Below are 109774 nucleotides of genomic sequence, written 5' to 3' on the forward strand. Positions count from 1 at the left end.
ATATTTTTCCTCGGTTCTGGTTTTCAACTTACAAACGCTGAAGAGATGATTCGGGGTCTCGTGAACCCTTTTTATTTTTATTTTTTATTTTTACCGAAAGTCTAACCATCAGTTTTTGAAGTAGAAATTTGAAAGAGTTGTACAGCTGGCTATGACATGGCATTTTTCTTTCTCCAGGCATTTTGACCGTTTCTAATTTAGGTATTTATCATAATGGCAATTTGCCTGCTTTCGAATTTGACAGAATGGGTCTTGGCTCTACCGCTCCTATGGCTGGAGAGGTCCCCATCCTATGGCACTTTTATTCTCTTTTCTTTTTCAGAATACAGATTACAGACTTCGCTGGCTCATGCCATATTTATATAAAATGTATTCCATCAAAAAAAAAATTGTCATCAATTCAACAATAACCTGCAATTTTAGGTCTTCAAAGCTGAAAAAAAAATAATGTTCTGATTATTTTTAAATCTAAGTCTATTATATATATATTGACTAGAATCCGATACCCAATTAAGGAGGAACTGAGTAGAATGCCAGGTGCATCGGCCATGCATGGACTCGTATTATTAACTCATATTGCGAAGAAGAAGAAGAAGAATGAGGATGATTATTTACCCAAGCAAGATTGCAATGTAAAGAGCACAATGTATAGCTATATGGTGTCCCATAAAAAATAAATATTAAACAAACAAAGTGATGCAGATACAAAATATGAGTTATCTATAATCTAGTCCTTGTAGTTTATCAAAATTAATGGGTTAATCCCTTCAATATAAAAAATGGTTAAATAGTTTCTTAATGGTTTTTTAACTGTCCTTTTCTTCTTTTCTTTTGTTAAAAAAAAAAATTTGGAAAAGGAACATGGATTTTATTCAAGGACTAAACTACATAGTTTATGAAACTACAAGGATCAATCAATTAATTTTACTTAAACTAGAAGGACTGAGTTATAGTTTACTCTATAAAAGCCAGCACTGCGCTAGCTGGCACCTGAGAGGGCCATAACATAAATCAACAAAACCAGTCAAAAAACACAAAAAATCATGTTAACAAGAGAGACCATGTGGTGTTAATGCTTGTTTGTCTCATGCATAGGCTCTTTCCTTCCAGCTCTGTTGCTAAGGCCAGGCCATTTCTCCCCAGAAGCTGGCAGGGCTTTTACTAACATCAGCACTGTAGCTTGTGCGTGGGCCCTTGTTCTGAACATATGTGGGCCACTGAGGGCCCATCTCTGCCCCAGCTCCAGTCTCACATGTACACCCAATCTTGCTTCCCATGCATGAATGTATGTATACACGTACACTTCCTTTATATGCTGCTCCTGCAGTGCAGCCCTGCGGACCACTTTGTTGCATACAGCCTGGATATGGGGCCGCGTTGACTAATTTATTACTATAGGAAACCCTAGCCACAAATTTGCGGCTCCTATTTTGAGCATTCTCGAGAAGATAGGTGACAACAATGTCAGGGAACGGGGTGAAGGGAGAACATGAACAAATTATAAGATTGAAGGTTACTGGAGAAATATGCCAGAAGAATTTTAGAGTTGAGATAAGAGAAAATCTCCATGTATGATCGGGCCATTTCATTAAAAACAAAAAATAAAATTCTACTGTGCTGGAACCAACGCTTGAGCCCTTGTTGCTGGGCTTTGGAACCACAAGACCGGGGAAACGTCGGTAATTTCTACCATGAAATTCTTCGGACCATTGGTTAAGCAGAAAGCATGAAGAAGGAGAAGCTTGTCTTCTCATAACGGCCAGCAACCGACAGAGCTTTAAAACGTCCATCATCACATATTCAGGTAGATTGTGCGTCCAAAAGTTTACCGCTGGCGAGAACGATGACTGGTTTCTGTCAAACTAGTAATATCCTGGGTACGTTTCCATAAAGAAGTGGTTGGCCAAATGTTCATGAAATATAGAATCTTGCTCTCGAATATTTATTCCGCTCATTATTTTCTCAGTAGAGCAAACCTACCATGAATTTCAGAACGTGATCCAGTCCTCTGACAATGAAGTACGTACAATTGTTCATTCTTGGCTAGTAATAAATAATGCAAAATTTCAAAGACTCTTCATGTTTAACTGTGATTTTTTTTTTTAATTATATAATCATCATCAGATAATATCATCTAAAACTTCACTGAAATCATCAATTTATTTTTTAACTTGGTTATCATTCAATTTTAAATTACACATTACATAGAATAATTTTAAATCAATTATTTCCTTACTAGATACACCCGTGCGAAAAATAAGTGAGGCCCATAAAATGTGAACTTCAAAATTAAGAAAATATAGTGAAATTGAAGCTAAAGTGTCAATAATAGCTGTTGAATTGTATCTATAAGCAATACTTTAAAAATTCTAGCAACTAAACTTAGCCAAGATAATCAACTTTATGAAAAAATACAAAAGATATTTTTATAACAGTTGCACTAGCCAAGATACTAATGAAAAAGAAAAATTGAAGAGCATGAACAACACATGCCGTCTCAAATGGTTCCCTGATGGCTCTTTTTTGCTGCCCGTGTTGGCGGTGGAGCTTGGTTGTGACGAAGGAGATAAATCAAGGTTGGAATGTTGCTGAAGAGTGGAGAATGCCGACTCGGTTCATTTTTCATGCTGGAGTGGTACTCGACTCAATGCACGACATGGATGAGTTGCTGTTTATAGTGGTTCAGGGTTACAGATGCTGGTTCAGTGTTGTTTGGTGTCTATGGTTAGTGTAAGTAATTTGATAACAAAACAGAGAGGAAAGAGAGGGAGACGATCAAACGAAAAAAGAAGAAGAAGATGTTTTAAGAAAGAGTGGCAATGTCAATTACTGGTGGGTTGGAGTTGATAAATAGAAGTTAATTTGGAAGTATTAATACTTTTTATAGATTCATAAACTTGTAAGTAAATTTAAAATTTTTACCGGTTTTGCACGAATCAAATTGATTTTATTAGCTTTTAAGTTTTTAATTCAAATTTATATATTATATACATGTGAACTCTAGTGAACTCGTGATTACAAAAACAATGGAATAAATAAGAGATTTTTAAATAGTTTTTTGTGCTGAAAAACATGTTAATAATATTTTTTTATTTTTTAAAAATTATTTTTGATATCAACACATCAAAACAATCTAAAAAGTACAAACCGCACTTAATTTTAACAAAATAAAAAAAATTTGAAATTTTTTAAAAAACAGGTTGAAACTTAATGCCAAACAGGCACTAAAAAGAATACCTGGCATTTTCGTGGTTTACGATGTTACAAGAAGCTGAACAGTGGACCTGCCCAGGATCCAAATGAAGCTAACCAGTAATTAAACACAAGCATATCAAATTGTCAGCTGTGAATGTTTAGGACATGGCAAAGTAATTTAAATGATCCTTTTAATTCTAAGATTAATTAACTGATCCTTATGTGTTTAAATTTATTTGTAATTTAGTCATTTTCATCCTTTTCACGCTCTTTCTTAATTTAATCTGTTTTATAAAATAGAAAAGGAAAAGGAAAGTAAATATGTAGAAAGATTCATGAGAAAAAAACATTCTGTAAAATAATCTAATACTATATTAATTATGATCAATAATTGTTAGAAGACTAATTAATTAATTAGAAAGATCAATTTATAATTTATAATTGATCTTTCTAATTTACTCGTTACTCGGGAAAAATGAGCTGAAAATGACTTCATGCTGGTAGAAGTCAGTGCCCATGAAGAAAATGAGTTCTCCCATCCCCCGTGCTGGTCATCAAAATCAAGCCCTCCGATATATATATATACAGCTATTTTTTAAAACATTTTTAAAAAGAATTCAAAAACAAACACAGCTTAAAATTTTGTCCAAAAGCCACTCGCCAATCAAGTGCAATGTGACAAAAGAGAACAAACCTTTATCTCAAGGTCACCAATAGAACTGTCCATACACTCATCCATGGAGTTCATACCCGGACATGCGTAAGCCATTCCCATGATCACCCCCCCTCTCTCTCTCTACACGAGAGAGAGAGAGAGAGAGAGAGTGCCATCTTTTTTATGGCTTTGCTGTTCCCGAACAACCTCCTCGGTGATTTGACATGTTCATAGCCCCCACCATCCCCACCCCATCATATCAAATCTTTGCCCTCAAATTAACTCCTTTGAACTCGTCTTCTTTACACCTGGGTGGCTCCGATTCATTTCTCCCCTCTGTCTCCCACAACACCACACCACTCACCTCTTTTCCCTCCAAATCCTCTCTCTCCTCCCTTTACGTGGCAGCTACCGTCATGCCCGCCTCATCACTTCCCCAATGGTCCGAACCCATTTCAAATTCACCACCCAAAACTACCAGTGTTTACTCTTAACAAAACGAATGCCCTATTCATTCAATTTTGATCTATAGATAAGATAAACCGAGACCAGAGCATTTTTATATTCTATGAATTGGATTTCTGGATAAATCATACATGTATTTTGATGAGCTTCCTCAGACGCAAACCCTGCCAAGTCTCCAAGCTAGTTTTTAGTTATGGCGAGGACAGAGTGGAAAAATCCCTTCCGTTTTCTAATGTACAGAAGAGTCGGACATCATCATTATAAGCAGGTGGCCCACTCTCTGTAATTTGTGTCGGACACGTGGTGTAGAGGTTCTACACCACTGGAACCCATCTAGCCAGATACCATCATGATTCTAACAGAAAGCAATAGACTATAGATTTTCACAAGGGTAGTTTTGTCCAGATAAAAGAAAAGGCTGGTCTTTAGATTTTTTAGATTTCCTGTGCGACCCCATTAGCTTTCATGTACAGATGATTGATGAGAATAATTGAAACATCATTAGACCTCACCAGAACACCCTCTTTACATTTTGACCAAAAAGCCCAACCAATAACAAAATAAATAGTAAATAAACTTCTATGAATATTAATCAATCGAGTAATATATGGTGATGATAAAATCCCTCTTCCCTTAATTCATATCCAATCCCGTCCGTTCATTTTATAATCAACGCATTGAAATAGGAAAAAAAATAAAAGAAGCCTCCCTCTAATAAAGATTATAAAAATTTGAGAGAGCATCTGGCGGTGCTGGGTAATGGTCTATCTACGGTTCCTGTACATCCGATGCAGAAGATCTTAGCCGCTTAATAATCGGCTCCGTTTCGGGGGCTTGGCTGCTAGCCGAGATGGGATTCTCGGAACGCGTGTCACAGCTCCCACAAGCAGCAGCTGCGTCGAGCACGCCAACTGGGCTAGCCGGCTCAACTGAGGCCTCAGCCGACAGCACCTTATGCCGAGACAATGGACATGTGTCGATCAGGTATTCCTCCATGAGTTGGTGACAGCTTCTCACCATTTCCTTAGAAAAGAACACATTTTTATTACACAGATTTCGATATTTCTCAAATGATTCTCGTAAAAGTAAATATTCACGAAACAGCCAACGAAAGTATACATTTCCAAAAAAGACCCCATTGAAAACAAAAATTATTATTTGCACCCAAAAGAATGTTAATATTTACTTTGTTCACTCTCTCATGAAAGAACTGCCCATCACCCGCCTCCCATGGTATAGTATCATAACTCTTGCCGGCAGCAGATATCGCCGCCGCCGCTGCCACCGTCGACGGTGTAAAACCCAAGAAATCAATCACTGAAAAACCCAAAAAAACTTTCAAAAAATCTGATTAAAATTGCAAGACATGAGAAGAGTTTGGGGTGAGGATTTGAATTACCACGGGTGGTGTTGAGAATGAGATCCGATGAATCTTTCAAGAGCCGACTGAAATTGTCGGGATTCGTAGAGGAACAAGAAGGGAGCTTTGAAATGAAGTAATCAAGATAATCGAATGGAGTGACAGATCGTAATCTCCAATTGAGATAGGCCATGACTCGAAGCTCCATTTTTTGAATGTTCTTGGGTTCAAATATGAATCCGGGTTCGAGTACTTGAAGGTCTAACAACAATGGCACGTCGGGTTCTTCCATTTTCGCTGCTAAAGACAAGCATGCCACTGATAGTATCTGATACGGCCACCCATTTTCCTGTTTCGGTTAAAAAAATCAAAGCTTTAAATGAATAAAAAATCACTCTTGGGTGTAATGTGTGCATTCGCTTTCCCGGAAAATCTGACATATTAAAGGGAAAGTTGAAAAATGGAATATTTTGAAGACAGATTTGGGAATTCCCAGGACTATCCGATATTTTCCCGTGGGAAATGGAGTTTTCAAGGAAAAAAATATAGTGGTGAGTGCTGTTTTATTTATTTACCGGAAGAGAATAGGATGAAAGAAAACGGTCGAAGTAATTAACAGAGAGTAACGCCGTTAATGGCCTGAAGGCATAATGGGCATGCACCTGCATTTCCAAGCAATGAATATCACCACCACATCAATACATTCAAACGGGTAGACGACACCTACGAATAAAGTTAACTTATACGTATCTATACGTATGGGTACCTTGAGGATCCAGTTGATGGAGTCTTGGCGAGCCGTGGTGTCAATGGAACGGTGACGGCAACGATGGAGATAGTCAGGGAAAGGCATGAACTGAGATTCAGAGTCAATGAGTTTGGTGATTGTATTCTTATCAGATGGCGGAGAAGGGATGGTGGACGGCGATGGGGATTGATGGTAGCTAGAGATCCACGTGTCAGCATCCTGCTGGACCACCTCACTGGCATCTTCACCACAGTACAGGCTGTTAACTGCAGAAGCACAGTGGTCTGGAGAGTGAGGGTGAGACATAGTGATGGTGGCTGTGAGTGCTCAATGGGAGGACAACGGCATTAGTGGCGGCGGAAAGAGGGGGGAAGAGAGTGGCGATGATGTTTGGTGGTGGATGTTTGGGTTTGGACATGGCTTGGTTATGGGTCTTCTGGGGATAACATGTTTCAGGTTCGTGTGCGTGTTTGTGTCTCCCTCTTTAATTTCCCTCACCCTCCTTCTTGATGGGTTTTGTTTTTTGCTTGTGTCTTGCTCTCTGTCTCTAGATCTTTGATTAACAGAGGAGATGGTGTTTATATTGGGGTAGTAGATAAGGAGAGAAATAGAGAAGGGTGTGTGCATTGTATGTAAGGTTTTTTCACGTGGGTTTAATTAGGAATGGTGATTTTGTTTTGACCAATAGTTAAAAAATATCGAGTTTTTTTTGCAACTCATGTTTTTTCTTCTCATTTCCTTTTTTGTTTCTGTGAGTGCATATTCAGTGATTATAGATATTGTTTATTTAGAAGTTATTTTTATTTAAATATATTTTTTAATATTAGTATATTAAAATTATTAAAAAACATTAAAATTAAAGATAAATATATTTTTAAATTACCCTTAAATAAGGTAAAATATATACTCTCAAACAAGCATTTAATATTGCAATTATTGTAGAGTATAAGCGTTGTTATCTAATGGATTAAAGTATGTTTGTTTTTGCTGCTGTGTTTGTTTTTAGTAGGATTCATTACTAAAAGTAAAAAACACATGATTTTCATGTTTTTGATCTTGTGTTTTATGCTTTTTCAGGATTATACCTTACATCAAACGCAAAATTAACCACTAAAGTAAACACAAAATTAAGGTGTTTTTTGGTATTGCTATCTAATCGTGTTTTTTTATATTAAAAATAAATTTTTAAATTTATATTAATAAATTTTTAAATAAAAAATATTTTAAAAAAATAAAAACTATCGAATTCTAAAACAGGCTTTAAATTGCGAAAGCGCCTACAAAATAAACAAAGGTCAATTTTCATAAACTCTTTAAGATTAGCGATGGTAATAAACATGCTTCCACAGTGTGTGTGTTTGTGTTTGGATCAATAATTTTTTTTTTTTTTTTGTCTGTGACGACCTTCCAAGTATCCTTCACTCGGTCGTACGATCCAATAGCATTTCAAGTAAACAGTGACTATTGCACATATATGTTCATAAAAGGAAAAGGATTAGGACATTCCTTTGGAGATTTTCTACATAACACACAATTTGATCTTGAGCCACAAAGTTAAGTAGAAACAAAACTTTGATGTTGCGGTAATGATTTACTTTTAAAATATAATTTTTTTAAGTAAGATTTTAAAATGATATTTTTTTATTTTTTAAAATTTATTTTTAATATTAATGTTTTAAAATAATTTAAAAAAATTAATTCATATTTAAAATTTAATTGTGATTACAATTTAAAATATTTTTTATTTAAAAATAATATTTTAATAACAATCTCACCGGTTTTTTTTTTTTTTTGCTTTTGGAGTAAGTTATTGACTTTTTGTCATAGCTGTAAAGCCCCTGTAGGCTGAAGACATTTTTAGTACCCGCTCGCAATCAAGCACCCTATGGCCCTTGCCCCTTGTCATGGAGATGTGTTCCGTACCCTATATCTGGGACATAAGATGTATTCGTGTCGAACTCTAGTAGCAGCCGTATAATATTGTACTAATTTATTTAAAAAAAAAAGTTTCTATATTTATAAATATATTATAATAATTACTTTTATGTTTTAAAAATTATTTTTTACATTGAAATATCAAAACCATATAAAAATAAAAAATTATAATTAAAAAAACAAAAGATTTCAAAAAAATTTAATATCACTATTTTAAACATAAAAAGAAACTAGCTATAGAGGTATAGGTTCACCGCATGCATTAACCTTCAAGATTTGCAGCTGTAAGAATTTGGTTTCATTCACAAGATGCCACCTTTTCTTTTTTGTTTCTCTACGAAGGGGTTAGGTGCTTTTACAGCATACAGAGTCGTCATCTTGTTGAACAGACTGTAAGAAGCTCAGGAAAGAAACAATTTTCCTGAACCAGCACAGGTTCACTAAGCAATGCGCTCAGCCACAGATTTGACTCAAAATGAGTTGGCATCTTCTCCCTCTGTGTATGTGTCTGTGTTCTTACACAATGTGATATGAGCTTGATTTTCTTTTAATTTTCTTGCAAATGACCTGATCTTGTGGGCTTCAGCTCATACATGCACCACCACATAGCCTAGAAAAGGCCCTCGTGTTCACATGATGGGTCCCGATGCATGCCTGCCTGCACAATGAACCAAGGTGTTTCCAAAAACACCAGTAACAGTTCATCTGTAAGAGTCACTGGTTTCTTTCGAGTCACAATCATGTGGGATGGAAATGCAATTGCTGATAGGTTTGTGGAAAACATAAATGAGCCCTCAACTGCTAACCATCCAGTATCACATGCCAACAACACTCCAAACCTTCCATGAATTTCAGACAATATTTATTTGAGGCATCCTGGCGTTCAAACTGATGAGGCAAGAGAAAATAAAAAACAAAAAATATCTATAGAAATGCCTGCTCAACATAATGGAGAATGGGCCCAGCTAGTTCCAACACAAATCTCAATCACCGAATTCAACCATGCTTTCCTTGCCAAAGGGAAACCTAAAAGGCCTTGACTTGGGAGTTCATTCCTGTTCCATTCTAATTCATTCTACTTTTATTCAGGCAAATTGGGTCCAGCAGATGACCGTGGAAAAGGGCTGGAAAGTTTCGATCACTATTGACTCCCTGACTTGCTCAGAAAATCGTGAAAATCCCTCCAGTGTGGAGGATGAGACATGGAAGATAAAGCTTTTTGTCGCATTTAAAGGTGTAACAAATGCCAAGACAAATAGTTCGTCAAAATGTAATCAACACACAAAGCCAAAAAAAAAAAAAGAGTATCTGATAGAGACTAAATTCTACATCAAATTACTTTCAAAGTGATTTTGAAAGATTAAAACGCTAGCTCAGACACAAGGCTACGCATAAAAAATCTGTTTTAAAGTAATTTAACCGTGGTTTATTACATTCCAACATGCTAGGTTCCTCTGGAGAAAGAAATCCTCAGCAGACGTGGAGACTGTTGTTCACAAAGCATGACAGATTTGTATTGTCATTAAAGAAGCAACATACAAAGGGTTCATCACAAGCTAGAACTAAAATTAAAACTGGAACATGCATTATATTTGAGAATGCTTAACAAAGCTAGTCATCAGTTTGTTGTGAAGGAACGTGAATTAGGTTCTTGTTTACAGTGAATATATAAAATTCCATGTGTAGTAAATATCTCTAGGATCATTACTGCTTGCATTTAATATTTATAAATGATATTGCAATGACAAGCTTAGACCTCCCAAATCAAGTTGGTGTGCCTGGCTCAACCCCCACTATACAGATATCTTTTCCGGTTCTAGTTTGATAGATAACTTTGTTGCCTCACTACAGAACACTAGGAGTGCAACAATTCAGAATGTTTTCTACTTTCACTTCATATCAGCTCTTCCTTGATGGCAAGCAAGAGCTCCAAGCTTAGAATGAAGGGAAAAACCTGTTAAGGTTCCAAGGTAATGCATAGAATTCCTCGGTCCTGGTGTCTTGGCTATAATATCTGAACTTCGCCCACCAGTGCCTGCCACTGTCTCGGCGGGTTGTGCTGTGCCCCCGACCGTGGGTGCAGTCCAAGAAAAAAGCAACTATAATTGCCACTGTTGCTGGGGACGAGAAGATCACTTGAATTACATCGTTGAACTGAAGAGAAATCAGAACAACTTCATCAAAAAATATGAATCTCTTGATAAACTTATTGGAGAACGATTAAGCTATAAGATAAAATGCAAATCAATCATACGCACCCAGGTTGCTCTGGTGTGAACAGGGCCATGACCAGAAACCAAAAGGTACTCATTGAAGTACTGTGGCACAGAGAGGCCCAAGAAGAGAGAAAAGCCAAGGATGAACTTTGTTCTGAAGCTATTCAGGTTGCAGAACTGGATAAGTCCCAGACCAGCAGAAGCTGCTTACCCCACAATAATACAACAGTTAGAAGTCGATTTAAACGGTTTCCTTGAAGAGAGGTTGGCAGCAAAACAAAGGAGCATATCTAACTCTAAGAGCTGTTACAAAACAAATTGATTCTTTTTATCCCTTATATTCAAAAACATGTACAAATACATTGATTCTCAACATGTTCCTCTTATGAAGATCCCATCATATTCTGAATGCAACCATTGAGTTGTTATGCAAGCTTGGTAAGAAAATGTCAGCCTGTGAAAGCTTGACAGGGGATCAGTCTTCCCACCGAACAGGCAAGCACAATGAAAAATCTCATGGAAACTAAATTCATTTTTCCTGCTGCTCACTATTTCACTTACCATAGTGATTCTTATCGATTCAGTCTGTTCTTAAGTTAGGCATGACATTAGATTTTATAGAAACTAAACATATGTTAAGTAATTTTAAGCAAAGTTCACACGCAGAATTTCAAGAATTCCAAGTGCACATTATGTTGACTTGCAGCGGTCTCAAGTGTTCCAATCTTCATCACTGCCATTCCTCTTCTAAAATCAGGCAAACTGTTGCAGTGAGCATCATTTTACCCCTTGGTAAAATTGATTGATAACTTAGAATCCAACCCCAAAATAATAAAAATGTAATACCTACCCACATAGGCAAAGAGGACACAGTAAAGAGCTGCCACAATTGGCAATGGTATAGAAGCAAGAACAGCCCCAAATTTTCCTGTAAAAGATGGATTGCAACACCATAAGAACAGTTACTGTGTGAACAATATAAAGATGGTGCTAGATTTCTATTTGCAAATTGATCAAGACTTCAAGTAGAATGATTGGGGAAAAGAAAAGGAGCCTTTTCAAAAGGACAATAGTCGATAATCATGACAGGATATATAGAGAATCTAATAACATTGATCGCAATGACAAATTAAATTCTATTATTTCAGTGAAAAAGTAATGAGAAAAAAGAAAATAAAACAATGCAATGTACCTAACACAGAAAATAAAAGCATAAAGCCAGCTGCTATTTGAATGACTCTTCGACTTCCAACTCGAGTTAATCCCACAAGACCTGCATTTTCACTGTAAGCATAAAAGAACAAAATCAGATCACAGGAGAGAATGCTAGAATTAGGACATCCATCAATTCAGTAACCCAACAGCAGCAGTATTTTACATCTATGCATGAACAGAGCATCTTAAACAATCAACATAATAGTTTGTAAATAAACATATGGATTGAAAATCAAGATCCTTAACTCTAATCGATCAAACCAAAGTTGGCTTTCATTCAGGTTTCTCTCTAACATTACCAAACAACAAAACAAATTTTACAACCGAGACCATGGAATTCCACCATATCGGACATGGACATGAAGGTTTGCTAATCATTTTGCTTGTAGATTATAAATACAGTAAACTATAGTCAAACGAAGGTCGGGTTATCAGGACATTCTCAACAAACAATCCATTCTTCAACAAAAGCAAAAAAAAAATAACTTGGAAAGTTTAAAGTCATTACACTGAAGCAGTGGACCCATTTCCTGTACCAAACAATCCATCCAGCAAAGTTCCAATTCCCTGGGTGTTATAAAAGTTAGGAAAGTGAATTGTGTCCAGAAACAACAAGTGGAATATAACAGGTCAGAAAAAATAAATAGTGAGACACCATTGGATCATGTCCTACCAGCCATCCAATACCGCGGCTGAATACAGAAGGAGGCGGATGAGTGGCACTCCCATATTGATATGCTGCAATAATGGTACCAGTAGACTGCAGAAAAATAAAAGAACACCAATAGAGTTAAATAAAAAAGAGGAGTGCTTGATAGGAAACTTTCAGCAAGGAAGAATGATCATAGAACAGGAGCTCAAGACCAAGAACTTCAACCGAGTCATGCGAGCACGCACGGTGTTTGCTTTGTTTACATTTGTGAAAGAGTTCAAATTTTCCTCCACTTACGAATCATCACAAGTCACAAAAGAAAGTATCGGCATCCATCTCCTCGATGACAATATTTATAGAACATTAACAATATTTACAGAGCAAGCATCCACAAGCATAATTTAGAACTGGCTGAATCCTCACTGTCAGCAAAGCTAGCATAGGCAAACCATTTTGTTTGGCATGTACAAAGGAAACATAGAAAGGAACGCTCCTGGTAATTCATACCTCAATAACTGCAACCAAACAAGCAGCCATCATGGAAAAAACATTGCCAGCCTTAAAAGTAGGACCCCCCCATTGAAATGGATATGGAAACTTTATCCTGAACACATAATTCAACTTGTGAATTTATATTATTAGAGTATGAATGCAATTAAATGATTCAAGGTTTTGTTAATAGATCTAAGCTCACCATGGAGCAGCACCAATGAGCCCAGCACGATCAACACGACAGCTAAGTTGGGTGTTTGGAGGCTTATTATTATATGCACCAGCAACAGTCAAAACTGCCGCATATGCCCACACAACTGCAACTGAGAAAAGGACTGCATACCGACTGTATATGCTGCTCCATGATTTCATCATATGAGGAACATACTGCAATATCAGTGGTTGCCGTAAGAATAAAAACCTCAAGAATATTAGATAAAAAAACAGGTAACCTCTCTCTAACTTGTATACAATTAGAGCACATAATTGGATAGAAAAAGATCCTTCCATTCTCAAATTTAACATTCGTTTTCAGGGTATCCAAGGCACACCATCAAAAGAGGAGAACATACTGAGGACACAAGGACCTCGCCTAGGAAACTAACCCTGCTGCTTTATTTTTCTACTAACAAATGCAAGTTTTATTGAAAAAGATGGTGGCTCTTGCTAATAATCTCTTCCACCAACAACGAATAAACACATAAATATCAGTGCAGATCAATACATAGGCTCTGATCTTACATCTATGTTTTTAATTCTAAAAATAATGCACTCCTTTGATTGACGATGAAATAAACAAGAATGATCAAGGATGTCGCTCACCTGAGATATAAAGACCACCAGAAGAAGTGCTGGAAGTCCAATTTCCACACATTTTGCCAGCTACAAGCATGAACCAAGAGAGAGAATATTAAGCAAAATTAATCCCCGAATGGAAGAAGCAGCAGCACTGAAAAAACTAGTTCCATCCATAACACAACTAGCTTCATATATCAAGTCTACTAGACAGCGCAAAGCTTAGACAGCCTTCTACTCAAGCTAAAATATCTTTTGAGGCAACCAGCTAAGGATATGAACCCAAGTTTTTCTAACGACTGCTATACGCTCTCCAGTTGGAAATTGTAGGAACAGAGGCAAGGAAGAAAGACATATAAGACATGACTGAAGAGGTCGTTGTCTAAAAATGATCAGTGGTATGAACTCAAGGAAGAAAGACCGGAAGTCCTGCTTCCAAAGAAGTTTTCCATCAATAAGTAAGAAATCATACAAATATGATATCAAAAATGTTTTGCTTGTCTCTGCAAGCAGAACGGGCTTTGTGAATTATTTTGAAGCACAATCACCAATAGAATAGGTTTGGAGCTTGAGATTTAATTATCACTCTAATCTCTATACAAATCGCCCCTGCAAAAATAAGTTGAATTGGGTGTTTAGCCCTCTTACCTGTGAGAATCCACGTGCATAAAGCCCTAGTCCAGTGAGAATCACAAGAGGTATTGCAGCAAGAGGGCTGAGAAATCTGCATCACAGAACATGAAAACCAAGCTTCCTTAAGCAAGTGAATGATGCATCAAGTCATCCCAAATGCATTAACACGCTATCACAGCATCATACCTCGAAAAAATCCTCCAGAATCCAAGGAAACCAATTATCATTTGAAAGAATGAAGCGATAATAAGTGCTCCTTGTACCTCTCTCATAGATTGCTTAAACCTCTAATAACCAGACACAAATGTGATAGAAAAATCATAATCAATTCTAACTGAACTCTTAACTTTCCTCGTGCTCTTGCCAGAATATAATCATTTCCTTTCATATTCTCCCAGTAAAAAAAACTAAAGCATAAAAGTTGGAGAAATGCATTCTCGAAATGAGGGAGGGGACTAAACTAACCTGCCGTGGGCTAAGGAATATGACATTAGTACTACTGTTAGTAGATAAAGCAATGGTAATTGTGGGGATAATAAAAGCATAGGATCCTCCAATAACCACAGGAACCCGAGTGCCCAACCAAGTCTGCAAAAGAGTGTTTATCCCCGCCACGAAGATCAATGTGTTAATCATCTCAGCCTTCTCCACCTAAAAAATCGAAACAGAATTTAAAAGGAAATTATAGAAACACAAACTTGAAATCAAAATCAAAATCTGTTAATCACATGGGGTCTTTACATTGCCACCGCCCATCAAAGGAACGACTATGGAAGGGATGATCACACTAGTCCCGAGCATCACCAGATAATGCTGAAATCCAAGTAGTATTGCTTCAGCTGCATCCAGCAGAACAAGTTTTTAAAATCAAATTGATTTTCTGTTATAGAATATAGTTTTAATTGCACTATCATCGTTGGCAAGCACTAAGATTACAAATAAATATATATTTAGTGAATTATTTGTCCCTCTTTTTTTCCTTTTCGGGGTGAAATTTTGTTTCGGTTACTTAAAAGAAACTGGAGAATAATGAATTTAAGTATTAACGAGACTCTCATTTATCACTGAAAGTTCCACTAATACAGTCACAATTCATTTTAGGTAAACAATACCTTATATCCTAATTCCATTTAAGATTTTTTAAATTTCAAAATCTCACAAATAAGAAAAATCCAGTAAACAGAAATGGGTGGCAGATAAAGAAGAGCAAAAAAGCGCGGGAAGTTCATCAATAGAAACTCGCAAAACAAAGCAACAAGAACAAATGTTTAGAGTTTTCATCGTGCGATGCAAGAGAACGTGTAACGAGGAGCAAGAAACAGAAGAGGGACGACAAGGAAGAAAAGGAAGAAGAAGAAACACAGAGGCAACAGAATTCCCCAAACTGAGAAAAAGAGTAATTACGCCAAGGAGGAGAACTGGAGACGCAGAAATCAACGCCAGGGTGCTGGTCTTTAACAGGAAATGGAACGAACTCATCAACCTTGGCAGCGCCTCCCACTGCCATTGTTTCTCTGTTTTTCTCAGAAGCAAACAAGAAGAGGCTATAATAAAGAGAAAGGTGTTGTAATGCTACCCTATTAGAGGAGTAGGGGTTGGGAATTAGGCAGTGATTGTTGTGACTAAATGCTATCTCCTTTTCTTTCAAGTTCTTAGGATTTTTTTTTCCTTTTTGGAACTTGAGAGAGATTTTATCCTTGCAAGCTACCAACTGCAGCAGATTGAGAGTGACTCCTCCGCTTATATTCTTTGTACTCTCGTCTTCTTCTTTTTATGGGAATCTAAATGGCAGTTTTACCCCCTGTGAGATCAAGATCGATTCATGTTACTAACACTTATAAATGAGATACTGTACTAATCAAGGACCTGAGGAATGGCAACCGGTTTGTTAATGGTGGGTGGCCAAATAAAACCTGCGATGGATGGATTTTCTTTCAAGTAACGAGTTTCTTTATAGTCAAGACTGGCGTTTCGCTCTTGATCTCTGTTCATGATGTATCTGTTACGTGAATGAATCTCCAGGCTAAATAGAATGAAGAAGGAATTAGTCTTTGGTTTGGTTTTGTTTATTGATTAACCATATTAATTGCTGGGAGGGTCACCAATAATTTGGACATGTTTTCTCCTTCATATATATATATATATATATAGTCGTCGTGGTTTTTCATCTGGAATTAGTCGTGTAAAAAACATGAGATTAATATTCTTCAAACCTAAAATCTTGTCTTCAAAAATCTCGTAACTTCCCGCTACCTGCTTCTTTACAAGCTCACGCTGTCTCGCCAACCAAGGTGACTAGAATTGTCCGTTACAGATAACAAGTAAATTATGTAAATTTATATTTATATTTAAATCAAAAGGAATAATATTTTTCTTTCAAATTATGGGGTTTAATTTTCTATGATGAATAACCTCTCGTGGCATAAAAAAGCTTGCCGGTCTAATGATCCATCCCCTCCATAAAATCCATTTCGTATTTTAATAAAATATGCGAATTAATAATACAGGTTCTTCCCTATTTCATTTAGCATCTAGAGAGGTTGGTTTGGCCACCAACGATTGTCATGTATAGAATGACCTAATGCTATGATCTTGACTAGATATCATAATATATTATGACTCCCTGTCTTTCTCATCCCATTCGCTTGCAGTTCTTGTAAGAAATTGGGAAATTAAATTGGTCAAGAAATTGTCTGCTCTCCTCTCTTTTTTTTCTGATATTCTCATCTGAACTGTGCCGTACAATCTGAAAAGAAGCTTCCTGCGCGATTCATCATCAAAACAGCCGATCTTTTAAGCAAGAAATCCTTGACGCCTTCTGATCCTGGCGACAAGGGGAAATGTGAGTGATGGCTCCGGAGCAATCTCGACCTGCCGTCGTAGTTGTACTTTAATAATAAAGTAAATGATTTACCTTCCGTCCCGGATCCCGTGATTTGAAAGTGATGGCGATCCTCATCACCTGCGCCCATAGCACTCTGCACTCTGCACCCTGCAGGCATAGATCTTGACACTGCAGTCACAGGCGGAGACATGGCAAAGGCTGGGGTGGGCTTTTTAGCCTAGGTAGGATTTTATCAATAGTTTTTAACTAGTTTTATGGAAACTAAATTTTTAATTTTTAATTAAATTATCAAAAAATTCTGAAAATTTATGTGGGGCCTTCAAATATGATGCTTTAGCTTGGATTAAAATTTCAGAATTTTTTGAGAAATTTAAAAACTTGATGAAAAATCACAATTTGATCAGTTTTATGTTATTGAACGTAATTTTCAATCCAACCATCAGATCAAGTTGAAATTTTACGAGGGATCTTAAAATATATTGAATAAAATCTAATTAAGAGTTTAGGATGAACGGAGCTTGGTAGTGCTAGTAAAAAAAAAAAGATCGTTAAATAAAAGCAAAACAACTCATTAACAGTAAAATGATTATTTACCATTAAAAAATAAAACAAATCAGTTCCTCCTTCCTTTTATATGTTGCCGACTGAGCATAAGCAGAATAGAAGAAGAAAGAAAGGAAAAGACGATAGAGAAATAGAAAAAAATAAAGGAAAAGCATAAAAATAATTCCAAGAAAAAAAATAAGAAGTGAGAGAATAACCTTGTAAACTTATAAAATCCAACTTATAAAACACTAATATAGGGAAGAATCAAATGAAGAAAGAAGAAATTAAAATAGAAAAAAATTTAATTACTTTATTTTTCAGTTGACATGAGATTGTTATTTTATCCCGGTTTAGAGGTTGTTACAATATTGATTCAGATTTGATTATAGATTAATTATATTCCACAAAACATCGAAGGATGTAACTTTAATAGTGAGTTTATTTTTATTTTCGTTTTAATATTATGTGCTTTTAAATTTATTTTTTAATATCTTGGATAATATATTTGAATTAAAACTTTATTATTAATTTTAAAAATTTATGTATATAAATTAATAATCGATTTTAAAAAATATTTATATACTTATTTAATAGCCCAGGATAAAAAAAAATTCATGGCTGGTCCCTTGACTGCAGTCATGTTTATTTCCTGCTCATAATAATATACACTTCTCGTGTTTAAAAAATAGCATTTTAACTATAATATTTTTATAAATATTTTATAAAATCATAACCAATGTAAAATCCTTTTTGTATATTTACTATTTTATGCACGATCTCAACTGGACAATACGTACGTGGACTGGCAATTTAATTATTACCAAAATAACACCTTCAAAACTTAACAGTATCACGCAATATTTTTTTATTTTGGATTACACAAATATAGAAGTGGAAGTATTATTTTTTACAATGTTTTTTATATGAAAATATATATTTTTTATTTTTTAAATTTATTTTTGATATTAATATATGATTTAATAATATAAAAAACCAATTTAAATAAAATAAAAATTAATATTTTTCAAAAATACTCTTAAAATATAAAAATAAACATTATCGTGGAAATACATTACCTTGATAGGAGGCAAAAACGAGGGCAAACCTAGACTCCGTTTGTTTACAGGAAAGTAGTTTTTTTTTGGAAAGTGAATTCCGAGAAAGTATTTTCTAATGTTTGGCAGTGTTATGGAAAATGAACTGGAAAATAATTTATTAATGAATTATTTTTTTTTTAAGTTTATCTAATATATATATAAAATATTTAATCACTTACAGTAAAAAATGAAATCTAAAAAGTATAATGATGAAATTTTTTTTATTACATCCTATATTCATACATAGCTTATTTTATAAAATATAATTACATATGTCATATCATATTATAGAGAAATAAGCTTGTGAAATATTTTTTAAGTAAAACCTATTAATATATATATTTTTTAATTTTAAAAGCTTAAAATAAGTTAAAATTGGTGAAGAATTAATAAATTTGGAAATTTAGTTAAAATTTGGATTAGTTTATTTAATAAAATTAAAAGAATTAATAAGTTTATGGACTTAATTAAACTTTGATTTAATCTTGATGCAGGTTTGATGTGATGCGGAAGGAAAAATAGTTTTTATTCTTAAGCGTAGGGATACGACGTCGTGGATATACAAGAGTATTATTCAAGGACACTTTGGTTTGTTGTCCCACTGTTTCTTCCTTCTTACACTGTTATGTTGTAGTAGTAGACATGGGAGAGAGAAAGATAAGCAGCGACAGCAGGCTAGTGAAAGAAGGAGAAGGAGAAGGAGAAGATATATGGGCAAAAGCCACAAAAGCAACAGATGATCTCTACATTATGAGGGACACATATTTCCCACTAAACCCACTTGACAAAATCTCCAAATTACAATCCCAATCCGATCTCTCTCTCAACCTCCTCGATTCCATTCCTCTTGGTGGGTTCTCTTTCTCTCTCGCATCAATCTTGATAATTAAAAAAATATACCTGTTCAATCGAATGTTAGGAACTTGGATTTTGTGCTTGTTGATTGGAAATTTGACAATAGTTGTGATAATTTCAATGACCCTTTTGTTCTTGAGCATTAAATCTCTATCTTTTGATATGGGTACTGAGCAGCCTCTCATGGAACAGTGCTTGTTGGAAAATGTTCTTGTTCTTTCTCAATTTTGAAAAATCCTTGTGCAATCAAGGAAAACACTTTTTGTTAATAAAGAAAAGGAAAGTGTTTTCCTTAGAATGAAGAAAGAAAAACACTTTCCTGCCATATAGCTTTATTTTTTTTATTGATTGGAATTAAGTTTTTTTTAACCAACTTTCTTTGTGCTTGCTAAACATAAAAAAGTGGGGAAAATAGTTTTCAGAAAAATGAATTTATGGAAACAAACAAGTCATTGGATAAAATTGCTTACGGTAAGGGAGGAAAAAAGATCCAAAATCTGACTCCGAATCTGGCAAATATATAAATCGATATAGGCGTATGAGTTGCTATACTCCTACTCACTTGAGTGCACAAATTTAGCCAATACTGGTGTATAGGTTCAATCATTCACGTTGTCAGTGACCAAACGCTAGCATTATTTTTTAGTCTACCCAAATTATTATCTGATTGAATGAGGTAAATTTATTTATTTATATTGGATAATGGATAATGGATTAAGTACCCAAGATTGTATTTCTTTCTGTGAGAAGAAATTTATATATTACTTTGAAGAACTTAACTATCGGTTTCCAAACCGCAAGACCCAGTTTCTCTGGGGTTTCTTGTTAGATTACTCAAAACATAATAAATATCATGGTATTGATTCTAATTCTGATACAACTAATACAATAGAATTACTTTTTTTTGTAGTTTAATTGGCCTGAAAAGAAGGAAAAAATAGATGGGAGAATTCAGGTAACCTAAAAAACATACGAAGTCGGGTTTCGTGGCAAAAAGGTTTCGTATTGGTTTTTACCGGATTCAAATACCCTTTTGTGAAATATTTTGCCGGTTTGCTCACCCTCACAATCACCACTAACAAGTGGATGGATCTCATTACAGATGCAGGTGGGAAGCGACGCTGGTTAATAAAGAGCCTTCATTTCTGATCACCTGTTCTTTCCTGCTCTTGTCTGATGAGATGCCAACATATTGTATGGTGGATTGCTACCTGTTCCTCAACTGAAGCACCAGTTTCCTGCCTTTGTTCATCACAAAAGTTTTTTCTTTTTCTTGTTTCAGAGTGTATCATTCAACAGTAATTGCCATGCCGGACTTCATAACGCATCTTGTTGGCGTATTGTTTTCAAACCTATTAAAACCACCTAAATATTATCATACCAGTCCATATAAAGAAAGAAAAGGAAAACCACAGTTGATAGTTGCAGGTTGCTACATCAACATCTATCAGAGAAAACACTAATTAAAGGGGGGAGGGGGCACCTCTGGGAGCCGATCGAGCGTCCCATCCTCTTTGTGTTGACGTTTTATGTTAACAGATCATGAGAGATGGCAACAGAAGCGAGTGCTAATTCCTTCCTCTAGACGAAAACTAATTCACTAAACCTAACCTGGAACCGTCCTTCTATGAAGGAACTGAGTGGAAGCTGGCCCGTTATTATTTCGAGGGAAACGGAAAATGCTTTGTTGCCTGTGGCCTTCCGATCCTAGTTGGGCCAGCTCTACATCTTCTGCTCCAGATCATTAGAGTTTGATTACCCATTTCTTAAGAGATTATTGCCATTACTTAATACAGCGACGGGTTAATTATACTTCGAAGTGTAATCTTCTTGCTCTGTCCTTTTTTTTGTTTGGGTTCGAAGGCCACTGGGTTCATAAGTTGACAGCAGACTAATAATTCCTCTCCCCCCTTGAGAAAACAACATTCAATTTCAGGTAACTTGGTATTACCAACTAGAATAACTGGCATCCCCAGCAGAAGTTATTTTCTAGTGGCATTTCCGTTCTCTCCCTCCCTTTTATACCTGGGGAGAAGGGAGAAACTCACTATTTATGCTTCGTGAGGAAACGGGCCAGGATATAAGCCTTTTCTTTTATTTCTTTCCTTTTCTTTTTACAGGGATACTAGTTTAAAGTCCGCGGTCCATTGTGGGTAAAAAACAACATTCAGAGTACCTGTTATTTAATTTTGAAATTTTTTCATCTAACTTTTTTATTTAATTTAAGTTTAAAATTAAATTGTGTAAAATTTATTATGATAGGTATAAAAAACATGATTTGGATTTGGAAAATAATTCAAGATGACTTGTGTTTTGGTATTGTTTACAATTTCTTGGAAACAAACCACACATATCTTACACGCGCAACAAACTTTTTTAATTATCATCCAGATTAATTATTATTGATTTGGCAAGTTTGGAAAGTTTTGAATTTAGTTCCTAGCGCTTCAACTGTTTTAAATTAATGAAATTACTTTTTCTTGTTAATCTAAGCATCAATCAATTACTAGATTTTTCTTTGGACACGACAAATATTTAATGTGGATAAAATAATAAAATTTTAAAAAAAATAATCTAAAAAAACACTATGAAAATATTATTATAATCAACGGTGCTATGTTTCTATAAACACGTTGAATTTGAACATAACAATTTTAAGAAATGGTTTATTTTCATCTAATTATAATTAAAACATGTATCTTGATTCAAGCTTTAGATTGGACATGTCCATTTATGAGTTTAACAAGTTAATATAAATTTATTTTTAAAAAAAATTATGGGTCAATAATCCATGGACTAACCCACATAATCGGGCTGGCTTTTTCAGAACGCTAAACTTCACTACCATTCCAATAGAATAAAAATAATCTTGTCATTTTCGAAGAAGAAGAAGAAGAAAAGGAATAAAAAAACATGGAGAGATGCTGGGAATCCTCACGCTTCTTCCCCTGGTTTATTGATCTGGTTTCCATGTGCACTTGTTTATTAAGGTTTGAGAGTGCATGAATCCTGCTGCCCTCCAGTTATAAATCGCTTAATTTTACTCAGGTCCTTATACCGATTTCTGACGCTTCAATAAATAATGTGCGTGTATTTCCATGTCATAAAATAAAACAACTATGCTTTCACCATCTCTGAAGTAAATGATCGTCTGCCTCTCTTCCATGTAACTTTCTTTCTCTTAATCTATGCTCTTATAACACATCAAACCGCGTTACTTCTTCATCAATTTCACAAACCAAGCGTCTCTCTCTGTGTTTGTTTTCTCGCCTGTTCTTTATATTTACAGTCGTTGCTGAAACAGCATCTAATATGCTACCTCAATTTAGAGTGAAGTTTGGATCAAGAAAGAACATTCCGAAACCTGTTGTTATGGAAATCCCTTCCTATTTTCCTGCAGAATAGAACTAGACTACATCATCATGTAATGTATGAACCCCTTGCCAGAGAGTATGAAACACTGATCTTGTCGACCTTAATTGGGCAAAAACCTAATATTGCCGACTTTTAAAGAGAGCCAGAGGAGGAGGAGGAGGAGGAGGAGGTAGATGCCGACATGATAGAGAGAAATGCGACTTGAGAAAAATCTCCGCACAATGAGTGAAGAAAAAGAAAAGGAAATAAAAAAATAGAGGAGTGACTTGGTTTTTTTTTGTATTTTAAAAGTGTTTTTTTTTGTTTAAATTATTATTTTTTATATTTTTAAATCATTTTAATGTATTGATATTAAAAATAATTTTTAAAACCAACAGGTGTGTGGCTCAATGGTGTTGGGAGCAGCTTTCCTTCCTTCGAACTTCGGTTCGAGTTCCAGTGGGAGTGGAGCTGGAAAGTTTGCTCCTTTCCTGTCTTTACTGGGTCCTCCCTGTGCGGTATGACTGTCACCCCCACGGTGCCGTACCTGCTCACTGGACTTGCAGGATGTTCAGTGGGCCGTGGGATTAGTCGTAGTGCACGCAAGCTGGCCCAAACACCCACGTTAATCAAAAAAAAAAATATAATAATAATTTTTAAAAATTAAAAAAATATTATTTTAATATATTTTTAAATAGAAAATACTTTAAAAAACAAATAGTTTTATACTCACAAACAACCCATAAAATAGAGACGGTGCGGCTATTGAAGACCAGTGAAAATCTGTTTTTCTCTTTTGTTTTTTTTTTTTTTTGTGTTTCAATCGTGTAAAGAACCTTACATTAAATTTAAATAATGTGTCAACTATCTATATGAAAACTCGAGGAAATTGAGGGTTTTGAAACTGGAAATGAGCTAGAAGTACTGTTATAACCAATAGATTATAATTACTAAAATTTAAATTTTCATTGAAAAAACTATGGGATGAAATTTAATTTGCACATACTTTACTCTGAATATTTTTCAAACTTGAATTGGCATTGAGTAGAATGAAGCTCAAGGTTGGAGTTGAATGGAATTTTTTAAATTGTCGAATTGTTATTTAACAATAGGAATATTATCCGTTTATTGCCCTGAGTTTTTCTTTTCTTTTTATTCAAAGAGTAAATGGTATTTTAAAATTAATCTTTGTGAAGAGGTCATAAGTTTGACCGTCGCTGCATTTGTCAGCACCAAAATAATATGTTGGATAGTGGATTAAAAAAAAGAAGCATTTTGTCAGTGAAGGCTAATGCTGTAAACCTGCAAGCTGTTCAATGCCTTACGAGCTAAGAAATTAACGAATATCATATGAAAACAACTGGGACAAGTACTATTTGTTTTTGCATTAAATATAAACACTTTCCATATAGTGTTGACGCTTCTTTAAATATGATAAAATTTCAACTTCTAGACACAATTATCTATATTCTATACCTAAGAACAGTTCATGATTTAAAGATCTGAAATTTTAACCTGAAAGTTTGAGTTTAAAATTAACACAGTGCAAATTTCAAAACGAAACGACCATTCCTTGATTTATGATGTATCTATTAAAATATTTGTGAACCCAGAATTAAACAATCGATGCTTTGGTGAGATCTAAAAGAGAGCAAAATCGTAGAACAGCGCGATGAAGGAACTCGTAGACCTTTCACTCGGAAGAACGCATTTGGCTTCGGAGACGGCTGTGACTTTTATTATATCGCATATACCAAAGAATATAATGAAAAATCTAGTGCTTAATTATTTAAAGACCTGGTTGGAAAAGAAAGTCATTTCATCTGATTATCGTGTGTGTATACATATACATATGTATGTATATGTTTGAGTGTTGCAGTACGTATTTTCAAGAAAAGAAAAATATATAGAAAATCTAATATTAAAAGATAATTGTTTTTGAAAAAAAAAGTCACCCATTCTTATTGCCCTTTTCATTTAGATTCTTCTTCTTTCAATATTGCCTTTACCTAAAACATCATAAGCAATTAATCTTTGCTTTAGGGTCAAATCACCAAAAATGGTAATTTGAGGACTAGAGTGAAAAAAAGAAAAATATGCAATAAATGAATAGTGATTCATGAGTATGTGAACCATTCTAAAAAACACCACAAGCTTTAAAGTTTTTTTTAACTATAATATGCTTAGCGCCACGTGCTGTGGATCATCTCAAGGTGGTAGCAATGGTGGAAGCCACATGTCATGGACTATCTATCTAGCCTTTGCGAATCACGTTGAAATCAGTTGGTTCAAGCAGATGTTCGTCGTCGGATATTTTTCAACACATTTGCATTTTCTAAATTATATCGAATATTTATCTGTAATGATCTTCTATTTCATGGTTAAAATATTTCATGCTAGAGGTGATAGATATTTTTTTTTCATAAAAAAAAAAGATTTTGTAAATTTTTTTATTTTTTTTTATAAATATAAATATTCAGATCAATTTATATATTTTTTAATTAATTTCATGAATTTTAAAATAATTTTAGATTTTAATGACTTCTATACAGTGTGTTCAAATGAACACGTCCCTCTCATTACAGGTTGTATATGCTCGTGGGAAGTTTTGTAGCGATAAAGTTACGGAATCCCGGGGCTACAATATGAGTTTTATTTCAAAAAAGTGCATGGTGTTTTGGCCGCCAGCCCTGTATATATTCTCAGCATCCTGCTCTCTCTCTCTCTCTCTCTCTCGTTATATACTGTGTTATTTCTAATATTTTTGTATTTTATTTATATATATAAAAATAGTTTTCAACTACGAAACAAACAGGATAATAATAGATTTGCCATGATTTTCACGTATGAAAACTGTAATCAAATTCCACGCTGGCCCCCTTGCTTGCTTATTGGTCATATATAGCTGTCTACCAAGATTAAAATATATTCAAGAGAGTAGAACTTTCTTTTCCAGTTCATCTTGAATTCCTCTACCTATAAAAAAAAACATTAAATTTATGCGACTTCTATACCCCTCGGAATGACTTCTATCTATACCTTTCAGCTTCTTCCCTCGGCATGAGCTGATCCATCACGAGAGAGACGAGAATTCAATTCAATCACGCCGTATGCTCATCTCTCGAAGCAAATCAATTAACGGATGCTAAAACGAGTTGATTTTATATTTTTTTCTGATAAATTATTCTTTTCCAGAATACTCCGAGGACCAGTGAATTTGGACAAAACTAATTCAAACTCGCACAGAGACCCAGAAAAATGGGTTCCTTGGAGTGAATTTACGGTGACAACTGCCTCGTCTCGGAAACTCCACTGCATCTCACAATCATAATTTTCTTGTTGTAAAATCAATACAGACAAAAAAACAAAAAACAGAATTTTTATACAACGATTATTAATGTTTTGGTGGTGGCTCTACGCCCCACTGACTGGGTCAAGATTTTCTCATGCTTGCGAGAAAAACCTGTGATGCAGGTTATTAATTTGAATGAGTTATTAATTGGAATGAGTTTAACTATTAATTTAATAGTATAATTATATTAAAAAAGTCAATAGTAATAAAAAAAAACTCTAAATATTATTGAAAGGTCTTATCAATCTTAGTCAATAACATAACAAAAATCAAATGAAAATGTGATAACCTTGTAAAAAAAAAAACAAAGCTCAATTACTAGCAAATTAAACATTGAAAAACAAGCTGGAAAAAAAAAAAGAGATAATATGCCAAATTCATGATACGATGGTGAGACCATAATAACTACAAAAGGAAATCAAGACAATGAAAGTCTACTTTCATGCAAGCTAAGATGTGAAATGCAAAATTAAAAAAAAAATCAATAAAAAAACCAAGTTAACTTGAGACATAAAACGAGGATAGCCTCGTAGAAAAAAAAGTAGAAAAAATCACAAAATTTAAGGTCCAATAACCTGATATCGAGTGATGAAATTGAGGAAAAAATAATTTTTAAGAAAGGATCTGAATAAAAGAGGTCCATGGTCAAATCAGGTTAATTTTCAAAATTAACTAATAATTCAAATTATAAAACTTCATTTACTTTATAAAAAGCAAGTACAAAAAAATCACGAAGTAAGATTCATATAGATGTCGATTGATGAAATAAAAAAAAGACAATTAAAAAAAATATATAAAAAAACAAATAGCAATAAAAAGAACAAGAATTAAATTACGTATAAGCATTAGATGAAATAAAACAATAAAGAAAAAAATAGTAATTAAAAGAATGAACTTGTAAAAATAAAATCATGTAAAGAAAATGACATCATTATTTTATAAATTAATCTTTTTAAGTGTAAAAATCACAAAAAATAAAGATAAAATTACAAATTGATATTGCCCTGGTAATTTGAAAATATATTTAAGATTTGCTTTTCTTCTTCTTCTTTCTTTCCAAGAAGCTGCTTCCGATCTACCATGCATCTCTTACCGTTACAGCGTGGAAGGAAAAGACAAGGGAGAAAAAAAACATCACTTCCATTCTGTCAAAAAAGAAAAGAAAAGAAAAGGTAAAAAAACATGGTATTTTCTTACAGGAGAATGTCCTAAATCCAAGCAACCAGGACAACATGTCCTCAATCCAAGCAATCAGTACAACATGAAAAAGAAAAAGTAAGGGAGAGAATAGAGAAACCACAGGACCAAAAAACTAACTGCATTTTTTGCTTGCCCATCCAAAATGAAAATAACATCACTCCATTTTCATGTGTGTCTTCTAGTAGCCTTATCGATTACAAAAGACAATAAATGGATAGAGACTGCATGTCACGGGGCCTTGACTTTGATTTTCTGTACATACCAAATCCTGAACCCACAACTTCACTGCTCCCTGCACCAGTACAGCTTCGGCATGTTTCTAAGCGTAATTAGTTATTTTTTAAAATATTTTTTATGTTAAAATTTATTAAAATAATATTTTTTAATTTTTTAAAATTTATTTTTAAAATCAATGCATCAAAACAATATAAAATATATATAAAAAATTAATAATTTTTAGCAAAAAAGATTTAAATTTTTAAAAAACACAAGTACAACCACATTTTCAAATGAACTTATAATCTCAAGTAAGGAAGTAGTTGAGAATGTTTTAAAAGTTATGATTTTAAATAATTTTTACTTAAAATATATTAAAATAATAATTTTTATTTTAAAAAAATTATTTATAACATATCAAAATATTTTAAAAAAATTAATTTAAAATATAAAAATATAAAAACAAACAATTCTTTTCATAGAAAGACACACCTTACATGTACTGTACACATTCCTTGTCGACCAAAAACCATCTTTTTTTTTTTTTTTCCTTCCTGCATTTGAGGGTCTAGCTCGGTGGTTAACTGCAAGGCTTGCTTTGCGACTGTCCTGAGTTCGATCCTCTCTGTGCACCAGACTGCCATCCCCGCGATATCTTACTTGTCTACTGGGCTTGCAGGATGTTTAGTAGCCCGGGGATTAGTCGTGGTACGCATAAGCTGGCCTGGAAACCTCGGGTTACAAAAAAAAAAACCATCTTTTTTCGTGATGGTTAAACTCGACTCCATTACTTGTTATTAGTCGCTAATGTGCCTCGGATAAAAAAGTTTAATTCTGATTAATTTTTTGTTTAAATCATATTATATGAATGATTTAATTTAAAGACTTAATTGGCCGGATAAACTTGACTGAATTGATACTATTTCTTTTAAAAAATAACATTATTTAAATAAAAAAAATAAATCTAAGTTGATTTAATATAAATTTATCTAATAATCCCATAAATAACCGATATAATTTTTTCAGGGGGCCAGTCCCGATATGATAATTATTCTCCTGTCTCCGAATAATTATTTCCAATCTTAGTCACATGTCTATTCACAGTTTTCACACCCTGTAACTGCTGACACGTCAAAATCACTAGTAACTAACACCTAAAACACGTATTTAATTTAATTTATATTTTATACCTTACTTTAAAAAGCTCTCAAAGCAAAACCTCCTTTGGTTCTGTCTCCCCTGGTTAGCGCGTCCTGTAAAAACCAACTACTCCTCTTTTCTTATATAAAAACAGCCCACTGCCAACCTAACCTCCAGATACAGCGTCCATCCTTTTCCCTCTCTCTCCGCAACAAAAGAGTCCAAGAAGATAAATTGATCTATCTAAAATCTCTGTAGAGAAATGAGTTACTACAACCAGCAACAACCTCCTGTTGGTGTCCCGCCTCCTCAAGGTATTGATCACTCTTAACCCTTCAATCCTCTTCTCTCTCCTTTTTTTATCAAGAAGCAATTCAAGTTTGCTTCTTTTTTCTAAAAATATTTATAGAATTTGATCCTTTTCCTTAAACGCGTCCTTTTCCCCCCCTATGAGAATCATGGTTTCTTTTTTGTTTTTGTTGCTATTTTATGGGATCTGTTAGATCTAATGAATACTGGGGTCTTGTTGTTTTGTTTTAATAGGTTTTCCCCTTGATTTGAAGCAAGTCAAGCTTGTTTCTTTTTAAAAAAATTAAAAATTAACAAAGATATAAATGCAATTTTTTTCTATGAAAATCATGTTTTTTGTGTATGATTTTTGTTTTTTGTTATTGATTTATGGGATTTGGTAGATCTAATAAATATTGGGGTTTTTTTGTTTTGTTTTAATAGGTTATCCACCAGATCAAGGATATCCTAAGGACGCTTATCCACCACCAGGATACCCACCGCAAGGGTATCCACAAGGTTATCCACCACAAGGTTATCCACCACAAGGATATCCTCCTCCTCCACCCTATGCTCCTCAGTATGGCCAACCACCCCGTCAACAACAGGGAAGTTCTGGGCCTGGTTGCATGGAAGGATGGTAGGCACCAACACCCTCCTCTCTCCCAGTTCTATTTCATTTTGCAGTGCGAAATTTTGTTATATATGGTTTTGATAATATAGATCCGGGACTATGTTTAATCTGGATTCTTGTTCAAAAGAATCGAGTCAACTCGGCTGCTTACATCTCGTGTTTATCTTGCGGCTGTCGAAAAGATTAGGTACTTTTAGGTTTGAAGTTTCTATATTGCCGTCTACGGATAACTGATGAAGAAAGATGGTTTGTTCATTTAATTTTCTATTCATATCTTGGTCAAACCTGACCTTTTTTGTATTTCCGATGTTTTGGAACCCGCCACAGTAATAGTATCACGCTGCAACGTTGTCAGAGTTATCTTAACTATACTGCTGCTATTTTGGTGGCTTAGCCATTTTTAATAAATTGCTTGCTTGTTCTGAGTCACGCCCTGAAATATTTAATCAATCTTTTAGCAGTTCAATAGCGGTGTTCACATGAACTTGAGTTGCGATTGTGTAATGTGTGTTATGATCGTGTTGTCCACATGTACTTGAGCCATGCCACTGATTGTGTTGTGTGTGTTCGTGATAGTTTAATGTCATGTTTCTGTTTTCTGGTTTTATAGAGTTGCAAATGCAGAAGTTGAGTTTGAGTTGTGTGATGGCGTCTTTGCTTTCTGTAGGGCTATAATTTCATGGCGCAGTGTTTCCTCTGGGAAATTATCTCTTGTCTTTGCTTTCTCGGGGGCTATAACTCCGTAGATAATGTTTTTGTTGCGATATATCATAATGATGTTTTAATTTTATGTTCTTTTGACACGTGTAGTTTGGCTGCTCTGTGCTGTTGCTGTCTCCTGGATGCCTGCTTTTGATGAGAGAGCTATGGTCGGGTGATTGATTCGATAGAAGTATGATGATTGATTTGCAATGGTCATTTGAGTGTTCTTCAAAGGGATTTATACAATGATGCTATTCTTATTGATTTAAGCCCTCCTGTCCAGTTTGTTATTTCTTCTTTTAATGTTATCTTTGCATAAATAATCTGAACCTCGGCATGGAAGCGAACAATTTGCTCAACTTCTCATGCGTCTCTGCGCGCGTTACTTTCAAATTCCTTCCTGCTATGATTTACTAGCTTTTATTCTAGATGTTTGTAAATTGTTTGGAATTGTGATTTTACTAAGTGGAAGTACATTCGTCAGCTATTTGTTTCCTCCAATTTATATAGCATGTTAATTCGTTTTAAAATGGTTAGATTTGGCCATCTTTTGGAAGCACGAGAGCTAAAAAGTTTGGTTTCATGGAGAATATGTGCCATTTCTCGAACTTTTGTCTGGCCCACATGTTGGAATTTTGTTTATTCTCTATGCTTATCTTGCTGTAGAGGGAAAGTGAGAAGACGAGGGAATCAACTGCTAGCGAACTCGTTGGCATTATTGTGGTGGAAGCGAATAGGAAGCCCTTTTTGGCCATACACTTTGGTTAAATGATTATAATTTCAACGAAGTGCTGTTGAGGTCATTTCCTCTGTTTCCACTTCGTTCTTGCCTTTTTACATAAGACAAGTCTGCCAATAGGAAAAAATTGACTTTCAGATTGTGCTTGCAGTGGAGTGTATACCTAAATATCTAGAGTTAATCGGTGTAAATTAGTTACATGGGGGTTCTATATGCGTTCGGTCCTGGAAGAGAAGTGCTTTTTTGTGTGAACATGGATTAGTGTATCTGCCGCTTCTTTCACTTTCATTGGGTCAATTTCTCCTTTTGTCATCTTCTGGGAAAGGTAACAACAATTAAACGCGCCGCCGAGTTGGCGGGGAGGGGGCTTCTCTTTGGTGTACGGTCAGATCATTGCTTTGCGAGTTGATTTTTGCTTCGGTTAGGTGGCATTTTCTTGATATTAAAAGATAGATGTTATTAGGATACCAAAATCTAGTTCTTTTGGAGCATGGAAGTGCAATTATTATAATTTTTATTTTTGAAATAAAATTCTAAATCATATAATTAAATTTAATTACACAATTTAAAATGTATATAAAAATTGAATGGAAATAACATTCATACATTTTCTCAGAGGATAATTTGTTTATAAACCAAATATTACGTTAAGCTTCCTCGTTGCGCTTTAGCATGGAGCTTTTCCCAGGTTCGTGCTCTTGGCTTGTATTTAACAGGACTGAATGGTTATATTCACTCTTTCTCTCAATAAAATTTTCTTCCTGTGGCGGAGAAGACACTGTGAAACAAACAGATAAAATATAAATATAAAATATGAACATGCGACAAAAACATACATGTGAGCATGCGAGTCAAGTCCTACTAAACCTAGCGTCGTACCCAGACAAATGTTGTCTTTTAAGCCCGATTAGAGGTGGTCCCCTGAAGTTGTCTTTGGGCCTAACTGTTGAGCAATGTATCGCTGCCAAAATTTTCCAATAACACTAGCAAGAAAAACAGAAAGAAAAATGCGATACCCAAATTGTTTATTTATTTATTTATTACCCATGAAATGTTATTTGTGTCCTAGAGGAGCTGTTTTGGGAGTCGTGAGAGAGAAAGAGAGAGAGAGGTTAGAACAAAATTCATATAACCTGAAGTTTTATGTTTGATTTCTGTCTCTCACTCTTTCAAGATTTCGTTATTCACTTTTCAAATATATCTTCCATGTTCTTTGTCGTGTCTGGACTTGCAACCTCTTTTCCTCCAAAATTGGCCCTCTTTTCTTGAGATAACCCTCCTCTCTCTCTCTCTCTCTGGTCGGTAATTAAAAATCAACACAAATACATTTTTGCGCCAGTACTTATTTTTTAAAATTTAAAGGAATTTAAATAGTATAAATTATGTTATTTTTAAATATTAAAAATCTAAGTATATTTTACATGAAATCTTTGCCGTGCCTTCCATGTTTAATATCCTTTTCATTTATATCTATCCTTTTTCAATTCTATTTTTACTTGAGAAATAAAAAATAATCGATTTTAAATCAATCCGACTAAGATAAAACTTTAAGGATCGTAAATAATTATTAAAAATGAATAGTAAATTCACGGTTTTACGTGAGTCTGTGGACAATGCCTATATACAATAAAAAAAAACTTAAATCTTTTAATGTTTTCTATAATTATAATAATTATTTCTACCATTTTCTATATTTCTTATAAATTTTGCAAGACGACTTGTAAGAAAAAATCTATTATTTTTGTTTTAATTAAATTAATCTGTATTCATCAAATTTAATAATACCCTTTATATGTTTATGTAAATTTTGAAAGACCATATAATAATAGTAGCAATAAATATTTTCATGACAGTTACTGGAAATGCAAGGTTCCAGTAATTGTTATGGGAGTCAATTTATTTTTATATCTGATAAAATTTCCTCGTGAACGAGAGGGCCAATCTCTTTCATAGAACGTGAACATTAAATAAATATTAAAATATTTCAATGTAAAACAAATTATATAGGTGTTGATTGTGCATTTTTTATTTGTAACTGGAATTTTGATTAAACTTAAAAATTTAATATATTCGAAATAATTTTTTTAATAATCAAGACAATAATAATAATATATTCAATCAACTCGAGTCAATCCAAGTTATCTTACTTTACCCAATTATAAAATAAAAATCATTAAAAATCTTATTATTCAGTTGCTATTCATAAAATAAATTACTTTACTTTATTTTTATATAATTTGAAAATAAAGATATTTTGAATTTAATCTCTAAATTCTACAGTTAATTTTAAATAACAATTCAAGTTTATTATTGATTAATTTAAAATTCAGTAAATTAATTTATTTATATCATTTAAAATAAAACACTAGATTTAAGTTAAAAAAAAAATGCAAGCCATGGATGGAGGTCTCGCTTGAATTGAAAAGCCTAGGTCAATAACCTTAGCTTTTTTTTTTTCTTAGTTACCTTAGGCCACCTGTGCTTTTTTTTTTTTTTTTTTTTTTTCATTTTTAAAAAATAAGTTGATGAAATCAGGACCACTATGATGATTGGGAAATTAAAGATTGTTTAAAATCTATTTTTAATTTTTTTTTTAAAACCTAAAAACATCATCTTATACTTTTAAATAAAACTAATGTTCAAACTCAAAAACATCTTTAAATCAATTAAAAGATACAAAAATATACTGTAAAGAAAATGAAGTTTGGTCTACCTTCTCGTTCAATAAAAAAAATCTAAAATCATTACTAATGAAATTATCTAGTCGAATGGAACCATATAAAGTTTGATCATTTTAATTATTATAATAATAAAAATCAATAACTTTTTCTATCTTCTTTGGTTGTTTTTATTTTTTAAACTAGATTTTATTTATTCTCTCTAATATAAAAAACCAACAAATAAAAAAAAATTAATTTGCATATCAAAATAAAAATCTTTGTGAGAATAACTATATATTTTTTTCATGTTTTATATTTTAGTTTTTTTTTTTTTTTTTTTATTTTTTTTTATCTTTTAACTTGGTATTTTAATTATAATTTTATTTAACTAAACAGTTGAAAAATCTAATTAAAAGAGAAAAAAATTTCAAAAGTTTTTTAAAAAATAAATGAGATCCAACGTTCATATTTTCCAAGTGTTTTAGGTAATTAAAAAAAAGAAAGAAAATAAAAACTCTCTAGCATCTAGAAAGGATACTTCAGTCATTTAAAAAATATTCTTGTGCAAATAATATTTCCCTTCTCTAGGGTTAGGGTTTGTTAAATTACAGAATCGATTTGGGGTAATTCTCTATTTTTTCAATACCTTCTCCCTGTTTTTGGAATTCGATTTCCATTTTATTTTTTTGATGCTATTAAGTGGCGATTTTCAATAAGAATTGAGAATCTAGGTTTTTTTTGGGGAATTATATTTTTTCTAGAACTCGATGATTTGTGTTCGGTATTGTTGCGGGCAAGTGAAATTGAGTGAAGAATGAGCCTAGAAGAACCTGATTTGTGGGTGGATCATGGAAACTTGATATTGATTTCATGTATATATAATTTTTCGATCAGATCAATAGTATTTTTATCGGTTGGATGCGACTTTTTTCAATTAGTTTAAGATAGGGATAGAACCGAAAGGGTAAATACTATCTACTATGCTTCGAGCTTCAAAAATTTCAGGAGTAACTGTAAATATTATTGATGAGGATACTTGTTCGGTTTCTTAAATCATTTTTTGTGGGTTTTGACTTGTCTGTTGATGGGTTTTTTTTTTTTTTCCTTTTTTTCTTTGCATTTGCTGATACAACGGACTGGTTAATCACAGGTTTGTTTGGGGAGTTTATTTATTGATAAGCTTGATGGGTGCACCCAAACAGAAATGGACGGCAGAAGAAGAAGCAGCGCTAAAAGCTGGAGTGATTAAGCATGGAGCTGGAAAATGGCGCACGATACTTAAAGATCCGGAATTTAGTGGTGTCTTGTATCTGCGTTCGAATGTGGACCTTAAGGTTAGCTCGCTGAAGTATTTCTTCGAGGAGGATGTTAATGCTTGTGGAATATGGTCTATGCTTTAGATGTTCAGCTACTTGATCGATCAATTTAGTGAATTCGTGGGATCGGAAGTTTGTCTCTATGTTTTTATAATGCAATTCAGGGTGATTGATCTTTGTTTTTTGTGGGTAGGACAAATGGAGAAACATGAGTGTAATGGTAAATGGGTATGGCTCGAGAGAGAAGCCTAAGTTAGCACCTAAAAGGGTGCACCATGTCCATAGACAGGATGAGAACCTTATGTCTGTTGTTCAAAGCGATGAAGATATTCCAGATGCCAAGCCTCTTCCAGTTAGTAGTGCTGCATTGCCAGTTGTTAATCCGAAGAGAACTACTGTAAGGTTAGACATTTTTTATAATCAAAAGAAAATAAGAAACCAAACACTTATCACGAAATTCACTTATCATGAAATTCATGCATTCTCTTGTATTCATTGGCCACCTGTTAGTTATCATTCTTGCATCACATTTCACTAGCTATTTTAACTGTTTGTTTAGCATGTATGAGACTTGAGATTTTTTCTTACTGCTCACATTCAGTGTCTGACCTTGAATATTTTTTAGTGCTTGTGGCTGTTGGTTGGTTATATGAACACAATCAGTAACTGTTAGATATTACATATCTTTTTTTTTGGTGTTTGTTAACCGGTAACCATCTTTCCAGGCTGGATAATCTTATAATGGAGGCAATAACTAGCTTGAAGGAGCCTGGTGGTTCACATAAGACCGCAATTGCTTCATACATAGAGGTGCTCCTCCGTTTGTAAATCCTGTAGAATTGAACTTTTTTTCTTACAATGGTTGTAGTAGATCCAACTTAAAGTAGCACAAGCCTTTATTAACATTAATGCAACTGCTAATTTAAGAATCAAATACAAAATCTACAAATTTAAGTTTTAAAACAGATAATACAAAACTGGCAATTGTAATATAGCTTTAACAATCTAGACTGAAGGTTGAGGTATTTTCTTATTTTTTCTAATGCCCAGTGATCTGAAAGTTGGATTTCATTCAAATTTGATCAATCCATATGGCTGATAATTCTCTCATTATTTATCTTGTACAAAATAAACAATTATTTATTATTTTCAGAATGTCTTTTGATCATGTTTCTTGTCTGAAGCCAAACAACATTGGGGGTCACTCTTTTTAACTTTTCTGCTTCTAAGGAGTATATATCCACTGTTTTAGAATAATTTTAGGGCAATGTTTTACACCACTGCCCATGTCTGACTGGACAATGCAATACAGATAAATTTATAACCTGCTACCCTTTTATAACTTTTCTGCTTCAAGGAATATATATCCACAGTTTTAGAATAATTTTAGGGCAATGCCTTACACCAGATTGCCCATGCCTGAGTACAGATAAATTTAAAATCTACTACCCTTTTATATTGCAATTATTCACTTATCACAACTGGTAATCTGTTGAGCCAACAAATTCTAGTCAGGATAATCTCTGGGACAGGTGATAATAACGGAAAAAGGATTGTTTTTGGGACAGGTGCCAATGACATTTTGTTGGGCAAGGTAGTATTTATGTTGACATTTAAAAAAATTATCTTTCCCTTTTTTTGGGGCCATATCAAATGAAGGAAGCGTTTGTGTTATCAGCATATATTGTGTCTTTTATATAATTTCATGTTAAGAAGTTCATTTGTTTAGTTAGCTGACCTTTCTGGCTTATATTACAGGAACAATATTGGCCACCAAATGACTTTAAGAGGATATTATCAGCTAAATTGAAGTATCTGGCAGCAAATGGTAAACTGATTAAGGTAATTATGCTCCAAACTTGTGGTGTCACAGTAACTTATTTGATACTTGTAATTGCTATGCTTGCATTTAAATGGTGTAGAATATTAAATGCTGGTAATTTGAAATGGCTAATGTACAATTTTATTTGTTTTAAGTAATACTGTTTTTCAGATCAGGATTGAACATTTAGTGATGCGTTTAGACACTTGGATTGTGACTGACTATTGTTGATAGCCAGCTTGACACTAGAAGATGCTATTGATTTAGGGGCCTGCATTAGTTGTTGGTTATTTTTTACAGTCTTAATTTCCTTAAGTTTGGGGACAAGGAAGTCAGTGAGAGCATGTGTATCCCCTGCCACAGTATGTATCTTCATTCTTCAATTGTATTTTTATTTCCCATTGGAATTTGAGTCTGAGAAAAGATTTTAAGCTGAGTTGAATATCTAGTTTGCATAAATCCTGCCTCAGCTAAAAAAAATAAAAATACTTTGTCTCTCTTTTGGCTTCCTTTCTCGCTAATTGTACTTTGATGTCTTAACGTGGGATCACATCCAGCTGCGTTCTCTTTTGCAGGTTAAACGGAAGTATAGAATTGCACCTACTTCAGCATTTGCTGAGAGAAGGGTTTCTCCATTATTCTTTGAAGGAAGACAGAGGATCTCTCCCAAAATTGAAAGGGATGATTTCAATATACTTACAATGTCTCAGATTGATTTGGATCTGGGGAAGATGAGGACTATGACCGCGGAACAGGCTGCTGAGGTAGCGGCTCGAGCAGTTGCGGAGGCAGAAGCTGCTATAGCAGTAGCTGAAGAGGCAGCAAGGGAGGCGGAGACAGCAGAAGCTGATGCAGAGGCAGCACAAGCATTTGCGGAAGCAGCTATGAAGACACTGAAAGGAAGGACCGCCCCTAAGATGGTAAACTTCATCACTGGATCTTCTCTTATTGATCGGTGTTGAAATGTTTGAGAAGCCCTTTATCAGTTGTCTTGTAACAAAATAATTAGCTATTCTGCATTTGAAATTGAAAGTTGAAACATAAAACCCACACTCACCCGTGATTTCCAGAATCTTTTTTGAATTGCTTATTCCTTGAATGGTTGTTCTAGCTTGGATCTATTCTGGGTGGTCCATCAGGGTAATGATGCATCATAAATTAACCCCCATATTTTCCTTCAACTTAACAAAATGTAATTGGTCGTAAACTAGATACTAGTAAAGCCCTGTTTGCTACCAATTCTTGGATCTTCATAATGATGAATATCTTTTTTCAGGATGTGATTCTTCATTTGCATCTCTTGCTTCATTGCATCTTTAGGAATTTATCTTTATAAGATCATGAATGAAGTTTCTTTGTAATGCGCAGACGGTTCGAGCTTGATGGAAAATCTCAAAAAGGTCACTAAGGAGTTTGATTGATGCTGAGACACACAAATTTGCTGACATTGTTTTCTGTAAATATTGGAAGACCCATTTGGATGATCTATGCTGCTGCATTGACGTTTGCTGGATCCTGGTGGTTTGTTAGATTGCATAGGCAGCTCATTCTTGTAGACAATTTTGGATCAGAACATGTCAATTTCATTTCCTCAAGTTTCTGCTTTGTTGTCAATATTTGTTACCCGTAGGGTGGTTGAAAAATGCAATAACAGGATTATTTACAATGTTTATTTCTATATTTTAGTACTTTCCATGCTTGTATTAAATTGATCAGTGATGTGATTAAATCGTGTAGTAGCTTTGGGGCATTGTTGTTTTAAACTGTCCAGTCATCATTGTATATAGTGGAGTTTTCTTTCTTTTAAATTGAAACTGAGAAAAAGCTGATACTGTGTCCCCTTCATTATGGTTTGGCCCAAAGACCAGGCTGTCAGGATTCTTCTAATATTGACTTGGATTAATTGAATTTTTTCTTATTTTTTCATATTTAGATTCGTATTTTGTTTCTTTAAATCCAATAAGTTAATGTGAAAGATGTTTGAGAGAATATATTTATTATTAAAGAAAACTATCAAAGTCAAAACATATTATTATCGCATCAAATTAATATAATAAATGTATTTTTAAAACAATTAAAAAGAAAGAGATTGATTTCCCTCTTGATTAATGGCTTAACACACAAAGCTAGTTTAATTATTATTTTTATTATCAAATAAAAACAAATCTTAATAAGATGACATATCCATTTCAATTAGCTATACACACCATTTTTTTTTTTATTATTATTATTTAAAAAGAAAAAGCTCTGCAGCCCAATTTGCACGCCATTTTATGAAGAAAATAAAAACCCTAACAGCAGCAAAAGAAAATAAATAAGCTATTAGTATTGTGTTTGGTATAATTTTTTTTTTTTTAAATAATTTTTTATATTTTTTATCTTTTTAACATAATAATTTTAAATAAAAAACAATTTAAAAAATAACAATCACCGCCCTATCGGGCGTACAAACCAAATAATACGTTGTTGCTACGGGAGATTAAACAAATGAACAACTTATTATATTCGTGTCTTGCCCTTCAGTCCAGCTCTTCTTCCCTTTTCTTTGCAATTAATTATACATCTCCTTCCTTCTCTTCTTTACCATACACGCGCGCGCGCACATATAATAACCAAATCGATATAATTCCAGTTAATTTAGATTCTTCTTTTGCTGTAAAGTCCATCTCTCTTTCACAAACGGAGATGGATACAAATTTAAACGACAAGGAGTCCATGGTTGCTCGAATCCAACAATTGGAACATGGTAATATCTTTCTTTCTTTCTTTCTGACCCAAATGATCCTTCTCTCTTGTTTAAAACTTCAGCGATGCTGTTCTCTTACGCTATATTGCTTTCTTTTAGAATTCTTTGTTAAATTATTTAAAGGCCAATTCGAGAATTCGTATCTGTGTTCTGTTCTTGGACGTGGAAACCAAACTGAGTCTAAAATGCAGCGCTTTATTAAATGATTAAAGATACCCATTTTGCTTGTAGCCTCTTTTTTTTTCCCATCCCCATAACGTGATTGAGGTGTAATGTCTTGTAGAGCGTGATGAGTTGCACAAAGATATAGAACAATTGTGTATGCAGCAAGCTGGACCTGGTTACCTTGCTGCTGCTACTCGAATGCATTTCCAGAGGTATATTTATTTATTTATCTATATTTTTCTGTGTATAGGATCAGGATTTTCTCATTTTATTATTCTACGGGGTTGCTACTGCCTACTAGTGAAAGGAAACATAAGGATTGTAATATTAAAATAATGCTCTATTAGGACAGCTGGATTGGTCCAGGAGATTGAGAAATTGAAAAGGCAGTTGGTTGCTTGCACAAGAGATAATCTTAATCTTCAAGAGGAGCTTTCTGAGGCTTACCGAATTAAAGTGAGAAAACTTTTGTATTTATTAGCTGTTTTGTCACTTTTCGATGCCTTTTGTGATAGAGCTTACATGTTTACTATGTTGTCTTCAGACCCAATTGGCCGAACTACACCAAGCAGAGGCTGCAAAGGTTGGTCTCTCACTCTCTCTGCACATGTTTATTCCGGTGTGTGCTTGTATGTGGCATCAATCATTCTTTTCTTGTGAGTACTTTTATCAAAGATCTACTAGAGGGAATTACGAATTCAACAACCACCAAATGGCAGCATAAACCAACAGGAGAGAATAGATAATACTTTGGCATCATAAGAAGCAACTTCTCATCAAACAAAAGCTTCATATATTTTCCATTCAAGATTTTTTGTCTTTCAATTGTCATTTCTTGTGTTAACTTTTATTGAGGACCTAGCTTGATCAACTACCATATTTACATTTGGAGGAGATGCTAATTTGGTGATTACAAAGTTATGACTTAAGTTTCACCTACAAGCAATTGGCGATGGTGACAGGATTAGCAGTTTTTGCTAGCTATGATGTTTGTGAAATGCTTCTATCGCCTTTATTGTTTTCCTTTTCAAAATATTTAATGTTTTTGCAGTGGATGTAATTTTTCTTTCATTATTAATCCTGACTTCTTGTTTCGTTTTCTTTCTCCAGAACATGGAGGCAGAGAAGCAGGTTAAGTTTTTCCAAGGTTGTGTAGCTGCTGCTTTTGCTGAGCGTGATACTTCGATAATGGAGGTTATGAAAAAGTCTTTTTGAAATTTGTTGATTAGATGCTTGACTTTGGTTTCTTACCCATAACCTTTCATAAGTATATTCCTGAATGTATATTCTTAAGGTTTAGAATTTCCTTAATGATTGATGGCAGGCTGAAAAAGCAAAGGAGAAGGAGGAATCCATGTCCCAGAAATTTAATGAAATTCAGCAGAGGTACTTGTTATGTTTATACCCTGTTTTTGGTATTGATATTGTGTTCAAAGTCACAAAAGTAAAAGGTTATTTTCCACTGACTGCTTATTTTGTTGCATTATGTAATATGGAGATTATGATGCAAATCTTGTTAGTCTTTTGAGTGTTACACTTCTTGCGGTGTATTTTAATATTCTATCTGAACAGTATCATTTTGCTATTAATATTATATGGAAGAATGCTATAAATAGTTTATGGTGATGTTCTGTTCCTTTCAAAATCTTCCCAATCATTGGAAAAAGGTAGTGGCATTGCATGTCTAGATTTCATAACTGTTCATTTGTGAATTTAGCTATCCTTTATCATGTGTGGCTTTTCCATTTGTGTTGTCAAAGGGATTTTATGGTTTGTAATTATGTGATGCATCATTGAGATGCTGGTTGAACAAATACCTTTTTATGATTGAATATTTAAAGAATTGTTTATGCAGGTTAGAAGTGCTTAATTCAGATGTTCTTGAACAGAAGAGACTAAATGATGCACTGGAGAGTGATCTCGTAAAGCAAGAAGAGCAGATTGAGACTTTCAAGAAGGTAATTGTTTCATGTTCTTAGGTAATAGCAAGAGTGTACTTGAAAGTTGAAACCTTTACACATCCGGCATATAGACTACATGGTCATGGTAATAGTCTCTTGTCCCTAGTTGAAACGTGGAAAATGTCTGTGCAGTGAACTTCAGATTTCATCGTACTTTTGAAGTTTAGGACGCATCATGTAGTCCTTATTTACCTTTCATTTACAGGTTGTCAACAAATTTTATGAGATCAGGCAGTATTCTCTTGAGGGATTTGAGGATACAAGTTGGGATGATAAATGTGCGTGTCTGTTACACGACTCAGAAGAAATGTGGAGTTATAATGATGCTTCCACTTCTAAATACATTGTAAGTTCTCATGACCTTTGTTTTTGCTTGTTCCTTGAGTACCCATTATATCAGCATTGGTGCTCATCATATGGTTCACCATGTATAGGATCGTTCTGTCACTATTTTAGAAGCCTGAATTTAATAAATAATTGTTTTATCTTAGTATCTAGCCTGTACCTGTTTCTTTCACATTCACTGCATCAACCTTGTAATTTAAAGAATGTTACCAGATCCATAATGAAGTAATGATGGGTGAAGAAATGGACAGTGTCTAATTCATTTCCTAGATCCACAAAGAGCATGAAATTATTACATCAGCTTCTACAAGAATTTTAGTTGTCTCTAGAGTTACTTCATATTTTCTGTATGCAACTTGAATAACTTCTCATCAGACAGAGTGCATTAGAAGAAGAGGTGGAGGCACTGAGGAACTCTCTGGAAAAGCTTCAAAGCAAATTACAAGTGGTATGAATTTATCTGGTTAATTTCTGCTTTATCTAGGTTGTAATTGTATTATTATGCTGTATATTTGCTTACGACAGATTTTGTTGTGGATTACAGGGTTTGGAAATTGAAAATCACTTAAAGAAGAAAGTTCGTGAACTTGAAATGAAGCAAGTGCGGAGACTAATGCCTTGATTTTTTAGCTTTAAATTTGATCCCCAAATCCCTTTGCTAATCAATGAAATTGTTGACTTTCCTGCAGGTTCTTTGGAACAAAATGGTTACGACCAGGATAGAAGAATTACGCCGTTACCATTCTCAGCATAGAGATCAAATCACAAGCTTACTTGGTGAGGAAAGATCCTATCTCAAATCGATCATTGATTTGGCAGAAGAAAAGATCAAGCAATTCGATGTGACCAGAGAACAGAATTTGGAGCTTTGTAGAGTTGTAAAACTTCAAGAAAATAAATTTGGAGATTTGCATACGAGTACTGATGCTGATTCTGCCTTAGCATCCAAGGTAGCTCGATCACTATCTTTGTAATTTGTCTTCTGTCTCTTTATCTGTAGTGCACATAGTAACAATTTGCTTCACCATCACAAGTAGATTCTTAAGGCTAGCGTATAATCATTTCCTGTGTACTTGCCAAAGGAAGTGGTTCCTTATTGGTGTCTTGACCCTACAGCCTGGGGCCTAAATAAGCCACTAGCCAGCTAGAGGTGACAGTGGGCAAAATAAGCAGGGGGGAAGAGTTATCAAATAATTCTTGACCATGACAAATAATTCTTAATTAATATATTAGTCTGCCAACTGTAAAATATTATTCTGTATTACTTTGCAACTATTGGAGTCTATGGGAAGATATTATGTGGTGAGTGTAAATAGAATTTGGATTAGTGTTAATATAGCTCTTTCTTAGCATGATAGTCTCTGTAACTGTCAGACAAAGGTCCTGCACTCCTATTATAGGCACAATCCTGCCCAGGGAATGCTGCGGCCGCAGGATTTGGCGTAACAAAATGTGCCTCGTAAGTATAAAACATTGGCATGGGGAGAAGTTAGCAAATAGAAACTAAGGAAACTGACCTAGCCTCCAATGATCTTCCTCAATTCGATACATGATCCAATTCCAAAATTTCCTATTGACTGTGGGAAGAAAAATGGGTCAATGGCGATTAAACTTCCTTGAGATCTGCTTCATTCTTTTTGTAGTGAGAGTTTTGTTTATAGACAAGAGATTACCAATGCTTTGTTTTTTTTTTAACCATCGGATAGTTTTTTTATCACCCACTTAACACAGCAGAAAGGATCTCAGCTCAACCTCTCCTAGTTTTTTAGTGTTAACCTCTATCACACTGAGCATGGAGAGAAATGTATAGGTGTTTGTGTCAAATTAGGTTTATGGTATTTCAATAGATCAAGAAAGTGATAGTTGCCTAGTAGAATTGTTCTTCCTGGCTGCCACCTCTTGCGTACCAACTCAGCTAACCCCTACTTTGTTCTACTAACAAGCCCTTAACTCTGTTTTCTGTTTTGGTCTGATTTGATTATTCTTCTCGTCTTTTTACTAATGTGGAAATTTTAAAGCATCAAGGAAAATGCTTCAACAGAATCAGAAGGTCAAACATAATTTTTGTTCTACTATTTCTGTCGTGTTTATTTATTTATTTTTATGTTCATCACCTGCTGTAGAGAAATGACGAAGGCTCACCAGATATCGTGGCTGATAAAGAAGGCAACTTGTCTGAAGGCCTTGCACAGGCACTGCAAGAAAAGGTCTGAGATTTATTTCATGTTTTATAATTTTACTTTCTCTCTCTTTATTCTCTATTTATTTTGGCCAGCTGTATGTTTAAGTGATGCAGCTGATTTGAGATAATTATACTCTTTCTGCTCTTTTTTTCTTTCTTTCTCAGGTTTCAGCACTATTGCTTTTATCTCAGCAGGAAGAAAGGCATTTACTGGAGAGAAATGTCTGCATGGCTCTTCAGAAAAAGACAGAGGAGCTTCAAAGAAACTTACTACAAGTAATTCCCGTGGAATTTTTGTTACTTGCAAGTTTTTCATGTTGGTTTCTCTTTTACCTGAGTATTATAAGTAACTCAGCAATTTCTTTGCAAATTTCTAAATGGAGTTATAGAGTTGTGTTTCACTACTTCATTACATCACTACAGTAATTATCTTATCATACACGAAGGAAACATTATGAAAATGTTATTAGGCAGAATGGAACATCTTTCTCCTTGTTATGTTTTCCATGCAGTACTCTCCTCACCGAGTCTGAATATCTTCTAATATGAAGTTTGATGCGCATTTATCTCAGTAAAAATATTTATATCCTTCTTTAACCTCACAATGAGTGCACAAATGTTGTGATGGTTTAGGTCACCAATGAAAAAGTTAAAGTTCTTATGGAGTTGGCGCAGTTAAAGCTTGAATATCAACAACTACAAGAGTATGATCTCTTCTTTTCCTAAAGTATACATTGTAGTATATGCTTTGTTAAAATCAATGTTTCTTTATACTTCTTTTGTTATCTGCTGGGAATTCTCCCAAAGCTATGCAGCATGATTTTTTTATATATAATTTTTTTTTGAGGCATTTGCTAGTCTAGCATTAAGTAAATATGTATTTGAAGTATTGAGTCTAGATCAAGTTAAAATGCTTTATCAAATAGATGCACAGGTTATATTGATGAGCAATACTACATATTATTGTGAATTTTGATAAAGCTAATGCTGCACCCCCTAGAGGTTATTCCGGATCGAAAGCAAAGGTCTGCAATTCTGTTTTCACACAGCATGTTGAACCTTCCTTCACATTGATGTTCACTCCTTGACTGCAGTAGTTTTCTCCATTCACTTCTCTAGTTGATCTACCTTGTTTTTATTCGACTGTGGATTTCTTTTGATATGTCCTTAAAGTAATCATCTTGTTAAAAATAAGTATTGAGGTACACATCAATTCTTTTCCCTTGCTAACAGATGCACACTTCGATCTGATGGCTAAAACTACCTGAATGAATGTAACATAACATATTGTGCAGGAAAGTCGGCAGTGAGATAAAACAAGATTTTTTGTGTGACAATGGGGAGAGAAGACTTTCTAATCATGAAAGAGATGGAAGGATAAGAAATCTGCTGAAGAGGACATATCTAAGACGCTGGATGGGCATGCTGGATAGTGGAAATGAAGCTCAAACTTCCAAGAGTGGTGCAGGGAGTTTCTCTGGGAAAAGGTCAACTGACATGGATTTTGCGAGGTTAGTAAAACCTGGTTGAATTCCACAACTGAACACTTGATTGGTGGTGCCTGCATGTCGGATCACACCCTCTGACATTTTTCAGTAAATTACATCTACAAAGACTGCCTGGGCTGCCTCCCTTCAACACCCAAACACCCACCCACGCACACACAAAGAACCCTTCTCTTACAAAGTAACTGTTAATGAAATGGATGTTTATACTTTATGTCTCAGAATGAAGATTGAAAATGCCACTCTCAAGGAAAGCATGGAAAGCATGGATCATCTAATTTCTGCAATTCACAGACTACGCCTTGCACTTCTAAAGGTGATTTTTTCTTCGTCATATGTACAAGATCCTTTCTTCAAGCATGGATATGCTTCATTTTTGGCTCACCACTGGATCAGCTTTTTAGGATGCTACAATTATATAATTACTGTTTGGAATGGTGGTACAGTTGAAATTTTGCTTTTCCCTTTTTTTTTTTAAGGTCAAACAATATCATAATAACATTAATATGATGCTGATTTTATCACCTGCTTCATAGAAGTTAGTGTGCATTATGTTTGATCAGACAGTCGGTTCTTAGTTTGAAACTAATAGGTTTTATGTAATGCTATTGCATAATTTATAGGTCAAAGAGTCAGATACTCGTGAAGGTACAGTTAGTGGCTTGCCAGTAGCTCTTGATGATATCATTTCCGAGGCTAGACTTGTGAAGATTGCCCTTGGAAGCTCCCTACCCATTAGTTGGTCTGCCGAGGCAGATGATGCATCAATTTGTGAAAGTTTCCACAACAGGCTAACTGATATTTATGGGGAACACAGTAGTGAGAAGATAGATCCTGTTTCTGCTGCAGGTTTTGAAATGGTGGAGCTTCTGATACTTGCAGGTCAGATACTAAAGGACAATAAAACCATAAAGGGTTCCTGAGATGGAAGCTTATTTAATGTGGTCTATGCGGTACACGCGATACTCTATTGGGTTGAGGTCATAGTAAATGGGCTTTTCTGCAAAAGTAAAGAAAATTTGTGCAGTGCGAAATCTGGAGCAGTTCAATGAGTGAACGATGAAAGCCAATGCTTATCTTGTCATTGTACAGCCTGTTATTGTGCTTGTGGTGTTTAGAAAGAAAAGGGGTAAGAGGGACTAGAGTTCAATTCCTTTGTATATACATGGTTAGGCTAGATCCATAAAATACAGTTATATGCACTGGGTTATAATTTTATTTCATTGACGAAGTTTCTTAGGTTTTGTGCATGTTTCCTTTCAGTATTTCCCGCTGTATCTTAATCGTCAATGTTTCTGTTAAGCGATTAGAGGATGCATTTCCTGTTGGCTTTAAACAACCCACTGGAAATTTTTGTGCTCTGTACATGCCACATGGTGGAAACTGCTATGGAATGGAGAAGTTATAAGCATGAACATGCCTCATCATGCGTGGAATTCATTATCTATCTTGAATGAATGTTAGTGCTTTGAACCGTTTTACGGTAGGGTGGGACAGTATCCTTCCTTTTCTGAAAATGCCACAGTGCAGTTTCTTCCTAGGTTGACGCAACTTTTTTCCTGTTGAATTGTTCACAGCTAAATAGAACACGGTGATAATTGCTCAGGACACCACAATCTTTACATATTTTGAGGAAACAGAGGATACAAACTGTGCCACGAAGTATCTTAGGTTGCTTAATCTTGGCAGAAAATTCAACGATACATCATAGTCCCCACAAAATTACAGCCATAAGAAACCAACACATCTCACCTTACAAGTGAAAACCAATCCTTGACATACAGAAGAGAAGAAAAACCATGAAGAAACTGAACTGCCATGTATGGTAGGAAGGACATGAAAAGCAATAGCTAAAGATGGTGACAAGTAGTGTTTAGTTGATTATGATTCCGCAGCGATCTCTACAGCAGTGATGCTGACGACTGGATTTTTCTCACGTTCATTCTCAAGCTGACTGTAGTTTCCCTTCTCCTTGAAAAGTTGGATATGGTGATGCTTGCAGTAGAGTTTTCCCTCATGTGCAATGTAGTTAGATGGGCTTATAGTACAGCCTCCATGGGTACACTTAAAACAGCTCCTGTGGTATGGAGTCCCATTCACCGTAACCTGTAAGAATATCAAAGACCACTCTTCAGAAAATGTTGGTCATTTTTAAGAGGATGGTCCTCTGATTCTATGACTAAAGTCTCCGGTTCTTGCCTTCTCGATCGGATAGACAGTCTTGTCGCAGCCTACACATTTTTCTCTGGTGCCAGCAAACAAATTCGAAACTTTGCTGGCGTTCTATGAGACACATCAAGTTCAGGGTACTTAATTAGTGGATAGCAATTGAATAAAATAAATAGCATGAAACAACATACTTTCATTTCCAATCTTGAGATTACCTCATTATCAACAGGTTTTTCTGGTTTCACAATCTTCGGCGTTCCTGACAGAAATTAGTTATAGAAAGTGACAGGGCAAATTGAATGTAAGTTGGAATATTTTAACTAGCTATTGGTGATATTAAGAAGATTTGAAGCGTGTTAATTTTGATGATGGCTTGATTGTGCTTTTACCTTCAAAACTCTTGTCTAGACTGCCAGTTCTCTTGAAGAGTTGGTCATAGTGAGGTCTGCAGTACAGAACCCCTTCAAAAGAACAGTAGTTGCTTAGCTGCAAAACATCAACAGAACTTCAACGAGTGCTCATCAAGAAATTTAATGAGTAATTAATTGGCTTCGAGCACCAGCAATTTAACATACCTTTTCCATGACAACAGAAATTAGAAAACATTTTCAAAAGAAACAAGAAAATGAAAGATGGTTCTCAGAAATCCTAACTTAGATTTAGCCAGAAAAGATGTTGCTAGCTGCATGTATCACAAAAAAAAAAAAAAGAGGAAGTTTTAACAAGCATTGAAATCTTGAGAATTTGAAACTAGATTGATAGAAAGAAGAGTATTGTTGGATCTGATCAGAAAGAAACTTGATGGAAAAAGCAGTTTTGGCAAACAATAGGAAAAAGACAATTCTGAAAAGAAAAATGTTTTCCTGAGACATCACAGTTCAAAGAAGATGCATAAAACATGGTCAAAAACAAAATGATCAAGAAAATTAAACATGAAAAAAGTTATTATGTTACCTTGAGGGTACCCCTGCAATGGTGGCATCTAAAGCAGGCCTTATGAAAAACCCTGTTATCAGCAGTTAACTTATCGACAAGATACACAGTCTTGTCACAAGCCATACATTTTTGTTGAGTTCCTGAAAAGGCTGCCATATCCTTGTTCTCCCTTGAAGAAGAAGAAGAAGAGCAAAATGGGGAGCTAGAAACCTAAACAATTGTGCACCAGTTGATATATTTCTCGTCTGTTTTCTGTCTTTGGCTCGATTATTATAGCGAGGACAAGGAAGCGTAGCTGATGACTTCGAGAAGATTAAAAGCAATCAAAGGGTTGCAGTGAATTGCGGGTGACATGAAAGCAAATTTGTACATGATTGATAGGAATGGTCTGGCCACTTAACTATCATTTGTCCGATTTCTAAGCAATTTCTTATCAGAAGTAATCATTCTATTTTCTTTCTTTACTCTTGGGAGGTCCAGTTCTAGCTTTTAGCTCCAAGATTTATTAAAGATCTCATCTCGTCTAGTTTTAGTTTTAGAAAGAATCCTCATATTTTGATTTTGATTGCTACATCTAGTTTGTGTTTGGTTAACGCGAATAGAAACGAGAGAAATGTGTCTGAATTCATATTTTAAAGTGAATTTCTATCTTTTCAAAACATAAAAACATACAAAATATGTTCTTTTTATTTCCGCCATCTCGAGATAGTAATTGGAATCCTAGAAAATACAACATACATGATAAATAACAACAAGATGGTAGAAGTTGGTTAATGAGGCAATTTAATATCGGAGAAAAAGAAGAAGCTATTATTCGATATAAAGATGAGCTAATCTTTTCACAAAGGTGGTGGGTCTAAAACTAGAATATCATCATGAAGCTGGTAGCTGGGCGCCTTGTTACTTTCTCTTTCGTTTTCATATTTTAAGGATCGTTTGATTACTTTTTCCATGAGTTAGAACTAGTGATTCACTAGATGGATAATCTTTTTAATATTAGGCATCAATCGAAGTTTTTTTAATGATGCTGCATGTAACTAGTGACCAGTGAGCTACTGGATTCATGTAAAATTGTCTTCGGCCACACTCCAGCATAATTAATGACAAGACTTTTCAATAAAATCTGAGTATTGTCGGAAAATGTGGTCTATCATCGAGTGCACTCTCAGGTCATCTGTTTACATCTTCACGTCTGCATTTATATTTTATAATATGGCCAAACGACATCTTTATGTCAGAGGGAGGCATTTTACCTGGAGGTGCTTTTCTATAGTCAAGTTAAGCTGTGACATGACACCTTGTTCGAATTTCCTGTCGCCTGGTTTGCTCATAAATCAAAAAGATACTTGATTCTTTGCTCCTCACATAACAGTGGGCGTTTGGTCTAGTGGTATGATTCTCGCTTTGGGTGCGAGAGGTCCCGAGTTCGATTCTCGGAACGCCCCCGTTAAATGAGATCCACCTCGACCTACGAAGAAGATGCGACAATATGGCTCTGTGGTCTTTTTTTTTTTTTTTTTTTCTAATTTATTTTATGCGAATAGATTAATGATAATTAAACCATGCAAAAACTTAAGGCGGGGTATTAATTGCCATGTATAGCATGAAAGCACACAACCAATTTTCTGCTCCATTTTTAGCTTTTGCACTCTATCAACATTCTCCACTTCAAGAGGGAATAGCGGCAAAAAAATTATGGCAGCCAAGTTGACAAAAAAAATTCATGATAAATACTACGAATTGGGATTTTGGTCTACAAGTATAATTCTTGCTTTGCCTGCGAGCTCAGATTACAGTGGAATATTTTAGCCAATGAAAGCTGACGCTAAACTAACATGAAAATATCGCATGGTCCTGCTATCTTGTTTTCGCAACTCGCAACAAAACTCTTCCTTGACGAGCATACATCTTCACATGGTGCTGCAATCAGTACGACTCAGCTAGGAACATGTTAGAGAATAATAAAAATTATATTCTAAAATTTTATCTAAAAACTTAAATTATTAGATTAAAATAGTTTTTTGACATGGTATCAGAGTCTTGATGATTAAATGATCATGAGTTCAAATCTCACCATTCCCATTTATTTGATAAAAATTAAGTATAAGATAATATGAATCTATACAAGTTTCAAGTAAAAAAAAGCTTTCACTTGAGGGAGTATGTTAGAAAATAATATAAATTATATCTTAAAATCTCATCTAAAAACTTAAATTATTAAATTAAAATAGTTCTTTGATAAATTATTTATGTGTCTAGTCTCATTTATCTGGTAAAAGAAGAGCCGTTTAGTAGCGGGGCATTAGCACAAAGAACAACCACATTAGAGAACGAAAACACTGCAGTGGATCATGGTAAATGGATACGTTACCCATGTTATCAAAATTTCTCATGAATACACCACTCAAGGTGAGGATGGCCTCCTTAAGGCCCAACTGTGAGAAACCTGGTTTTGATGTCCAGAAATTAGGTCGAAGATACCCATCATTTAAAAAAAAAACACAACACCACCACAAAAACTCAACGTCCAACGTGCAGGCTTTGCATCCCTCGCTAGCATCAACAAAAACTCATCTCAATGAGAAACTCCATTCGATTTCATACAGGAACATATCATAGTGAAATCTAAGTAAGTAAAAGAATAGTTAGAAGACAAATGAAAAACATAAACAGATGGGTGCAAGAGTCTCGAGTTCGATTCTTGGAATGCCCCAGCTTCATTCGCTTTTGGTTTTGAGAACTCAGAAAATTGGCATTTTATCTGGTGGTATGCTTCTCGCTTTTGATGTAAGAGTTCCCGAGTTACATTCTTGTAATGCCCCCAAATTAATACATATTATTTTTCAGGTTAATTTTAAAATAGTTGCCAATCATTACCTCCAACTTGTAGCTGCACTGGTTTTATTACAAACAGCACATGATAAATACCACTAGCTGGGCATTTGGTCTCGTGGTATGATTCTCGCTTTGGGTGCGAGAGGTCCCGAGTAACATATGATTTTCTTCATCATTCTAACGAATGCATATGGTTTTCCATCTTCTATAATAACATTTTTAACGTAACATGCTGAGCAGTATATCCAGCCAGGGGTCAAACGAAGAAAACTACGATATAGCATTTTTATATTCAGACATACAAGTGAAAAATAGATTAGCAGATGCTTATACCAAGTTGGACAGGCTAGAAAGATTCCTGTATCAAGCATGATAAATTAAATAACGTATCCATTATTATTAACACAAGTAGACATAAGTACCAATTAATCAAATGTAATAACTGCAAGAATCAAAGAGACCAGAAGCTGATGACCCGCTATATAGAATTCACTTTAAATAGCAGGGCCTTCATGGATAAAATATTTTGAGAAACGGGCAAACTTCAGCAACTAGGGTGCGCGAGGTCCCGAGTTCCATCCTCGGAATGCCCCTTTTGGCTCACTAAAATCTGCCAATCTGTATGCTTTTTTCTTCTTCTTCCTTAGCAGACGACAATTTGAAATATTTTAGCAAAGGAAACTAACCTCAACCCAACTGTGGTCAGCTGCAAATCCTGGTATATGTTTTCTGACAAGCACAAGCCTCTTCCCAATGAATTATGAGTGAATATATGACTACGGTGCTCAAATCAAGATAAGCAAGCAAGGAAAATACCTGTGTCTAGCCTCGTTCATCAAGAAAAGAAGAGCCATTTACTTACCCTGCCAGGTAGTTTTAATATTAAGAATAACCTACCAAATACAACCAAATTGGGGAAGAAAAGCACCCCAGCACCAACACCCTAAAATGCACACACATACATGAGGTGTGGATTCATTTTTTACAGCTTCACACAAAAGAAAGTTCTGCCTTTTTCTTAGCATCGCATTTTCTGATCACCTTTCCACCTAACTCGCCAGTCATCTCATCCCAACCCCAAATTAAATATTAAGTTATGCTGCTAAGCATCCTAGATTCCTATTATTAGAACAACTCATAAAGCATAAACTATCTGATTGAAACTTCATTCCATTCGTACAGACTCAACACAAGCCGTGTAGCATCAGATTCCAAATGGAATGTACCTTGTGTAAGACTCAATGATAGACTTACCATCTGTATCTCGATATCAGAGCAGCACTTGAAAAAAGAACCTGCAAACAGTAAGCTATGCCTTTGGAATGGATAATGAGCATGGCCAGCTAGATGGTTTCCCCCTTAATCTAATTATATCATCACGAAATCCTTCTGCAAGATTCTGCTACATATAGATTTCAGACGCAGAGTTTACCAAGATGTTGAAATGTTTGCATGCGAGGACCTCAAAATGTTATGAAGTATGAATATTGTGAAGCCATGCCGACATCCTTTGGGTAAAAATATATCGCGTCCTTTCTTAGAAACTAGTGCGGGCACAAGGAAATGGAGAAGACTCGAAGACTCAAAAGTTGGAGTGAATTTGGGTCATCTGAGATTCTGAGGCAGTCAATATATTTATCATCAATGAAATGAACATATATGGACACTTATATATTAATCCTAGCCCTTGATTGTTCCAATTAGGAGTAAAAAAAAGAAAAAGGTCTGGTCTAAAGAAGCTAGCGCAACATCAAATCCAAGAGGTTGGGAATGTGGCTTGAAGTGATTACATAAATACAGATCTCAACAAACATAAATGCATTTTTAAGTTTTGCACCCCATCCTAACTAAGAACTCACCAAAGCATAACAGAAAATGTTTAAAGATTCAACCAATATAATGTTTCTAATTCACTTTCAAGTAAAAGGAGTAGCTGGAGGTAAAACATGTTGATTACAATTAAGAGGAAAGAAGCACATCAAAAGGGCATTTGGTCTAGTGGTATGATTCTTGCTTTGGGTGCAAGAGGTCCCGAGTTCGATTCTCGGAATGCCCCAATCTGTCTGTTTTACCAATCTGATCGTTTCCAAATGACAACTACAATTTTAATATTCTGTGCCGAATATCCAACCAGAAAGCTGTGATATGAGATTCTGATATATTTCAAAATATTAATTTCTGACAAGATTCCATGGCAAAGAATTTTTTTTTTTTTTAAAAGTAAACATAGATTGAAAACAAGGTGAACAAGCTAAAAAGATTCCTGCATCAAGCATTCTAAATTCAAGCATTCAGTACTATTACCCTCTGTATACACAAGTTCCAATTGATCCAAAGAGTGAAAAATAACTTTTAGAATTTATTCACTCTTTAACATACCAGGGAAATGACATAAGAAACTTCATTCAAATCCAAGAGACCAGAAACTGTTGAACCACAAGAAAAGAATTCACTTCATATTTATCAGAAACTTCATGCAAAGAAACTTAGAAAATCCGCCTCGGCAATCGGGCATTTGGTCTACTGGTATGATTCTCGCTTAGGGTGCGAGAGGTCCCAAGTTCAATTCTCGGAATGCCCCTTCACATGTAGAAGGTTCTGATATCTCGAATGTGGCATTTTGTGATCAGCTTTCCACCACACTCGCTATTCATCCCTTCCCCGCCTATTTTTTGCTATGCTACCATGCACCAAACTCCATTGATAAGTACTCAACTCTTATCACTAAACATAATTATGACATGTTGCCTAACATGAAACGTCATTGATAGAATCAACTCTAGTCAATCAGCACAACTAAGTCTAATTTAACTGTAGACTAAAACAAAAATAATTCCCAGTTCTGTGCCTTCTAGAGTCCTGACTTGGTAAATATGTGATATTTTCAGACAAGGATCTCAAAATACTATGACAATGAATAATACATTTTAGTTGATTTGCATCATAATTGAAAAACATTCCAGAATAGAGATCATATTGTAATTAACATTTTGATAGAGAAAGCAGCAGGAGGTGCTGAAACAAAGAAGATAAATTGTGAAGCACACATCCACTGCAGTAAAATATTATCTTCCCCCGGAGCAAATAAACGGAAAAGTATTTCAAACACTCAAATTTGGTGCCAAATAATGTCATTTGTGGCATTTTATTCATTTGTCACAATGAAAATAAACATATACATGCATGTCTGTACATTTATACACACATATTGACATTTAACCATCCCTGCTTTTGTCTCTAGCAATTGGGGAAAAGAAAAGGAATCCACTCTAGAGGATTTCTATACAGTTTTTTGCATTCCATCCACTAGAGGAATGGAAATAAGAACTGCCAAAAGGCCTGACAATGGAAAATGTTTGATCCACTGGAGTGGCTACAACTCACTTTAAAATTATCAGGAGCAATAGGAGAAGACATTAATTAACATTTAAATAAAATACACATCAAGAAATGGGCATTTGGTCTAGTGGTATGATTCTCGCTTTGGGTGCGAGAGGTCCCGAGTTCGATTCTCGGAATGCCCCAAAACTTTTGCTGTCAGATTTTAGGTATCCAGTTTCTTATAATTTTTTATTTCCATTTTTTTATTATTTATTTTTTGGGGGTAGGTTTCTCATATTATTATTATAAAAATTGGACCTAGCCCTATGATCTAGTCAAAGTCAACTTCAATATAATATGACAACGTCAGAATACACACATACAATATGAGTGCCTGTAAGATAAGATCCTACATCATGGAAATTGACAAGCAAATAACAAAACCATGTTAATTGAAATCAAGGCAAGAAATCTAGAAATGTGCTTGTGGCATAAGCAATCAAACAAAACCACGTAAGTATACCTCAACCCTGCCAAATGCATGAAAACATTTTGAGAGCTAAAATTAGACAATAGAAACATACCATTGTTTGGACATTCTTTACATAGCAGTGATGTGAATTTGTTTACCGTATTGAGAAGAACACCTCACCAGAATATGACTGGTCTATTACTTCTTACAACCTTTTAATAACACCAGAAAAGAACATCTGGTCAAGGACTGCAGCAGGCAACACCAAATAAAGGAGATAAAATTTTGAAGGATATAAGCTGCAAAGTTAAATCAAAAGGGAAATTAAATTCTTACAGCAGGTAAGATTTGACTAGAAAGAGCCAAAAGGCACCGTTGTACTAGATATTAATTGACCACCACTCAACTCAAAACTCTCACTTAACCCGGAATCTTTCCTAATAACATTTTTTTATCAATAAATTGAGAAGAATAAGCAGCATGCTTCATTTTATGGGTGGACAGAACAACATTAAAACTGAAAACAGATTGCCATCTAGAGTCCAGTGTTCACTCGGAGTTCCCAACTGCAAGTGCAATAAAGAACCAGTAGAACTACACAAAAAATCAGTGGTTCTTTTCCAATTTACACCATAGAAACTTTGATCCTTTGGAGAGAAATGTACTATTTATTAACTAAAAGAAAGGCATTAGACTTGAAACTAAAATGATTACTCTTTCCACTCTTTTTGCTAGAAAAGAGGTCATAAAACCAATAAGAAGACTGGCACACCTCAAAGTGTCATGGCTAATTGACCTTCCAGGGGAAAACTATGCTGTATACCTTCAACTTGCGGTAGTAAGAGGATTAAGACAGATTGTCATAATAAATATCACCGGCTGGGCATTTGGTCTAGTGGTATGATTCTCGCTTTGGGTGCGAGAGGTCCCGAGTTCGATTCTCGGAATGCCCCATTTTTCACTCTAGCCATAATGTTTGGTTTTCTCTCTTCCACATGACAGCTTTAACGTGTAGAGCAGAATTGTCAGCCTAAGGTCAAACTGAAAAACTATGATATTAAAATTTTGATATTCAGATATGCCAGTCTTTCAACAAGATTCTGTGCCACAGTATTGGAAATAAATAAATCAGCAGAGTTAACAAGGAGGGAAAGATACAAATATGCCTGCATCAAGCGTGATGAACTAATTGTTTACTATCTCTAAACAAGTTTTAACTGATTGATGGCCTTGTGGATTCAGGAATTTAATGATTCATGTAAATTTTAGGTTCCCAGAAAGTTGAAAATTCATATAGTTTTAGTTTGCAGTTTCAAACATTTTAGCAAAGAACCTAAAGTCAACTCTAACAGTAAAACATAATATATTAAAGAAAATTCAGATACATTTCTTTTATGGTAAGATTCATTACCAATAAGCTTACCAATAAATAAGCAGACTTTGCTGAAATCAAGGTATGAAAGAAAGGCTCACACCTGTCACTGGCTTCAGCCATTGGAAAAGGTCATTTACCTGAACCTGCCAAATAGTGTACGCATCAAATCAAATCAAACCAAATATAATGTCAAAGCAGCTTGTAATCGCTATTCATGCCTTCAACACATTTATCAACATAAGCCTTTCTGTTTCTGCAACATTTTACTCAATGTAGTAGAGCCTGTCAATGTTCAGAAGGAAAAGAAAATCTTATGAAGAACCTTCAGTGATACAAACCATGGTTAAGAAACTCAGGAATGCATCTGATTAGGTTGGTGAATATGAAAACATTTAGTTAGACAATTCAAAGTGAATGAGACATTCTCAGGGTGCAAAGCAACCAATTCCAGCATAGAATGGCCATTTTCCTGTTTCAGAAATTCAATGACCAAAAGGGGCATTTGGTCTAATGCTATGATTCTCGCTTTGGTTGCGAGAGGTTCCGAGTATGATTCTCAGAATGCCCTGTTAGAATCTAGCTCTTCATGAGAGGTTGCAATCAGTTCTTTTTTTCTTTTTTTGCCCAAACTTTATAGAATATTTAGAGAATCACAGAGAATTAAATCCCAACTCAACCCACAAGGAATAAATAAATGGAGTTGACTTCTGAGATGAGAATGCAAGATGGAACCAGAGACATCATGTTACAGCAGAATATTCATGGTACAGTCACAACATCATGTTAGAAAAGAAGCTCCACAGCAAACAGTTTGATTGGTAAATAATTGCAGAAAAATAACAACACTGACAGATATCTGATTTACTATAGGTCACCAAAAAATGACTAGGAATGGACTGCACAGAAACAAACATGTACTGAATACTACCTTGGAACAACAAGATTTAAGTTTAAGCTTCGTAAATGAAAATATTCTGCAGCCTGATTAGGTGCAAGAGGCCCTCAATTTTGTCCACCCTTGCTGCCAAAGCACAGACAGTGGTGAAGTATATGGAATTCACGAAGCATGCCTGTAAACTTAATAGTTTTACTGGCCCTAATTGGATGTTCTATTACAAAGTAATGCTCGAGTACGATTGGCAACACAGTCATCAGTCATAAAGTATGATAAACCACAATATCCAGTGCATGAAGTATAAAACAAAACAACAAATATACGATCTCCATTGCATACAGCCACAACATGAGGCAAAAAAAAAAAAAAAAAAACACGGAAATAAAGGGTACAAGAAAATGCAACCAGACATCTAGTCCAATATTATAACTCTTGAAATCCAACAAAACAGGATTATTATAATGGCTTATACAGAATAGAATCTCACACCAAATAAAAGGAAAAGCCTAAAAAAAATTAAAAAAAAAGAGCGAGAGAGAGTGCTGCAACTACACTTGGCAAAAGCTGCAACCCAGAAGTTTTCACAAAACAAAACAACCACCGACACATAAAATTCACATAACTAACAAAAATAACCAGAACTGACAAATTATCACTACAAGTTTTCACTTCTAATACCTTTAATTTGTCAACTCAATTATACTCTACATTTGGAGAGAGAGTAGATGGCTAGTGATTACAATACAGGCACACATAGCCCGAAAAACGTTCCACGGGGGGAGTCACTGCTGATGCTCCATTCGAGTGCCAGGAAAACAGTGGGAAAGGAAGAGAAAATGAGGACAGGATTTTCGAAGTCGTTTTCTCTACACTTTTCCTCGGTTTTCTAGGCAAACAAACAGACCATGATAAGTGTGCATTTGACTGAGGTCAAAACTCGAAAAAGCCAAAAGATAAGACAGTTGTTGGTTTCTAATTTGGTTGGGTGGTTGGTTTTATTACGGGAAACAACATCAAGTCCTCAGGTGTTTTTCAAACATTTATGTATGCTTCAGATTTTACAGTTCAAGGTTATATAATTGTACTTGAATTATTATATAATCAGGGTTGTCGCCTTAACATCAGTGGCCCATAGACATCAACGCCTATGCTAAGCTACTTTAATATTGGTTTCTAAAGCAAACTAGGAGCATGGGGACGGGGATTAGAAGCCTTGTATTTTAAAATATTTTTTATTTAAAAATATATTAAATTGATTTTTTTATTTTTAAAATTTTATTTTTAATATATTAAAACGATTTGAAAATATGTGTATCTCTGTTTACACAGAACTCATGAACGAGGGCTTAGTTGAAGCAAATTTTAATTAGTGTTCTTTAATTTTCTACCTTCTTTTTAGATAGGATCCACGAGTCCAACAGGGAGACTTCTACTCTCTTGCGGTCTCACTGGCTAACTAAAATGTTATTTCTTTCACACCTTAGCATAGATTTGTTATTTGTGGCATGCTTTCTTACAACGATACCTTTCTACGAGTACTTCAACTAGAACTAGGCCATAGGTGTTAAGAGTTTAAACCATGATTAAAAATTGATTTGATTGTTTTTAAAAATATTTTTTATTTAAAAATATATTATAATAATATTTTTTATTTTTAAAAATTATTTTTAACAACAGTAAATCTAAATAATATAAAAATATTAAAAATTATAATTTTAAAATACAAAAATAAAAATATCCGATTCTACCAAGTACCAGCATCTCAGAGAAATACTAAACTGCAAATACGGGCAAAGACCATTATTCATTCAAAATCAGTGTGTCGCAAGTTTGCATTAGGAAATCACACTAATTGATTAATAATTGTCCATAAAAATCAAACCAGTACGCAACCAAACATTACTAGTGTTTGGACGTGAACTCAAATGATACATACATTAACTAGAGCCCCACAGGAGAAAATGCGAGACAATGGTCAGACATCGATAACCCAGTTAGACACGGCGGACGAACTTTAAACTAGCAACTCAAAATCGTGGCTGCGAGAGCTGAAAAGTAGAGGAACTGATGCTCAATTCTTTGATTTTGAATGTTTTACAAGCCAGTCAATAACTGTATCGATGTTGGTTGAGTTCTTGCATGAGATCATGTAGCAGCATACTTCTCTGTCGGTGATGGACTTGAGCCCCCTGCACAGAATAACATAATTCTTAGCATAAAATGCTCTGAAACCTGATAATACAGCCTCCTGCATGCATCTTAAGATATCTAGTGAACTTACATTTGTTCCATAAAATCTTCCTTGGACAAGGATCCTGGTTTGTCAATCTTATTTCCCAGTACTAACAAAGGGATACCACTCAGTGATGGTTTACTCAAAAGATCATGAAGTTCACTTTTTGAGACAGATAAGTTATCATAATCAGCAGCATCCACGACATATCTGCATGAAAAACCAAAGAAAAATAAATAATATATAATTCATTAAGCTGGTTTACCAGACAGTGGATAGTAAAAGATATCTTATCCATACACAAATTTTTGCTACTTGCGACAGCATGAAGGGTCACTTATTTAACTAGTTTCAGCACCCTCATGACAAAAATGGTACATGGTACTCCTCATGCTTAGCTTTGAAATACGAGGGTGCATATGCAACAGAGAGTGGGATAAACATAAACCATAATGTAGATGAAAGGACCAAAGTGGAAATGCAACTCTTCTATTTAGGGCACTGCATAAATAGGATCTTCTACATCCAAAGTCTCTTGCAATGACACTATAAAAGCACTTCAACTGAAATCACAGAAAAAAATCCCCAGCAATTACTATGAGAGAATAATATCCCTAAAAGACCGGCTAACACATGTTTTTTTCACAAAGGGGTACAAAATAAAGAACAAAACAAAAGACAAAACATCATCTGTAATTATCAATAAGCAATGACCATGTTTAAAACTATATAACGAGAGCCTTCCAAGCTCAAAGACACTGTTATGAGAATATTAAGCAGTGTGAGACATACACAATGGCCGAAACTGCACGACAATATCTCTCCCACATACTGCGGAATCGTGGTTGACCTCCAAGATCCCACAACTTTATTGTGACATTGCCTTTTGTAACCTTCCTCATATTAAATCCAACCTGATGGTGAAAGAGGTGACTTGAATGTCAATAAGATTAATGTGATAGTGATATAAAAAGAATTACAGGCAGAATGAAAACTTCTTAGGCAAAATTTTCTGCATAATGGAATGACAATTTGTGAGATAATGGCGTACCGTTGGGATCATGTCTTCGCTATATCCACCAGTCTAGAATCAACAGCCAGAAACAAAAATACAGCCATCAGCATCCGAACCAAAGGAGGAGAGAAACATATAAAATATAGATCACGCCTCTCACAAGAACTCTTACTTACCGCAATAACATTTACAAGAGAAGTCTTCCCAGCATTCTGAAGTCCTATTAGAGACAGCTCCATTTCTTGCTTGAAAAAGAGACTAAAACCATTAAACAAAAATAATTAGAAAGAAAGATTAAATTATGGGTAAAAGTCTTTCCAGGTTAGATAGCAACAGAAAAGATGAGCAGCATGGATGACTGATCATTTCAACCCAAACAGGCTTGCAATTTAAAATGAGAAGCTCCCAATCCAAGAGTGAAAATTCATGTCAACCAACTCAATAGTGCAGACAAGGACACTCAAATACAAACAAACGGTCCACCCTGATGCATGGGCTTCCCAGGAGCTAACTTTTTGCACATAGAGATCTTCAAATCCCATCCAAAAAGAATAAGGAGTGAAGAGGCCAGTGGTAACAAGGTTTAATGATCTCACAGAATATGTTTTTCACAGCAAAGGCTACAAAATAAATGACTTTCAAAAGGCAGGGTACACAAATTGAGAATCAAAATCTCTTCGATTATTTTAAAAACCAGTAAACTGTTCAATACAAATTGAACTTTTTCCACTCGTTGTGGAAAGTTGAAACAAGAACAAACAATACTCAAACATAGAGACAAAAACAGAGTCAAACCAACAAGACATTGTATGATAGAGCTGCCGGCATACTACCGAACACCGTGTTTCCCTTTTTCACGCTGCTTATGAAACATCATGTATAGAATTCAGTGCAACCAAAGCATTACAGCTTCAAATTCTCAAATAACTTTGAAGGAAAACGGTAGTTGATACAGCCATGCGCTTCCATCAAAAAGTGATGCTGCTCCAGTTCAAAAAGTCACGGTATCAAGTTCACGGAGCTTTAAAGAGGTTAAACTGACGAATTCTATGCTCCGAATAACCAATTCAAAACTAATTCCAGGCGTTGAAAATCAAGTATTGCATCTAAAGCATCCTATGATTCATATAGCCAAGCAGCCATTAAACAGTCAACCAAATAATATCACCTACCAATAAACTCTTAAAAAAATTACACGTGCTCCCTTCAAATATCTTAACCAAGAATTTCAAATTTCATATAAATCCCCCATTAGATTCCCAATTAAGTTATGTAAAACAACAATCTGAGCTTTTTCATTAATGGGTTAATTTGACACTAAGACTATCAATTAAAATCAAAACTCAAATAGCAATTTAAACCAATTTAAGCCCCAAATCTCCAATTATCAATCTTTATAACTAAACCAGGCAACAAAAGAAAATAAAAGTCCCAGACTTCCTCGACATCCAAACAGAAACACAGGGATGAAAAGGTTACCTTCGTATCCAATTGAGAAAAGCTTCCCATAATCCCATCTTTTTCAGTCAAGAATTTGAAAAATTAGGGTTTGAAATTGAAGCTAGAAAAGGAAGGGACAAAAAAAATAAGGATCCGTAATTGGTTGATACAAAGGAGAGAAAATAAAGGGACGGGCGGTATGTTTTAGCTGTTTTTTTCTTTCTTTAATTGTTTTTTATTTTTCCTTTCAATGATTGAAATCCACTTCCCTCCCTATTTCTTTTAAAAATCGAAACGCCAGATAATAACAATCTTTCCACGCGCTATGAGACAGAGTGGTGGATCTCAACCTATTAAGTTGTGTTTGTACGGTGTGAGGATCTAAATGGTGAAGTATATGCACGCGCTTGAGGTGAAATGGAGAGAGACGGTGTGGAATGTCTTCATACCGAATACGATTACGTTATGTAGTAGCGCAGAGGATTTTGCTTTTTTATATCCACGCGATATGAAAGAGATTGGTAGTTGGGACCAATTATAGTGGTAGCTGGCCAATGAGCGAGTGACAGTCACTTCTTGGATAACCATTGATAAATTGATAGGATTGGCATTAATGAGCGAGTGACCAAAATTTTAGTGTTTTTTTTTAATTAATTTTTATTATTTAACATGGAATGAATTAATTAAAAATTAAAATTCTTAATATGTTTTTATTTGTTTTTCCTAAATTATTATGATATCATAACTTAAATTATAAATTTAACAAGTTAACTTAAATCAATAAAATATATTGTCATCTCATTATTTTAAATATATATATATATATATATTAATTTTTATGCATCAAACAAGATTTTTACTGGTATTTCAAATTTTCTTTTGATCTATTTAGTTGATTAGGTTATAACAAGTCAACTCTTATATGGTTTAATTTTTTTTCTACTTGCAATGCATAAATATTTCTTTTTACATTAAATAAATTGATCTGACTCGTAACGTAATGTCAGTTTCAGATCTAGTTAAAGAGATTAAATATAGATTTATCTTAGTGTGGTCTGATAATAATTTGATCTCAATTCAATACTAACATTAATTTAAAAAATATAATATATTTGAGTATGATAAATACTGAATGTTAAATAACAATCAAAATCCAAGGATTTAATGTGTTTGATCAAGTTTCCATATATATTTTTATGTTAGTTTTTTTGCAAGAGATATAAATGACACTAAATTTTGATTCAGTACTGGTTTACTCTAAATACTAAATAATGTTGCATGCTTATATCTTCTTCTTTTTTCAAGCATTTATATATTAAAGTATGTTTGACAACGTGGTAGTAGTTGTTTTTCAAATAATTTTTTGTACCGAAATATATGTCAATGATTTAAAAAAAAAAAAATTATTTTTGATATCAGTACATTAAAACGATCCAAAACATATAAACCATATTAAATTTTACCAAAACAAATTTAAATTTTATGAAAACACGATTTTAACCGCTTTTCCGGACACTTCCTTAACCAAGATGAACCGGTTCTCATAACCATGATATTTATTTTATTTGGTAAATTATCTCTGCGCCAAATTTTAGAGGAACCGTTCCGTCATCGATTGGATTAAAACATCATTATTTGACATTTTTGCTAACTACAGGGAGTTTAGGTTTTTTTCCCTGGACAATTAGCTTCTTTTTTTTAATTTACCCATTCGCATTGACATTTTTATTTATGATTTGACTTTTTAGCTTGTTTTGTTTGCTTGCATGCAGGGCTATCATTTTATATGTATATGCTTGTGTACATATTGCTTCAAACTACCTTTATAATTTCTCAATGATGTAATTATATTTTGTATATGGGGATTTTTTTTTTTATTTGATTATGTCGATTTTTTTTTATTATTAAGTACAACTTCTCATTTTTTACTAATTAAATATTTTATGTTAAATTCTGTAAAACACATTTTGACGTGGTTGTTAAATTGGCATGCCAGCATGTTGACATGTACACCATATATATACATATATATAAAAAACATTACACTTTGTGTTCTAATCAAGTGTTTGTCCTTTTATTTTTAATATTTGAGTGTATCTTATTTATTTTTATAGTTGTATGTTTGTACTTTCAAAAAATTTTCATGCTCTTATATTTTCACCACCATTTTATCATTTAAACTTGTAATTTTATATAACTTGATAAAATATGATTGATAAAAGATTTCGAAAAAGATATTAATTAGCTTTTCAAACTATAAGCACTCAATTAAATAAAATTTTAAAACTACTAACAATTGAATAGAAAAAAATAAAATATACATACACTCAAATAGAAAATAAATAAAAATAAAAATAAAAATAAAGTGTCATGTTCATACACACTTGGTGTGTATATATCAGCCTACTGATACGTCAGTTTAACAACCAAATCAACATACATTTGACGAGATCTAACAATATATATATAAATTCACACATTCAGAAGTAAAAATAAAAGCTATCAAATTCAAATAGAAAAAATAATCATTTTTTAATTACGAATTTTGTCAATGAAAACATGAAATACGTGATGGAATTTGTAACATTTCTTTCTTCAAAATTAGAGCAATTAACAATTTAGATTGAATATATATAAATTCTTTGTTCTCATTAATGGAAAAGAGTATTAACTTTTAGATGAATGAATAATCAACACACGGAGAGCCATCCAGTCCTCTAGACGGCCTAATAATAAGGCCGTTATCAATAAATATATCCAAGCCCATTTAAGGCCCTTTCATTTTCGACATGGAAATTCTGTCCGTGGTCAGCAACTCCCTCCAGCATGTTTTTTTTTTTTGGGTAACATTCTCGAAAAAAGCTCAGATTCAACGAAGTTCATCATGAAAATTTTTGTTTCACTTGATCTTCAGTAGGCAGGACATGAACTAATTTTTTTTTACGGTGCCGTGGCAATTTCTTGAACCTTGGTCGAGTGGTGGATTGGAAATATACCATCAAGCCAGGTTTTTTATGCAGTTTTGTTTTAATTTTTTTAAAAAATATCTTTAGATCATTTTATTTTAATACAATGATATTAAAAATAAATTTTAAAAATAAAAAAATTATTTTAATATATTTTTAAATAAAAAACACTTTTACAAATAATTTTTATCACAAAACCAAACACTATAAGCTTTCATTGTTTTTTTTTTTTTTTCATATTGAAAAAATAATAAAAATGAGAGGTGTTAAGCTTTTTATCATCCTTTCTCGGCTGTGCTACCTGAGGTTCTGAAGAAGTCAGAATAGGAGAGCACTCATCCTAGGGTAGGCTTACTATTTAGAGGGTGTTTGGGAGTGTGGTTGCTGTTGCTTTTCAAAGTGCTTTTCACTTAGAAAAGCATGCCAATAATATTTTTTTATTTTTTAAAAATTATTTTTGAGATCAGCACATCAAAATGATTTGAAAACATCAAAAACATATTACTTCCAAGCTAAAAAAAAAAAAAATTCAAATTTTATGAAAAGCGCTTTTCAAACGCAATCCCAAACAGCCCCTTAGATATTTTCAGCAATTATTCGCTCCTCACTTGACTATCTAGTATTTATCACGGGCACAATAACTCTTACACCGGAGGTGCGTCCTTCCCAATCCTCTCATGGTAGGAAAAGGTCCTCTAAATGCTCTAACATCCACACTAGATATGGACCGAACTATCTCAATAGGCATTGAATGAAACAAAAAAAAATGAAGTATTTTATTTTACTTTGATGTGAAAGCGTAACAATGAATTTATTATCTTAAATGAATTTATTGTCTTGATAATATTATAATGGATATTGGCTTTTATTTTATTATTTTCTTTATTTTCTTTGTTATTTACGCAGATTGGAAATGTTCATAACATTGATTATGCTTGTTTTTATAGTTTGTTATTTTATTTTTCCTCAATATTTTGCAATGTAGCTCTGGCTTTAATATTATTGGGGGAGTTTGCTTTCTTACTATTATAATGCTTTTTATGCTTAATATATAGTTAATAAAATCCACTGATGACAGCTTCATCTCTTCGAAGATTCATATGAGGAAGCCCTTCTTCTTCCAAAATGATGGGTTGCAGGTTAGTGAAGTAACGGTGTAATTTCAAGTTTAAAAGGTTTTATTTGATGAAGTATGTTATATATAATATAAATTATATTTTGAAATTTTTACTTTATAATATATATTAGAAAATAATAAAAATTATATCTTAAAATTTTTAATTAAAAAGATATATTAAAAAATATTATAAATCCTTTATCTTTAATGTCGGAGATAACATATGTACAGCAATAAAGTAGAAACTTCATCATAGCATTTGCAAAACTTCTTTTTTTTTCCTTTTTTTTTTCTCTCGCTTTTGACGCGCTCTAAGTCTATAATCAATTTCACTAATGAAAATTCAATGCTACAGATGTAATTACATAATAGAATATGCAGTGATTTTGGTCAAATGATGGCTGCATATTTCTTATTATCTTCCTTAATAACTCTCCAATAGTCATTGATCTGTAGAAGAGATTAATGACTGTTAATCATGCTAACATGAAAATAAAAGGATTCCTAACAAAATCTCTCACCATTACAGAAGTCTAATTTTTGTCCACGCAAACGAAAGGTGAATCAGAAACCGGCCATGCATTAGAACAAGTCTCTGCTGCTGCCGAATGAACTTCCTAGGTGTGGTTTGGAAAACAGATAGAGGGTTATCTTGATTGTGCGACTCTGAGAGAAGCCAAGCAAATCTTTACACTCCTCAAGATCAGCATCACAAGTCAAAAGAATTGACTCATGATCATTGTCCAAATATTTGAGACCAATCCTGCTGAAATCATCTATTTCAAAACGCTTTGCAATCTCTCGTTGCAGGTCCCTGAAACCCCAATTTGGTTGCAAGCTGAAACGGATATTTTCATCTCCAAAAGTGGCTTTAATTCTGAAGACACTTCCATATCGTAAACACCGGCCATTACTGATCGGTAGGGACGCTTGAGTCTCCAGATTTTGACGCTGGCATGATGTTTCATTGCTTTTGGCTCGATCAAGTTCCTCCTTATTCAAGGAGGGTAATTCTGACTTACTGCGTGTTCTCTTCAGCACCTCGACAGGGTCTTCTACAGCTAAAGCATGTCCAGTGCTCAAGCCATTGATGGTGCTGGTAAGCTGCCTTTTGCCGTGACAGATGAACAAACCAGAATTCTGACTACTCGACGAGGACTGGGATTTTGAAACAGGGCCTTTAGTACTGAACAAGTGATTTATAGGTTTTGGGTTTGATTCCTCAGGGTAGTCAGTTATCTGGAATGATGAAAAGGGATTATGCCCAAAATATCCAGAGGAGCTCAATTCTGGGAAGGCAGTATAAAAGGAATCAATTTCAATGAGTCCTTGAGCTCCCATGACAGAGTCAACTACATGTTGGAGTTTTTTCAAGGAGTGGTTAACCTTCTTGATTTTTCGGGAAGGCCAACGGCTGATACCATATTGCCGGCACATCCTTTTCAGAGTGGTGGGGCAAACTGCAATTGAAACAAACTGTTTAAGCACTTGTTTATTCACTAGGCTAGAGCGAAACAAACTGGGCAAGCACTTATTGGTCTGTCAGGCTAAAGTGCCTCCTCCAGAAATTAGCCTTAAATTCACAAAAAAGAAAAAATAAAAAAAAAACAGAAAAGAAAATGAGATCCAATTGTAATGGCATATTTTCGTACCACCAATACTTTTAGCAGCATCTTTAAGGCTCCCGGCAAAGTATTTTCGAAGAACTTGCAAGCTTATTGTCTTCTCTGTCTTGGTCTGTCTCTTCTTGCCTGTTTTTCTGCTGCCTATTAAGGGACTCCAGGGAACAAAAGAATCTCTGGCACTTTCAACAGTACAGTGCTCAGGGTTTTGTTGAAGCTGCCCAAAATCTGAAAATTCCTGCTCTTGGTACTGGTCTAAATCATTGTTATCCGAGTCGGTTGTCTCTTGGAGAGTCTCTTCATCCTCAGGTTCTTGTTTCGGACACTCCCATGATTCACAGAATTCCAGGACGAATTCACCGCTTTCAAGTTGAGAACCTTCAGAGTGTACTGGAGATGTGATGGTCCCGACAACTTGTTCCTCGGTTTCAGGATAGACTACAGGTGAGTTTTCAAGTGAGATGTCTGTTTCTTCTTGGCAGATCAGATGGTGTGAGTTTATACTCAGATGACCAGACCCCATAAAAGGCACATATTGTGAAGGGTCACACAGATCATTCGAGATGGAAGGTTCAGGATCCAAAAAGTTGACTCCACCAGCGCTCTCCCACCAATATCTTTGAACCAAGAGTTCGTCTGTGAAATTCAAGTCCATGAAAGTGTCTGAGGTGGTCGTGAATATTGAATTTGTCCTGATGGCACCACGGTCCATACCGATCTTGCATAAAACTTGTATTTAGTACAACCTATGAAACCCAAATTGCAAAAAATTGTCACGAGCCAGAACACCATGGAACAGTAAAGATGAAAACTAAAAAGAGGGACTTCCAGGAATAATTGTTATTGCTTCTATCCAAGAATCCGATATGATCAAGCCGCAGAACCATGGCTTCAACTAAAATTGTCTTGTCAACTGCAATCACAGATGGATCAGAGGCAGAAACCTAACATAGTTCTACGGCAAACTAACACAGAGGGGCAATAAGTAAACTTGTTTTATCATAAATACATGGCATCGATGTTTTCATTGAGTCTTGCAGGATTTCATAAGCCGAAAAGAAGAGAATGGACACAGAGAACACAATACACAGAGCAGTTGGTCATATAAACCAAGAAGTGAAAGAGGTTGAGGAAGTACCTCACTTTATGAAGATCCTCGATACCTAGTTTCTTTATGCAGTAAACCAAAGCCAAGAATGATGTTGTAAAGGAAAGTTGGGGACTTTTCTCTGGATAAGATCCCTTGACAGATTCTGAATATGAGAGTTTATTCTCCTCTTAGTTGTGTGTGACACACCTCTAGTTATAACAATCCCCAAGACTAGCTGTGTGCGTGCTTTATCAACGAAGCCATCCTAAATTCAACCGTGTAAATATAACCATCAAGGTTAAAAAGTTATCTAAGTAGAGGGAAAAAAAGCCGCTATTTCTACAGCATGAACATTTTCAAAGATCAGTGAAAGCGAAAACTTTGGATGTTAAAAGATTATTGACTACGTTATATTGAATGTTTATTGTTTCTCTTTGCCCTCTTACAAGATTCCTTGCTGCACTGTCCACCTCTATTTTAACATATATTCCACTAATCAAAAGCGATTGCCTCAGCTATTTCAGCTTATTTTAGGCATCATACCTGGTTTTTCAGTGAAGGCTCCATGATAGCTATATTTAATTTGACTTTTTCTATAGAAATAGTTCAATGGCTTTTTGGGCCCATGCAGAATCTTTGAGAAATCATCTTTTTCTTCTTCTGCAATGTCCCTTCGCTTCATCGAGTCGCCACATCTTAACCCATAGGATAATCCAAGTGGAATCCTCATGTTTTACGACTTTGAGATTCCAAAGAGGATAAGGAGAGGGAAAGGTGAATTCTTCTTCTTGGATGGTGCATCCAGAATGCTGATTGCTTGCGAAAATTGACATGGCCTACATGTGTGCTCTTAAGGAAATACTAAAAATAATATCCTTTTAAAAAAATAGAAGACCAAAACCATTCATCAAGATGAACTATTGGTTTAGCAATTCCAATGATTTGTTGGCGAGTCAGCATCAACATCATAATATATCTGACCATTTTGCTGTGGCAAATTAACCTACTCCAGCTGCATTTCTTATGCAGACTTTTTTGTTTCAAATGGTAGATTCAATTATTCTTGAACAATATGCAAGCTTATGCAATTGGAAATTGATTAGATATATTTTTTAAGGGTTTTGATTAGTCATCCAAATGGACTAAAAAGCTAAATAATACTAGCAGGACCAACGAATAACGGTTACGTGCTAGCCATAATCAGACACATTCTTTATATTATATGCTCTTTTCCAGCTTAATTAAACCAATAAGTTATGTCTGTTTGTTGGTGTAAAGCATGGTAAGTGGCGATTAGTATCTGCATAATGATGTCAGATTAGGATTTCACTACGGTGCTTTCCACAAAAAGCTCTCGTGAAGCTCAATAATTATTCTTTTCTTTTAAGGCTGACCACCCACTTGCATTTGAACAGTATATATACACACAGTATGCATACAGATCACCAGCCAATGGTTTCTCTTCTCTAACGTGGGCTCATTGTCAGATACAAACTGTCACTTGGATCTTGTCAGTATTTAATACTAGCTAGATCTAACTCAACACGGTAAGCTTCTGTTCGAGTCCTAGAAAACAAAAAAATATTGCACCTCTAACGGTGAAGGTAAGAGTAGCAGTTGTGGTCCTCAGATTTCGTTCATCGGAGCAATTGAGCTGGTGTATAGCAGGATTTGTGTTCTTAAAGAGGCAAGACTGATAAAATGTCGTACTATTTTCTTGCTTATGTGCAGACCACATACCATCTAAAACTATCAAATGTCTCCTGGCCAGATTTCTTGCAGCTAATGGTTAAATGGTGTGTGTGGGGAGCAACATACTGTCCAGGTCCAGCCATGCCAACTGGAGAAATAATTGTCACTTAGTGGTAAACTACCATTTTAAAATGCATGAGCACAATTGGAATTTTACTTGATTCACACTTTCAGGACCTTGCTCCCTGAGAAACTAAATGGGCTCCAAAGGAAAAGGAAAAAAAAGAAATGATCAATGGTAGGGCCAACCCTTCATGATTGTGGTAGTTAGACTGCTTTTTATGCCACTAAATAAGCACAAGTACTTTTCTCATTTAAGAAGCACAATTTATTGCAGCACAAAATTCAGTATCATAGATGGAGGATGACACAATCAGTGACATGAAGTGCTGTAGTTTCTTGCAATTTGTCTTCTTTTACCTTGAAGCGTAATCTAGTAAACTTATTGGTCATGAAGTACTCAAACAGTGACATGAAGTACTTTAGTTTCTCATTTAAGAAGTACAATTTCTTGCAGTACAAAATTCCTCAGTATCATAGATGGGGGATGGCTCAATCAGTGACATGAAGCACTGTAGTTTCTTGCGATTTGTCTTCTTTTGCCTTAAAGCGTAATCTAGTCAACAAATTGGTCACTGGGTGTTTGACAATCAGATTGTAATCACCTTGAAATAGGGAAGCTTCTGCAAATCCTTGACTATCTGCTACGACTTTCAGAGTCCCAGTTTTCCACTCTGCGATCAGCTTATCAACAACATTCCCTGATGGAGTATTCTTAAAATCTTTATCCGCCAGGGTTATAACACTGAAACCAGCTACCTCTGGACCAGCAAAAATGATAATACCTTTAACAACAGGATGAGAATAACCTTCCCTTAGTATGCTCTCAAAGTATTGTGCCTGTCAATGAACGAATGTAATAATCTTTACAGTTAAAAATGGCTGGTCCAATCAAAGCATAGGATCCAAGAAGAAACTTTATAGATAGTCTATCTATCAGTATATTTGGAATTGTAATTATCATGCAGAATGGATAATTAAAGAAGTTCAGATATTTACTTGAAAAACTACGCCATACCTGATTAGGGCCCTTTTGGACATCGACTTCTGTGAGCCATATAGGCAATCCTGTTGAACCTAGAATGTCCAATGCAGATCTCATGTAAACAAGGTTTGGATATCCAGAACTAAAATGGCCTTGTATTCCTATTCCTAACAGGATACCTTTGATTCCAGGATACGACAGAATCTCTTTAATTTTCTTAACATAGTTTACTGGACTTGCACGTATCTCTTTACTGTATTCAATGGTATTAAATTCATTCAAGAACATTATTGTCTTTGGATCAAGTTGGTAAGCTCTCAAGTAATATTCAGACGACGCATTTTTTCCAAGCTTGTCCTCGTAGAAACTGAAATGCATGTTCTCATTCATAACATCCCACGCAATCAGTTTCCCCGAGTATCTTCGAGCGACTGAATCCGTTCTTTTTGTCGCCGCAATTCTTAGTTCACTGGGAGAAAGATTTTTGACCCATTGAGGCTGCATCTTGGGGCTATCCCATAAGATGTTGTGACCTCTCACAGCAATGCCATTCTTTTCGGCAAAGCTTAGCATGGCATCTGCGATTGTATAGTCTTCATGACCTTGTTCCTTCTCGGTGCTGTACCACTTCATTTCATTGGTGAATGTAGTGAACTTGAATCTTGAAGCAAACCACTTCTGGTAAGCGTTGCTTAAGAGGATATAATGATTCATACCGCATCCAAATGGGAAGCCTGACTTGGTTTGCTTGATAGAGACTGCAGCACCACCCAACGCAGTTTCATTGGCATAAGTTACCTGAAACCTCACCTTGCGTTTGCGCACCTGCAGAGTCCAAATTTGAACTGGAATGTTATAGATGCAGTTTACTGCATGCCATTATAGATTTGTAGACAGTATAGAAATGATTGATTAATTAATATTAACGTGACTTCTGAGAAACAAACTACGTACAGTATTCTATTTAGACAAAGGGAAACTGATCTCAAATCTTTCATGTTAGATAAAGGCAGTTAAATAAAATGCAAGTCTCAAAAGTAGTCAATTCTTCGTTTCATTTACCTCCTCGATGCTTTTGTCCTGGTGAGATCTCCATAGCTGCGTTGTAAAAGGCTGGAACGAGACATTGTCTATCCATACCTCCACTCTTGTATTGTTGCACTATATTGATAAAGAGAAGCATTCGTTTAGTACTGTAGTTCCAAAAGGATTCAGTTAGATGGCACCTCTAATACTCCTGCATGCCTCTGCTTAAGAATCTCACACCAAATCGGAGCAAACTTCGATAATATTTAATGAGAAATTGACATAGATTAGATGCAATAAGCACATTACCACAAAGAAAATCTCAACGGGGCCGGAAAGATGTGCAACCATGCCACCTTTTAGCAAAGACCAACATCCATGCTTAGCTACAACACTGCCACCGCGTATCCATTCGCCATGAGTGGTTTTAAAAATTACATCTACTGTCTCACTTCCTTCACTGATTTGAACCCAAGCTGAAAAGTTCATTTCAGTCAAATTTCTCAGGACTGAAACAATGGTGGCATGTAATATGTACAGAAATTCTGTAAAACTTGACAGGCTGAGGAAAGAGACGTACCAGAAAAACTATACATCTTTGTTTGCTGGAGTTGGACCTTTTGCGAGATGCTGTCCGAGGGCTTCGATCTATTGCATGCCACAATGAACATATTTCCTTCCCTTGACACGCCTTCTCTCATTGCTCCCTTTGATGTCACGCCTGAATTCCGGATTAACTAGAATGCCTCCTTCATAATTAGATTTCTGGGGGCTGGCCAGGCACTGCTGGACAAACTTTTCAGTCGAAGGGTCTCGATGATCTATATGCATCATAGATTGTGAAACATTCCTAGTAATTAAAAAAAAAACAATCATATGCCCAAGAAAAATTGCAATTCAATTGTTCCCTGTGGACTTGCAGCAGTCTTCCTGCCCTTCAGACCTTTATATAGAAACTTCAGTAAGAATTACTGCATTTATAACTTAGATTTGAAATTCTGAAACGAAACATTTAATTAAGAAATACTGTTAACATTGTTTCTGTCTTAGTATTGTACATACTACACCACTAAAAGGTTGAAGATAAGTTGCAATTTCTGAAAGGGCGCAGATTGTTGTTCCAGTGACTTGTTTCTGTTAAGAAAAGCAACATTTACATAGAATTTTTTTTTAGTTTGTGAAATGAGAATTTTAATCTTGCCTCTGTTGTCGCAGAATAGTCATAGAAGGAAGCAGCACGAGTCAAAAGCCCTGCATCAGTTAAAAAGCAACTTGTTAGTTGTAGGGAAAAAAATAGGTTAACTACAAAAATACCCCTCACTTATAGGACAGTTATTAGTTTTGCCCTTGAACAATTGTATCCTTCAATTTCACCCTTGACGTCAATGTTTTCAATTCTGCCCTTTTGTCCACTCTTCCTTCAAATCAATTAACATAGCATGCTCGATGCCCACATCATAATTCTAGAATTTAAAAATAGGGAACTAATCTAAAATTCAATTGTCTTAATTTTTTAATATAGAATCTAAATGGGATTTATTTTTACAAAATTGTTTTCTTATGCTTTAATTAATAAATATTACTAATCTGAAGACTGGTGGTGTTTGCACACGTGTGATTAACGGATTTTGTTAACATAATTGGATGGGAAGTGCAGGAAGGGTAGAGTTGACAATGTTGGGTAATTTAAAGGGTAAAATTGATGGGTCTGATTCGTATTGATAACAACTGAACGGTTTTTTTGTAGTTAACCAAAAAATACGTAGCAGCAATTGAGCTGGAATATTACTAGTACTACAATATCATTTATTTTATGGGCCTGATTTTGTTCTTTTATATGTTATTATTTATTTTATATTAGAGATTAACTCTTATATCTAAGAATATTAAATAATTTTTATTTTTATAACCACGTTATATAAATATAATTTATTTAGATAAAATATAAAAATAAAAATTTACAGATAAATATTTAGAATAATTTATTTGAAGTATTATAAAAATTAAAAAAAATCAATTATAGTTTTTTTAACAATAAACTAAACAATTTAAAAAAAATAAGAGAGAGAATTTTATTTAAACTTAAAATACAAAAATTAATGAAAAGTAAAAAAAATTAAAGGATATTTTTTTTTTTAAAAAAATAAACCTTAAAAAAAGAAAAGAAAAACAAAACAATAATCAAATGAACAATACTTTATGAGAAGAGTAACAGTTATTTCCCCGCCTCAATTAGTTTATGTTAATATTTTCTTCACGTTCGAAGTATATATATATATGTTACAAAGACTAAAATGGTAGAAGAGGAACCTGAACGTAACAAAATGCAGGAGAGCATGAACATGCAAGCTTCTGCAAATACCTTCATCTTCTCACACATGAAGAGGCCTTACCTGAAATATTCAAGTCATAAGATATGGATTCGATCCACATCGTAAAACGATGAACATATATTGCTTACGATGAACATATATTGCCTTTAAGACTATAGCAGAAAGAAAACCCTGACCCCTCAAAGAAAGATAGCTCTAATATTTTATTTTTATTTAAAAAAAAAAGATAGCTCTAATATTGTACGTATAAGAAGACTAACGATGCTGAAATCTGAACACAATTATTGCACACAGAAAATGAGAATGATCATGATTTCACAGGTGCCGGCATGCTTACCTTTCAGCAAGAGATGATGAAAACTGGAAAAAAAAGGGGTGTGGAAGACTGAATATATAGAGTTCTCCAAACAAACCAGAAAGGGGCATCCATGAATCAGAGCATGGTATGAAGCACGACAGGCAAGAAATATACAGATGCTCATGATTAGACATTTAAGAGCAAATTAAACTCTCTCCTGCAACTTCCAAAAATGGAGTAAGGACAGCAATTTGCTCCTTGTGCTGAGAAAACAAATCAAGATATATACTTTGAATTGAAATCCAAACAATACAATCACTACTTAGAAAGAAAATGAAGCACAACATCAATAGATTTTGAATAATTGAAGATTGTGATTTGTTTCCATATTTTTTTTATTGTATTTCTATATGTACCTTTTAATTGGTTAGTTATAGAAATCACTGTATCACGTAGTGTTTTCATGGTAACAATTTATATTTTTTTTCAATTTAGTCATTAAACTTTGTTTCTCTTCAATTGCATCATTTTATGTCCAAGTTCATGAACAATTTATCAAAAAATGTTAGGGATGGACAAAATTGAAACACGCAGGACCAAAGTGTAAAACAAGAAAAAACAGGTGGCAGTTTCAAGTTTGGGGCGATAAGTTCACTCTAGTCCTTTTACTTTTTAAATGAAAACTTTTTGGTCCCTCAATATTTCAAATAATTCAAATATGAGAATGATTGGACATTTAAGCTTCGATATTTAAGATTTAAACTCAGTTTAAGTTATTGCCTTCTTTAAATGGCTTGTAAAAGTTGAGAAGAGAATACAGTTTTGTAATACATATATAACTATTCGAAAAGAAACTTTTTATGTTAACATAAAAGGCGCTAATATTATTTGAAAACAATGATTTAATTGGTTAATTATTTAAATATCATTTAAAAATATTTTTTAAAAATCTAATTATAAAATATGAAAAGAAAGAAAATAATTAAATACAAATATGGAGGGGCGAGGCGTGCATAGGCCGGAAGAATGGACTTGTTCCTCTCGCCCACATTTAAAACTAAAGCACCCTTGTTTTTTATTCTTAATTTTCCACCTCTATTTTTTAAAAATTTTCTTCTCTCAAGATACAAGTTTTGAAACGTAAACAAAAAAAGTTGGGGACTAAAATGAAAAATAAAAAAGTAGGGACCAAACATAAAAAAATAAGAAATTGTGGGATTAAAGTGTAGTTTAACACACATCTTGTATAATATACATGTGAAAAGGCTGTTAATTTTTGTAAATTCTAATTTTGATCTTTCTTTTAATTTTATTTTAACACACATCTTGTACAATATACATGTGAACAGGCTTTTAATTTATTTTAATTTTATTTTTTACGACAACTAAAAGTTTTATTATGCAAAATTGACCTATCACTTAATTCTAGAACAATCGTTGATATCTCAGGCAAGTCTTAACATGCAATCCAAAGAGAATTAAATATGAGAGGATAAACAGTGCTCACATGAAAGGAAATTTACTCAATGAATAGTGCTACAATTAGTGAAATATGAGAGGAAAAACTTGGTTTTATTTTAGTTTTTTTTTTTTTGTTAATATTAATGTCAATAATTTTCTAGGTTTCGGGTTTTTGTTGAGCAAAGTTCTCAAGCATAGATGATTAATGAAAAAAATTCATTAGTGTCTATTTAAAATTATGATAATAATTATAGTTCAAAATATTATTCACTTAAAAATATATTAAAACGATATTTTTTTTTATTTTTTAAAAATCACTTTTGATATCAACATATCAAAGCGATCTAAAAATATTAAAAAATTATTAATTTTAAATAAAAATATTTAATTTTTTGAGAAACATGGATGGATTGAATTACCGCCGAACATTACCTAAATTTAAGGTAAAGGTGATGGCTAGGTATCTAGAATCCGGAGCCAGTTACAGAATTGTAACAGATAAACAGAACAGTTTACCTAATTCAGAAGCTCAATGACCAATGTTAATATTTGTCTTAAAACTACAAAAGGGCTATATATATAGGCTGTGTTAGGGAGAGAATTCATGCGATGATATGAATAAAGGTAGTGCCTTTTGTCACCCTGTAACTCAAAGTAGTTGAGCAATTAGTCACAGGGTTTTTGATAGTGATGTTGTAATCCCCAAGAAACAGGGACATTTCAAAGTATCCTTCACCATCGGCTTTAGTTTCTGTAGGTTTAGTTCTCCACTCATCAATCAGTTTGTCCACAACATCCCCTGATGGGGTATTTTTGAAGTCCTTGTCTACTAAGGTTGTCGCATTGAAACCGGCGGTTGCTGGTCCGGCAAACATTATAATCCCTTTAACAGCATGATGACAATAACCTTCCCTTAGTATCTGCTCCAGGTACTCCGCCTGCCCACCAAAAACAGTAATTAGCATCTAATTTCCGTTGCGTTTTTTAGACTAGTTGGAAACCTGGAATCAGTAACCAACCTTGATAGGATGTATTAGGGATTATTTTTTATATTCGTTTGAAAAGAAATTTATAATACCTGATTTGGTTCTTTCACGACATCCACTTCTGTAAGCCATAGAGGCAATCCTGTTGAACTTAGAATGTCCAAAACAGATCTCATGTAAGCAAGGTTTGGCTGGCCAACACCGAAATGACCTTCCAAACCAATGCCAGCCAAAATTCCTTGGTTTCCAGGATATGACAAAATCGCGCCTAGTTTCTTCATGTAGCTGATTGGATCCACATCTTCATCATTGCTATATTCAATGGTATTGAACTCGTTCAGGAACATTGTTGTCTTGGGATCGAGCTCGTAAGCTCGTTTGAAGTACCTGGAAGAAGCATTTTTGCCAAGTTTATCCTCAAAGAAGCTGAAATGCAGATTTTCATTTATTACATCCCAGGCAATTAGTTGCCCTGCGTATCTTGAAACCACTGAATCCACTCTTTTTGCTGCAGCTTTCCTTAATTCATCTGAAGTAAGATTCTTAACCCACTCTGGCTGGTACTTTGGATCGTCCCATAAAATGTTGTGACCTCTTATAGAAATGCCATTTTTCTGGGCAAATTTTACCATGGTATCTGCAACAGTATAGTTTTCTTGTCCTTGTTTCGGCTCATTGCTGTACCACTTCATTTGATTGGTGAAAGTAGTATACTTGAATCTTGAGGCAAACCAGTTCTGGTAATCTGTGCTGTCAATAATATGGAAGTTCATGCCACATCCAAATGGAAACTCTGACCTGGTTTGCTTAATGGAAACAGTCGCACTGTCCATTGCAGTTCCGTTGCCATAAGTTACCTTGAATCTCACCTTGCTCTTGCGTTCCTGCAGGTTCAAATTTAACTCTGGATTTGATCGCGATGTAGATTTTATTGAAATAACACGGATATGTTTTCTCCATGGAAAGTCATATGATTTGTTTCATCTTGGTGGCTATAGATTGTCGCTTGTACGGTTTTGCGTATGGTTTCTCAAGAATGTTGAGGCTATGCCATAAACAAGCAATGCAATTAGATTTAAAATACCTTATCAATCTTCTCGTCTTGTTGGGCTCTCCATTGCTCCAAGGTGAATGGTTGTAAGGATACACTGTCCACCCATATTTCAGTTGCTGTATTATTGCTCTACAATGAGGGGAAAATAAGCATATCATTGAATTCAATTTGAAAAAAGCAATGAATTAGATCTCGATGCCCTTGCACTGCTAGGAAACTAAATTCATGCACTCTACCTCAAATAGAATATCAGCATGGCTAGTAAAATTTGCAAATATACCACCTTTTAACAAAGACCAGCATCCATTCCTTGCCAGAACTCTACCACCAATTACAAGTTCAGTATGAGGAATTTTGAAAACAACAGCTACCCTTTCACTTCCTTTGTTGATTTGAATCCATGCTGAAATTTCAATCAAACTTTTCTTTTAAAAATTCTGAAATAGATAATTAGTAACCTTCTTGTGTTTGTTGTCTCTAATTTTTTTTGTATTGGTTGCTGGCGATAACCTTAGTTCTTAGTTTTTCCTTCCGTAGGAAAATGTAACAAAAATAAAATTAAAAAAGAAAAACCCAAAAATCTTAAACTTGAGACAGATGGAAAAACTTGGAAAACATACCAGAGAAGCTGTAGATGAGACCTCCCCCTAATTGGACCTTTTGCGAGATACTATCTAGTGATTGCGTTCTGTTATACGCAACAATGAATCTGTTTCCATTCCTTGACATTTCTTCTTTCATTGCCCCCTGTCCATGTACAGCCCACCCCTCCATGCCATGAGTAAAATCTGGATTAGCTATTATCCCTCCTCCATCTTGAGCTGTCTTGGGCTCTACCAAACACTGGTTTGACATTAGAAAAATATAGTTTAAATTACCATTGCAAGCCTTGGCCCCCTTTTTTTTTTGTAGTCTAATATGCACAGAAGCCTAGATAGTGAAAAGATAGTCCTCGTTACCTTTGTTCTAGCATTATAATTAGAAGAGAAAGCATGACATATCCTATGCTCTGCATCAATCAGTGAAGAATATGGTGGTCAGAATTAATGAATTTATTATTTCATACCAAAAGCAACTTCAATATTGGTAAGCAAACATAGAGATATAAGCCTGAGTGAGATAGTGAGAGAGTGAGAGACCTGAACCCAGAAAAATGCTAAAAAACACCAAGATCAAAGCTTCTGCTAGTATCTTCATTTTCCCAGAGACACGAGCCAAAAAGCTATCACTGAAGCATATGCTACACAGTGGGAAGAGATGTCAGTCCAAATCGTTTGTTTTTCTATTTCTGGAGAACTTTAAAAAATGCAACTAAATGTACGATATCAAGATGCCCAGATCTTTGGTAAAATAAAAACAGACAATGAATGGCAGTAAAAAGCACCGCAAGAACAATATGCTAAAGAACTGCTGCCAAGTCCATTCTCAAAGAAAGAGAGAAGGAAACAAGACAAGTATTTGCAAACCTGGGTTCTGGGACAATGTTGAATCACTGATACTTCCCAGGCTGGCTCGTGAAACTTATCTGGAGTTTATTGGAAAGAAAGTTGCGAGCGTGGTACTAAAGGACAAAAGCTAAGAAATTAATTAAATTGCTAGTAAAAAATAAAATATATGACTCCATATCAAAATGTATCCAGTGCATTCATGCACCGACCATTGACTAACCTGTATTGTTTATATTATTCTAATTTTATTCGTGAGTAATGAATTTATCTTTTTTTTATTAGTGCAAAAATCAGAGAATAATTTATAAGAAATTTTATGATGTTCAGAAAGCAACTAGTTTTATTTTATTAATAAATTTTTAGATTTACTTAAAAAAACAGAAAGATATAAGTAAAAAACAGATACTATAAATAAATATAATCTTATATTTTCTTGCCTCTCATGAATTTTTATTTATTTATTTTCTTAAAATAAATGTCATAAAATAACTAATAGGATAAGATCAGTTATTCATTGTATACCATTATATCTGGAGTAATTCTACCATATTTATATTCATCATGGTTGAACACTTTCAATATCTTGAAAAATAACATTTGAGTACGGTTGAGGTCGAACCTGCTTTTGGAGAAATTTTGAATTTTTTTTTATTTTTTTTGCTAAAATTGAGTACGGTTTGTACTTTTTGGATTGTTTTGATGTGCTGATATCAAAAATGATTTTTAAAAAATGAAAAAACATTATTGGCATGCTTTTTGGCACGAAAAGCTATTTGAAAAGCAACAGCTACCACACTCCCAAACACCCTAAAGCTATGTAAAAAATGGACCAAAGAGAGAGAAAATTAACATTTATGCTCTAACTCTGGTTCTCCATAGAGCACGTTGATATTGATGCTCCCTTCACGAGACTACTTGTCGTTTCACAATAAGACTCGTGGTTCATACGCTTGTACATGACGTGACGTTTACATTGCTAAGGCCACCCAGGTCCCAAGCCTAAACCCTCGGCCCTGATGTACACTAGGTCCAAATTATTCACAGGCTCGTCTTCTTCACCATCACACACGCTTCCAGTCCTCGTCTGGGCTTCCCTTCAAATTCGAGTCGTTCAGTCGCCACTTTCTTCCTCTGCTTATCATACCAACCTTAGATTGTGATGAGAAACTTTTTGCGGCTATATATTGAGTGTTCTTCATGTTTGTTTGATTTTGAGAGTAACATTGCGACCAAATATTGATTTATTTATTGATAAAAGAGGGAGCGCCTCTTTATAGGGTAGAAAAAAATGATAATAAGATGGCTTATGCTGTGATTTATCTTAGCAAAAATCGGCCCTGCCTTGAACCAGAGCCTCCTACTTTGTTTTTACATGCTTTTAAAGTGATGTTAGAAACGAGTGAAGCAACTTGGAAGGAGGAAATTGAGATGATGAAGAGCAATTCCCTTATGTATTATCATGCTCATAGGAGGAATTCAGGCGAGTGATGGATTTCTTTGCCACCACTTTGAAGTTGAAAGCAGAATGATCCACGATTCTTATCGTCCACTGTGCTTCTATTCAAGCAATAAAAAAAGGCTTTGAAGACTTGAAAGATTGAAGCTTTTGCAAAATTAGCTCCTACTTGATAAGACCCTTTACTTTCTTGCTTCTGTTGATGCCATCTATAATTTCGTTTGTTCTTCTGTAATAATCTGAAGACTCAAAAAAGTCAAGCCTTTTTGCACGAGAATTATCGAGCAATATCATTAAGATTTAACAAAGGTCTTAAGATTACACAGGAGAGACATATTAGGAATACATTATGATTGAAGTAGAATGGTCATATTATTCAGGCATTGATACGAAGATGGACAGTGTCTCTTGTGACATCTTTTGTCATCTTATAACTGAAAGCAGTTAAGGAACTGCTAACTGGGTCCTTGACAGTTATGTTGTAATCTCCATGAAACAGCGGAATTTCAATGGACCCTTTACCATCTGCTTTTATTTCTGTTGTCTGAAATTTCCACTCATCTATCAACTTATCCACAACATCTCCAGCTGGAGTATTTTTGAAGTCCTCATCTGCGAGGACTGTACTGTTGAACCCAGCGTTTGCTGGACCGACGAACATTATGATCCCTTTAACAGCAGGATGAGAATAGCCTTCCCTTAGTACCTGCTCCAAGTACTCTGCCTGTCCAAATGAAATGTTAGCATCTAGCATTAGTTGTATCTTTCATCGGTTGGCAACTGGTTCATTAGTAACTAGAAGTAGTAGAACACTGTATAGGGAATTGTTTTGTTGTTTGCTTGAAAAAATTACAATACCTGATTCGGGTCTTTTCCGACGTCCACTTCTGTAAGCCATATAGGCAATCCTGTTGATCCTAGAATGTCCAAGCATGATCTCATGTAAGCAAGGTTGGGCTGGCCAGAACCAAAATGGCCCTGCAAACCAATGCCTGCTGATATTCCTTGGTTTCCAGGATATGACAGAATTTCATCAAGTTTCGTCTTGTAGTTGAATGGATTTGCTTTTTCATCACTGCTATATTCAATTGTATTGTATTCGTTGAGGAACATTGTGGTGTCTGGATCGAGTTGGTATGCTCTTGCATAGTACACGGCAGAAGCGTTTTTGCCAAGTTTATCCTCAAAGAAGCTGAAGTGGAGATTTTCATTCATTACATCCCAAGCAATTAGTTGTCCTGCGTATCTCGAAACCACTGATTTTATTCTTTGGGCTGCAGCTTTTTGTAATTCTTCTGAAGTTAGATTCTTAACCCAATGTGGTTGGTACACAGGATCGTCCCAGAAAATGTTGTGGCCTCTGATAGAAATGCCATTTTGTTGGGCAAATCTTACCATGGCATCTGCAACAGTATAGTTTTCTTGACCTTGTATTTTTTCAGTACTGTACCATTTCATTTCATTGGTGAAAGTGGTATACTTGAATCTCAAAGCAAACCAGTTTTGGTAATCTGTGCTGTTGATGATGTGATAGTTCATACAGCATCCAAATGGAAAGTCTGACTTGGTTTGTTTTATTGAGAACCTTGCACCTTCTATTGCAGTTCCGTTGGCATTCCTTACCTCGAATCTCACCTTTCCTTTCCTTTCCTGCAGGTTCAGAATCAACATGGAATTTGCATATGATGATGAGATTTATCAGATTTGCAACATGGATTTGTTTTCTCTTCGGTAAGATGCATGTGTTTTGTTCTTTTTCTCCCTCAAGATATATGCGAGTTCATCAATTTGAAACATGTAAGATTGTTAAGGCAATGCTACGCACAGACACAAACATGTTTCACGTTATGCAATCATATTGATTACCTTGTCAGTGCTTTCATCTTGGTGGGATCTCCATTGTTCCATGGTGAAAGGTTGTAATGAGACATTGTCTACCCATATTTCTGCCTCTGTATTTTTGCTCTACAACGAGGCAGAGAAAAAAAACATAAATCTAAATATTCTATTTGAAAGATAATTGAATCCTATTCAAATGCTTCTGTACGATTAGAAAACTGGACTTCATGATACTTTCATGGTATTTACCTCAAATAGAATCTCAACACGACTTGAAGTATTTGCAAACACACCGCCTTTCAGCAAAGACCAGCATCCATTCCCGGCCAAAACCTTACCACCACGAACAAGTTCACCCCGAGACATTTTGAATACAACAGCTACATTTCCACGTCCTCCATTGATTTGAACCCAAGCTGAAATTTCAAATAAATTCAATGAAACTTTTCTGGAAAATAACAAAGGAAAGAAAAAAGATTGAAAACAAGTATATCCTTCTTATGCTAGTTTCCTTTGACTCGCCAGTGATATCTTTAGCGATTAGCTTTTCCCCTCTGGAGGAAAATGCAACTTAGAGAAAATTTTCTACTTTAAATAAATTGGAAAGGACATACCAGAGAAGCTGTAGAGCTTTCCTTTCTCTAACTGAACCTTCTGGGAAATGCTGTCTAGTGGCTGACGTCTGCTGTGTGCAACAATATATCTGTTTCCGTTCTTTGATATTCCTTCTTTTACTGCTCCTTGTCCAAACACAATCCACCCTTGTACGCCATGAGTAAAATCTGGATTAGCTATTATCCCTCCTTCATACTGAGCTCTCCGGGGCTCTATCAAGCACTGCTCGGAATAGTTTAGAAAAATAGTTTTAACATTTTTCTCGGTGAGAATTTGGAGGGAAGTCTGGGTGGTGAAAAGTGTTTCTCCGTACCTCTGTTGTAGCAGAATAATCATAGGAGAAAGCATGAATCCTGCGCACTGCATCGGTAAACGACAAATGTAAAGGTGAGAATCCTTTGAAGACCATAACTTACAACACTAAGCAAATACACAGGTATAAACCCTCTTAATGTTTTACTGTTCCCTGTGATTTCTATTTAATTTACTTTTTTTGAATGACTTTCATTCCCTTACCAGTCGTGTGTGTGTGTGTGTTTGATAGAGAGAGAGAGACCTGAAGGCAGGAAAATGCTTAGGAGCACCAATACACAGCATCCTGCTAGCATCTTCATCATTTCAAAGCACAAGCAAACAAGCTTCCATGAAATAGAGGCCACACGCCCTGAAGAGAAACATCAGTCCAAAATCATTATCATTTTCTTTTCTAAAATAAAATATATAGCTTCTAAACCACCCAGAGCCAAAGACACATGAGCATGAAATATTAAAATCAAATCCCACACTTCCTCTTTTAAAGAACATCATTAGATGCATGTCAAGTTGCCAACCTCGGACAGTGTTAATCACTGAAACTTACTTCAGCTTGAGGTTTGCCCGTGAAACTTATTTGGAATTATATAGCGACGTTACAGGTGTTGTCCTAGCTATAAAGAGAAAAACGTAGCTGGTGGAAACTCGGTTCATTTTATTCACTATCCATAAAACTGAATGTATGGGTATTTATTTATAGTCACCCAAATACATTTTAATTCACTATCCATAAAATTAGATAGATGCATTTTAATTTTTTATTTAATAGAATGATTAAAAAATAAAATAAAAACAGGAGGATACATGATTAGGCTAACAACTCAAAAGCCTAAGCATGATTGGGCTTGAAAACTAGAACTCATGCATCTAGGTTAAACTTTTTTCTTTCTATTTTTTTTTATGTCACCCAACTTTTAAAAAAACAAAAATATAGATGACACTGTTTTGAAATCCATTTTTGAACCCAAAACAACCTAATTTCTAACTTGTTATCACTTAGAAGTATTTTAAAAATTATTTAAAAACCTATATAAATTTATTTTTTACCTCCAAAACACCCTAAAACCCTCTAAAAAACATGAAAATCAATCTTATAGAAAAAATAAACTAATCTCAATCAATGTTTTGGCATGTTTATTGAGAAAGACTGCCACTATTGAGTTTCCATAAAAAAAAATAAACTTATTGATACCAAGAAAGATATTTTTCATGGTAAAGTGTGGCCAACCAAAAAAGTTTTCTCCCTGTCATTGTTTTCTAGTGACTTCTGTTTTCCTTTTTTAAATTTAGAAAGTGATGTATAAAAAAATAAAATTTTGAACAAAAATATATGATTGAAAAAATAAAAAGAATGAAGAATAACTATATTTTGATTGGGCAGTGGAGATTTAAGGTATATTACTCTTATCTCAAGAAAAAATGATGAGTCATAGAATGTTTTTTTTTTTCCTTTTCCTTTCCTTTTAATTTTAGTAGATTGGAGTTTCCATGCCTTTCCTTTTGCAAATATTTTGCTTTCCTACATGGACTGAATTTTGCCTTGAAATGTGTGGTATTGGCAAAGATACCATGAAACGCACACACATCCGAATTGCTTATGGGCCGGCCCAAATACTTCAATCCACAGGGGATGAAACCTATACCAAACCAAAGGGAAAGGAGAATCTCAACTCGCCTGGATTCAGCAAACGGGAATATGATATCTTGATCTGGTGATGGAACAACAACACTCAGCAACCAAACATAATCATTTGTAGACAGAGAGCTAATTTCTGGGGAAAAAAACCTTCCTCTTAGCTGCTAAAGGCTTGATTGCGTGTTCTCTTTGCTGCACAGTTGGCATTCCTTCCTCTTTCATGCATGCATGTGCAACACAGGTCCGATTCAGGTAAAACCTGCAAAATAATCTCTCTTTAAGGCTCTTCTAACATTCTAAATTTCTAATTTGAAACCCAACATATACTATACTGATCATGATCGTTCCTTTTTTTATTAGTCACCATTTTTGGATACCTCCTGAGTCCTGCCCTATCATGCTTGGATGGATCAATAGGCTAATTAACTTTTCTTATCAAGTTTGTAGTGAGTTACAGCAAGTTGCCTAAAATCACATCAAACATTAATTTTGAAGATAGTGACATGCATCCACTGGCATGGATAGATCAAAGGCAAAGAGGATGGGTTCGTGTCATCAAGCTTGGGGCAATTCTTCAAAGTGGACCAAGTATGAAATCCATTGCGTTAAGATAAATACTAAATGGTGAGTTGGTTTCTTCTAAAACCAAATCGCTGCTCTTACCCAAACTGGGCATTTAGCCCAATTCTGAGTGGCTCGAAAATTGGTTACACCAGGGCTTCATGGGTTTTAGTTGCGATTTCCTCCTCCCCGCCATTTTACCTGATTACATCTCCTTAAATCGAAGATTTGCTTGTTTTCTTTGCGGAGTTATATTTTTTTCATTAATAAATGAGAATTTATAGCTGTTCAATTAGTCTGCAAACCCAGCTGCAACATACCAGCACCTAGACAAAACCCTCGCCTGTTTTAGCTCTAAAATTTCAAATAATAGAAGCACATAAAAGAAAGTTACTGCTTGATTGTTTCTCTAATTTTTGGGTAAAAATATTAGACAACAGATAACACAAAGCACTATTAATATTAGAGAAACAATCAAGCAGTAACTTGGTGGATCAAATTTGTTCTGCTGGCAACAGTTGGAGCCACCTTAAGGTTACTAGTCGAGGAAGATATATCCGTCACACCATGGCGAATAATCTTCACGTTGTAGTCTCCATGGGAAAGGGAAGCCTCGAAGAAGCCATTAGCATCTGTCATGCCTATAAGTGAACCCCCCCACTCATGCAAAAGCTTGTCCACAACATCTCCGGTAGCCAAGTTTTTGAAATTGTTATCAGTCAAACACATCCTGTAACACCCCTGTGGCTTCCATGCTGACCAAATCACTATTCCAGCAATTTTTGGGTAGGAATATGCCTCCCTTAGAATCTGCTCCAAGTATTGTGCCTGCCCACGAAACTAACAATTAGTTCTTAGATCATTATGGACGATTTAATTTATATTATTAGTGCATTTAATTAGGGAATCTAATACAATTGTTTCAGTTTCGTTCTTATTTTACTATTTAAACTTTGATTCCAGAATGATCAATGATGTTATCCATGACATGAGAGAAGCCTAACCCCTCAAGAACAATTTGAAGATGCACTATAAGAGGGCAGGTTGTAATTTTTGCATCTCAGATCTCTTACCTGCTGAGCTGGGTTGCCTTGAACATCTACTTCTGTGAGCCAAATGGGAACATTAGCGGAAGCAAGAGTATCAAGGGAAGCTCTCATATAAGGAAGGTTTGGAATGGTAAAGTGAGACTCTAGTCCAATCCCCATGCGCAAATTGGCATTCCCAGGAAAACTCTGGATTTCTTTGAGCTTTTGATGGTACTTAGCAGGTGAAGCGGCACCATCACCACTCTTTTCAATGGTATCATACTCGTTCAGAAACAATGTAGTGAGTCCATCAGTCTTACCAGCCCAGTTGTAGATAGCTGAAGAAGCATTCTGTCCTAATTTGCTTTCAACGAAAGAAAAATGCATATTTTCGTTAACAACGTCCCAAGCTATAAGCCTGCCTCTGTATCTTGTCATAACTGACCCTACCCTTGCTTGTACAGCCGTTCGAAAATCATTCGGTGAGAGTGAATTTACCCATCCATTTTGGTACTTAGGATCGTCCCAAATCACATTGTGGCCACGGACCGCTATATTATGTTGCTCGGCAAAAGCCAGCATGGCATCAGGAACTGAATAGTCAACCTGGCCACGTGTTGCTTCGGTGCTGTACCACTTCATTTCATCTTCAAATGCTGTCACTCCAAACCTTGAGGTGAACCAATCTTGGTAGGCGGTGTTGGAGAGGATGTTCTTGTTTATAGCACAACCAAATGGGAAGCGCAGTTTGTTTTGTTTAATGGAGATCGTTGCATTTGAGAGGGGATTGCCTTGTTCGTCTATGGCTTGGATTCGAACCTTTTCCTTTCGAGTCTGCAACGAAGATACATGTATCCAATTAGGTGAAAAGTTGTCGATTCGTAACTAGCCAGGAAAAAACATTGTAATTAAATAAACGATGAAAGATGGAACTATCTGTCAACTAACCCTTTCAATACTTTGATCTTGATGAGACCTCCATTCTTTCTCGGTGAACGGCTGCAATGAGATGCTATCAACCCATATTTCGACCGAGGTGTTGTTGCTCTAAGAAAAAAAAAGGAAAGAAATCGTAAACAGGTACGGCAATAATAAGACCATAATTATGTTTTAGAAATTAGATACCATTTCAGCACCTCAAAATATAGCTCAGCAGGCCCGGATGAATCCACTGTAAGGCCACCTTTAAGCATGGACCAGCACTTTGGCTCAGCAAAAACGGAACCAGCTTTTTTGAAGCCAGAATCTGTCTTGAAAATGGCTGTTACCTGAACGTTTCCCTCGCTAACTTGCACCCAGGCTGCATTAACTCAAAGCACTATATTAACATGATCAAATCACAAAAGAAGAACAGAATGTTATGCAATTTTCTCTTCTTTTTCATTTTTTTGGAGAAGTTGCAGATACCCTTGACCCTATCTTAACCCCTGACGAGACAAGACGTCACAGTGAAAGCAGAATGGTGTTTAAGTACTGTTTAATTAAGAAATCAAATTAGAATTTCAGGATTTCGTAAGCAGTTTTTCCCCCCTCTCTTTTTCAGACACTAGTACCATACTGTGAACTTAAAATGAAGGTGGGGAAGCAGCAATGCATACCAGAGAAAGTATAGAGGTGGTTCTTTTTCAAGTAAAGCTTCTGTGACATGCTCCCATATGGATTCTTCCTGGAATGAGCCACAACGTATTTGTTGCCATTGGATTCTCTATGTTCTGTCTTCGCATCTCCGAATGTGGACCATCCTCTTAGTCCATCATTTAGTTCTGGGTTAACAATGATTCCTCCATTATACTGAGGTCTGAGAGGATTTTCCAAACACTGAAATCACACCATCAGGAAAAGAGAGAATGAATCCTCAAATCACTTGAGATTATGCACAATCTTTGCGAAATAAATAAAAGTTGATCTTAATTTGAGCTTGCCTCGAGGCTGATCGAGTAATCATAGGGTAAGGCACTGGTTAGAAGGCCTGCAAAACATGCAAGACGTACATTACGCTATGTAGTGGTAGTAATTAATAAAAAATCTTAGAGACTTGGTGTCAAATATATAATTAGGTACCTTGTCTTCTTAATTTTTACTGAACAAGTTATAACAGGTACGTGAAATAAAATTTAAAAAAAAAAAAAAGAGGCTGATATTGTGGATTTACTGCAGATGTTAACTAATGAATCGGGAGTACTTCTTTTTCTCCCTAAAAAGAAATGAACAGAACAATCACTTTGTGAAATAGAGGACCTTCAAGAATGCCTAATATTTTGACAGTACACCTGCTGGTCGCTACATTAATCAAATCATGGAGGAAACAAACCTGCAAAGAGGATAATACTGAAAAATGGCAGAAGAAGTTGACCACCATTTTCATCTCCTGCCTTCATATTATACAATAGCTAGAGCGTAGCCCTGAAATCCATGAGCAATCCAATCAAGATTAACCATGAGATCACGAGTAAACATAACACATAGATGTAAGCATCTTAATTACATTATTGATCGGCATATTATGCTATCGTTTGGATTAAAATAACCCTATTATAAAATTAAAATAATCTCATATAAACAAATCAAAATTAATCATGAAGTTGAATTCCCAATAAATTAAGCAAAATTAAAAAAAATATATATTGAAATGAATTAACTAATTAATATGCATGCATGATATGTGAGTGAACAAACATACCAAGTGTTGTGATGAGAGAGTTTACAGTTCCAAAAAATAGACCATACACACACACATATATATATTAGTATGCTGGAAGAAGAAGCCGAAGAATCCTCATCGAATTGAGGAAAGCAAGAGATATAACTCATAAAAAAAAAGAAATATAACTTCTGGGAAGACATAAAATATATCAGTGTATCTAGAATTTCTTAAAAAGCATTGGCAGAGCCTGATTTGTTTCCCGTTTGGTGATCACTACTTTATATTCTCTACATTAATCTCCATTATATAAGATTTAGATTTTTAATTACTAAATCAGTCTCTCGCTTCCCATTTATCTCCCTTTCTTCTATTTTAATTATTGAAAAAATCAATCAACAGCTCTATTTTATTTAACTTAACGTCTAGAAAACAAATTGTATGCAGAGAAGCTTTGATTCGACGGCCTAAAATCTTCAACAAGGCACTTCACATGCGCCTAATTACACGTCGTTTTACTCTTTCTTTTGTTTCGTATGTAAGTATTAGTTTCTTAAAAAGTTTTTTTTTTTCAAACTGAGGTACGTGCCTTGGATTTGAACTCCGATGTAAATACAGTGAGGTTCTTAATACATGTGAATCTGAAAGACATAGAGATTTTTTACTAGACGCGTGTAATTAGTCTCTATACACCTATTTCTAGTATAAGAAATTGTCCCAAAAAAAAGAGCTAAAAAAATCTCTCACACACTAAATGATGATGAGATTGCAAAAAAAAAAAAAAAAAAATCACGTTGGGCTGGGCTTGTTCAGAAAAGGCAAGGGAGTGGGCCCGGTGAGCCCACGTTCCTGGCCCATATGACCAAGTTGCTATTGATATATAGGGATCTAATAGCTATTATTTTTAATGAAGGTATTAAAATGTAGTTATTAGAATAAAAGGACCGAAAACTTCAAAGGGGGAACTACTTGTATGAAAATAATATACAGGGACAAAAACAAGATTCAAACCTTTCAAGAACTAGAGTGAACGTTAGGGGAAAACTAAAGTGTTAAGTTTCAAGTGTAGTTTTTGTAATGAGTTGAAATATCGAAACACGTGCACCTTAAGTTTTAAGCAACGACTTTGGATTTTACGATGGGGCCGAACACGTTGCCTAAATAGAAAGACAACATTAAGGAAAAATGAGTTGCAAGGAGAAAAAAATATAAAGATATCCTTGAAAACTTGCAAAGTACAATTATAATAAATTATCTTCCTTCCACTTTGGTTTCAATTTCTCTTTGACGCATCCCCATGTTCATGCAAAGCTCAATTGCGTAATATTCTACTTAGAATTATAAATAATTGGATAAGGAATTTCGAAATCTTGTATTATAAGCTTGAAAAATGAGATTGCTTGATGACTTCAAAACACAAGCTAGGGTTAGGATTGGGGGCCATAAATCTGAAATAAAAATTCACAAACTCTACGTGGAGGAGGAAAACAAATAGAGTTTTTTTTTTTTTTCACTAATGCAATTAACAAATCGGGTCTTGGACTTGAATAGCCATTATTCTCTGCTCATGCACAACATTGAGACCTCCCCCCCCCCCCACCCCAAAAAAAAAAAAAAAAAAAAAAAAAAGAACGAAAATGACCAGAAGGAATGGTGATGATTTACAGGTGCAGGGCTTTCTATTTCAGCAATCTGCTATATACGTCGCCTCGTCATCCATGTTAGAGGCGTCAAGCAATCGAAGATCAACACTGAAAGGGCAAGGAAGTAGATGGTTCATTCAGTGGCTAGAGAGATGAGGATTAAGATTGATGATTAGTTTGAGAATTCATCTTAAAATAAATGCTTAGAATAAGAGTAAAGATTAAGTTTATTTTATATTTTAAAAGTGTTTTTTTAATTATTTTTTATATTTAAATTAATTATATTTTTTGTTTTTAAAATCATTTTTAATACAATGATGTGAAATTAATTTTTAAAAAACATTATCCCTACAATTCTTTCAAACACACCCTTCGCCGTGCAAGGAACAGGAATAACCAAATAAAATTCTTTACCTACACGTAATTTCGCATTTGTAAGCAAGCCGTCAAGAAGTATTTTTGGAAAAAACAGGAGGCAAATAGGTTAATTAAATAAAATAATGATTGGCTTTGGCCGGCATCGCTTGTGGCTTGGTGATCTGGTGTTTCTGTGCACAGAGCCCATCAAGTCGTGGGTTCGAAGCCGGTGAGAGAGCTTAAAGAGAGAGTACATGGTTGCTTGCTGCTTTAAAAAGAGGTATTCTAAAATACCTTTTTTTTTTTTTATCCATCTCAAACTGTTGTCGGAAGTCATTGAAAAAAAGGCATTTGCGAAAGGGAAATTAGGTGCCATTGGAAAAGGCCACAGGCAAGATTTTCTGGCAGGTATAATAGTGATTGTGTTCTTGAACTAGGGGTGTTCAAAAAAACCGAGAAAAAATTAACCAAAAAAAACCGAACCGATAAAAAAAACTGAATAAACTGATTAAAAAATAAAAAACCGGCCAGTCTGGTTCGGGTCCGGTTTAAAAAAGCTTAAACCGATTGAACCGGATCAAACCGAACCGGTTTAATTATATCTAAAAAAAAAGTATAAAAAGAAAATCCTAACTCTAAAACTAAATACCTAACCCTCACAGCAGCCGCCCCCCTCCTTGTCGCTCCCCTCCTTCCATAACCCTGTTTCTGCAGCCACTTTTATTCAGTTACTAAAAGATATATGTACGTTCAATTTTTGTTTGCAATGATTTCTAACAAATGGCTACTACAAAGTGGTGGATTGGATCCCAGAAATGAGAGATTTAAATTAAGGACCTTCCGAGTTTTGTTCGAATAACAGATCCAAATGATTATATGTTTAACTTCTGCGTGGAATTGCTGAGAGGCTTCTGAAGGTTCTGCTGTTATTTTCCATACTTTTGATGCTTTGGAGCAAGAGGTCCTGAATGCCTTTTACTCCATGGTGTCTATGTGATTGGTCCACTTCAGTTGCTTCTCAATCAAATACTTTTTGTTCTTTATGGAAGCCTTAGATTCATCCTAAATAGCAATCTATCGAAGATGTAGTACATCATCTCGATTGGCACAAAGCCCAGATAAAGGTATACAACGATAGCAACAAAAATTTCAGTTTTTCTGGTTTTGGATGCTAAAAACCGACCTGAACCGAACAAAGGTTCAGTTTGAAATATTAACAATGACTATTATTTTTTGATTTGGTTAAATTTTTTGAAAACCGGACCATTATCTTGAAGTATTTTTTATTTGAAAATATATTAAAATAATATTTTTAATATTAATATATAAAAAAATATAAAAATTAATTTTTAAATAAAAATATTTTTTTTTTATGAAATGTTATTTTGGCACGTTCCTAGATGGTGTATTGCTGATTAATGCATGGATACAGCCAACGTGCATAGTCTAGTAAAAATTGATTCAAGAAATTTGATATCAATGATGGATTAGGTTTGGGACTTCAAGATCAAAGCTTGTTTGGAGTATGGTTATAATTATTTTTAAATAAATTTTTCATGTTAAAACATCAGTATATCAAAATGTATTTGAAATAATAAAAAACCCCATCCTGTTTTACACGAAAGGGGGAGAAATTTGATCAACATCTTTGTTACTCGAACAAGTAGAAAAGTTTAAGAGGATGTGACACCGGCTTTGCTTGTGCTTTGTTGGCTTTGATCCGTGGATCAACATTCAAACCAACAAGGTAACGGGTTCGAAGCCGGTACAATGGAAATGGGAACTTCGAAAGTGATGATTCACACACAAAATAGAGGTGTTCTAAAATACCTTTTTTCAAAATCATTTCACTTCATTTTTTTTTCAAGTTAGTCAGAAATTACAAGTTAGATGTATTCTAATCTCTCTTTTTTTTCTGGGTTTTCTTATCTTTAAACATATGAGATGACAAATAGATGTGTTTCAGCTTGTAAATTATATCTGGATTTAAAAGGAAGTTAATTTTTTTTATGAAATCACCGAGTTATTGATGTTTTGTTCGTCAGGATCCGCCCCAAAGAACCTTGGTGCCGCGACTCCTTGTCTATAAAAGAAAAATGGAATTTATTACTTTAGTTATTAATAATACATAAGAAATTCACTTGAAATAACTGGTTAAATGGGCAGAAGAAAATACTTCCACAGCTACAGATCAAGGTTGTTAAACACACATTTTTTACACGGATTTTGAATTTGTTCAGTGCTATGATCATGAACAGAGACCTGTTAGAAATGTGCAGAAATTGATCCCTGAGTGGCCATGCTACTTGATATAACAAAATCAAAATTATTTAAGATTAGAAGAGGGGTCAAAATTCAAAATCCTTTCACGTTCAGCATAAAAACTCATAAAGGGTTTGAAGAGGGAACAGCCAAGATAAATGGTTTTAAGAAATGGCACAAGGAATAAACCATTTCAACATCCCAGTCAAGAGTTAACGAGGGAGAAGATCACAGATCCCAAATCTAACATAGAATAGCAAATATGAATAATATGGTTACAGTCAGAGTGTCATCTGTCAAATGCATAGATAAATATAAACTTTTTTATATATTTATTTACTCTCATTGTTGTCAGTAAAATGTTGAGCTACGAAACCTTCTTACACTGGCTATAGCAATACATAAGAGAAGCTTTGGTACCGGCTCACCTGTAGCTTGTTGACTTTGGGGTTACGCGCTAAAACAATTGGCTTCGAAGGGTTAGAGGACGGTGAGAGAGACTGCGAGATTGCTTAATCAACCAGAAAAAAAGACATTCCAAAATACCTTTTCTAAAGCTGTCTCACGGTTACATCCAGAGAAATTCTCGATCCAGGCGGATAGAAAACACCACCTCAACCAGAACAATCCCTGTCTTGGCCAAAACTAGAAACGAGAAATGAGACTGACAACAGCAGTATGGCAATACTTCACCTCTGCATATGGAAACACTTCAGGACATCTCATGAACTAGAACTGCTGAACTCGAAATTCCAATTTCTTCAACAGTGTTGTAGCAATTGCAATAAAAAGTGGCAGAGAGAAAAGAAGCACAATCAAATATCAAATGCATAGAAATCAAACAAGAATATACACTCTTATTCTTTCCTTTCTCTCTCTTTTGGTGCATAACTACGTCCCCCACAGAAACATTCATAAGTATTTTACATATTTCCCAAGCCAGTTCCAGATTAATTAATAAATACAAATCAAAAGAAATGAAATTTCCATCCGTGTTGCGGAGGCCAAGAAGGTTTCATTAGTTAATTGATAAATTAACTGACAAAACACCAAAAGACTAATCGATTTATTTGATATTTATCAACTAGGGAAGTGAGCAGCTTCCTCCATTGCTAGTAATACTCCAATAACAAAGGCATCATGACTGAGAGTCGTGATCGCAGCAGCAATTTTATGCTTGGAGATATCCTTTTACCTCCAAGTAAGAAATCACCTTCTCAGCCATGTCACATGGGGTAGAACAGTCTCCTGTGTTGCATTGCAATACTATCTGAAAAAACTTTAAGCAATGAATACCATATATTGATGATATGCAAGAATGTTACAAGCTAAAAGAAGAATTACATAGCGACGGTGGTACAAGAAATGTAAGAGATGAAAAAGAGACAACTAGGCTTCTTCACAACACATTGGTAAATACCAATGCGAGCCAGCTACATAACTGTAACGACAACAGAATAGAGGTGATCATGGTAAAGTTTTGTTATTCACCCTAATCTGCACCTTCTGTTATTAATAAAACAAATTCTAACAACAGATTTCTTAAACCACTCACAGAATGTGAAAGTCCTAATGTAGTAAGCATGGTTCTATAATGTTCTCTTTATGAAGTCACCCATTTTCAGTAACAAAATATATCCCACGAGCAACCCACATGCACAATATAAAGAAGAGTGTTGGTTAGTTTTTTATAAGAACTCGCAAATTAGCATTCTTTCTCCGCATAGCTTTTTATATAACCTGAAGACAAAACCAAATAAGTGATTAAACACATGGCAATTCATGCATTGAAGTAAATATCATTATTGCTTTCTTGATGCTTTAGGCAGAACCAAATTAGGAGTACCGCAATTTATGAGTTTCATCAATAATCCAAATGAAAGAAAAAAAACACATTGCATTCCCCTTAGCGACGAATCATGCAGGTGTATATGAATGTTTTGTGCTGGCCAGAATATTTTGTTTTGCTCCGTACAATTACCTCAGCATCCAATGGTGGTTCATATGGATCATCAATGCCAGTAAAACCTGTAAGATATAAATGAATGTTGGAACTCTTAACAGTTAAGTAAGCCAATAGAACTCGGTTGCATTGCGGTTCCCTAAGAATACCTTTGATCTTTCCAGCACGAGCAAGCTTATACAAGCCTTTTGGGTCTCTGTTCTCACATACTTGGAGGGGAACATCCATAAACACCTGTTATAATAAGCTCTGTCAGGCATGATTGGCAACATGAACAACATCTGAAAGTCAGATCCAAAACTAAGAAGTAAAGGAAAGAAAACAAAAAACTACAATAAAACCCAACTTGCTGCATTTGTAGTTTGAAAAATAAGTCATAACCTGGCGAAGCACCAACCTCAACAAAACCTTCGCTTGGTAACATTGCACGACATTCAGCCCGGTCCCTTCTGTATGGAGAAATCAGGCAGGCGATGCAAATAAATCCAGCATCTGCAAAAAGTTTTGCTACCTCTCCTGAACACAAAAGAGGCAAATTATAAAATTTCATACTCAATCATCCAAAAGTCCATGAGTGTAAATTACTATTAATCAACAATTATTAAGTGAGTAGACATTCCAACTGTTGCACTCGCACATGATGGTATAGCAAGTAATTCTTTAAAGAAAAATCAAAAGACGTAAACATTTAATACAGGACTTACCAACTCTCCTTATATTCTCGGCACGGTCTTCAGTTTTAAAACTAAGGTCACGATTTAGGCCGTGCCTGATGTTGTCGCCATCAAGAATGTAAGACAAGTTTCCTCTCTGGTACAACATGTGACTCAAGGCACATGCTACAGTACTCTTCCCTATAAGAAATCAATTGAGTTTCAGGGCATAAGAAGGCATGAAAGAGATATAGCAAGAGGAAGAAAAAGGAGAGGACTAAATACACAAGTTATCTAGAAATCTACAACTTCTTTCCCATAGTGGCAATAGAAATCCAAAGGCAACGAAAAAACAAAAAAACAGAATCAACGCGATACATGCTAAGCTTCATGTCTGTTTGTGTGAAAGCACTTAATCAGCAAAATTTAAACAGCATCCTTTGATTCAAAAAGTCAGAACAACAAACACACCACGGGAATTTAGGCCAAAACTAGTAAACATATAAAGCACTACTGATTTAAATCAAACAAATTTGGTCAAAAATCAGTTGACAATCAACCCAATTTTATTTTAAAGGAAAAAACAAAAAACAAGAAGAATTCAATGAAGGAAGAACAACAAACCTGAACCACTGAGACCGGTGATCCATATAACACAACCCTTTTGTTTGAGAAGCTTCTGTCTGTCAATTTTTTCAACAGGGCATTCATGCCATTTTATGTTTGTTGAGTTTCCTATTGTAGACAATTGGTTATGATTTTTTCCTATCCAAAACCCATGTCAAGAATCAATTCAAAATCCAAACTTTACAAAGAAGAGCAAGAATCCATTCGATAAATCCCAATCGCAATTAATACCATAATTAACACACTTTTCAGTAAAGGAAAGGACATCAAAAGTCAAACACCGTGGAATTTTTTACCTTTTCACCAGCTAAACTTTAATAAACTGGTTGGAATCCAATTACAGTTATAAAACAAGTATTAAACCCAATAAAGAAAGTTACCTGCATGCCCATTTGGCAGCTTATCCCCCACCTTGCCATTCACATCCAGTTTAAGCGTCCGAGTCTCTTCCATGGCAGCCTTGATCAGACAAACCCCTCTCGGTTTCAAATCAAAGGGTTGATTACCGCCACTGAAGCTAAAAAATCCGAGACTTTTCGAGCTCGAAATTCCAGGCAGTGCTGGCTTAAACCCGGAAGCATTCATCTCTCAAACAAATAATTAATATACATATAAAAATGGAATAAACGTAAGGAAGGATACTGTATATGAGAAAATCGGGGTGTGATGAGGTTGAAGATGGGGTTGTTGAACGCGACAGTTATAGAAGTTTTGTAAAATGTGAAAATTATTGAAGGAAAAGAAGACAGGAAGGAATGGAAGTGGTTTGATATTTTAATGATTTATTGAGGCTAATAAAAATACCGACACGTCCTCCTGATTTTTAACGGACATGGGATTGTATTTTTAATAATTGAGTTTTGTTTTCGACAGCTATAATAGCCACTGCCCACTAGCCGTAAATATTTTGGTTTTGTTAGGGTTTTTTTTATAAAAAAAATGACATGGTTTGGTAAATATTTTGGGAGAATAATATTGATTTTAAAATATTTGAAAAATAATAAAGTTTTTAACTCAAACATGATTTTTAATATGATTCTGCATAAAATTATTATTAAAAATAGCAGTGAACAGAGTCATATTTTTTAATATTAATTATAGCATGAAAATAACAATTGTGTAATGATTTTTTTTAAACAAAAATAATTAACTTTATCTAAATTCAACTTAAAATTTTATAAAAATTTAATAGTTAAGATATAAAATTTAAAATCCCACGATTAAAAAGATAAAATGATACAAAAGCTAAGAGAAATTAGAGAAAATGAAAAGAAAAAAAAAAATTACCAAATAACATACCGAGAATTTATTTTTGACATCTTTAGTATTGTTATAAAGATTTAAAAAAGATGATTTTAGTTATATCTTGAAAAATTAATAAATAAGATGGTAATTAATCTTAATATTCAACTCATATAGATTTTTTTAAAAAAATTACATTAAATTTATAATTTATAAAATATAAAAAATTAAGTTAGATATAATTATAAATCTATACTCAATTCAGCTATATCAATGAATACTCTAATATTTGAAAGGACTTGCCTTTTCTTTGAGTATTTTGTAACCAAAGAGCATGTTTTCTGTAAAAAAAAAAAAAAACTGTATGTGTCTATTAAAATACAACCAATTATATATATATATATATAGCCGAAGAGAGAAACTGCAAAACCTATTAAAATAAACGGCGCGCTAATACCGTCAACACCTTCTTCTTTTTGGTGCGCAGTGCGCTAATACCATCGACGCATCCTTTATTTATTTTTATTTTTTTATTGAGTTATTCTAGATCTAGTCTGTAAAAAAAAAAATCCTGCTGTGTGATGGAATAAAAGTGAACTCCCTGAGCCTGAATTTCTTATTTAGGGCCGTTTAGAATTGTGTTTTAAATAATATTTTTTAAATTTTTTAATTTTTTATATATATTTTAAAAAATATATTTTAATAACAAATATTTTCACACCTTTAAACACCTGTGTTGCTGCTGTTATACACTCTTCCTGGGATTGCATTTTTTACTGTCTTTTATAACCAACAAAAATTTGAATGGTACTGAGATACTTAATCTTTCTATTAAAATTCTTCGAGACACTTAATGATTTAATTAATTTTCTTTGTGAAGGGACACCGTATCACATATTTGATATTTTATCAATCACTTAATTTTATAATTATAATTACTTTTTTAGATATAATAACATTTACATTTGAAGGTTTTTTTTCCTGCAATAAATGTCTAAGCAAAACTTGACAAAAAATAAAAAATTAATACCCCTAGAAATTTTATATACATACTCTCTTTAGTTCCAAAGGTGGCTTGCGTATTGTTGTGAGTAAGGTTAATTTTTTAAAATTTTAAAAAAATAATAATAAAGCATTGTTGTTTTTTTTTAAAAAGCATAAAACAAACTTGCAACTCTAGTTATAGACTATATTAGGTCCAATAAAATAATTTAATTTCATTATATAATAAAAAAGACAATGACAATAAACTTACCATATCTAAAGAGAAAAGGTGATAACAATAATCTGCAAGGAAAAAAAATAGTTTTTAATGGGAAAAAAATTACAAAGTTAAATTCCAGAATAATCCATCATTAAAAGAAAAAAAATGAAAAAAGAGAGAGAGAGAGTCTCAAACCAATCCAAGTTAACATGGAAAACTTGCAACCTGCGTCGTAAGATTTGTCCATCATCATACAAAGTAAATTGAAAAAAAAAAAAAAGCTTGTTTTTTAGTAAATTTAATATTGAATAATAAAATCAAAAAATAAAATTAATTTAAAACAAGATAAAAGGAAAAAACCGATGTAGATCTAGGTTAACATTTCATACCCCTGGCTCAAGTTATGAGATTGAAATCAATGAGTGAAAAAAAAATTATTAAGACCAATTCTCAACAATTCAATTTCGAATAACAGAATTAAAAAAAAATCAATTTTAAAAAAATATCCAAAGCAAAAAACAAAAACAATTAAAAGAACAATGATAAAAACTGACATAAAAAATAAAACAAGATAAATGATATAAAAACCCCAAATCAATTCAAGCCAGTATAACTAATTCACAACATAGGTTGTAAAGTCAGACTATCCTCATACAAAAAAAAAATTTGAAAAAAAAATAAGCTGAATTTTCAATAAACATAAAAAAATCATTATAAAAAAAGATTAAAGAATGAAAAGACAAATAGCAATTCGGGATAATATTTTATATCTATGATCTAATAGAAAAAACTCAATTTTTAATAAGCCCAGCATTGAAGAACAAAAAAAAATTTGATTTTAAAAAAGAGAAAAAAAAATCATATCAATGTTAATCTAGGTTAATATTTAATATTCATGACTTGGATCATAAAATTTAGATTACTGTACCTAAAAAATCTTAAAGAATTCAATTCTCAATCAATGTAACGACAAAGAACAAAAATAAAAAAAATAAAATCAATTTCAGAAAAGATCCAAAGAAAAAAAAATCTAAGTATAACATAAAAATAAAATAAAATGATGATTGGTTAAATCAAAAAACAAGTTTATTTAACAAAATAACACATATAAAAATATAAAATTCAAATGATAGAGAATTAAATAAAAAAATCAATAAAAAATCTAAACAAATAAAAACAATAAAAAAATGAAGACTATAATCAGAAAAAAAAACAAAATAAAAGGATAACTTTTAATTTTAACCCAAGCAATATAGATCTGAAAGGAGAAAGGAGGGGGAATAAAAGATTTCACTATCACCGAACGGTCGTTGAGATATTGTATTCATAAATCTCAATCAAGAATCATAGCCGGTCTCAAAGCAAGCGACTTTTTATATCCTAGTCGACATCTCTGACCTCTTTATTTCATGCCCACCAAAATTATCTTACGCCCTAAATAACCAATCAAACATCTTAATTACCAGTTTCAAGTATGGCGAAAGTTCTGGAGTCAAACAAATCTGGACTGTATTCTCCCTCCCAGAAGGGAGGCAACAACACGTCATCTGTTTTCCATGCAAGTCCAGTAGTGTTTTATGACAGGTTCATGTCCAAGCTATATATATATCAAGCGCTAATTAATAATCTTCCACTCCAATTAATTTAAAAAGATAACATAATATTTTTTTAATATAAAAATATAAAATGTTTTTGAAATAATTTTTAAAATTTTATTATTTATAACAGGTATAGTTTATATTTGCATGAATTATTTTTTAATTTTTTTATATAAAATATTAAAATTTATAAATGTTTTTTTATTTTTTTTAGATTAATTTGAGTTGAGCTACTTCAACTCATTTAACTTGAAACCGGTTTCTTAGCTGAGTGAATACCGGAACAATCAAAGTAATTGTTTTGTGCGATAGAACTCGTTTATTCTAATAATAATAATAAAAATAATAATAACCAGAAAAGACTAGGAAGAGAAATACGGTTTTTGGTGGAAGAAAAAAAGGCGACGCGGGACCCTACACCATAATAAATACGTCCATCGTTTTTTTGACATTTGTCTCTTTTTGATAAGCTGTGGGCCTTTTAAGATAAAAATACATGAGGATAGTAGAAACTTGAGTCACCGTAATAAGTTGGATCCAGCTGGATGGAAAGTGTCCCTTTTCTGCGAATTAGAAGGAAGCAATTCCCTACTTGAATTAATAATTCAGATTTTTTTATTCATAATTCAAGATAATCGCAAATCTACTTAGCATAAAATGACTCATAACAAACATATTTGAATGGAAATAATTATAAATTAAAATTCAAGCTTTATTTTAATTTTTTTTATTAAAAAGTAAACTTGACTTGATTTTGTTGTATTTTCTTGACCTGAAATTTACTTTTAACCATAAATTTATAATTTCTTATTGAAAAAACCTCTAAAAATTAAGAAGAACTATTTCTCTATTGACAAAATTCATCTCAAATGGAAAAAATCTCTTTTAATTTAAATATAAAAATTTATTCTCAAATCAAGTTTGGCATACGAAATTATTCCCTTTTCTTCCTTATATTGAAACCATAGTTTTTATACATGATTCCAGAGGATAAGTTCTAGATCACTTTCTAGATCAATAGGACGTGAATTAACTTGAATTAATTTAATTATTTTCTATAAAAATATAAAAATTACACACATTGAAAAAATAATTAAAAATAAAATTATTAGATTCTAATAAAAAAAATTTACTAGTTGATAAGATTACAGATTAATTTTTCATTTATTTTTATTAAATCTAGCTCCGCCTAATTCTCGGATCAAGAATCAACCTATAGGTCAAGTCAGGTTTTAAAGCCGTGGTTGAAACAGCTATTTTTAGTTTTTGTTTTTTTAATAATATATAATAAAGTAGGGGAACAAATTCACTTAGCGAAAGAAAATAAAGAATACACGGCACCCCGCACGCTGTAATAAGATGCAAAAAGAAAGTGGATTCGACTATGAAGAAAAAGAGAGGTCGGGTTTGCCTGCCCGATATCTTTCCAGGACGGGCCCGCGAATCTCGGACGAAGAAGTTGGGCTTTGAATCGAATCAAGGCCCATCCTCTCCCTCCAAATCTAGCGGCCTCTTCCTCTTCCTCTTTCTCGGGCGTAGTCCTTTATATCTCCAGCAACCTTTTTCAATAACCAAATAATTAAATAAAAAGAGACAGAAAGAGAGCGGGAGATGGAGAAAAAAATGAAAAATGAAACCTCCTCTTCGTCCATGGCAGTCTTACCGCACAGCTCACACTAACGCTAAAGCAGTTAATAAATTTCCTATCCCGAATTTCTACTTAGGTTGTTTTATTCACAATTATCTCACCTAGTGCTTGCAAATTAAGACAATTTCATTCGAATCTCTTAGGAATGGTCGACGCTGTTGGAAATTTGATTAAAAAATGTGCTATTTTTTTTTAGGCATGGAAGGAGTGAACAAGTAGGGATGACAATGGGCATTTAGATGTTAGGTTTCGTGCTCATATCCTACCAATTATTCATTGATCACAGGATTTAACGAGGCAGAAAATCGAAAACAAGCGTGCTCAATATGCGAAGCTTAGTTCTGCTGATATCTCCCATTATCAAACAGTAAAGCTCAAGAATCCCTAATGAATGTTTCTGGTTTTTCTTTTATTCCTCTTGCAATTCATGTAGTTGACGATGCACTATAATTTATAGGTAGCAGATGGAAGAATTTTAGAGCTCGAAGCGACGCTTGATCTTTCGAGGATTTGCTTGCATGTGGAAATGGATGCTTTGCATGCGGCTGTTGAAAGTGAAACAATGAGAGTAACCATCGTTGAAAGGGAAACCAATGGCTGCTAATTATGATGTTTGAATTGGATTAACTGTCTGATAAGCTTTGTAGGCACCGAGATTTGGGATTGTGCTGCAATGCCTGGTTTCATTGCACGTAAATTATGCTTAAGTTGGTAAATGGCTCTGATTAACTAATTAATTATTTGCAGTACAGGGTCTGTAGTACGGATCGTTAACCTCTAATAGAAGCTACTTTTACCTTCTTCCTACTCTACGAATATAAGCTGCAAAGACAGGTCGTCTAGTAAAATCTGTCATCTTTAGGGACCTATTTTAATTTTTAAAACTCAACATAGGACTTAGGAGTCCAATGGTGATCCAATACATATGTGCCACGCTTCACCACAGTGGATAACATCAGGCACTGCCTGTCTCAAAGTGTCCTTCTCTTTCATTCTGCTCCGCTACCAAACAACTGGAACAAAATAAAAATGGAATTGACACCCATTATTCCTCCCTTCAAAATCTCTTTGCCAAATCCAGGAAGACAAGCAAGAACCCATATCTCTTGCTTAATTACTCCAGTTTCTTATTTATCATCACCAGACCAAATGACAACAACAAAAACCCACCTCAATTCCAGCAACATTCAATATGAGATTAATACTAGCAATATAAAAAACGTGGCTGTGCCAACCATGACTGAAGTATTGGCTGCATCAAAGGCCCAGAAGCTGGACCTTCAGCTACAAACACTAGGACCCTTTTTCAGAATCACAGCTAAGAGTCTTGAAACTCAAAATGAGCTTGGGAGAGCTGAAGGGCTGATAAGGGTCTGGTTAAAAGGCAAGATTCTCCATTTGGATTCAGTAAGATTGAGAAGAGAAACACTTGGCATGGAAAAATCAATCTTTGGCATTGGTTTGTTCATTGGAGCTGTTGCTATTCGGTACGGGTATGACTCTGGTTGTAAGACTGCTGAGTTGCTTGCTATTAATGACTCTGATCTTTACCATTCTAAGGTTATTTGCCTTCGCTCACAATTCTCTTTTTAGTTTATGGAAATCGAAGCAGCCTATTCCGTTCTCTGCTTTAGGTCTTCGGATAAATTTATCTGCTTTCGTTACCTTTGATGTAAGAGCTAAAGTTGTTTTGATCTGATTATTTAGGCAGAAATTCTTCAATGTTGTGGATTACTGTTAACTATTTTAACCCTTTTGTTACCCACATGGTCAAAAAATTGTGCATGTTACCTGTAATGATAGGTCAATTACACTGAGCATCAGGACTTGATTATTTATTGCTTCCAGAATATGATAATGGTTATTGAAAAACATAACTTCTTGGATCTTCTACCGAGCAGATGTAAAATCCTTAACTGTATTGCTTTGTCTCTTGATTTGCTAGCTTGTTAGGTTCTACACTAGAATTGGGTTCAAGGCTGTGTATGAAGTGACGGGCTCGACTATTGGAGACCTTCCTCACATGTTGGTCTGGGGTGGCATTGGAACCCGAATGGATGCTGATGTCGAAGAGCTTCTAATAAAATGGTGTGCCAGGTTCAAAGGTCGAGAATGAAGGGTGATACCCATTGCTTATGCAGTTTATTCTGCAATCACGTGGTTCAAAGGATGGAGTTCTGAACTGAAAAGAATTATGTTTGGCTGAAGGCATCAGCCTAAATTATTGCCCTGATCTATTAGCTCGGAGAAATATAATGATTTTCCTGGAAAATGCTTATACTTTGCGGTTGATATCAAGATACCAATAAATTCTATTGCTGGTTTGATGAGGCCAAAAGGAAGGAAAAGGTATTGCTCTTTTGGTATGATCGTGCGTTTCAACGGCAAGACTCGAAATATAATTATTTGCCACTTAAGTTGCAAGTCATTACATTGTAACATGATGTTCAAGCACAGAGCCTACCAGAAGAAATATCATCGACTATTTAGTGATCTGCGGTCTTCTAATACCAGCTAAATACTTTCTGTTCAAAATCTTGTAGATGTTCAAGCAATGAAAGCAGTTTTTTCTTGAATTTTTTTTTTATGGAAACAACTTGCAAGGAAATGTTGTCATGATGTTGGAAATATGTATCCACTTTGTCCTATCTAGTTCATATTTAGTTCCCACTAGAAATGAATTGCAACTCCCATTGTTTTCCAAATGATGATGCTCTTGTTTTGCAGTATGACTTCAACCGAAGCTTTTTCAACATCTAGAATGGTCCATATCATTGTCTCATTAAAATGAAAAAAAACACTCGCCTGCCATATTCCAGGAATTACATATCACTGAAGTTTTTATAGGATATGAAACAATAAAAATTTTCAAAATTGAGTGTAGATTTGGGTGCTATTGGACTGATCCAAGTAATTGATCATGATGAATTGCATACTCAAATGATCAGAGCAGTGACTTGCAATAGAAATATGGGATCTGTCTGACAACAGGGCAATCTAAGAAACAACAAAAATACGATGTGATGACTTAAGAGAAAACAAGATACAAAACAAAGGAAAGAACCATATATTACACGACAAGAAAGCTTGCAAACAAGATGGATGAAACTAGGAAGAGCCTCTTGCAGGCATTTCAAAATCAGAGAAGAGTCTAGGACCTTAGGGTACCCATTTGCTTCTAGTAAAAGCAGTGAATCCATGTTGGCCTTTCTTGCAGAGCACCAACAGAAGGTAATGAGGTATCAGAACTGCATCAACTGGACAAAACGGAAGAATGAAGAACTTTCAGAGCACGAGAGAGAGAATCAGTCCAATTCCTGGAAACGTGTCATGGGATTCGGCATTAAATACGGTAGAAATTGTCAAGTTTGACTTGGGTTTGATTTCATACTCTATCAGAGTGGCCAGATTTCCAAGATTATCAAACCTCGACTTAATTGTCGTTCGATGGTCCATATTCCAGGATCCTCCGACCATCACAATGTTCTCCTTTATTGAAAACCTCCTAGTTATCTTTGCTGCTGCCGCAAATTTCCTCTCACGATCAAAGTAGTGTGAATATGTCGCACCGAGATCGTCACCCTTGCGTGTCCTGAAAAGTTTGGAGAGAATGCGCTGTCGTAATGTCTTGGGCAACAACGGATGACAACAACCACAAGCAGAAATCATGCATAATAGAGATATTAATTGCCAATATAATCAGATGCTCTGTTTTATTATTCTGATTCTATTCACAGTTGATACCTCTATGAACGCTGACACTGAGCAGGTCTTTTTATCTCACGACATGTTGCGAGTTTAACTAGAAATGATTGTTCATATTTTTCATCAGTGTAGGTAAATTAACTTGCAGAAAAATTGATGCTTCACAATTCGACTTTGTCATGCGAATTCCTGTGTCAAAGACGCGAAATTGTCTATCATTTGCATCGTAAGCTGTCCTCATGACAGTTAATAATCAAGTTTAGGAAATCAAGCAAATTAGTCAAGCAAATCAAGCCACAATAAGTTGTCAATCATGAAAATTAATCTCTAGTTATCTGTAAATAATCAAGCTTGATCATAGGCAATAGAGTGGGATCTTGATACAATGCCAGCACTATATATATTTATAGTGTAATTCTTTGTTTCTTTCTTAATAATGAAAACAGATTCTCTACATATCATTCTGTTTTTATGATATCAGAGCATCTCATCTGGGAACCAAAGCAATCACAACATCAAAATTTTAGCCAGTCTTCACAAAAGACATGGTGGCTTCATCTGCAAAATGGGATAGTCCAAATCATCCACTTTATCTTCACCACCCAGATCAGCCAGGTGCCATCCTTGTACCGCAGGCCTTGGTGGAAGATAATTACAGCACATGGAGACAATCCAAGACTATGGCTTTGACAGTGAAAAATAAGGTCGGACTGCACTTGAGGTCTTGGCCCAGCGGTTGAAGGGATTTATTCTCTTCCTCTGCATCCTAGGTTCAAACCTCACCGTGCACGCCTGTCACCCCCGCGGTGCCTTACATGTTCACTGGGTTTGCAAGATATTCAGTGAGCCGTGAGATTAGTCGTGGTACGCGCAAGCTGGCCTAGACACAGATGTAAATCAAAAAAAAAAAAAAGGTTGGACTCATGGATGGTTCAATCAAAGAACCAGACGAGAGCAATAAGGAAGAATGTCAACAATGGAATCGGTGCAACAATTTGGTTAAAACTTGGCTGCTAGGATCAATGTCCAAAGAAATTGCTAGCAGCGTCATCAATTGCAAAAATGCTAGACAAATGTGGCTCGATCTGCAGGAACGATTCGCACATACAAACGTGGTCCAGCTATTCAATGTTGAGAATGAGATTCATGATTTTGTGCAAGATAACATGTCTGTCGGATCATATTTTACAAAACTGAAGGGCCTATGGAATGATCGCGATGACTCTGCACATTTCCAACATGCACCTGTGGATCACTTAAGGAGATAATCACATATTTGGAAACGCAGAAAACAATGAAGTTCCTTATGGGACTTGCATAGAAATTTAAAGAAATAGAAGAACGCTGAACTGCTGTGAAATAACTTCGTTTGCATAACTGGCTTTACTGTTTTTAAGATATCTGGGAAAACACTCAATCTTGAATGATATACAAAATGATCCGATGATATCCTTGGCATAGTAAAAGAATCGTTGTTAGGTTGTCCAATTATCAAAACGTTCTCCTTCCTTGATTGAAACATCCTAGAGATGTATTGAGGATGTTATCATCTTATATACGGATCCAGCGATTTGCAGGCTTCTTGTTATTAATGGCAGGAATCACTTCTTTCATGTTGAGGTATCTATCACATGGTATCCAATTTCAGTGTCCCCAGGAGACGGAGAAGACATAGGTGAGAAAGGCCGGGGTTTCCGATGATCAAAACTACTGTTGTTTTGATACAAAAGATCAACAATCTTCTGTGTTCTTTGTGCACACGATTTGTCCATGAGAAATTTTAAAATTCTCCATGATTAAATGTCAGTACTTGTTCAATGAATCCATTTCAAGGAGAAAGGCATAATAAGAGAGAAAATCACAT

The 109774-nt window shown here is 34.5% G+C and overlaps 14 protein-coding genes, 1 long non-coding RNA gene and 4 other non-coding genes across 37 annotated transcripts; 9 read left to right on the forward strand and 10 right to left on the reverse strand.

Moving 5' to 3' along the window:
• Positions 1 to 4880: 4880 nt before the first annotated feature.
• On the reverse strand, positions 4881 to 7042 carry LOC118059086 (cyclin-D4-1). 2 transcript variants are annotated; one of them, XM_035071902.2, is made up of 5 exons: positions 6442 to 7039; positions 6251 to 6337; positions 5715 to 6024; positions 5502 to 5632; positions 4881 to 5338 (listed from the first exon to the last, which is right to left on the reverse strand). In XM_035071902.2, the coding sequence occupies exons 1-5, from the start codon at positions 6727 to 6729 to the stop codon at positions 5084 to 5086; spliced, it is 1071 nt and encodes a 356-aa protein (XP_034927793.1). In that variant the 5' UTR covers positions 6730 to 7039; the 3' UTR covers positions 4881 to 5083. The 2 variants fall into 2 exon arrangements, with proteins under 2 accessions (XP_034927793.1, XP_073267418.1); XM_073411317.1 differs by lacking the exon at positions 6251 to 6337 and having other exon boundaries at positions 6442 to 7042.
• A 2879-nt stretch (positions 7043 to 9921) lies between these two features.
• On the reverse strand, positions 9922 to 16040 carry LOC118059087 (nucleobase-ascorbate transporter 4). The gene is made up of 14 exons (XM_035071903.2): positions 15766 to 16040; positions 15103 to 15200; positions 14827 to 15012; positions 14548 to 14648; positions 14377 to 14452; positions 13756 to 13815; positions 13136 to 13320; positions 12949 to 13045; positions 12463 to 12549; positions 12298 to 12356; positions 11767 to 11858; positions 11425 to 11502; positions 10617 to 10777; positions 9922 to 10512 (listed from the first exon to the last, which is right to left on the reverse strand). The coding sequence occupies exons 1-14, from the start codon at positions 15866 to 15868 to the stop codon at positions 10294 to 10296; spliced, it is 1602 nt and encodes a 533-aa protein (XP_034927794.1). The 5' UTR covers positions 15869 to 16040; the 3' UTR covers positions 9922 to 10293.
• A 3343-nt stretch (positions 16041 to 19383) lies between these two features.
• Positions 19384 to 21139, forward strand: LOC118059088 (uncharacterized). Of its 2 annotated transcripts, XR_012170781.1 has the most exons (3): positions 19384 to 19699; positions 20615 to 20701; positions 20807 to 21139. It is a non-coding gene; the product is annotated as an uncharacterized lncRNA (long non-coding RNA). The 2 variants fall into 2 exon arrangements; XR_004689264.2 differs by lacking the exon at positions 20615 to 20701 and having other exon boundaries at positions 20807 to 21082.
• Positions 21140 to 29056: 7917 nt separating this feature from the next.
• LOC118059089 (uncharacterized) lies at positions 29057 to 31073 on the forward strand. The gene is made up of 3 exons (XM_035071905.2): positions 29057 to 29280; positions 29699 to 29894; positions 30699 to 31073. Exons 1-3 carry the CDS (start codon positions 29229 to 29231, stop codon positions 30742 to 30744), a joined length of 294 nt encoding a protein of 97 aa, XP_034927796.1. The 5' UTR covers positions 29057 to 29228; the 3' UTR covers positions 30745 to 31073.
• A 3408-nt stretch (positions 31074 to 34481) lies between these two features.
• On the forward strand, positions 34482 to 38890 carry LOC118059090 (telomere repeat-binding factor 1). 3 transcript variants are annotated; one of them, XM_035071909.2, is made up of 7 exons: positions 34482 to 34612; positions 35140 to 35323; positions 35499 to 35707; positions 36031 to 36115; positions 37064 to 37147; positions 37703 to 38047; positions 38496 to 38890. In XM_035071909.2, exons 2-7 carry the CDS (start codon positions 35174 to 35176, stop codon positions 38508 to 38510), a joined length of 888 nt encoding a protein of 295 aa, XP_034927800.1. In that variant the 5' UTR covers positions 34482 to 34612; positions 35140 to 35173; the 3' UTR covers positions 38511 to 38890. The 3 variants fall into 3 exon arrangements, with proteins under 3 accessions (XP_034927800.1, XP_034927797.1, XP_034927799.1); XM_035071906.2 differs by lacking the exon at positions 34482 to 34612 and adding an exon at positions 34641 to 34826; XM_035071908.2 differs by lacking the exon at positions 34482 to 34612 and adding an exon at positions 34645 to 34953.
• Positions 38891 to 39623: 733 nt separating this feature from the next.
• On the forward strand, positions 39624 to 47275 carry LOC118059091 (uncharacterized). Of its 2 annotated transcripts, none has more exons than XM_035071911.2 (17): positions 39624 to 39873; positions 40157 to 40250; positions 40386 to 40494; positions 40583 to 40621; positions 41149 to 41232; positions 41363 to 41424; positions 41894 to 41996; positions 42205 to 42345; positions 42724 to 42792; positions 42889 to 42945; positions 43034 to 43294; positions 44468 to 44551; positions 44692 to 44802; positions 45160 to 45230; positions 45822 to 46037; positions 46254 to 46347; positions 46655 to 47275. In XM_035071911.2, the coding sequence occupies exons 1-17, from the start codon at positions 39813 to 39815 to the stop codon at positions 46952 to 46954; spliced, it is 1956 nt and encodes a 651-aa protein (XP_034927802.1). In that variant the 5' UTR covers positions 39624 to 39812; the 3' UTR covers positions 46955 to 47275. The 2 variants fall into 2 exon arrangements, with proteins under 2 accessions (XP_034927802.1, XP_034927803.1); XM_035071912.2 differs by having other exon boundaries at positions 39625 to 39873; positions 40391 to 40494.
• A 298-nt stretch (positions 47276 to 47573) lies between these two features.
• Positions 47574 to 49515, reverse strand: LOC118059093 (LIM domain-containing protein WLIM1). Its single transcript, XM_035071913.2, has 5 exons — positions 49155 to 49515; positions 48590 to 48686; positions 48416 to 48459; positions 48231 to 48314; positions 47574 to 48137 (listed from the first exon to the last, which is right to left on the reverse strand). The coding sequence occupies exons 1-5, from the start codon at positions 49290 to 49292 to the stop codon at positions 47913 to 47915; spliced, it is 588 nt and encodes a 195-aa protein (XP_034927804.1). The 5' UTR covers positions 49293 to 49515; the 3' UTR covers positions 47574 to 47912.
• A 994-nt stretch (positions 49516 to 50509) lies between these two features.
• TRNAP-UGG (transfer RNA proline (anticodon UGG)) lies at positions 50510 to 50581 on the forward strand. The gene has a single exon. It is a non-coding gene; the product is annotated as a tRNA-Pro (tRNA).
• Positions 50582 to 53955: 3374 nt separating this feature from the next.
• Positions 53956 to 54027, forward strand: TRNAP-UGG (transfer RNA proline (anticodon UGG)). Its single transcript has one exon. It is a non-coding gene; the product is annotated as a tRNA-Pro (tRNA).
• A 1396-nt stretch (positions 54028 to 55423) lies between these two features.
• TRNAP-UGG (transfer RNA proline (anticodon UGG)) lies at positions 55424 to 55495 on the forward strand. Its single transcript has one exon. It is a non-coding gene; the product is annotated as a tRNA-Pro (tRNA).
• Positions 55496 to 56645: 1150 nt separating this feature from the next.
• On the forward strand, positions 56646 to 56717 carry TRNAP-UGG (transfer RNA proline (anticodon UGG)). Its single transcript has one exon. It is a non-coding gene; the product is annotated as a tRNA-Pro (tRNA).
• Positions 56718 to 59819: 3102 nt separating this feature from the next.
• Positions 59820 to 62950, reverse strand: LOC118059094 (ADP-ribosylation factor-like protein 8a). Of its 3 annotated transcripts, XM_035071914.2 has the most exons (7): positions 62762 to 62939; positions 62116 to 62263; positions 61459 to 61540; positions 61319 to 61351; positions 61060 to 61181; positions 60316 to 60477; positions 59820 to 60223 (listed from the first exon to the last, which is right to left on the reverse strand). In XM_035071914.2, exons 2-7 carry the CDS (start codon positions 62157 to 62159, stop codon positions 60106 to 60108), a joined length of 561 nt encoding a protein of 186 aa, XP_034927805.1. In that variant the 5' UTR covers positions 62160 to 62263; positions 62762 to 62939; the 3' UTR covers positions 59820 to 60105. The 3 variants fall into 3 exon arrangements, with proteins under 3 accessions (XP_034927805.1, XP_034927806.1, XP_034927807.1); XM_035071915.2 differs by lacking the exon at positions 62116 to 62263 and having other exon boundaries at positions 62762 to 62950; XM_035071916.2 differs by lacking the exons at positions 62116 to 62263; positions 62762 to 62939 and adding an exon at positions 62078 to 62100.
• A 4239-nt stretch (positions 62951 to 67189) lies between these two features.
• On the reverse strand, positions 67190 to 69890 carry LOC118059095 (protein NLP2). 3 transcript variants are annotated; one of them, XR_004689265.2, is made up of 3 exons: positions 68458 to 69890; positions 67327 to 68265; positions 67190 to 67255 (listed from the first exon to the last, which is right to left on the reverse strand). XR_004689265.2 is itself a non-coding variant. In XM_035071919.2 (3 exons), exons 2-3 carry the CDS (start codon positions 69137 to 69139, stop codon positions 67388 to 67390), a joined length of 1560 nt encoding a protein of 519 aa, XP_034927810.1. In that variant the 5' UTR covers positions 69140 to 69173; positions 69566 to 69890; the 3' UTR covers positions 67190 to 67387. The 3 variants fall into 3 exon arrangements, 2 of the variants coding, with proteins under 2 accessions (XP_034927810.1, XP_034927809.1); XM_035071919.2 differs by having other exon boundaries at positions 67190 to 68265; positions 68458 to 69173; positions 69566 to 69890; XM_035071918.2 differs by having other exon boundaries at positions 67190 to 68265; positions 68458 to 69340; positions 69566 to 69889.
• Positions 69891 to 70370: 480 nt separating this feature from the next.
• LOC118059096 (endo-1,4-beta-xylanase 5-like) lies at positions 70371 to 75708 on the reverse strand. Its single transcript, XM_035071920.1, is given in 8 exon segments — positions 70371 to 72169; positions 72348 to 73139; positions 73377 to 73475; positions 73650 to 73816; positions 73921 to 74048; positions 74050 to 74123; positions 74542 to 74591; positions 75651 to 75708. Coding segments are annotated over 8 exon segments (1716 nt in total). The 3' UTR covers positions 70371 to 71821.
• Positions 75709 to 77949: 2241 nt separating this feature from the next.
• Positions 77950 to 81062, reverse strand: LOC118059097 (endo-1,4-beta-xylanase 5-like). 3 transcript variants are annotated; one of them, XM_035071922.2, is made up of 8 exons: positions 80939 to 81062; positions 80612 to 80712; positions 80432 to 80481; positions 80093 to 80315; positions 79709 to 79875; positions 79503 to 79601; positions 78511 to 79302; positions 77950 to 78370 (listed from the first exon to the last, which is right to left on the reverse strand). In XM_035071922.2, exons 2-8 carry the CDS (start codon positions 80667 to 80669, stop codon positions 78035 to 78037), a joined length of 1725 nt encoding a protein of 574 aa, XP_034927813.1. In that variant the 5' UTR covers positions 80670 to 80712; positions 80939 to 81062; the 3' UTR covers positions 77950 to 78034. The 3 variants fall into 3 exon arrangements, with proteins under 3 accessions (XP_034927813.1, XP_034927814.1, XP_034927812.1); XM_035071923.2 differs by having other exon boundaries at positions 79503 to 79588; positions 79756 to 79875; positions 80612 to 80980; XM_035071921.2 differs by having other exon boundaries at positions 80612 to 80980.
• Positions 81063 to 82653: 1591 nt separating this feature from the next.
• Positions 82654 to 85737, reverse strand: LOC118059098 (endo-1,4-beta-xylanase 5-like). Of its 2 annotated transcripts, XM_073411334.1 has the most exons (8): positions 85661 to 85737; positions 85387 to 85494; positions 85144 to 85190; positions 84830 to 85052; positions 84465 to 84631; positions 84243 to 84341; positions 83235 to 84026; positions 82654 to 83100 (listed from the first exon to the last, which is right to left on the reverse strand). In XM_073411334.1, the coding sequence occupies exons 2-8, from the start codon at positions 85445 to 85447 to the stop codon at positions 82753 to 82755; spliced, it is 1737 nt and encodes a 578-aa protein (XP_073267435.1). In that variant the 5' UTR covers positions 85448 to 85494; positions 85661 to 85737; the 3' UTR covers positions 82654 to 82752. The 2 variants fall into 2 exon arrangements, with proteins under 2 accessions (XP_073267435.1, XP_034927815.1); XM_035071924.2 differs by lacking the exon at positions 85661 to 85737 and having other exon boundaries at positions 85387 to 85592.
• A 1857-nt stretch (positions 85738 to 87594) lies between these two features.
• On the reverse strand, positions 87595 to 90745 carry LOC118059003 (endo-1,4-beta-xylanase 5). Its single transcript, XM_035071829.2, has 7 exons — positions 90679 to 90745; positions 90290 to 90336; positions 89966 to 90185; positions 89504 to 89667; positions 89316 to 89414; positions 88413 to 89201; positions 87595 to 88167 (listed from the first exon to the last, which is right to left on the reverse strand). The coding sequence occupies exons 1-7, from the start codon at positions 90743 to 90745 to the stop codon at positions 87814 to 87816; spliced, it is 1740 nt and encodes a 579-aa protein (XP_034927720.1). The 3' UTR covers positions 87595 to 87813.
• A 5331-nt stretch (positions 90746 to 96076) lies between these two features.
• LOC118059099 (adenylyl-sulfate kinase 3) lies at positions 96077 to 99289 on the reverse strand. 7 transcript variants are annotated; one of them, XM_035071926.2, is made up of 7 exons: positions 98894 to 99287; positions 98511 to 98621; positions 97938 to 98087; positions 97631 to 97749; positions 97383 to 97467; positions 97252 to 97298; positions 96077 to 96540 (listed from the first exon to the last, which is right to left on the reverse strand). In XM_035071926.2, exons 1-7 carry the CDS (start codon positions 99096 to 99098, stop codon positions 96442 to 96444), a joined length of 816 nt encoding a protein of 271 aa, XP_034927817.1. In that variant the 5' UTR covers positions 99099 to 99287; the 3' UTR covers positions 96077 to 96441. The 7 variants fall into 7 exon arrangements, 4 of the variants coding, with proteins under 4 accessions (XP_034927817.1, XP_034927816.1, XP_034927818.1 ...); XM_035071925.2 differs by having other exon boundaries at positions 98511 to 98651; positions 98894 to 99284; XR_012170782.1 differs by having other exon boundaries at positions 96449 to 96540; positions 97383 to 97482; positions 97615 to 97749; positions 98511 to 98651; positions 98894 to 99288.
• A 5880-nt stretch (positions 99290 to 105169) lies between these two features.
• LOC118059102 (uncharacterized) lies at positions 105170 to 106892 on the forward strand. The gene is made up of 2 exons (XM_035071928.2): positions 105170 to 105765; positions 106151 to 106892. Exons 1-2 carry the CDS (start codon positions 105235 to 105237, stop codon positions 106319 to 106321), a joined length of 702 nt encoding a protein of 233 aa, XP_034927819.1. The 5' UTR covers positions 105170 to 105234; the 3' UTR covers positions 106322 to 106892.
• The last annotated feature ends 2882 nt before the right edge of the window (positions 106893 to 109774 follow it).

Source organism: Populus alba, chromosome 9 (genome assembly GCF_005239225.2).
Source record: "Populus alba chromosome 9, ASM523922v2, whole genome shotgun sequence".
Classification (NCBI taxonomy): Eukaryota; Viridiplantae; Streptophyta; class Magnoliopsida; order Malpighiales; family Salicaceae; genus Populus; species Populus alba.

Bases quoted from the DNA above. Each gene is read 5' to 3' on its own strand.
- LOC118059003 (XM_035071829.2), bottom strand. From the start codon at position 90,745: ATGAAGGCAGGAGATGAAAATGGTGGTCAACTTCTTCTGCCATTTTTC. The intron at 90,186-90,289 runs GCAAGCTCAAAT...GTGTGATTTCAG, and splicing joins ATTACTCGATCAGCCTCGAG to TGTTTGGAAAATCCTCTCAG. The intron at 89,202-89,315 runs GTTAGTTGACAG...TCTTCGTTGCAG, and splicing joins AAGATCAAAGTATTGAAAGG to ACTCGAAAGGAAAAGGTTCG.
- LOC118059094 (XM_035071914.2), bottom strand. From the start codon at position 62,159: ATGATGTTTCATAAGCAGCGTGAAAAAGGGAAACACGGTGTTCG. The intron at 61,352-61,458 runs GTAAGTAAGAGT...TGTTGATTCTAG, and splicing joins CTCTTGTAAATGTTATTGCG to ACTGGTGGATATAGCGAAGA. The intron at 61,182-61,318 runs GTACGCCATTAT...TTTCACCATCAG, and splicing joins GCGAAGACATGATCCCAACG to GTTGGATTTAATATGAGGAA.
- LOC118059097 (XM_035071922.2), bottom strand. From the start codon at position 80,669: ATGAAGATACTAGCAGAAGCTTTGATCTTGGTGTTTTTTAGCATTTTT. The intron at 80,482-80,611 runs GTCTCTCACTCT...TGATTGATGCAG, and splicing joins TAGCATTTTTCTGGGTTCAG to AGCATAGGATATGTCATGCT. The intron at 80,316-80,431 runs GTAACGAGGACT...ATGTCAAACCAG, and splicing joins ATTATAATGCTAGAACAAAG to TGTTTGGTAGAGCCCAAGAC.
- LOC118059102 (XM_035071928.2), top strand. From the start codon at position 105,235: ATGGAATTGACACCCATTATTCCTCCCTTCAAAATCTCTTTGCCAAAT. The intron at 105,766-106,150 runs GTTATTTGCCTT...TTGATTTGCTAG, and splicing joins CTGATCTTTACCATTCTAAG to CTTGTTAGGTTCTACACTAG.
- LOC118059098 (XM_073411334.1), bottom strand. From the start codon at position 85,447: ATGATGAAGATGCTAGCAGGATGCTGTGTATTGGTGCTCCTAAGCATT. The intron at 85,191-85,386 runs GTCTCTCTCTCT...TTACCGATGCAG, and splicing joins AAGCATTTTCCTGCCTTCAG to TGCGCAGGATTCATGCTTTC. The intron at 85,053-85,143 runs GTACGGAGAAAC...TATTCCGAGCAG, and splicing joins ATTATTCTGCTACAACAGAG to TGCTTGATAGAGCCCCGGAG.
- LOC118059091 (XM_035071911.2), top strand. From the start codon at position 39,813: ATGGATACAAATTTAAACGACAAGGAGTCCATGGTTGCTCGAATCCAA. The intron at 39,874-40,156 runs GTAATATCTTTC...AATGTCTTGTAG, and splicing joins AATCCAACAATTGGAACATG to AGCGTGATGAGTTGCACAAA. The intron at 44,803-45,159 runs GTAATTCCCGTG...GTGATGGTTTAG, and splicing joins TTCAAAGAAACTTACTACAA to GTCACCAATGAAAAAGTTAA.
- LOC118059095 (XM_035071919.2), bottom strand. From the start codon at position 69,139: ATGGACCGTGGTGCCATCAGGACAAATTCAATATTCACGACCACCTCA. The intron at 68,266-68,457 runs GTACGAAAATAT...TTTCAATTGCAG, and splicing joins TGCTGCTAAAAGTATTGGTG to TTTGCCCCACCACTCTGAAA.
- LOC118059093 (XM_035071913.2), bottom strand. From the start codon at position 49,292: ATGGCAGCCTTTTCAGGAACTCAACAAAAATGTATGGCTTGTGACAAG. The intron at 48,460-48,589 runs GTAAAAGCACAA...AATTTCTGTCAG, and splicing joins TCTAGACAAGAGTTTTGAAG to GAACGCCGAAGATTGTGAAA. The intron at 48,315-48,415 runs GTAATCTCAAGA...TGTGTCTCATAG, and splicing joins AAAAACCTGTTGATAATGAG to AACGCCAGCAAAGTTTCGAA.
- LOC118059089 (XM_035071905.2), top strand. From the start codon at position 29,229: ATGAGTTACTACAACCAGCAACAACCTCCTGTTGGTGTCCCGCCTCCT. The intron at 29,281-29,698 runs GTATTGATCACT...TTGTTTTAATAG, and splicing joins TGGTGTCCCGCCTCCTCAAG to GTTATCCACCAGATCAAGGA. The intron at 29,895-30,698 runs GTAGGCACCAAC...TGACACGTGTAG, and splicing joins CCTGGTTGCATGGAAGGATG to TTTGGCTGCTCTGTGCTGTT.
- LOC118059090 (XM_035071906.2), top strand. From the start codon at position 34,804: ATGAGCCTAGAAGAACCTGATTT. The intron at 35,324-35,498 runs GTTAGCTCGCTG...TTTTGTGGGTAG, and splicing joins GTTCGAATGTGGACCTTAAG to GACAAATGGAGAAACATGAG. The intron at 36,116-37,063 runs GTGCTCCTCCGT...CTTATATTACAG, and splicing joins CAATTGCTTCATACATAGAG to GAACAATATTGGCCACCAAA.
- LOC118059087 (XM_035071903.2), bottom strand. From the start codon at position 15,868: ATGGCAGTGGGAGGCGCTGCCAAGGTTGATGAGTTCGTTCCATTTCCT. The intron at 12,357-12,462 runs GTAGGACATGAT...TATAACACCCAG, and splicing joins GCCGCGGTATTGGATGGCTG to GGAATTGGAACTTTGCTGGA. The intron at 10,513-10,616 runs GTGCGTATGATT...ATTTCTCTTCAG, and splicing joins TTCACACCAGAGCAACCTGG to TTCAACGATGTAATTCAAGT.
- LOC118059099 (XM_035071925.2), bottom strand. From the start codon at position 99,098: ATGAATGCTTCCGGGTTTAAGCCAGCACTGCCTGGAATTTCGAGCTCG. The intron at 97,299-97,382 runs GTATTCTTAGGG...TATATCTTACAG, and splicing joins TCGTGCTGGAAAGATCAAAG to GTTTTACTGGCATTGATGAT. The intron at 96,541-97,251 runs GTAATTGTACGG...AAGTTTTTTCAG, and splicing joins AACCACCATTGGATGCTGAG to ATAGTATTGCAATGCAACAC.
- LOC118059086 (XM_035071902.2), bottom strand. From the start codon at position 6,729: ATGTCTCACCCTCACTCTCCAGACCACTGTGCTTCTGCAGTTAACAGC. The intron at 6,338-6,441 runs GTACCCATACGT...TTGGAAATGCAG, and splicing joins CCATCAACTGGATCCTCAAG to GTGCATGCCCATTATGCCTT. The intron at 5,339-5,501 runs GTAAATATTAAC...TTCTTTTCTAAG, and splicing joins TTCATGAGAGAGTGAACAAA to GAAATGGTGAGAAGCTGTCA.